The sequence below is a fragment of the Coregonus lavaretus genome, assembly GCF_964263955.1.
Source record: "Coregonus lavaretus genome assembly, chromosome: 36".
Lineage (NCBI taxonomy): Eukaryota > Metazoa > Chordata > Actinopteri > Salmoniformes > Salmonidae > Coregonus > Coregonus lavaretus.
Genome location: NC_140023.1, coordinates 23547115 through 23678514, shown reverse-complemented (window position 1 = coordinate 23678514; position 131400 = coordinate 23547115). Strand labels below are relative to the sequence as shown.

Genomic DNA, 131400 nt, shown 5'->3' with positions numbered 1-131400 from the left:
GGCACGACAATGGTCCTCAGGATCTCGTCACTGTATCTCTGTGCATTCAAATTGCCATTGATAAAATGCAATTGTGTTCATTGTTCGCAGCTTATGCCTGCCTATACCATAACACCACCAGCACCATGGGGCTGATTGCCCACATGACGCTATACACGAAATCTGCAGTTGTGAGGCCGTTTGGATGTACTACCAAATTCTCTAAAACATGCATGCTCCCTCAACTTGAGACATCTGTGGCATTGTGTTGTGTGACAAATCTGCACTTTTTAGAGTGGCCTTTTATTGTCCCCAGCATAAGGTGCACCTGTGTAATGTTCATGCTGTTTAATCAGCTTTTTGATATGCCACACCTGTCAGGTGGATGGATTATCTTGGTGTCGTGGAAATTACCACCAGCGACACCTGAAGTCAACATTAAATGCATCATTCTTTATTATCAAGCTGGAGAGGTTCCAACAAACTTAAAGCACCATAGTACACGTCAGTTGGGAGCTCTGCTGGGGCAGTCCCGTTAGTTATTTTATATACTGCTTACACAGACAAGTTATATTTGCATGATTTACATTATTCATAATTCATCATTAACGTTTGGTTCCTGCATGTGACCTACCAATACCTCACGAGATTTCTTCTCTCCAAGCTGAGACCTTGAAACTGAGATTTCCCTTTTGGTTCCCAGAACAATGTTCTGGGCGTACTGCCAATTGGTCTGAGGAGGAGGTCACAGTCACCTGCATGAACCAAGATAGAGGGAGAGGAGATGCTGTGTACAATTCAATGCTATCTCTTCAGACAAAAAAAATTCCCCTCACATTGGCAAAGGAGAAATGCTCACTAACAGGGATTTTAGATAGATTTTTTGAGAAATAAGCTTTTTGTGTGTCTGGAACATTTCTGGGATCTTTTATTTCATGAAACATGGGACCAACACTTTGCATGTTGCATTTATATTTTTGTTCAATGTAGTTTCTTATTGTAAATGTAATTTTATCAGTTAACTTAATCCTTAAGAGTCTATTGACGCTCCCATGAGGCAATTTATTTAACATAAATAAATAAAGCAAAAACTTCCCATCAAAAGTGGCAGAGCTACAGTCCTATATGTCAGACCAGTCTTCTCACAAAAATGTATGTAGCGTCTATGGATGATTTTCTAGTACATATGTTGTAGAATGAAATGCCTATATACTTTAAATGCTTCTGGATTAAGAACCAATTAAAGGGTTAAAACAGAGCAGAGACATTTCTTTAGTGCAAACGCTGTGCTTCTGATAATGGATGATTCCCACTAAATCCCTGCAGCTGGTCTGGGTATGTCATTGAAATGTGATGTAGATAAAGCTTCTCGTTGTAGCTGTGTGGAGATTTGGAGTAACAATGGAACTAGTGTTGTCACTTGTTTGTGCTTATGACCTGACACACATAGTCACATGCACATAGTCACAAGGAAAAACCATAGTGGCTTAAGGTCCATGGACGATGGCTGTTGGGACAGGCTTAAATGTATGTGGTTGAGAATGGGTGATGGACATGACATGACATGTTTTATAATGTGTTATGAAATGATAAGGGTAAAACAGAATGAACATGATTAATACTTTGTACTCCAGATGCATGCCTGGATAGTGAATATAGTCAATACAGAGTGTGATTGTTCTTTAACATACGTATGTATATAATTATTTGAGTCACGCCACCATTATAATGAGATAAGTGACAGAGGCCCCAATTAGAGAAGCGCACATAGCCCTTGTGAGTAAACAACATGTGACACCGAAGGATGTTAATCATGTACATAACAGTGTAGGTTGTATAAGCATGACTATGCTTTTGTGTCTGTATAAAAGGAGCGCACGAATCAGGGAAAACAGATGTTCTGCAGATCATCTTGGCTTTCGTTGCTTCGTGTAATAAAAGTATATTTTCATTCTACAAAAACTCTGGAAGAACTTTTGATTTTTAAGAAGTATAGTGATAATTATCCACGACACGTCTGAACGGTTTGGCCTACTAACTAATATAACCACTCTATGGCACAGGAGGCTGCTGAGGGGAGAACGGCTCATAATAATGGTCGGAATGGCGCAAATGTAATGACATCAAACACCTGGAAACCATGTGTTTGATGTATTTGATACCATTCCACTGATTCCGCTCCAGTCATTACCATGAGCCCGTTCTCCCCAATTATGGTGCCACCAATATCTATGCTCTATGGAATGATGACTCTCACGAACATGATGGTGTTCTCCGTTTTTCTCTATGACCTACAAATGTCACGGGACTTGTCTGAAGGTAACCCAGTACTGGTAAAAAAAAATTATGGAAGTATGGAGGTAGTTTTGTCCCCCCCCCCCCCAAAAAAGAGGTTAAATATGTGTACAAAAAATATATATATATATTTCCTGAGCTTTCTTACATCTCCTAGATATATAGCACAGACACTTCAACCTTATTCCTTATGATTATATATTTTTCGACTGTGTTTTGCCAATTCTGTATGTGTTATTCAATGCATTTCTACGGGCTGTAGTAGGAAAGGCTAAATTCTATATTTTATTTTATTTTTTGGGGATACAGTGGGGAAAAAAAGTATTTAGTCAGCCATCAATTGTGCAAGTTCTCCCACTTACAAAGATGAGAGAGGCCTGTAATTTTCATCATAGGTACACGTCAACTATGACAGACAAAATGAGATTTTTTTTCTCCAGAAAATCACATTGTAGGATTTTTTATGAATTTATTTGCAAATTATGGTGGAAAATAAGTATTTGGTCACCTACAAACAAGCAAGATTTCTGGCTCTCACAGACCTGTAACTTCTTCTTTAAGAGGCTCCTCTGTCATCCACTCGTTACCTGTATTAATGGCACCTGTTTGAACTTGTTATCAGTATAAAAGACACCTGTCCACAACCTCACATTCACACTCCAAACACCACTATGGCCAAGACCAAAGAGCTGTCAAAGGACACCAGAAACAAAATTGTAGACCTGCACCAGGCTGGGAAGACTGAATCTGCAATAGGTAAGCAGCTTGGTTTGAAGAAATCAACTGTGGGAGCAATTATTAGGAAATGGAAGACATACAAGACCACTGATAATCTCCCTCGATCTGGGTCTCCACGCAAGATCTCACCCCGTGGGGTCAAAATGATCACAAGAATGGTGAGCAAAAATCCCAGAACCACACGGGGGGACCTAGTGAATGACCTGCAGAGAGCTGGGACCAAAGTAACAAAGCCTACCATCAGTAACACACTACGCCGCCAGGGACTCAAATCCTGCAGTGCCAGACGTGTCCCCCTGCTTAAGCCAGTACATGTCCAGGCCCGTCTGAAGTTTGCTAGAGTGCATTTGGATGATCCAGAAGAGGATTGGGAGAATGTCATATGGTCAGATGAAACCAAAATAGAACTTTTTGGTAAAAACTAAACTCGTCGTGTTTGGAGGACAAAGAATGCTGAGTTGCATCCAAAGAACACCATACCTACTGTGAAGCATGGGGGTGGAAACATCATGCTTTGGGGCTGTTTTTCTGCAAAGGGACCAGGACGACTGATCCGTGTAAAGGAAAGAATGAATGGGGCCATGTATCGTGAGATTTTGAGTGAAAACCTCCTTCCATCAGCAAGGGCATTGAAGATGAAACGTGGCTGGGTCTTTCAGCATGACAATGATCCCAAACACACCGCCCGGGCAACGAAGGAGTGGCTTCGTAAGAAGCATTTCAAGGTCCTGGAGTGGCCTAGCCAGTCTCCAGATCTCAACCCCATAGAAAATCTTTGGAGGGAGTTGAAAGTCTGTGTTGCCCAGCGACAGCCCCAAAACATCACTGCTCTAGAGGAGATCTGCATGGAGAAATGTAGAAACGTTTGACAGAAAACGTTTGACCTGTGTCATTGCCAACAAAGGGTATATAAAAGTATTGAGAAACTTTTGTTATTGACCAAATACTTATTTTCCACCATAATTTGCAAATAAATTCATTAAAAAATCCTACAATGTGATTTTCTGGATTTTTGTTTCTCATTTTGTCTGTCATAGTTGACGTGTACCTATGATGAAAATTACAGGCCTCTCATCTTTTTAAGTGGGAGAACTTGCACAATTGGTGGCTGACTAAATACTTCTTTCCCTCACTGTATATATATATATATATATATATACACACTGCTCAAAAAAATAAAGGGAACACTAAAATAACACATCCTAGATCTGAATGAATGAAATAATCTTATTAAATACTTTCTTCTTTACATAGTTGAATGTGCTGACAACAAAATCACACAAACATTATCAATGGAAATCAAATGTATCAACCCATGGAGGCCTGGATTTGGAGTCACCCTCAAAATTAAAGTGGAAAACCACACTACAGGCTGATCCAACTTTGATGTAATGTCCTTAAAACAAGTCAAAATGAGGCTCAGTAGTGTGTGTGGCCTCCACGTGCCTGTATGACCTCCCTACAACGCCTGGGCATGCTCCTGATGAGGTGGCGGATGGTCTCCTGAGGGATCTCCTCCCAGACCTGGACTAAAGCATCCGCCAACTCCTGGACAGTCTGTGGTGCAATGTGGCGTTGGTGAATGGAGCGAGACATGATGTCCCAGATGTGCTCAATTGGATTCAGGTCTGGGGAACGGGCGGGCCAGTCCATAGCATCAATGCCTTCCTCTTGCAGGAACTGCTGACACACTCCAGCCACATGAGGTCTAGCATTGTCTTGCATTAGGAGGAACCCAGGGCCAACCACACCAGCATATGGTCTCACAAGGGGTCTGAGGATCTCATCTCGGTACCTAATGGCAGTCAGGCTACCTCTGGCGAGCACATGGAGGGCTGTGCGGCCCCCCCAAAGAAATGCCACCCCACACCATGACTGACCCACCGCCAAACCGGTCATGCTGGAGGATGTTGCAGGCAGCAGAACGTTCTCCACAGCGTCTCCAGACTCTGTCACATCTGTCACGTGCTCAGTGTGAACCTGCTTTCATCTGTGAACAGCACAGGGCGCCAGTGGCGAATTTGCCAATCTTGGTGTTCTCTGGCAAATGCCAAACGTCCTGCACGGTGTTGGGCTGTAAGCACAACCCCCACCTGTGGACGTCGGGCCCTCATACCACCCTCATGGAGTCTGTTTCTGACCGTTTGAGCAGACACATGCACATGTGTGGCCTGCTGGAGGTCATTTTGCAGGGCTCTGGCAGTGCTCCTCCTGCTCCTCCTTGCACAAAGGCGGAGGAAGCAGTCCTGCTGCTGGGTTGTTGCCCTCCTACGGCCTCCTCCACGTCTCCTGATGTACTGGCCTGTCTCCTGGTAGCGCCTCCATGCTCTGGACACTACGCTGACAGACACAGCAAACCTTCTTCCCACAGCTCGCATTGATGTGCCATCCTGGATGAGCTGCACTACTTGAGCCACTTGTGTGGGTTGTAGACTCCGTCTCATGCTATCACTAGAGTGAAAGCACCGCCAGCATTCAAAAGTGACCAAAACATCAGTCAGGAAGTATAGGAACTGAGAAGTGGTCTGTGGTCACCAACTGCAAAACCAGTCCTTTATTGGGGGTGTCTTGCTAATTGCCTATAATTTCCACCTGTTGTCTATTCTATTTGCACAACAGCATGTGAAATGTATTGTCAATCAGTGTTGCTTCCTAAGTGGACAGTTTGATTTCACAGAAGTGTGATTGACTTGGAATTACATTGTGTTGTTTAAGTGTTCCCTTTATTTTTTTGAGCAGTATATATATATATATATATATATATATAAAACAAATGAAAATTAAAAATATACTCTAAAAATGAAACATTTTAGAAAAATATATTTTTTTAAATTGTAAAGTGGTTGTCCCACTGGCTATCATAAGGTGAATGCACCAATTTGTAAGTCGCTCTGGATAAGAGCGTCTGCTAAATGACGTAAATGTAATCTTACAGATCGGCCCCAAAGGTCTCTGCGTCTGGAAATGGAAGTCTCAGCCCACAGTGAAGCATGTGATGCTGTCAGGTGACTTTTTTTTGGCCACAAACATTTTGCTGTCTGGGAATAATTACTCAAAAGTGTGGCTTCCTTTTAACAGGAACTTCTAAGTGTATTTGCAGTGTATTGTAAACCATCCAATCTCCTTTCTCTAAACCATTGAGGGAGGTGATGCACAACCTTATTTGTTCTGTTGTACTCAGATTGCAAGATCTGTGACCTTACTAATTGTCCTTGAAAGTACATTTGTTATATTTTATAACACAATGCATACTCTCAAATTATGTTGATTTATAGCTATATAAGACTGTATAAAAAAAAAAAAAGCAAAACGTTGGAGTGTCTACTCACTAAAAACTAAGAAGACATGTAGATACATTCCGGACCTCCAATGCAAGATTTTGAGGAAGCGGTTGTAATCTGGTGGCTGGATGCCAAGGAGAAGAACCCTAAGGCCTGAAGACCCTAAAAGACTTGGACTCCTACCCCCTATTCCTCCACCAACAACTGAGGAACTTGTGCAATCACAAGTGAGAAGAGGCCTAGGTATGTAGAAAACTGAAGGCAGGAATATCAGGTAGAATTGCATCAGACATCAGAATGAGTTATAACAAAGCCTGTAGGAGATGATATCTATGCAGTCAATGAATAGTATCTATGCAGTCAATGAATAGAGATGATATCTATGCAGTCAATAATAACTTTCACGGTATCGGTACACTAAACCTCCACATTTCTCATTCTTTCCCTCCCCCTAGAGTTGGGTGAACCTCGAGACCATGCAGGAGCTCCAGAAACAACCTCCAGCTCAGCAACCCTGTGAGAAACCCAGGTAACGACCCACATACATACAAACCGTTTTACATGAAGTACATTACATTTTACATTTACATTTTAGTCATTTAGCAGACGCTCTTATCCAGAGCGACTTACAGTTAGTAAGTGCATACATTTTCATACTGGCCCCCCGTGGGAAACCCACAACCCTGGTGTTGCAAACGCCATGCTCTACCAACTGAGCTACACGATGATATGACATGGTGTGCCCAGTAAGAAGGTTTTTGATGTCCTGAAGATGCACCTGGCAGGTGTTTGTGTGTGGAGAATGCAAACTGAGGGAGAGGTTGTGTTCTGTTCACAGCAAGTGACATGATGCCATACTAATGTGATGCCAATAAGTGTCTGGCAATGGACACTCTTTGGGCATAACACTATCATGCCAAATGCTTTGAGAATCCTAGCGCCCAGGGTGGAAGCCAGTGTACTGTGAATGGGGATCAGGGAAAGTGTCCCTGATTCTCCAAACACAGCAACTGGGGATGACAACTCAGTTTCCTGCACCAAGGGCACCATGCTGCCTCATCACAAACTGTGTGTAGGCAGAATGCCGGTACTCCCGGGCGTCATCTCCAGGCTCTGCTGCATCAGCCACTGCCAACACGTCAACCCTATAACACCTGTGCAAACTTAAATATCTGTTGTCTAAGCAGTAATGGGGCGGCAGGTAGTTTAGTGGTTAAGAGCGTAGTGCCAGTAACCGAAAGGTCGCTGGTTCTAATCCCCGAGCCGACTAGGTGAAAAATCTGTCGATGTGCCCTTGAGCAAGGCACTTAACCCTAATTGCTCCTGTAAGTCGCTCTGGATAAGAGCGTCTGCTAAATGACTAAAATGTCAAATGTAAATGTAATGGGTGAAATGTGGCAGCACGCTTACACAGAGGTCTGGTTCCTGACCGCAACACTTCCTCTCTCGGTCTGTAGGCATCTCCCTGCAGTTGCCACAGGTGCACCTGGTACATGTGCAGGTGGTGGCTCACCATTGTGCTGCCGGTAAAACTCTAGGACACCAAAAACCAACCCTGGCTCTCACTGAAACATCAGCCTCACCACCTCCCTGTTGTCTGCATCATCCAGATCCCTGATGAGGTATTCCTGAACTAACAGATGCACACATAGCCTATTATCAGTAAGGCAGAATGTGATATTTCTCAACACACCCAACAAAATATATTTCTCATATGTATGGTCAAGGTCTACGATCCATTCAAAGCCAATTCAAACACGACTTTCTATTGCAAATTGATTAATCTAGATCTTGTTTCTATTGAAAGTAGTATGTATGGAGAAATACCAAAAACCTAAATGTATTCAGCCACCAATTATTCTGTTCATACATGAACTATTCAACTATTCAAGGAATAATACTTTATTTTTGTTAAATATATAGGCATTTTCAACATAATACAAACCTGTGAGGCAGCCATTCTATCACGTTGGAGAGCAAAAAGCCTCTCCTCATCCTCATTTCTGTATCTCTGCTGCCTGCCTCTACATGTCTGTCCTCTGCCCCTGGCTCTCCCTGAATGACGTTAGCTAGATGTCCTGCTATGTGAAATACTTTCTTACATCCATTGGCTATTACAAAACAATTTCACAAGGTTGAAACTATTGCAGCTAGCTGTAGCTGCAATTGTGTCAAACTAGCTTTGGTTTAGCAAACGTTAGCAAGGCTGGCAAAGTAACCGACAGAACACATCACGGAAACTTGACAAATTGCACAATGTTGCCATATGGTATTACAATACAAATAATTTTTGGAGTTTAACGTTTTATTTCACCTCATCACTCGACATTCTGTGTGTCCAGTGGTTAGCTAGTAAACTTCTGTTGTAGCTGTATGGAATGGCTGGCTAGCTATGCCTATGTAAACAAATCCACACGTTTTAGAATGAAAGGGAGAGAGCATGCAAAGGGGGAATGACTAGGCTTGTTGAGAAAGGGGGCGGGGGGAGAGTTGTTTGAAAACTGTTGTTGTAATATGCCAAGCTTCCACGACGTGGGAGAAAAATAGGGATATGTCCTTTAAATGTTTAACAAATAAATAATGGAGTGCAATATGAATACATGCAAACCAAATCACATGTGAAAAGCTGTACGAGGAATAATATTTTTTGCTATACAAATTCTCATGGTTACAATTCATTTGCAGTGCTTTGTTTATTTACATCCACATACAAGTTGCAGTTATTACATTAAACTGAATATGAACATGAACTCTGTTCTTTATCAATTTGTAATTAAAGGGATTTTCCAGTACTTGTGTATCAGGCCTCACTGAGGAAGAAGGAAGGGGATGATCATCCTACTCAGTGAATTTAACAAATAAATAGTGAAATTAAAGTTATCATTTTCAGATAAAACTATACTAAATATATTCACATATCACCAGATAACTGATTAAAACACATTGTTTTCAATTAAGGTATACAGTAGCCTCAACAGCACTTTCTGGGGTAGCACCATGGTGTAGCCAGAGGACAGCTATTTATAGCTCTTGCAGCATGAACTGACATGTTGTCCACCCAATCAAGGAGAATGAATCTAGCACTGAAAGTACAAGCTACAGCTAGCTAGCACTGCAGTACATAAAATGTGGTGAGTAGTTGACTCAAAGAGAGAAAAGGACAATAGTTAATGCAGCTAGCTAATTTAGCCTACTCAAACACCCGGCTCAAACAGAGAGGAATGCTATTTATGTTAGCTAGCTGGCTAAGGCTATCAAACACTGGTACTCTTCCAAGTCAAGGTAAGCTTTCGGTTTTATTAATTTATTGCCACCGGGGCCCGCTGGTGTAGCGGGTTTACTAACGCGTTAGTTCTAGTAGACTATGACATTAGCTAATATGGTGACAACGGTGTAGGCTGTGTGTAGCGGTTATGGTATGAAGGTTTGGCTTGGAAAGGTTTTTTCGGCTGGTCACAGACAGCTGTTGTGTTGTGAACTGAAGTCCACAAGAGAAGGGAAAAGGTGAGAGGAGGAAGAGAGCGCGTAGATACGAGAAGGAATTAACGAGCAAAGTGATGATGATGTTTGTATGTGGCTGCTATGAAAGTGAACTGTGCGTGCAGGTGATCAGGGGTATATTCATTCCGCTGATTCTGTTAACGTTTCTTAACTGGTAGCAAACAAAACGGGGATAAACCTTAAACGGGGATAAACCTTCAATACCGCAAGGCGGTATTGAATGTGTCACTGTCTGTCACCTTGATTACTCCAATTTGTCTCTCGACCTGTGCACCTACGTTATAAACTTTCATTCGTAGGCTAGGTTATAGCAACCTATTGAGGTAAGACAGTAAATCTGCTTATAGATTATGCATGTATGAACTACACACTGACACATCCAGCCCAAAGCGAGAGGTTGAAAAAATACTTAGCAGTGGCCAAAGTTCTGGAGCATGTCTTTAATTATGACTGGATTCATCATCACAGTGTATGAAGTAACAGGGCATATTCCATAAACTGCATCCTGTGGCCTTCGAAAGGTTGCTTCTCATGCTGCCCAGTCAATGAAGTCACCCGAATTTGGTGCACCTGCTCCCACATTGAAGTCTGTAGTACTTGTTCACCGGTGCCTCAGAGCCCCCTGTGATAGAATAGTTGACCACTTACTGCTGCAGTCTGTAATTATTTTTCCAAGTTTCCTTTTTTTGATCTGTAAAGCAGAAGAAACAATGTTGAGTTGCAGTCTGATTGGGTTTTGAGAAATGCACAGTAAATACAGTATTAATGTAATGTATCTAAGTCCTACCATTCCAAGCTGTGGATAGACACTGAAGGACACTGGGATCATCAGGCCCAGGACAAACGGTGCTGATGTGATGTATAGGAGCCACCAGCAGAGGCCTCCTTTGCAGAAACCTTGCTCTGAAATGACAGAAAAAGATGGGATCAATTTGTGCATAGTTTTAGGTAAATACATCTATTGTATTAGTTATATCATAGGCAATATTTACAAAGCTGTTTGACCAAGTATTTCTTTATAAACGGATTAGCTAATTTTATCATATCAAAACAATGTACAATATATCCATCAAGTAACAATGTAATCAAATAATTGAATAGGTCATAGTGGGAAATGCAGCCCCAGCACAAGACGGGTGACTTCCTTTTGCAAGAGGAACACAAGAAGATTAGGAAAAGCAGCCGTAGTGCCTAACAACGCAGCTCTGGAAAAAGCAGTCTCCTTCACAGCCTAACCAGGAAACATGTCAACAACCATTAACAAAGGTATATTAAAAGCCTGCTAATTCCTTTTTATTTTCCATCAGTAACTTTTTCCTCTCACCTTTGCTCCAGCTGCCTGGGAGATTCCAACAGAATTCCCATTGGAATCAAACACCTGGATTCCATTCTCGGACTCCTCACTAACAATGACCAGGGAGGCTATGGGATAAAGCAGAGATCTGAGAGAAGGAACACCAGCCTATCCAAAAATGTGGATAATGGCTTCAGAAACAAACACCCTTTGATCAATAAATCAATCAAGTACTTTGTTCATAAGACACAATCAGTTAATGTTAGGACTCAAGAACTGGGGCACTGATTCTGAACAGAAATGATACCATTTTATCTAAAATTGCTATTTTGATCATTCTTTGTAACGGTACCCTGATGTCCCAGATCAGACTTACTTTATACAGTATTTCAAATCCTAAGCACTTACCTGAGAGGGGAATTGGTAATACGGACCTGAAAAACATCTGGACAGCTGGGCTGCTCATGCTAAGTTGCTGTATGACTATTTGAGGAATTGCCTGAAACACAAGTAAAGTCAAACCTAATGTCATCTTGATAATCAAACAGCCTCTGACAGCCACCATCTACTCCTCTGTTTGACAAGTAATTCATTAACCAAATACATTTCCCTCCCAGTAGTGATACTCACCCCTGCACATGTTGCATATGCAACTGATCCGCCTATCAACAGACCCTGCTTCAAAGATGTCTTAATCCCCTGATTGAGAAAAGCAACTAATCATTTGTATTTCTATTTGTATTTATTATGGATCCCACATTTTACATTCCAATACATTCATAACAGATTTCACAGCACACTAAGTGTGTGCCCTCAGGCCCCTACTCCACTACCACATACACTACCGTTCAAAAGTTTGGGGTCACCAGTCTCAACGTCAACAGTGAAGAGGCGACTCAGGGATGCTGACCTTCTAAGCAGAGTTGCAAAGAAAAAGCTATATCTCAGACTGCCCATCTTAATATTTTATTTTTATTGGCCAGTCTGAGATATGGCTTTTTCTTTGCAACTCTGCCTAGAAGGTTAGCATCCCGGAGTCGCCTCTTCACTGTTGACGTTGAGACTGGTGTTTTGCGGGTACTATTTAATGAAGCTGCCAGTTGAGGACCTGTGAGGCGTCTGTTTCTCAAACTAGACACTCTAACGTATTTGTCCTCTTGCTCAGTTGTGCACTGTGGCCTCCCACTCCTCTTTTTATTCTGGTTAGAGACAGTTTGCGCTGTTCTGTGAAGGGAGTAGTACACAGCGTTGTACGAGATCTTCAGTTTCTTGGCAATTTCTCAAATGGAATAGCCTTCATTTCTCAGAACAAGAATAGACTGACGAGTTTCAGAAGAAAGATCTTTGTTTCTGGCCATTTTGAGCCTGTAATCGAACCCATAATTGCTGATGCTCCAGATACTCAACTAGTCTCAAGAAGGCCAGTTTTATTGCTTCTTTAATCAGCACAACAGTTTTCAGCTGTGCTAACATAATTGCAAAAGGTTTTTTTAATTGCAATTAGCCTTTTAAAATTAATAAACTTGGATTAGCAAACACAACGTGCCATTGGAACACAGGACTGATGGTTGCTGATAATGGGCCTCTGTATGCCTATGTAGATATTCCATTAAAAATCAGCCATTTCCAGTTATAATAGCCATTTACAACATTAACAATGTCTACACTGTATTTCTGATCAATTTGATGTTATTTTAATGGACAAAAACATTGCTTTTCTTTCGAAAACAAGGACATTTCTAAGTGACCCAAACTTCTGAAAGGTAGTGTATCTACAACACAAAAGCCATGTGTACGTGTGTGTGTATAGAGCGTATGTTATCATGTGTGTGTATGCATGTGTCTGTTCCTATGTTTGTGTTGCTTCACAGTCCCCTCTGTTCCATAAGGTGTATTTGTATCTGTTTTTAAAATCTGATTCTACTGCTTGCATCAGTTACCTGATGTGGAATAGAGTTCCATGTAGTCATGGCTCTATGTAGTACTGTGCACCTCCCATAGTCTGTTCTGGACTTGGGGACTGTGAAGAGACCTCTGGTGGCATGTCTTGTGGGGTATGCATGTGTGTCTGACATGTCAACACCTCTCACAAACACAAGCAGTGATGAAGTCAATCTCTCCTCCACTTTGAGCCAGGAGAGATTGACATGCATATTGTTAATGTTTGCTTTTTGTGTACATCCAAGGGCCAGCTGTGCTGCCCTGTTTTGAGCCAATTGCAATTTTCCTAAGTCTCTCTTTGTGGCACCTGACCACATGACTGAACAGTAGTCCAGGTGCGATAAAACTATAGCCGGTAGGACCTGCGTTGTTGATAGTGCTGTTAAGAGGGTAGAGCAGCGCTTTATTATGGACAGACTTCTCCCCATCTTAGCTACTGTTGTATCAATATGTTTTGACCATGACAGTTTACAATCCAGGGTTACTCCAAGCAGTTTAGTCACCTCAACTTCCTCAATCTCCACATTATTTATTACAAGATTTAATTGAGATTTGGAGTTTAGTGAATGATTTGTTCCAAATACAATGCTTTTAGTTTTATAAATATTTAGTACTAACTTATTCCTTGCCACCCACTCTGAAACTAACTGCAACTCATTAGTTGAAAATATATGAAACTCATATAAAACACAGATAAAATGCAGAACACAGCAAGTGGGAAGACATAATAGGGTGGAAAGAAGGTCATTTCTTAAACTATTTACTTTGTCAGAAGAAATGTTTCTGTTTGCTTGATTGAATTCAGCGCTTTAACTCTGAAGCATCTAATTCTAATTTTGAACAGTATTGAGTACATGGTTACGTACAAGTCCCTTACCTGGCAGAATAGAGCCGGTTTGACTCCACTGTATGGCAACAACCTGAAGGAAAATGAAAAGTCTGTTAATCAACCATTAATGTGTGGTGAATACGAGATTATATAAATTACAGTTTTATTTATCGCTTTGGTGCAATTTTCACAACTCTTGGTACAAAACTCAAAACAGATCATCAACAAGGCATTGTTTCTAAACTTTAAACACATTTTCAATTAACTAAGTACAACACACAAACTAACGTGTTAGTAAACCCGCTACACCAGCGGGCCCCGGTGGCAATAAATTAAACTGAAAGCTTACCTTGACTTGGAAGAGTTCCAGTGTTTGATAGCCTTAGCCAGCTAGCTAACATAAATAGCATTCCTCTCTGTTTGAGCCGGGTGTTTGAGTAGGCTAAATTAGCTAGCTGCATTCTCCAGATCCTTCAGGTTTCGGGGCTGTCGCTGGGCAATACGTACTTTCAGCTCCCTCCAAATATTATCTATTGGTTTCAGGTCTGGAGACTGGCTAGGCCACTCCAGGACCTTGAGATGCTTTGTCGTGTCGCGTCGGCTGCTGGTGGTTATTGCTGTCAAACAAAGAGTCCGCTTAGGCTGCACCTTGATTAGAAGTTTTATTCATATCACAAGTTTGCAGCATAAGTTTACAGACCCGCAGTGTCTGGAGAAGCACTGTCCCAAAATAATCTGAATGCTTCTGACCCCCTCTTTGTCTAGCTCATACTTATAAACAATGCCAAAATATGGGTTGCTCCCTCTTCCGTCCAATCACCTATCCCCCCTGGGGCGTCACCCTACCACTGGCTACTTTTGAACTAAGATAAACATCTTTCCTTTGTCCCTCTAGAATAGTCATAATCTTCATACACGACATATCCCCCCTTCGAGACTAACTAAAAGTCTCGAAAACAAACAGAATAGGATTATGACCAGTAACAATTTATCTTATTGAGTATCTTTAACATTAAACCAAAAACATTATCCTCTAGAGTGTAAATACCTTTCTATGAAATATGAATAAATGTTTATGAAGTGTGAATACATTACTATGAAATATGAACAAATCTTTATGGAGTGTGAGAGCGAAAAACTGTCCGGCAGCCATCTTTCCAGATATCCATCCATCAATCAAGACAGTAAAATTCTCTCACGGTTCCTCTGCCCCAGGCAACCACCTAGATACTCCAGATAAACTCATAAATCCTTATCAATGCATTTGAAACTATGATGCAATTAAATACACATGTAAGCCCCTGCAAACAAAATACTATCCAAAAAAAATTCCACTCTAAGGCTGGTCAACCCATCGGATCCTACAGTGGACCTCTCCCTGCCTAGACTCCCTGTTCCTAAGCATCAACGAAATAAACAAAAACATCTAAGATCCCCACATGTATTCAATAACATCAAATATCCTTCTACAAAAATTAATACCTAAGACTAGGACACAAATTATGTATTACACATGCAAATATGTCTATATTTCATTGCAGACACTGGAATGTAGTCCACTACACTTCATCTCCCCGTAGTCTCGACTTCCAATGGATTGTTGATGATGGAATGGGAACCTTTCCCCCCCTTCCTGGTTCCATCTCCTCCAGTCATTGTCCTTTCATATTGTCCTTGTTTGAGTATTTCAATCTTTACATTTTCCCCCCAAATGGTTCTGGAAGAAAAGAAAAGACCAAACAGTATCTTTTGCAAAACAACACTTTCAAATTAAACATCAATATCAACTAAGAATATAAAAATGATATATAAATGATATCAACTAAGAATATAAAAATGATATATAAATGATGTATGAATCACATTATCCTATTCCCCCCTTTGATTCATAAAATCATACTAAAAATCACACTAATATTGAAAAAAAAAAAAAAATGAAAAATGATCAAATAATCAAAAAGGATATTTATCCATTAATACTCCATCCAGACCCCCTTGTCCATCTTCATCCAGATCAGGAACAGTCAACAACGGCATCTGAGTGTTGTCTCCAGGCATCACAACTCCAACCCATCTTAATATCATAGCTTTCGCAAAGGTCAGTAACAAAGTACAAAAGCAAAACATCACACACAACGCTATCAGAGCTGCAACTAAAATCTGAACCATCACTGCTCCTACTGGGCCTAACTGATCTTGCAACCAAGACTTCGCTGACCATCCAGCTCCTTCAGATCTCCCAAACGCATCCCTTATATTCTTCAACGCATCTATAACACTCGTGATATTATCGGAACTATCTGGGATCAAAGTATAACAATCATCCCCCGTTAGATTCATAGCCAAACATAAGCCACCTTGTTTTGCTAAAATATAGTCAAGAGCCATGTCATGTTTCAACAGCGTCAGTCTGTGACTTCTTTGAGTATTTGACAGAAGGTTAAACCCTCTTATTGTTTCATTCGCAAACCCCTGCAAAGTATATGTAATATTATCAATATGATCTGCTAAAAATGTTACACCATACCATGGAAAAAGTCAGAGTCCCCACTTCTCTCCCAGACTTATCCTCCAATGGTAGGCCTCAAGACTATGAAATGTTGCCATGTCTCTTTTCACCCTATTTTCAACTCTAGCTTCAGATTTATCTGTGTCCGGTGCTACCCCTCTTTTAATGGTAAAAGCCTCATATGGAAGCTTCAACGTTGACATGTAACAACATCCTGTCCATCCATAGGGTAAGAATATATATGCTTTATCACCACAAACCCACCAAATATCTCTAAAATTCCCAATAGTTACATTGCCAGGCAAAAGCTGATCTTTCACCATCAAAGTCCTGCTCTTCTTACTACCTGGTACATAAAAAGTTACATTATATTTGTCCTCTCTAACCTTATGTTCATGCTTATCCAAAGTCATCATATAATCATCACAATCTGATATTCCCATGAACATACCCTTTCCATCATATGTTTTATTAGAACAAAAACAACTTTTAGCCCTCACTGCTTTCACCTCCAATGCTTCAGGGTTCGCTCTTACCTGATTTTCCTTACCATCCAACAAATTCACATAGGGTAATTCATTTAACCAAGAACACCTAAACCTAGGCTTAAACAAATGTTTTGACAACGACATTACTTTATCTGTCAATGCTCGTTGCTGATACAACAGCCATGACAAAGCATAAGACTGACACACACTTGATAGCGGTTGAGCGACCGTCTCTAAAATGGAACACCACGTCTCTGGTGCTGGAATTCTCAACAGACATGGACCCTCAAGATTCCTCACTGATCTTACAGAATGAGTTAACTGATGGAACCAAAGATTTCTCCCTGCCCATTCATCTTTAATCTTCAAAACAGAAGAATCAAATCCATATGCTTTCCATTTAGCTTCTCTTTTCCCTAACGAGCGGTATTGATCAGATGTATCTTCTGATGTTATGTTGAACTCAAAGAACTCATCCTGTACCTCCATGATATTATCCTGCAATATTTCAGATGAATCTATATTGTTCTCTACCAGTATCTGCTGAGTCATTCCTGCTACATCCTTTAATTTCAGAAAAGTTGTTGTCGGTGTCGGTGTCATACTTCCTACATTTGTTATTGCCGTCGTACCATTAATTCCTTCCAAAGTTACCATTAAAGTAGTTGATTTAGTTGATGAATTAACACCCTTAATTACTTCTAGTGGGAAAGTTACCGATATACTCTGTGTATTATTTATTGTTGGAGTGACTACTGTAATAAACTTATCCTGAACTCCTTTGGTGACCGTGGAGGCTACAACAGACCTCAACTTTTCCATTATAAGCGTTACTTTACGAATTACATAGCCTTTTAACCAATAATTCTTAACCGGAACAAATTTTAATGCTTGCACTAGATAAGTACACATATATTCTCCCTGATCTTTCTCTGTAACATTACGCAAAATAAGTGAACAATCACTCATAACCCTCTTCCCCTCCATATTGTTGTACAAAATATACTTCCTTTGACTAGGGGGCACCGCTTCTACATCTGGTCCTGATAATAATACTTCTTCTCCATAATTATCTCTCCATGTGGGAGGAACGTCCCCTCCCCCACTCCATCTCTCACAGCTACAAGGAAGATGAGCTGTCTCACCCCTCCTAACCTTAATAACAGTATTTTCTTCTAAAATTGGTGCTGGAGCTATTGGTTCCCTTGTAATCAAATGCGATATATTTATGGCTTTAATAACCTGTAATCAATTTCCCCAAATCCCCTTTCCTTTCCATCCCCTGCATAGTCATCTCTGGCATCATCAGAAGTGTAAACATTATCAACGTTATCCCCAATATTGACAATCTCTCCCTCTTCCTGTTCTCCCCTATCTCCATCCTCTCTCTCTGCGCGTGGCACCTCTTCTGTAGGCGCTTTAACACAATGTGACAAATGATACCACGTAGGAGACCCCTTAACCTGGACAGCTGTTCCAGTACTACGAACCACTTCAAATGGTCCTTCACGACGTTCGTTATACCACTTCCTTCTGAATACCTTTACGAATACTTTGTCTCCCGGTTGTACTGTATTCCTCTTATCCTCCTCAAGCGCCTTCTGCACCTCTTCTTGTCTTTGCCTGTCAGAAACATATGTGGACAACTTTTTATGAAAATTGGCCATATATGTAACGTATGCTCTCATTTCATCTTCCAACAGAGCCAAGCTTGGACCCTTTCCGCTTGTTCGCAAACAAGGCGTAGGCATCCTTCTTCCTGTTACCAACTCATGGGGTGTCATACGTAGATCACGTAACTCACTTGAGCGACACACCATTAGTGCTAAAGGAAGCGCCGCTATCCAGTTTAGACCTGTATGTTGACAAATCTTCACAATGCGATTTTTCAAGACACCGTTCATTCTTTCACACATCCCTTGACTGTGTGGGTGATAAACTGCTCCAAGACGCTGCTTAATTCCCAATTTTTGCAACATCAATTTAACTGATTTATCCACAAATTCCCTTCCATTGTCTGAGGATATTCGATCGGGTAATCCCCACCTGCTTATGACTTCTTTACACAAGAACTTGGCAACCGACTGAGCATCCTTACGCTTCGTTGGACAAGCTTCCGTCCATCGTAAAAATCTATCTACAACCACCAACATGTATCTTTTCCCATCAACTGGTTTTATCATATCAACAAAGTCAATAACCAACTCACGCATAGGACCCCTTGGTGTAGGAATGTAACCCGGATGAACAGTTACCCCTCTTCGAACATTATTTTTAAGACAGATAGTGCACCTTCCTATCATATAATCAATTTGTTCAAACAAATATGGAGCCCAAAAACCATATTCCTTTGTGATCTTTCTGTTAACCTCCCCCCTCGCAACATGAGCTAACCCATGTGCTTCCTGAATCATCAGACCTAAGAGGTCTAGAGGCGCTACTATCAACCCCTCATGGTTTCTCCACAGACCAGTAGCATCTTTGACCGCTCCTCGGTCTAGCCATAGCTGTTTGTCGATCATAGAAGCAGCTTCTTGCATCAAAATTACATCCTGAAGCGTAATTTTGTCTTCCAAGTCCACTCCATGAGTGACCAGAAAAACTTTTCCCAATTTATCCGCTCCTGCGACGGCTTTTGCAGCTTCATCAGCAGCTTTGTTCCCTTGTGTCACTCTTGACATATCTGTCTTGTGAGCTGCACACTTAGCTATCGCTATCTCTTTAGGCTTCATCATAGCATGCAACAGTTTCATTATTTGCGCATGATGTTGTATCGGAGAACCATCCGTTTTCTTAAACCCTCGACCTTTCCATACTGCCCCAAACAAATGACATACACTATGTGCACATGCTGAATCAGTGTATATGGTTACTCGCTTTCCTTCTGCTAACAAACATGCTTCTGTTAGCCCCACAAGTTCAGCAAGTTGTGCAGACGCAGGCTGTGGTATTACTTCAGCCTTTTCCACAATAAATCCAGTTCCTCTGCCTCTAACTACTGCATAACCAGCACATAATTTCTCTCCCACCCGATAACAAGACCCATCAGTCCAATACTCCAGGTCTGCCTCACGTAATGGAAAGGCTTGTAAATCTGATCTAAGCCTCGAATATCTCTCTGCTTCCTGGACACAATCATGTGGCTCACCATCCTCTGAAGTTGGTAAACTCTCGGCTGGATTTACTGTATCACACCTCACTAGGGTGACATCTTCCTGCTCTAAGAGCCTATGATAGTCTCTGAGCCTAGGCATAGTCAATGTATATTTCCCATAGTTCAGAAGATTTCTGAGACTATGATGGGTAAGAATTGTTACTGGGTAGCCCATTGTGACCGATGATGCTTTGTCATACATTGAATATACTCCCACCATTGCTCTGTAGCACAGTGGTAACCCTAGTTCTACCTCTGAATAAGCAGTAGAGTAGTAGGAAATAGGCTGAGGATTCGTCCCCGTGCCTGTCGGTTGACAAAGAACCGCACACGCATATCTACCTCCAGTAGAAGTAGACACATATAGCAAAAAGTTCTTTGAGTAATCTGGTAGTGTAAGTGCAGGTGCCTCCTGCAACCTCTGTTTGATCGTTTCAAATGCCACATGGCCTTCCTGTGTCCAGGAAAGATTGCTATGGAGTTGACCACTCTCAGTACCCCTAACCATAGCTCTCAAAGGTGCCATCAAACTAGTATAACCCTCTACCCAAGCTGAGGAATAACCAGCAATACCCAGAAATGTCATAATCTCTCTGACCGTTCTAGGCTTCGGAGCCTTACGAATAGTTTCCACTTGCCTGTCCGAAATGTTTCTGTGGCCATGAGTTATGTTTTGACCTAAATACACAACTTTCTCCTGGCAATATTGCAGCTTTTTCTGTGAAACCTTATGCCCCTTTCCTGCCAATACCTGTAGTAATTTAATTGAGTCTCTATGACATGTTTCCTTATTTTGTGAGCAAACCATTATATCATCTACGTACTGAATGACAGTGCTCTGCAATATCTGATCTATCCCTACCAAATCATCCTTCAGTACTTTATTGAAGATATGAGGAGAATGCCGGTACCCCTGTGGCATTCTACTGTACTCATAGAATTGACCCTTATATGTGAACCCAAATAAATTCTGACTCTCTACACTAAGTGGAACACTAAAAAATGCTCCACATAAGTCTAACACTGTAAAATGTGTCGCATCAGGAGGAACTTGGGCTAACAAGGTATGAGGGTCTGGCACTTCTGCTGGAAAGTCAATCACTACCTCATTTACTGCTCTCAAATCATGAACTACACGATAAGTTCCATCTGGTTTTTCCACAGGCCACAAAGGCGTGTTACTCCGAGGGTTTTTTGTTGTCCTTAAAACACCTGCTTTCGAAAGTCCGTCAATTTGTGGTTCAATCCCTTGGATTGCTTCATATTTCAATGGATACTGATTTTTCCATGGAGGTCTGGCTCCTGGTCGAAGTTCAACTTTCACAGGTTGGGCTGATTTCACAAGTCCAATATCGGTACTGTGTTGAGACCACAACCCTTCTGGAACTTGTTGCAACATCTCCTCTTTCATAGAGTCTGAATCCATCTTCATATTGCAAATAGATTCATGTGTCATTCCTACAGCCTGTGGCTCTCCTTGTCCTTGAGCCGAAATCATTATTTTAAGAAATCGTTGATCTTCACTTCTCCAGATCGCCAAATTCTCTTTCATTGGTCTGAAAATAAGTTTCTCTGCTTCTGTCATCATTTCTCCTATTTGCTTCTGCTCATAGCCTTCCGAAACCAACAAGGTAACATGTGGCACACTCTTCTCAATCTCAAATTCTTTATTCAGATAGTCGTCTGTGTTTATCTTCATAGCTGCTCCTTGTGGTCCTAAAATAATGCAACTTGAACTAAGTTGAACATTCTTCGGTTGATGACTCAACCATTCCTCTGAGTGTGGTTGGGCAGCCTTCTTGAAATACTTGAGCGTACAATGGAATGGATATTCCGGAAGCCTCGCATCCGGCATATTTGCAACAATAAATCTCTCCCATATCTTAGCCTGCTTCATAAAATCTTCACTGAGATTTCCAATCCAGAATACTGAAGACGAATCCATCTCTGTCATCATCAACAATTGGTAAACCTTTTCCTTTGGCATTTCTACCAGACAGTCGTCTGGTGTACATCTTATTGTACAGTTCAACTTACACAATGCATCTCTTCCCAATAATGCAACAGGTGTATGTTCTGATACCAGTATGGGTATTGTAATTTTCTAATCTTTATAGCAGAGCTCAATTGGTTCCGTAAGAGGAATCAGCTGTTTTACTCCCTCAAATCCGATTGTCCTAATGAGTTGATTGGACATAGGGAGATGTGTAGCATCTTCAGGCCGAACACAGGTGAACGCAGCTCCGCTATCCGCCATCACTTCCAATGGTCGGTTGTTTATTTTCACCTCAATTGTTGGATCTTTTTCCGGTCCTGATGCTACCAGCTGACACCCCCCTTTCGGATCATCTAGGCACCTCTAGAATCCTTGCTCCGGACCCCTGTAGGGGTTCACCGGTCCTCCAGATGATCTTGACTGACCCCTGTATCTTCCTCTGAAATTCCCTCTGATGTTTCCTCCTGACCAATTGCACTCACGGCCATAGTGACCAACCTGTCCACAATTATAACACACCTCTGGAGACTGCGGGAAGTATGGCTTAAATCTTCCTCCCCTTTCTAATCCTTCTCGTCCTCTTCCTCTCCAATTCTGTGTCTGTCCAGAAATTGTCTGTGGATATGAAACAACTGGTACCGCCATTGGTGGCTGGTACAATTGCGGTTGGACCTGTTCTGGTTGAAGCTGTGGCAGTGATTGTTGATTTGGTGCACACTGATTCTGCATAACCAAAGCTTGTTTTTTCTCCTTTTTATTCTCCCCCAGTTGTAGTTGATTGAGTTTTCTGAGAGTTTCTTCGTCCTGTTCTTTCTGATTGTGTTCCTTTTTCCTGTACAGATCCACTTGATGGGCTATATGATCGGTATAGACGCCTTTTGTCATGCTTCCAAGTCCAACCACTTCTGCCAGTTTGCTCCTTACTGGTGAGGGCAGTCCCATTTGCAGTTTAGCTCTCAAAATTGACTGCTCAATTTGACTCACATCTGGATCATTTCCAGTAATATTTCTCCACACTTGATGAACTCTTGACACATAGGCTCTCGGATTTTCTTGTTGTCCTAGTGGGTCAATCAGAATATTATCAGGATGCACATTTGTTGGAAATGTATCTTTCAATGCTCTCCACAGACGATTCCTACTTGCAGCCAACAATTCAGGATCGTTCACTGCAGTCCCTACATATCTAATGAGTCCAGCTCTCTGAAAGACTTCTTCCATATCTGGAATCCCAATGAGATTAGCCAAAAGTCTCTTAACGTCTCCTATGGCTGACTGTGTTCCCACCGTAATTTCTTCCAATTTCGAAATCCAAGGATAGGCCCCATTTTGAAGAATAGGCAGCTTCTCAAGTATATTTGACATATCGGTATTTTGCAACGGCTTATATTCTAAGTTTTGACCTCGAATGATAACTGGTGTCATTTTACTCGTGGTCTCTTTCCTTGGCCTTAATGCATATTTTGTCTCAACTTCTTTGGATTCTTTTTTCCGCAGTTTCTCCTTCTGTATCCTCAGCGTCTTGAGTTGTTCCTCTAGCTCCATTACCTCTTCTAAAGTCCTCGTGTTCTCCAGGTCTGATAAGCATCGGTCTATATCTCCTATTTCTTCTGTGCCAGTCTTTGTAGGATAAACTCCTTTTGAATACACAGCACCTTTAGTCTCCTCTTTATCGCTGTCTTCATCTTTGCTTTCATCAGAACTAGCACATATTGTATCCTTCTTCTTACATTTACATTACATTTTAGTCATTTAGCAGACGCTCTTAACCAGAGCGACTTACAGGAGCAATTAGGGTTAAGTGCCTTGCTCAAGGGCACATTAACGTCATTTAGCAGACGCTCTTAGCCAGAGCGACTCACAAATTGGTGCGTTCACCCTATAGCCAGTGGGATAACCACTTTACAATTTGGGGGGGGGGGGGGGGGGTTAGAAGGAATACTTTAGCCTATCCCAGGTATTCCTTAAAGAGGTGGGGTTTCAAATGTCTCCGGAAGGTGGTGAGTGACTCCGCTGTCCTGGCGTCGTGAGGGAGCTTGTTCCACCATTGGGGTGCCAGAGCAGCGAACAGTTTTGACTGGGCTGAGGGGGAGCTGTGCTTCCGCAGAGGAAGGGGAGCCAGCAGGCCAGAGGTGGATGAACGCAATGTCCTCGTTTGGGTGTAGGGACTGATCAGAGCCTGAAGGTACGGGGGTGCCGTTCCCCTCACTGCTCCAAAGGCAAGCACCATGGTCTTGTAGCGGATGCGAGCTTCAATTGGAAGCCAGTGGAGTGTGCGGAGGAGGGGGGTGACGTGAGAGAACTTGGGAAGGTTGAACACCAGACGGGCTGCGGCATTCTGGATGAGTTGTAGGGGTTTAATGGCACAGGCAGGGAGCCCAGCCAACAGCGAGTTCAAACCTTCAAACCTTCCTCACCCCTTCTCTCCGTTCTGGCCAACCTCCGTTTGATCACAGGATCATATCCACCCATGATCCCCTCTGAATCACTCTGATCATCATCGTCCTCATCCAGTTTCATCCTACTTAACCTCATTCCACCCTTAGTTTCCAGACATCTCGTTTTCTTTTTACTTTTGGAGTTTGGATGCATTTTTATGGTCGTTTCTGCTTGTCCTCTCTCTATTATTCGTTCATCTTCATCTCTGATGCAATAATCACCCTGCTGGAGGATCACTGGAAGCTGAGGATAAGCATCCCTAAGCTCTACTTCCTTCTCATAAGGTGGGGGTCTTTTCGCTGAATCCGTATGTGAGAAAGGTATACTGACTTCTGCCCTTAGTTTTTCTGTCGACTTCTCTTCCTTTAGCCTTTTCTCTATACCTTTGCTTCTCTTATCGTTGGTATCTTTCATCAATTTTTGTCCTTCATCTTCAAACAGCTTAAGAACACCCAGCTCCCTTTGTCTCTTTTCTTTACGTCGTTCCTTTTGTTTTCCCTTCTTTTGATCTGCCTTGTAAATTGACAGAAGCACTTTCATGATGTTGATGACGTCAGGGTTAAGAGTCCCTTCCACTGGCCATGGTTGTTCAATGTCAGGCCAACGTTTGTTCCATTTGCCGGATAACCTCGCAATACCCTTAACTAAAGGATTACTATTTTCAACTATATCCACCGGTGTAATGACTTTCATAGCCTTGCTGTCCTTTCTCCCCATTGTAACTACTCTTTATATTCCTTTATTGTGAATTATTTTATTTTAGACAATATAGCCTATGGCTTCCCCCCTTTAATTATTAATATAACCTAAACAACCCCCACATTTTTTTTTTCTTTTTTTTTTCTCCAAATCAATAAAAATATGAATATTAAAAATTCAATTCAAAATTGTATTCAAAAAATATTTCGAATTAAAATAAAAAAATCAATTAAAAAATCAATTAAAAATTATGAATAATTAAAACCATTTTTTTATTTCTATATCCTATCTTACCAATTTATCAATTAGTGGCTATCTTACCACAACCCATCCGGACAGTAAATACAAGTAGTCAACTTCACAGCAATCCCAAAAACCAAAGACCTTCAATCCTACACCTCCACAATACTCATAAATTCCATTGTTTAATATGCACCCAAGTATCTTAATTGCACAGAATAATGTCAGTACTTGATTTCCAACCGAACCCCTAATTCAGCCCAGTGATGCACAGAGACTCCAAAATGCAAATTTTATTCAAATGATCAGTCTGTTGCCAAGCGTCTGCGAAATTGTCATAACATCAAATATCCTGTAGGGGAAGATTCTGTAAACTAGCCTGATATCTGATTCTCTGCCGCGTCACACCTTGTCACGTGACGCACGCCAGCCCCTCCTCTCTCTCTCCTCTGCTCTCGTCCTATCGCCTCTCATATGACAAGGGAACAAAACGGGACAGACAAGCATTTAAAGTTTATACACTTAACTAAGTTATCCACATTCAATATTCCCCCACTCACATTCGCTCTAAGACTTAACTCAGGACTAAATAGCTCAATAACATTTTTATTTAATTTTTATTTATTTTAATCGTCTTTTAATTTAATTTATTATAATCCGTCAACATATATCTAATTTATAAATTCACTACATCTCAACAAATAGTTTCATTTTCGAACAACAGTCACTTTAACAATTAGAAGATTCGTGTCCAAATCTCTCGTCTGTGGCTATTTCTCTGTCTCCCCCTGCAGCACGCAGCCCAACAGAAATATGACACTTTACCCACAATCCCCCGGTTGTAGTTTTAGTACCCCACGTGTTGTAGTTTAGTACCGTAAACCAACGTGTCCTACTCTCGTGCCATAAACTCCCCCGTTTTGTAGTGTAGTGTCGTAAAATTAAACGCATGCGCAAATACATTTAACTTCCAGACAATAGACCGCTAGCATTCCGTTACAGCTTCACTATTTTATACCTTATAATCAAACAATTACACTTAACAGAGCTCACATTTGCGTAGAACTCTGAATTCTACACACACAAACAAATTTAAGAGGGTTATTCCATCGCAATGGCTCCCCTAAGGACACCCGTTAGCATGTAGCACGCAACACAATTAGCATTAGCATTTAGCATTAGCCTTTATGTACAATGTGGCATGAAACACAATCCAGCATTTAGCATTAGCATTAGCATTTATCATGTGGCGTGCAACATGTAAAAAGAAACCCTGCATTGTGCCTAAATTATTTTCCGTTTTCCACTAACTTTATGCTGCCGTGAGTTTAATGACCATCTACTGAGAGATCACCCCCAAGCGGACACCCCGTCGGATGAAAGTCGAGCAATAATCACAATCAGATAAATTCCATCAACCCGAGTTTTTCTTTAAAACACACCTAATACACATCTAATCGCGCAAGAGGATTTTCGGCCCATTCTGAATGGCCTCGTTCCGAGGTCTTATCAGATTCACAATGCCCTAATTGTATACGTATCTCTGCCTTTAATCATCTGCCTTTATTATATCTGCCTTCAATTGCTGTACAATTTTAGAAGAATTATGACAGACCCTTAGTCGACCGCAATAGCACCACATCAGCCCCAAACCCAAATAATTTTCACTGTACACCTTCAATGCCCTCTCATGAATCAGCGGAATAACTAATGCCCACATTTTGTGAAAATTCCCACCTTAAAGCCGGCTTGAGCGGTAGTCACCTCGAGATTCAGGAATGGGACAAAGAACGATGCAGTCAGTATCCCGGACGAGCCCCCATTCTGTCGTGTCGCGTCGGCTGCTGGTGGTTATTGCTGTCAAACAAAGAGTCCGCTTAGGCTGCACCTTGATTAGAAGTTTTATTCATATCACAAGTTTACAGCATAAGTTTACAGACCCGCAGTGTCTGGAGAAGCACTGTCCCAAAATAATCTGAATGCTTCTGACCCCCTCTTTGTCTAGCTCATACTTATAAACAATGCCAAAATATGGGTTGCTCCCTCTTCCGTCCAATCACCTATCCCCCCTGGGGCGTCACCCTACCACTGGCTACTTTTGAACTAAGATAAACATCTTTCCTTTGTCCCTCTAGAATAGTCATAATCTTCATACACGACAGCTTCTTACGGAGCCACTCCTTAGTTGCCCTGGCTGTGTGTTTCGGGTCGTTGTCATGCTAGAAGACCCAGCCACGACCCATCTTCAATGCTCTTACTGAGGGAAGGAGGTTGTTGGGCAAGATCTCGCGATACATGGCCCCATCCATCCTCCCCTCAATACGATGCAGTTGTCCTGTCCCCTTTGCAGAAAAGCATCCCCAAAGAATGATGTTTCCACCTCCATGCTTCACGGTTGGGATGGTGTTCTTGGGGTTGTACTCATCCTTCTTCTTCCTCCAAACACGGCGAGTGGAGTTTAGACCAAAAAGCTCTATTTTTGTCTCATCAGACCACATTACCTTCTCCCATTCCTCCTCTGGATCTTCCAGATGGTTATTGGCAAACTTCAGACGGGCCTGGACATGCGCTGGCTTGAGCAGGGGGACCTTGCGTGCGCTGCAGGATTTTAATCCATGACGGCGTAGTGTGTTACTAATGGTTTTCTTTGAGACTGTGGTCCCAGCTCTCTTCAGGTCATTGACCAGGTCCTGCCGTGTAGTTCTGGGCTGATCCCTCACCTTCCTCATGATCATTGATGCCCCACGAGGTGAGATCTTGCATGGAGCCCCAGACGAAGGGTGATTGACCGTCATCTTGAACTTCTTCCATTTTCTAATAATTGCGCCAACAGTTGTTGCCTTCTCACCAAGCTGCTTGCCTATTGTCCTGTAGCCCATCCCAGCCTTGTGCAGGTCTACAATTTTATCCCTGATATCCTTACACAGCTCTCTGGTCTTGGCCATTGTGGAGAGGTTGGAGTCTGTTTGATTGAGTGTGTGGACAGGTGTCTTTTATACAGGTAACGAGTTCAAACAGGTGCAGTTAATACAGGTAATGAGTGGAGAACAGGAGGGCTTCTTAAAGAAAAACTAACAGGTCTGTGAGAGCCGGAATTCTTACTGGTTGGTAGGTGATCAAATACTTATGTCATGCAATAAAATGCAAATTGGTTACTTAAAAATCATACAGTGTGATTTTCTGGATTTTTGTTTTAGATTCCGTCTCTCACAGTTGAAGTGTACCTTTGATAAAAAATTACAGACCTCTACATGCTTTGTAAGTAGTAAAACCTGCAAAATCGGCAGTGTATCAAATACTTGTTCTCCCCACTGTACATGGCGGAGGCTCAATCAAGCTAGTCATATTGACTACTTTCTTATGTCATTCTCTCTGGCACCAAAAGTAAAAAAATTGTTGATAGGGGACAGAATGCCACCATCAAATAATTGGCATATACATAACTCTTACAGAATTTCCACATGGGCGAGGATATTGGAAATTTAATCAAAGCCTATTGGATGACAACTTGTTTTTAACAAGGACAGAATAATTTATAACTGACTTTTTCCTACATAACTGTAGGTAAAGCAGATCCCCTTATTGTACGGGACACTTTTAAATGTGCCTTTAGAGGCCATGCAATTCAATACTTATCTTTAAAACAAAAGCAATTTGAGTCCAAATAATCCATATTAAGAAATGAAATAGAGGGACAAACAGTACAGATAGATAGCAATAAAAACAGTACCATAGAGGCACAGAATACAAAATGGAGGAACTTATTCAAAAAAGATCAAGTGTAATATATTATACAAACAAAGAAAACTTTTTTATTTCAATCTTCAACATATAAATGCTACCAAAAAGAATTTACTGAAACTTGTTGCAAATGACGGAGTCACCCATGATTCACCAAACTATTTTTTGAAAGAGGAAGCAAAGTAAATTAAGCATATGTTTTCATTTCAGTCTCCTCGATCTCCACTAACTGAAGTTAATTGAAAGGATTTTTTCCCTATTAATAATGTAAATTTAACAGCTGTACAGAAAGACTAATGTGAAGACCAAATTACAAAGGAGGACCTTCTTGATGCATTTAAAGCCTTTAAGTCCGGGAAAACTCCAGGGTTGGATGGTTGAGGTATGCCAATCCTTTTTTTATGTACACTCCTATAAAAATTGTGGATTATCAGATACTCAACAAGAAGGTCTGATTTCATTATTACTGAAACAGGACCCAAGTGGTAAATGTGAAGATCCAGTCCATTAAAAAAATTGGAGGCCCTTACACTTCAGTGTTGTGATGCAACAATTCTAGCAAAATGCATAGCGCTTAGAATTAAAAAGGTATTGTTGGATATTATTCATCCTAATCAGACAGGTTTTTTACTTGGACAATACATTGGAGATAATATAAGACAAGTACTGGAAACAATATAACACTATGAAAAGTCTGGGAAACCAGGCCTAGTATTCATAGCTGACTTTGAAAAGGCTTTTGATAAATTACGACTAGAATTCATATATACAGTGCATTAAGAAAGTATTCAGACCCCTAGCACTTTTTCCACATTTTGTAACGTTACAGCCTTATTCTGAAATGGATTAAATTAATTTTCTTCTTCAGGAGTTTTTGCAAATGTATACAAATTTGACTAATACTCTATTTTAATATATTTTCCTTTATTATTTTCCCCTAACCCTACCATCCCTCCCCGAATTGGAGTAAACTAATAGACAACAACTCTTAGTCTTCTACTTCTAGCTTAAACATACTATATACATTTTATGGACACAGTATATTTTACAATAGGACACACCCACTCATTCCAGGTTTTTCTTTATTTTTTAAACTATTTTCTAAATTGTAGAATAATAGTGAAGACATCAACTATGAAATAACACATATGGAATCATGTAGTAACCAAAAAAGTGTTAAATGTTCAAACAGCCACCCTTTGCCTTGATGACAGCTTTGCACACTATTGGCATTCTCTCAACCAGCTTCATGAGGTAGTCACCTGGAATGCATTTCAATTAACAGGTGTGCCTTGTTCAAAGTTAATTTGTGGAATTTCTTTCCTTCTTAATGCATTTGAACCAGTTGGGTTGTGACAAGGTAGGGTTGGTATACAGAAGATTGCCCTATTTGGTAAAAGACCAAGTCCATATTATGGCAAGAACAGCTCAAATAAGCAAAGAGAAACAACATTCAATCATTACTTTAAGACATGAAGGTCAGTCAATCCAGAAAATGTCATGAACTTTGAAAGTTTCTTCAAGTGCAGTCGCAAAAACCATCAAGCGATATGATGAAACTGGCTCTCATGAGGACTGCCACAGGAAAGAAAGACCCAGAGTTACCTCTGCTGCAGAGGATAAGTTCATTAGAGTTACCAGCCTTAGAAATCGGCAATTAACTGCACCTCAGAATGCAGCCCAAATAACAGACACATCTCAACATCAACTGTTCAGAGGAGACTGCGTGAATCAGGCCTTCATGGTCAAATTGCTGCAAAGAAACCACTACTAAAGGACACCAATAATAAGAAGAGACTTGCTTGGGCCAAGAAACACAAGCAACAGACATTAGACCGGTGGAAATCTGTCCTTTGGTCTGATGAGTCCAAATTTGAGATTTTTGGTTGCAACCGCCGTGTCTTTGTGAGACGCAGAGTAGGTGAATGGATTATCTCCACATGTGTGGTTCCCACCGTGATGCATGAATGAGGAGGTGTGATGGTGTGGGGGTGTTTGTTGATTTATTTAGAATTCAAGGCACACTTAACCAGCATGGCTACCACAGCATTTTGCAGCGATACGCCAACCCATCTGGTTTTGATGTCTTCATTATTATTCTACAATGTAGAAAATAGTAAAAGTAAAGAAAAACCCTTGAATGAGTAGGTGTGTCCAAACATTTGACTGGTACTGTATAAATATTTACAAAAAATATATGGGGGATTGGAAATGATGCAGACAATTACATTGATGGAAGCCACAATCTATCTGCAATATTAAAGCTGATCTACCCCCTAAAAAAAATATTCCTGGACAACAGTTGTGATTGTCCATTCCATATTGTCCATTTTACTTTGACCTATACTGTTTTTAGGATGTGTTGTTTGTTAACATGACAGCTAATTTTTTATATGATTGAGCACCATTTAGAAAGCTGCATGATGTAAAAAGTGTCCATCTCTTTACATTGTCATACATTTTATCTCCAGCCAGTAGGCTACAGAAAAGGCCACATACTCTTTCTACCATATCCTTCTACCATATCCACAGCGGGCCGGCTGTGAGCGTATCACCCTCTTTCAGGCCCTGTATGAGGCATGCAATGATTTCAATCCAGACCTAGGCCTATGTCATGCTTGGATTCACCAGGTGCATGAACAATGAGGACATTTACTGCGATTTTGAAGAGAACCTTTGGCCAAATGCTCAAGACAGGCTTGATGCAAACATGTTTTTTTATTAATTTCATTTGATTACATTGTGAAAGATGTCTTCAATGATCACACCTTTGATCACACATGGGATAGAAATGGTGGAAATGTGATGTTCAGTCACTTTTAATGGGTATTGCCTAATGCAAAAACTGTGTGATGTACTTTAATTTACAGTACTGTAGCATTCTACATTCAAAGGGCAATTTAGGAACATGTATGTTGCATTTTTTGCTATTGGATTAACTGGTTGTTAAAATAACTACACTGTGAAGATAAAACTTTGCAAGATTTCAAAAAAGATGTTTAACTCAAGCCATTATGAATTATGTTAGGACTTTTCAATTCACTCTGAATGGATTTAGTACAGGTTGTGGATTTCGCTGGTTGTAGTATCTCACTTACAAGAGAAAGCATCCATGCTGCATCTCCAGCCTAGAGGAAACAGAACTTTATTTAAAATGTATAAAATGAAGACATTTGCCATGATGACAGGAAAACGGTAAAACGTACTGTACCTTTTCAAAAAATGTTGCATACCTTTTCATCATTCAGCTTTCTCTCCCCACTTTCAATGAGTGAGTGGGTATTTTTTATTTCAGCCTGAGAAATAAAGATATAACCTCATTTTAATATTTTTCACCTTTTTGAGCTACAAATCATGGTGCTTCAAATTCTCTGTGCAGCAAAAACGCATATTCAAAGAGATATAACCCCAAATGTGACTCATTGAAGGTGTGGCCTCCTTAGCCTTAACTGTTTGTTACAGTCTACTCTACAGCCCTAGCAAAGTCGACCTTAATGGCACATGTTGTGTATTGGGGTTGTGCTGCAGAGCATCATGTGCACATTCTATATACACTGAACAAAAATATAAACGCAACATGTAAAGTGTTGGTCCCATGTTTCATGAGCTGAAATAAAAAATCCCAGAAACGTTCCATATGCACAAAAACCTTTTTTATTTTTTATTTGGTGCACAAATTTGTTTACATCTCTGTTAGTGAGCATTTCTCCTTTGCCAAGATAATCCATCCACTTGACAGGTGTGGCATATCAAGAAGCTGATTAAACAGAATGATCATTACACAGGTGCACCTTGTGCTGGGGACAATAAAAGGCCACTTAAAATGTGCAGTTTTGTCACACAACACAATGCCACAGATGTCTCAAGTTTTGAGGGAACGTGCAATTGGCATGCTGACTGCAGGAATGTCCACCAGAGCTGTTGCCAGAGAATTTAATGTTCCTTTCTCTATCATAAGCTGCCTCCAACATCGTTTTAGAGAATTTGGCAGTACGTCCAACCGGCCTCACAACCGCAGACCACGTGTAACCACGCCAGCCCAGGACCTCCACATCCGGCTTCTTCACCTGCGGGATCGTCTGAGGGGTGGTGGGGGGTTGCTGAGGAGTATTTCTGTCAGTAATAAAGCCCTTTTGTGGGTAAAAACTCATTCTGATTGGCTGGGCCTGGCTCCCCAGTGGGTGGGCCCGGCTGCCAAGTGGGTGGGCCTATGACCTCCAAGGCCCACCCATGGCTGCTCCCCTGCCCAGTCATGTGAAATCCATAGATTAAGGCTTAATGCATTTATTTAAATTGACTGATTTCCTTATATGAACAGTAACTCAGTAAAATCTTTGAAATAGTTGCATGTTGCGTTTCTATTTTTGTTCAGTATAAATGCTTGAACTGATTCCCATCTCCCGTCTCATCATTATTGAATTGTTTTAAAGACGTGGTTATGAAACGCACAAGACGTAACAAAAGATTGGCGAGGATTAAGTCTGACCCAACGGGAACTATTCTGTCAGGAAGAAGTCGATTTTTACAAGTTTAAAACGTATTTCCCATGGTACAGTCTAGGATAATGTTAGCACAGTGTATTGCTAGCAGAGGCAAGTGCATAGTTGAGCTAGCTAAGATAATTAGCATCGTCATGGACGGCAAAAAAGGATTTGAGACTGACGTCGGAGCGGGAAAACAATGTGATTAAAAAGGGAAGAATATACAGTGAGTAAATAAAGGAAAGGACATTTGTTCAACTGTGAATACGTACTTTGGAATTAAAAACTGCTAAATGAGCAAACTTGAGGATTAAACGTCAGTGAGTGAAGGGAATGAAGATCACGTGACTGAGGAAAATATTGCTGTGGTTGAGGACAATATTGAAGTTAGTGACAATCAGGAGCCTATTGAGAAAATGCAAATGGAAGGAGTGGTCGGAAATATTGGACAGTTTGATCAAGGTATTGAGCAGTGGAGCTCATATACAGAACGGTTTGAATATTTTGTTCTTGCAAATGACATTGATGAGGACAAATTTGTTCCTGCATTTTTTTGTGTAATGGGGCCAAATACATTTCATTTACTACGCAGCCTGCTACAGCCAGACAGGCCAGGTAATAAGACGTATGGAGATATGGTGGAAATACTGGAAGGACACTTTTCACCAAAAACACAAGTTATTGCTGAAAAGTTTAGGTGCCACAGAAGAAATCAGGAAGAGGGAGAGTCAGTGACAATGTTTGGTGCTGTATTAAATAAACTATCAAAGCACTGATGTTCTAAATTAGAGACAGACTAGTATGTGGGATACGGAGTGAAGCTACACAAAAGCTACTATTGACTGAAAGTAATCTGACCTTGGCAAGTGCCATTGAAGTCAGTGTGTCCATGGAACTAGCTGCTAAAGAAGCTCAGCAGTTGGGTTCATCAGGAAGAGTGCACAGAGTTGCAACTGAAAATCAGAGACAGGGAAATCAAGGCATATGCTGAGCAAACCGGGACCTCAGGCATCTGCATGCTGGTGTAAGGACATGGATTGCAGAGCCTGTGGTAAAAAGGGACACATTGAACAAGCCTGCGAAAACAAAAAGAGCTTAGAGAAAACGACAAAGACTGAAAACAAGAAAGAGACATTACAATGAAAGAAAAAGAGACGTGTTCATGCTGTTGAGCAGGAGATCACTGAGGTGAGTGGCTCATCAGATGAGGAATTCACTCTGAATATACTGACTGTTGCTGTGGGGCTGCAAGGCTACTATGTCTCTCCCTTGCTAGAGGGGCAGCCGGTGCGTATGGAGATTGACACAGGGGCAGCTGTATCTCGTGTCAGAAACAGTCAAAAAAGCCACAAACACCTTCCACTTCACTAAAGACTTACCCAGGTGAATCTGTCACCGTGAAAGACATCATCGAGGTCACAGTTCAGTTAAACGGACAAACTGAAAAGCTGCCACTCTATGTCATAAAAGCAGTCTATCCATCACTACAGGGAGGTTCGTGGTTGGAGAAAATCACACTGAACACATGGAGACACAGGCCTACCCACCATCTTAAAGAAACATGGAGAAGTCTTTAATGGAGAGCTGGGTAGCATGAACGTCATTACAGTTAAGTTTAGCATTAAGCCAGACAGCAAACCAACGTTTCTGAAAACACGACCCATACCTTATCCTATCAGACCAAAAGTCGAGGGTCAAGTGGGCGCTTTAGTCAAGAACAAAGTACTGGAGCCGGTCAGCGTGAGTGAATGGGCGACACCCATTGAACCAGAAGGATGGTGGAATCTTTAAAGTCACAGTTAACCCTGTGTTGTCCGCTGAGCAGTATCCGCTAACACAGATTGACAAACTTTTTGTGGTCTTAGCTGGGGGTCTGCAAAAGTTCAGCAAAATAGACCTCTGTCAAACCTACTTGCAGATGCACGTGGATGAAAAGTCAAAGGAGCTGCTGATTGTCGTGACACACAAGGGGCTCTTCAGGTACTGCCGTCTACCATATGGAAAAACAAGTGCACCAGTGCTATTCGAGGGCGATGGACCAGATCTTGAGTGGATTGCCAGGAGTACAATGCTACCTGGATGGCATCCTCGTAGGTGGAAAGGACAAACTGGAACATCTCCAGAACTTGGATGCGACCTTATAGAGTGCGAGTTCGTAAGGACAAATGTTCCAATCTTCGGACACGTCATCGGCACTATGGGCCTTCGCTACGCTCTGTCCAAAGTCAAGGCTATCTTAGACGCCCCAGCTCTTCAGAACGTGAGCAAACCATGTTCTTTCCTGGGGTTACTGAATTAGTACGGACTCTTTATCCCGAGGTGAGCAACGAAGCTGAAGCTACTGAAACAGTTGCTTTGTCAGGACAAAACATGGAAATTGACAGAACTATGTGAGGAAGCATTTGTGAAAACCAAGGAAACATTACTAAAATCTGAGGCATTGACACACTTCGACCCGTCATTGCCCATCCATATAAAATAAAATAAAATGTTATTGGTCACATACACGTGTTTAGAAGATGTTATTGCAGGTGTAGCGAAATGCTTATGCTTCTAGCTCCAACAGTGCAGTAATATCTAACAAGTAACATTTAACAATATCACAACATTTACCCAATACACACAAATCTAAGTAAGGAATGAATTAAGAATATATACATATATGGACAAGCGATATCAGAGCGGCATGGACTAAGATACAGTAGAATAGTATAGAATACAGTATATACATATGAGATGAGTAGTGCAAGATATGTAAACATTATTAAAGTGACTAAGATACCGCAGAATAGTATAGAATACAGTATATACATATGAGATGAGTAATGCAAGATATGTAAACATAATTAAAGTGGCTAGTGTTCCATTTCTTAAAGTGGCCAGTGATTTCTAGTCTATGTCCATAGGCAGCAGCCTCTAATGTGCTAGGGATGGCTGTTTAACAGTCTGATGGCCTTGAGATAGAAGCTGTTTTTCAGCCTCTCGGTCCCAGCTTTGATGCACCTGTACTAACCTAGCCTGCTGGATGATAGCGGGGTGAACAGGTAGTGGCTCGGGTTGTTGATGTCCTTGATGATCTTTTTGGCCTTCCTGTGACATCGGGTGCTGTAGGTGTCCTGGAGGGCGGGTAGTTTTCCCCCGGTAATGCGTTGTGCAGACCGCACCACCCTCTGCCTTGCGGTTGCGGGCGGTGCAGTTGCCATACCAGGTGGTAATTCAGCCCGACAGGATGCTCTCAATTGTGCATCTGTAAAGGTTTGTGAGGGTTTTAGGTGCCAGGTCAAATGTCTTTAGCATCCTGAGGTTGAAGAGGCTCTGTTGCGCCTTCTTCACCACACTGCCTGTGTGGGTAGTCCATTTCAGTTTGTCAGTGATGTGTACGCCAAGGAACTTGAAGCTTTCTATCTTCTCCACTGCGGTCCTGTCGATGTGGATAGGGGGGTACACCCTCTGCTGTTTCCTGACGTCCATGATCATCTCCTTTGTTTTGATGACGTTGAGTGAGTGCTTATTTTCCTGGCACCACACTCCCAGAGTCCTCACCTCCTCCCTGTAGGCTGTCTCCAACTAGCTTGTGATGCTAGACCATATGGTGTGGGAGTAGTCGTGTCCCATATCATGCCTTCCGGTGAAGAGAAGCCAACCGCTTTCGCATCGAGGACATTGAACAAAGCAGAAAGTAACTATGCATAGATAGAACGAGAAGCCATAGGCATTATTTTTGGAGTGCGTAAGTTTCACCAGTATCTGTATGGGAAAAAGTTCACCCTTCTTACAGATCATCGTCCACTGACGACCATTTGTGGACCGCAAACTGAGAGTCCGTCACTTGCTGCAAGTAGAATGCAAGGGTGGGCTTTGTTGTTGTCAGCACACACCTACAATATCAAATCAAATCGAATTTTACCTGTCACATGCGCCGAATACAGCAGGTGTAGACCTTACTGTGAAATGCTTACTTGCAAGCCCTTAACCAACAATGCAGTTTACTAAATAAACTAAAGTATAAAATGAAAGAAAAAGTAATAAAATAAAATAACAATAACTAGGCTATATATAGGGGGTACCGGTACCGAGGTAATTTGTACATGAAGGTGACTATGCATAGACAATAAACAGCGAGTAGCAGCAGTGTAAAAATAAAGGGGTGGGGTGGGGGTGTCAATGAAGATAGTGAGGGTGGCCATTTCATTAATTGTTCAGCAGTCCGCTTGCCGTGCGGTAGCAGAGAGAACAGTCTATGACTTGGGTGACTGGAGTCTTTGACAATTTTTTGGGCCTTCCTCTGACACCGCCTCGTATTTGGTCCTGGATGTCAGGAAGCTTGGCCCCAGTGATGTACTGGGCTGTACGCACTACCCTCTGTAGCGCCTTACGGTCAGATGCCGAGCAGTTTCCATACCAGGCGGTGATGCAACCGGTCAGGATGCTCTCGATGGTGCAGCTGTAGAACTTTTTGAGGATCTGGGGACCCATGCCAAATCTTTTCAGTCTCCTGAGGAGGAAAAGGTGTTGTCGTGCCCTCTTCAAGACTGTCTTGGTGTGTTTGGACCATGATAGTTTGTTGGTGATGTGGACACCAAGGAACTTAAAACTCTCGACCTGCTCCCCTACAGCCCTGTTGATGTTAATGGGGGCCTGTTCAGCCCTCCTTTTCCTGTAGTCCACGATCAGCTCCTTTGTCTTGCTCACACTGAGGGAGAGGTTGTTGTCCTGGCACCACACTGCCAGGTCTCTGACCTCCTCCCTATAGGCTGTCTCATCGTTGTCGGTGATCAGGCCTACCACAGTTGTGTCATCAGCAAACTTAATGACGGTGTTGGAGTCGTGCTTGGCCACGCAGTTGTGGGTGAACAGGGAGTACAGAAGGGGACTAAGCACGCACCCCTAAGATGTGTTGTTGGCTACCCTTACCACTTGGGGGTGGCCCGTCAGGAAGTCCAGGATCCAGTTGCAGAGGGAGGTGTTTAGTCCCAGGGTCCTTAGCTTAGTGATGAGCTTTGTGTGCACTATGGTGCTGAGCTGTAGTCAATGAACAACATTCTCACATACATGTAGGTGTTCCTTTTGTCCAGGTGGGAAAGGGCAGTGTGGAGTGCGATTGAGATTGCGTCATCTCTTGTTCTGTTGGGGAGGTATGCGAATTGGAGTGGGTCTAGGGTTTCTGGGATGATGGTGTTGATGTGAGCCACGACCAGCCTCTTGAAGCACTTCATGTCTACTGACGTGAGTGCTACGGGGCGGTAGTCATTTAGGCAGGTTACCTTTGCTTTCTTGGGCACAGGGACTATGGTGGTCTGCTTGAAACATGTAGGTATTACAGACTGGGTCAGGGAGAGTTTGAAAATGTCAGTGAAGACACTTACCAGTACACGTCCTGGTAATCTGTCTGGTTCCGCAGCCTTGTGGATGTTGACCTGTTTAAAGGTCTTGCTCACATCGGCTACGGAGAGCGTGATCACACAGTCATCCGGAACAGCTGATGATCTCATGCATGCTTCAGTGTTGCTTGCCTCGAAGCGAGTACCGCAAGTCAGAACTAAACTGCAACGCAGATGGACTTTCCAGGTTACCACTACCTGTGGTCAAGCCAGAGTCACGCCAAGTGGACATCTTCTATTCAGACAAGTTGAAAATGCACCAGTCACTTCAACACAAGTGTGGAGAAAACGACCCGGTGTTATCATCATCAAAGAGCTGCAGGAGATGCTCCTGAACTGAAACCTTACCCTTCCATGAGATTTGAGATGTCAGTACAGTCCGGTTGTCTGCTGTTGGCGAGGAGAGTTATAATTCCACCTTCGCTGAGAAAACCAGTGTTGCAACAACTACACTCAGGTCATTGTAGAATGGTTCACATAAAGGAAATTGCACGAAGCTACTTCTGGTGGTCTGGATTGGTTGGAAGCGTTGAGGAGAAAGCGAAAACATGTTCTTCATGTCAGGAGGTTCGCAACGTACCTCAACTTGCACCTCTTCATCCGTGGGATTGGCCGGAGAAGGTCGTGGCAACGCATACACATCGACATTGCAGATCCATTCGAAAACAGAATGTTTCTCGTGGTCATGGATGCTCATAGCAAGTGGCCAGAGGTTGCCATCATGAGGTCTACTACTGCTGAGAAGATCATCAAGAAGCTTGGAGAAATGTTTAGACTGTTCGGATCGCCAATCCAAATCATTAGCGACAATGGACCGCAGCTAGTGGCCCAAGAAATGGCTACGTTCCTAAAGGTGAATGGCGTACAACACATCAGGTCTGCACTGCATCATCCATCTACCAACGGGCTGGCAGAGAGGTTTGTACAGGCCATGAATCATGCCTTAAAAGCGTCTCAGGGTCAAGGGACACTGCACTAACACTAGAACAGCTTCCTGCTATCCTACAGGAACACGCCACCCCTGGGCGAAAGGGTCAATATCAGGGGATATATTTATCTATATATTTCCGGATATCTGACATTTTATTAGATATAAGGAGTAGACATGCTCCAGATACGGATGTCCTTAATTTCATATACGGAGCTAGGATATTCTCCGTAATGGGACAGTTTCTACATGCATCCAATCCAGACCTCCGAAATCTCCCTGCTACCGTATGAGTCCAGGGAGATATCTGGGGTGAGATACATTCAAGACATGCACCTGATGCACATGCACCGCACCCGCTTACGTATTTGTGAAATGTTTTACCTCCGGAAAGGGTATGTGTCAACATGCTGACATATCTAAGCCTTTATACTTAGGCATGAATGAATCCACATATCTTCAGAAATGTGTGATAGCTTTAGTCATTACCTGATCATTTATGTATCCATGTATAAAAAAAAAATCATAATTTCAATAGATATCCTTACATGATATGTAATATTTATCCTCGTATGTCTGATCGAAAATGAAGGTAACATATCTGAGCATACATTTTCACCATTGTCATATTTAATCCAAGTTGCTATTTCCAAAGCACATCTCTTCTATTTCTGTTTAAAAAATGCATTATAGCAAATCCAGAGCTCCAATCACAACACGTTTTCTGTGAAGATGCAAACGAACGCACCATTGGGTGCACACTGCCTGCCCTCCAGGACACCTACAACACCAGGTGTCGCAGGAATGACAAGAAGATCATCAGGGACCCCAGCGACCCGAGCCATGCCCTGTTCTCCCCACTTCCGTCACTCAGACGCGGGCATTACAGGAGCATCATGGCGAAAACTGGAAGACAGGCCAATAGTTTCTACCCCCAGACCATCCCCCCTCCCCCCTGCTACTCCCCCTATGAACATTCTTCACTGCTGCAGTTGCTATTATGTATATAGTGCTATTTCTATTCATATTGTTGCTGTTTTTTATTACCATTTTCATTGTTTTATTTCACTTAGTCCTGCATATTGGAGGTCGGAGCCTAAGATTTTCACTGTACCCTGCAATCACACCTACAACCCTGTACATGTGACTATTAAAAACACTCTGAATCTGAAAATGTAGGCCAATCTTTGCAAATCAATTATTTTATTTATTTAACAGCAAATAAATGTTGCACACCCTCAATACCCCTGCCTGCCCTGTTTTTTATTGACTATGGATGCAATGGGTGCAGGTAGATTGGGTCGTCATCGGCGGTCCCTCGCAGTCCAGACCCAACGTGGTGGTAGTGTTGGTGATCCACTCCAAACTGTGAGTGGATCACTCCAAATTGTGATCAACTCCAAACTGTCAGTGCATAAGTCATTAATCCAAATTGTGTCAATATTGCAAGAAAATATTGTAATTTCACATAATCATACCACAAGGTAGTTACTCTACCTGCTTCATTCATGCCGAGAAAACTAACTGGAACAAGCTAGCTAGCTAGCCAAGTAATACAAAATACGCCTAAACATTTTAAAACGTTAGCTGGCACCTTGAGAAATGTTTTTCCCTGGAGGGAAGGCAATTTCATTATTTGTTAGCTTGCTAGGCTACCAGTTAGCTTTTACTGTACCCTACTGACTAGCCCTACTGGCTGCTGTCCAAATTAGCTAATGTTCTTAATTCTAGTTACTAAGATAAATAAAACATCTCAAATTAGCTATTGACTTTAGCGTTAACTTCTTTGAGGTATATTCTGAACAGCTTCTCACTTCTTTGTTTCTCCAGTTCGACCACACATCGTTTACACACTCATTTGTGGCGCCCAAATAAAAAAATGACAGTTGTAACTCCATAGCAGAAAATTTGTGATTATTGTTGCTGGGCTTCCAGTTATAGTGCTTTTAGCTTGCGGTTTGTGCTTCCTGAATGCAGAGGGAAAACATTTTTTTATAGCTTTTTATAGCTGAAAGAATGATATGGACTTAATATTTGTCCAATTATTTTCAGCATATCAAAAAGCATCAAGATCCGGATGTGGACCTCAGCCAAGAGAAGCATATCTGGAATCAGTATAGCTTAATATATTGAATGTGCTGAGAAAACACAGATATGCAATGTATACAGTCAGTATTTGTCAACATGAAGAGAGAAAAACGGATGTCACATATCTCAGGATATTGAATGAGTCCATATCCGGCCATTGAAAATGTCTATGTGAGATATTCTGAGTAACCCTAAAATCATATACTTTATGTCTAAAAGACACATCTGGATTCAGAATTTGTCTGGATATGGTGCATATCCACAAAACTCTACAGTGGGGAAAAAAAGTATTTAGTCAGCCACCAATTGTGCAAGTTCTCCCACTTAAAAAGATGAGAGAGGCCTGTAATTTTCATCATAGGTACACGTCAACTATGACAGACAAAATGAGATTTTTTTTCTCCAGAAAATCACATTGTAGGATTTTTTATGAATTTATTTGCAAATTATGGTGGAAAATAAGTATTTGGTCAATAACAAAAGTTTCTCAATACTTTGTTATATACCCTTTGTTGGCAATGACACAGGTCAAACGTTTTCTGTAAGTCTTCACAAGGTTTTCACACACTGTTGCTGGTATTTTGGCCCATTCCTCCATGCAGATCTCCTCTAGAGCAGTGATGTTTTGGGGCTGTCGCTGGGCAACATGGACTTTCAACTCCCTCCAAAGATTTTCTATGGGGTTGAGATCTGGAGACTGGCTAGGCCACTCCAGGACCTTGAAATGCTTCTTACGAAGCCACTCCTTCGTTTCCCGGGCGGTGTGTTTGGGATCATTGTCATGCTGAAAGACCCAGCCACGTTTCATCTTCAATGCCCTTGCTGATGGAAGGAGATTTTCACTCAAAATCTCACGATACATGGCCCCATTCATTCTTTCCTTTACATGGATCAGTCGTCCTGGTCCCTTTGCAGAAAAACAGCCCCAAAGCATGATGTTTCCACCCCCATGCTTCACAGTAGGTATGGTGTTCTTTGGATGCAACTCAGCATTCTTTGTCCTCCAAACACGACGAGTTGAGTTTTTACCAAAAAGTTCTATTTTGGTTTCATCTGACCATATGACATTCTCCCAATCCTCTTCTGGATCATCCAAATGCACTCTAGCAAACTTCAGACGGGCCTGGACATGTACTGGCTTAAGCAGGGGGACATGTCTTGCACTGCAGGATTTGAGTCCCTGGTGGCGTAGTGTGTTACTGATGGTAGGCTTTGTTACTTTGGTCCCAGCTCTCTGCAGGTCATTCACTAGGTCCCCCCGTGTGGTTCTGGGATTTTTGCTCACCGTTCTTGTGATCATTTTGACCCCACGGGGTGAGATCTTGCGTGGAGCCCCAGATCGAGGGAGATTATCAGTGGTCTTGTATGTCTTCCATTTCCTAATAATTGCTCCCACAGTTGATTTCTTCAAACCAAGCTGCTTACCTATTGCAGATTCAGTCTTCCCAGCCTGGTGCAGGTCTACAATTTTGGAGTGTGACTGTTTGAGGTTGTGGACAGGTGTATTTTATACTGATAACAAGTTCAAACAGGTGCCATTAATACAGGTAACGAGTGGAGGACAGAGGAGCCTCTTAAAGAAGAAGTTACAGGTCTGTGAGAGCCAGAAATCTTGCTTGTTTGTAGGTGACCAAATACTTATTTTCCACCATAATTTGCAAATAAACTCATAAAAAATCCTACAATGTGATTTTCTATATATTTTTTTCTCAATTTGTCTGTCATAGTTGTCGTGTACCTATGATGAAAATTACAGGCCTCTCTCATCTTTTTAAGTGGGAGAACTTGCACAATTGGTGGCTGACTAAATACTTTTTTTCCCACTGTAAATATACATTGGAAATGGTCCCTTTTCGCCAACTGCACATGCAACCACCAAACCTTCACCTGCATCGCTACTCATGAAGAGAGAGCTACGCACAAGCTTCGACCTACTCAAACCTTCGAACGCAAAGGAGACAGTGCGACGTCAACAGGAGAGCCAAGTCAAACGTTGTGAACTGAGAGCAAAGGACAGAGCTTTCAATCCTGGAGAAACTGTCTTAGCTAGGAACTACATCAATGGACCAAAGTGGGTTCTTGCTAGTCGTTGCTCAGACTGGTCATGTGTCCTACACTGTCCAGACTGCAGAGGACGTCATCTGGAAAAGGCACACAGATCAGTTACTGTTGAGTAAAGCCACACTGACAGAACCACCATCCCATGAGTGGTGCAGAACTGTTACTGGGTAACACCCTGACCCAGCAGTTGTCACCTAGGGGCTCACAGTCACCTTCTCGGAGCACTGACTCAGCCGCAACCACACAAGTGTGTGACGACATTGTGACACAGGCTACTCACATGCCTACACCTAAATGTCTAAAGACATTGTTGTTGAGAGTCAGGTTGACTGCTGTTACCCTACGAGAGATAGGCGGGCACCTAGACGGTTGGACTTGTAGAACAGAATCTCCTGACAGTTAATGTAGAAGGGGAGGAGTTGTTGTGTAGTGGGGTTGTGCTGCAGAGCATCATGGGAGTTGTTAGTGTTGAGATGCAAACTTTCTATATAAATGGTTGAACTGATTCCCTTCTCCCGTCTCATCATTATTGAATTGTTATAAAGACGTGGTTATGAAACCCACGAGCAGTGGTGTAAAGTACTTAAGTAAAAATACTTGAAAGTACTACTTAAGTAGTTTTTTGGGGTATCGGTACTTTACTTTACTATTTCTATTTTTGACAACTTTTACTTTTACTTCACTACATTCCTAAAGAAAAGTATGTACTTTTTACTCCATACATTTTCACTGACACCCAAAAGTACTTGTTACATTTGGAATACTTAGCAGGACAGGAACATTGCCTAATTCACACACTTATCAAGAGAACATCCCTGGTCATCCCTTCTGCCCCTGATCTGACAGACTCACTAAACACATGCTTTGTTTGTAAATTATGTGTGTGTGTTGGAGCATGCCCCTGGCTATCCGTAAATTTAAAAAACTAGAAAATGATGCCGTCTGGTTTGCTTTATATAAGGAATTTGACATTTTTTATACTTTTACTTTTGATACTTAAGTATATTTGAGCAATTACATTTACTTTTGATACTTAAGTATATTTAAAACCAAATACTTTTATTCAAGTAATATTTTACTGTGTGACTTTCACTTTTACTTGAGTAATTTTCTATTAAGGTATCTTTACTTTTACTCAAGTATGACGAATGGGTACTTTTTCCACCACTGCCCACGAGACATAACAGCACAGTCAGGTGAACTCCCACTGGTTCAAGTCCAGCTAACTGTTCCCTCCACAACCATTACAATCGAGTCACAATAGTAATGGTGTCTTTTTGTAGGCACTAACTCAAAGCCTATTGGAAAATGATGGGGTCTTTAGAGGGTTTCTGGATAAACGCCGAAAATAAGGTATTTGGTAAACAGGACCCATGAGCACCAACATGTGAATTTAGGAGCATGTCAAATTGGGTGTCAAATGAGTGTCTAAGAGTGGGTGTCTAAGAATCTATATATATATATATATTTCTAATTAAGGTATAGATTTTCCCAACATTTTCCATCCTATAAATTTGGAATAAGCAAAGGCTTAGATTTTTGGCCAAACAGCTGGAAAAGGGGTCTTGGAAAACATCTACCAGAAAAACTCTTAAGGTATTAGAAATTCATCAAAATGCAATAATGTTGAAGTAAAGACCCCTGCAAACTAATATCAACACTTACAGTGCATTCGGAAAGTGTTCAGACCCCTTGACTTTTACCACATTTTGTTACATTACAGCCTTATTCTAAAATTGATTAAATTGTTTCCCCCCCTCATCAATCTAAACACAATAACCCATAATGACAAAGCAAAAACAGTTTTTTTGAAATTTTGCAAATGTATAAAAAATTAAAAACTGAAATATAACATTTACATAAGTATTCAGACCCTTTACTCAGTACTTTGTTGAAGCACCTTTGGCAGCGATTACAGCCTTGAGTCTTCTTGGGTATGACGCTACAAGCTTGGCACACTTGTATTTGGGGAATTCTCCCATTCTTCTCTGCAGATCCTCTCAAGCTCTGTCAGGTTGGATGGGGAGCGTCGCTTCACAGCTATTTTCAGGTCTCTCCAGAGATATTCGATCGGGTTCAAGTCCGGGCTCTGGCTGGGCCACTCAAGGACATTCAGAGACTTGTCCCGAAGCTCTCCTGCGTTGTCTTGGCTGTGTGCTTAGGGTTGTTGTTCTGTTGGAAGTTGAACCTTCACCCCAGTCTGAGGTCCTGAGTGCTCTGGAGCAGGTTTTCATCAAGGATCTCTATACTTTGCTCCGTTACTCTTTCCCTCAATCCTGACTAGTTGCCCAGTCCCTGCCGATGAAACACATCCCCACAGCACGATGCTGCCACCACCATGTTTCACCGTAGGGATGGTGCCAGGTTTGCTCCAGATGTGACATTTGGCATTCAGGCCAAAGAGTTCAATCTTGGTTTCATCAGACCAGAGAATCTTGTTTCTCATGGTCTGAGAGTCCTTTAGGTGCCTTTTGGCAAACTCCAAGCGGGCTGTCATGTGCCTTTTACTGAGGAATGGCTTCCGTCTGGCCTCTCTACCATAAGAGCCTGATTGGTGGAGTGCTACAGAGATGGTTGTCCTTCTGGAAGGTTCTCCCATCACAGTGGAACTCTGGAGCTCTGTCAGAGTGGCCATCGGGTTCTTGGTCACCTCCCTGACCAAGGCCCTTCTCCCCCGATTGCTCAGTTTTGCCGGGGGACCAATTCTAGGAAGAGTCTTGGTGGTTCCAAACTTCTTCCATTTAAGAATGATGGAGGCCACTGTGTTCTTGGGGACCTTCAATGATGCAGAAATGTTTTGGTACCCTTCCCCAGATCTGTGCCTCGACACAATCCTGTCTCGGAGCTCTACGGACAATTCCTTCGACCTCATGGCTTGGTTTTTTCTCTGACATGCACTGTCAACTGTGAGACCTTTATATAGACAGGTGTGTGCCTTTCCAAATCATGTCCAATCAATTGAATTTACCACAGGTGGACTCCAATCAAGTTGTAGAAACATCTCAAGGATGGTCAATGGAAACAGGATGCACCTGAGCTCAATTTCGAGTCTCATAGCAAAGGGTCTGAATACTTATGTAAATAAGGTGTTTCTGTTCTGTTTCTAATACATTTGCAAAATAATCAAAAAAACTGTTTTCGCGTTTTCATTATAGGGTATTGTGTGTAGCTTGATGAGGTTTTTTATTTATTTAATACATTTTAGAATAAGGCTGTAACGTAACAAAATGTGGAAAAAGTCAAGGGGTCTGAATACTTTCCGAATGCACTGTATATTTCGTTTAAGAAATGTTTCTGCCTTCTGAAAGTTTAAGAAACATTGCCTTATGCCTTGAAATCTGCTACCAAAAACCCACATATTTTCTAATTTCTCTCCCTCGTGAGGAGGGAGGATGATGACAGTTCATAGAAGTAACAAGTAAAGGTAGACCTATCAATTAGTTATAGTGTTTTTATTCTTATAAATTTTGTTTCTGAATTATTAAGTGATTAAAACTTGAAACTTTGATACCAAATTGGTAACGGAATTTCCCAAATAATCTGTAATGGAATTTCTGCAATTGAATTGGCTACAATGGTAAATCATAGTAGTCACAAGCCACAGTTGGGTTCACAAGTTTGGACAGCACAGCACAATAGAGTACTGTAAAGAAGAGTAGAGTTCAGTACAGTAAACAGTAGAGCCGACTAGAGTTGAGTACTCTATAATGTCCTGTATTGTACTTTACTGTACTATACTCTACCGTACTGAATTCTACTGTACTGTAGTATACTCTACTTTACTGTTCTAAACTATACTTTACTGTACTGTACTATACTCTACTGTACTCTACTGAACTCTACTGTGCTGTGCTGTACTCTACTGTACGCTAATGAGCTCTACTGTGCTGTACTTTGATGTCCAAACTTGTGAAACATAGTCTATGATTGGTTCAGATTTGGTCCGGACCAACCAAATTTGGTCTTGTTTGCGGTAGAGCTCATTAAAATAATATCCAGTGTGTAGAATAATACCCAAATAGGCAAAGGAGGACATTGCATATTTCTACCTTTGTGTACCTATTTAGGATACATCACCCTGAAGACAATGACATTAATATCCATAATTATGCATTTCTGTGTAGTATAGATCAGGGTCCCATGATGAAATTCTGTTACGGCTGTTAGGTTCTGAACAAATAGTAATAACTCAAACGGACGACTAGAAAAAGCTCAAGCCAAGTTTATTCATCCCATTGGGTCATACAGCTGCAAAGACAAGGTATGATTACACAAGCACATATATTTATAAACTCCCACTAGGGATATATCTAGACAGCCAATACATCTCTGTTGCTAGGCAGGAACTTAATTGGTTCCTCTCACTGGTGTAGTCATGGCCCTGCCTGATGCTAGAACCTTCATGGGTGTGGAGGTGTATGTGTGTGAGATAGGACTGTAGTAGGAGGGTCGTTGGGGTGGGCCCCTCTGGCCCCCCTCCCAGAGGTTTCTTCTCACTTCATCTGTTGATTTGACCTCGAGCCGAATTCCTCGCTCCCCCCCTAATTCCGCAGCTGGCCTGCCTTATCAGAGACTAACTGTTACCCTTCGCCTCCCTCAGTAACTTTCCATACACATTCCTTGTTTACCCTTCATTGACACAGAACATAATTAGTTATCATATATGTAACGTAATCAATAAGTTCTTAAATAGAGACAGGAATAAGTATATTTCAAGTTAGAACCCAACACAGAATTCCGTTATTGGGTGTAAATCCACTTTAATTACTGTAGTTCAATAACCAAAATAGATTTTTTCAAAGTCAGTGTGTCATGCCAAAGCTGACCCCATTCTTTCTGCAGACATCGTTGAATCTTAATTCGGCAGATATTTAACATTGTTTTTGAAAAACGTGGACACAAAAAACTGAGGGAGATTTTACTGAAATTCTGTTACCAAACTTTGCATCTGCACAGTTCTTCCAGTAAATGTGTTTTTGTATAATGTTCACTGTAAATTGTTGAAAGTTCTCCTTGTGCATAAAACTGTATGGTTTGTTAAACTTTGAAAGCAATGGTTTTTGTTTGGCATACATTTTTTTATAGTATCAGCACAATATCGTTACCCTATATGTTTTGTTATAGATCATCTTAATCAGCTAACGTCACTTTTTGAGAATTTTGAAGCATTTACAGTGGGGAAAAAAAGTATTTAGTCAGCCACCAATTGTGCAAGTTCTCCCACTTAAAAAGATGAGAGAGGCCTGTAATTTTCATCATAGGTACACGTCAACTATGACAGACAAAATGAGAAAACAAAATCCAGACAATCACATTGTAGGATTTTTAATGAATTTATTTGCAAATTATGGTGGAAAATAAGTATTTGGTCAATAACAAAAAATTCTCAATACTTTGTTATATACCCTTTGTTGGCAATGACACAGGTCAAACGTTTTCTGTAAGTCTTCACAAGGTTTTCACACACTGTTGCTGGTATTTTGGCCCATTCCTCCATGCAGATCTCCTCTAGAGCAGTGATGTTTTGGGGCTGTCGCTGGGCAACACAGACTTTCAACTCCCTCCAAAGATTTTCTATGGGGTTGAGATCTGGAGACTGGCTAGGCCACTCCAGGACCTTGAAATGCTTCTTACGAAGCCACTCCTTCGTTGCCCGGGCGGTGTGTTTGGGATCATTGTCATGCTGAAAGACCCAGCCACGTTTCATCTTCAATGCCCTTGCTGATGGAAGGAGGTTTTCACTCAAAATCTCACGATACCTGGCCCCATTCATTCTTTCCTTTACACGGATCAGTCGTCCTGGTCCCTTTGCAGAAAAACAGCCCCAAAGCATGATGTTTCCACCCCCATGCTTCACAGTAGGTATGATGTTATTTGGATGCAACTCAGCATTCTTTGTCCTCCAAACACGACGAGTTGAGTTTTTACCAAAAAGTTCTATTTTGGTTTCATCTGACCATATGACATTCTCCCAATCCTCTTCTGGATCATCCAAATGCACTCTAGCAAACTTCAGACGGGCCTGGACATGTACTGGCTTAAGCAGGGGGACACGTCTTGCACTGCAGGATTTGAGTCCCTGGCGGCGTAGTGTGTTACTGATGGTAGGCTTTGTTACTTTGGTCCCAGCTCCCATTCACTAGGTCCCCCCGTGTGGTTCTGGGATTTTTGCTCACCGTTCTTGTGATCATTTTGACCCCACGGGGTGAGATCTTGCGTGGAGCCCCAGATCGAGGGAGATTATCAGTGGTCTTGTATGTCTTCCATTTCCTAATAATTGCTCCCACAGTTGATTTCTTCAAACCAAGCTGCTTACCTATTGCAGATTCAGTCTTCCCAGCCTGGTGCAGGTCTACAATTTTGTTTCTGGTGTCCTTTGACAGCTCTTTGGTCTTGGCCATAGTGTAGTTTGGAGTGTGACTGTTTGAGGTTGTGGACAGGTGTCTTTTATACTGATAACAAGTTCAAACAGGTGCCATTAATACAGGTAACGAGTGGAGGACAGAGGAGCCTCTTAAAGAAGAAGTTACAGGTCTGTGAGAGCCAGAAATCTTGCTTGTTTGTAGGTGACCAAATACTTATTTTCCACCATAATTTGCAAATAAATTCATTAAAAATCCTACAATGTGATTTTCTTGATTTTTTTTTCTCATTTTGTCTGTCATAGTTGACGTTTACCTATGATGAAAATTACAGGCCTCTCTCATCTTTTTAAGTGGGAGAACTTGCACAATTGGTGGCTGACTAAATACCTTTTTCCCCCACTGTATGTAATCAAAACAAGACCATAAAGGCTTCATAATTCATAAAGGTCATGTTAACTGACTGATATTATCTCAAAACAAAACGTATAAGATCTCCTAAGCCTTAATTTTCAGCGTTTATCCCCAAACCCCATTCTTTCCCCATGCATTTCCCCCATAGGAATGGCTGAACGAACCAGAGGTAACTCATTTCCGATTTAAGCTGGCGAGCTCTATAGATTACCACAGTATGAGTCATAATACCGATAAAACCTAGAGGTCGAACAGGGAAATGGTTCCAATCGATTTTCCACCATTCAATTTTCCCATAAGGGATCAACATTTATCTCTAGCACAAGGTGACTTTTATCAATATATTAGTCTGTATTAACCCCCAAAAAATGTAATACTAATTAGCTGCTAATGTGGCTATCATAAAGAACTACAAATGCCATGATGATCTGGACGAGACTGCCGAATCGAGGCAAAGGTAAGAATATCTGGATTAACTATCTAATGTTAGCTAAATGTAGTACTTAATAAATAGGCTACATTTCTTTAAATGGACAATTCTGTGAACTGTCTTGTGCAAGTTTTAAATTGACACAATACCTACAGTGACGGAAAAAAGTATTTGATCCCCTGCTGATTTTGTACGTTTGCCCACTGACAAAGAAATGATCAGTCTATAATTTTAATGGTAGGTTTATTTGAACAGTGAGAGACAGAATAACAACAACAAAATCCAGAAAAACACATGTCAAAAATGTTATAAATTGATTTGCATTTTAATGAGGGAAATAAGCATTTGACCCCCTCTCAATCAGAAAGATTTCTGGCTCCCAGGTGTCTTTTATACAGGTAACGAGCTGAGATTAGGAGCACACTCTTAAAGGGAGTGCTCCTAATCTTAGCTTGTTACCTGCATAAAAGACAACTGTCCACAGAAGCAATCAATCAAAACTCTCCACCATGGCCAAGACCAAAGAGCTCTCCAAGGATGTCAGGGACAAGACTGTAGACCTACACAAGGCTGGAATGGGCTACAAGACCATCGCCAAGCAGCTTGGTGAGAAGGTGACAACAGTTGGTGTGATTATTCGCAAATGGAAGAAACACAAAAGAACTGTCAATCTCCCTCGGCCTGGGGCTCCATGCAAGATCTCACCTCGTGAGTTGCAATGATCATGAGAACGGTGAGGAAACAGCCCAGAACTACACGGGAGCATCTTGTCAATGATCTCAAGGTATCTGGGACCATAGTCACCAAGAAAACAATTGGTAACACACTACGCCGTGAAGGACTGAAATCCTGCAGTGCCCACAAGGTCCCCCTGCTCTAGAAAGCACATATACAGGCCCGTCTGAAGTTTGCCAATGAACATCTGAATGATTCAGAGGAGAACTGGGTGAAAGTGTTGTGGTCAGATAAGACCAAAATCAAGCTCTTTGGCATCAACTCAACTTGCCGTGTTTGGAGGAGGAGGAATGCTGCCTATAACCCCAACAACACCATCCCCACCGTCAAACATGGAGGTGGAAACATTATGCTTTGGGGGTGTTTTTCTGCTAAAGGGACAGGACAACTTCACCGCATCAAAGGGGCGATGGACGGGGCCATGTACTGTCAAATCTTGGGTGAGAACCTCCTTTCCTCTGCCAGGGCATTGAAAATGGGTCGTGGATGGGTATTCCAACATGACAATGACCTAAAACACACGGCAACAAAGGAGTGGCTCAAGAAGAAGCACATTAAGGTCCTGGAGTGGCCTAGCCAGTCTCCAGACCTTAATCCCATAGAAAATCTGTGGAGGGAGCTGAAGGTTCGAGTTGCCAAACGTCAGGCTCAAAACCTTAATGACTTGGAGAAGATCTGCAAAGAGGAGTGGGACAAAATCCCTCCTGAGATGTGTGCAAACCTGGTGGCCAACTACAAGAAACGTCTGACCTCTGTGATTGCCAACAAGGGTTTTGCCACCAAGTACTAAGTCATGTTTTGCAGAGGGGTCAAATACTTATTTCCCTCATTAAAATGCAAATCAATTTATAAAATTTTTGACATGCGTTTTTCTGGATTTTGTTGTTGTTATTCTGTCTCTCACTGTTCAAATAAATCTACCATTAAAATTATAGACTGATCATGTCTTTGTCAGTGGGCAAACGTACAAAATCAGCAGGGGATCAAATACTTTTTTCCCTCACTGTATTAGCAAAGGTCTCAGCTAGAGATGATGGGTAGGAGCTTGCAGGGATTTGTAGTTTTGCATGATGTCTACTTTGATTCTAATTAGCATTTTCGAATCTGAGAGTAAATAGAGCCAAATGTATTGATAAGTCACCTAGACCGATAGAGATTTACATGGTTATCAAAAAGTCATGCCAAGGTAAGCCTACACGAAACACCGCCCTTATTTTAAGTGTTTTCTAAAATCCCCTACGGGAAAAATTAATGGTGGAAAAACAATTGGAACCATTTCCCTGTTTGACCGCTAGGTGTTATGTTTTATCTTCACCACACCTACCCCCTCCGATACTTCACCCTCACTCACTTCCATTTCTCCTCCTGTCTTCGATCCGGGCGTACAGCTCACTCTGCTTACACTTTCTACCATTCTTCTCTAACAATATCCCTTTTTTCCACAATTTTTAACCGATTCAAGCTCACCCCCTTCCTCCCTTTCTCTCTTCGACCTCCTCTGCCTCTCTTTTCCCCTCCATTCCTCCTCTGTATTTCAAGTAAATGTCTCCTTATGATAATACTGCACTTTTCCTCACATACAATACATCTCGTTCTTGCCCTCTCAAGGGACGCCATTTTCTTTCCCGTCAAACTGATTATCTTCCTCTGGGTCAAACCAAACCGTGATCCTGCCATTTGATCAATTCAGGAAGTAAATTGTAAATATAACTTGACCTAGACACATGCAATCCAAACCGAGTTCTTTCTATATTTCTTAACATAATGCAACAAAAATGGCAGCATATGTGACCTAGGCACCAATAATTCAGTGTGTCTTTGTGTGTGGTTGTTGCTTGCTTGTTCATATGGATGTTAACTAGGTGTCTTGGAAAAAGGAGGGCATGGCAAATCTCCCATCAACACGGCTTGAATGAGCAATGAATGAATGCGCAACAGACATCATCCCTGTTGTATGCCACATGATGCATATTTTGAAATATTCTTTATCTGCAGTGTTGTTTCAATGCATGTGAAATTCTTTTTCAGATGTTCCTCAGTTGACCGCCGCTGGTTTAATATCCTTGACCCAAGTTCCTTGCTCAGCTCTGACGTGAGTACCCAGGAAATGTGACTGCTAATGAATGGAGTTGTATTTATTGTTTTTTGTAAGCCACATATACACTTGAAGTTGGAAGTTTACATACACTTAGGTTGGAGTAATTAAAACTCGTTTTTCAACTACTCCACAAATTGCTTGTTAACAAACTATAGTTTTGGCAAGTCGGTTAGGACATCTACTTTGTGCATGACACAACAAATTTTTCCAACAGTTGTTTACAGACAGATTATTTCACTAATAATTCACTGTATCACAATTCCAGTGGGTCAGAAGTTTACATACACTATGTTGACTGTGCCTTTAAACAGCTTGGAAAATTCCAGAAAATGATGTCATGGCTTTAGAAGCTTCTGATAGGCTAATTGACATCATTTGAGTGAATTGGAGGTGTACCTGTGGATGTATTTCAAGGCCTACCTTCAAACTCAGTGCCTCTTTGCTTGACATCATGGGAAAATCAAAATAAATCAGCCAAGACATCAGCAAAAAAATTGTAGACCTCCACAAGTCTGGTTCATCCTTGGGAGCAATTTCCAAACGCTTGAAGGTACCACGCTCATCTGTACAAACAATAGTACGCAAGTATAAACACAATGGGACCACGCAGCCGTCATACCGCTCAGGAAGGAGACGCGTTCTGTCTCCTAGAGATGAACGTACTTTGGTGCGAATAGTGCAAATCAATCCCAGAACAACAGCAAAGGACCTTGTGAAGATGCTGGAGGAAACAAAGTATCTATATCCACAGTAAAACTAGTCTTATATAGACGTAACCTGAAAGGCCACTGCTCCAAAACCGCCACTAAAAAGCCAGACTACGGTTTGCAACTGCACATGGGGACAAAGATCGTACTTTTGGGAGAAATGTCCTCTGGTCTGATGAAACAAAAATAGAACTGTTTGGCCATAATAACCATCGTTATGTTTGGAGGAAAAAGGGGAAGGCTTGCAAGCCGAAGAACACCATCCCAACCGTGAAGCACGGGGGTGGCAGCATCATGCTGTGGGGGTGCTTTGCTGCAGGAAGGACTGGTGCACTTCACAAAATAGATGGCATCATGAGGAAGGAAAATTATGTGGATATATTGAAGCAACATCTCAAGACATCAGTCAGGAAGATACATTTGCTTGGTCGCAAATGGGTCTTCCAAATGGACAATGACCCCAAGCATACTTCCAAAGTTGTGGCAAAATGGCTTAAGGACATCAAAGTCAAGGTATTGGAGTGGCCATCACAAAGCCCTGACCTCAATCCTATAGAAAATGTGTGGGCAAAACTGAAAAAGCGTGTGCGAGCAAGGTGGCCTACAAACCTGACTCAGTTACACCAGCTCTGTCAGGAGGAATGGGCCAAAATTCACCCAACTTATTGTGGGAAGCTTGTGGAAGGCTACCTGAAATGTTTGACCCAAGTTAAGCAATTTAAAGGCAATGCTACCAAATACTAATTGAGTGTATGTAAACTTCTGACACACTGGGAATGTGATGAAAGAAATAAAAGCTGAAATAAATCATTCTCTCTACTATTATTCTGACATTTCACATTCTTAAAATAAAGTGGTGATCCTAACTGACCTAAGACATGGAATATTTACTAGGATTAAATGTCAGGAATTGTTCAAAACTGAGTTTAAATGTATTTGGCTAAGGTGTATGTAAACTTCCGACTTAAGTTATCCCGTACGAGCTTTATGCCGAATACATTACGTTTTTAGAGGTGTCAAGCTGATGGGCATGTGGCAGAAGTGTGTAGGAGGGATTCCTAGGTGTGAGAAGTGTGCAGAAGGGCATGAGACAAACGAATGTGTAGCATTGGGGAAAGTAGTGGTATTTGTTAATTGTATGGGTGCTCATGGGCTGGGGATCAGAAACGTCTGGTGTGGGAGAGGCAGGTTGAGGTTTCCAGGGTTAGAGTAGTGCAGAAGTTGTCGCATGCTGAGGAAGTGAAGAAAGTGTAGGAAGATGGGTCAATGAATCCTGAGAGTAGTTGTGTGAGTAATACATCTGTACCAGTAGGCTAACAAGTGACATATGCTTCTGTATGATTGGATTTTTGGCATTTTATAGCAATGGTACTGCAGGGATGGAATGTAAGTTGCAGAAAATTGAGGTTGTGGTGGCAGCTGCAGACGTATTTGGGTGTACGAGACTTGACGTTAGAAGAGTTACAGGGTGTGTTGAATGGTGGTGTCCTGTCCTTTCAGGCTGTTGGCCTGAGGTAGGACTAGATATATTTAAATAATGGAGTAGGATGGTGGGTTTTTAGTGAGTGTAGGGTTAGATGGTAGGGTATTTGTTGATTTATTTTTTTATAATATATATATTTTTTAAGCGAAGTACAAGGGAATTATACTCCAGTCTAGTAGGTGGAGGTAATGCAACATTTATTGGATGCCAACCGCCGTTAAACCTCATCGAAGAAGAATGGCAGGGGTGTGTTTGCCATGTTCGCGATAGCCTGCGAGCTGAGCGCTGCGCAAATTGCCAAGCGTGATCAAGAAATGTGCAGATACTGGCGAACAAACCACAGTATACTATTTCACTGAACTATGTTTTTTAAAATATATATTCAAAAAGGCCGTTTTACAAGGCATTCCAAATGTATTTTAACTAGCTACATAAGTTAAGCGTCATTACGCAGCCTACCTGCGCAAAACATTTGCTTGACGCCCTAAGACAACGTCATAATTCAAAATGGCTGCCACCGTTGGGAGACTACTAAAGACCTCTGTAAGTTCATTTAGAAGTATATTTTTATGTTACAAAGTTACCAGTAGTAGTGGGCTGCATTGAAATGCAAACTGTATAATGGCAATTTATCATTTCATTGTAACTATATAAATTGGCAATGCGAAATGTAAGAAGAGTTGCAATGAGTCTCATCTGAGATCTTTTCAGGACAAATCCCTCTGCTCAAAGGCTTAGCAGCTAATGCCAAATTAAGTAAAAACTCTAAATATACAATCACTTGTTATACTAAGTGTCTAATGCTCTTCTTGGCAATAATAACAATTGTCACGATGTGCAATTTATCTCTCTCTCTCTCCCTCTCTAACTTTACCCCCTCCCCATCAGTGTTAATTCTGGCACTCTTGGTCGATTTGACTAATATATAATTAAGTCTTAGGCACATTTTTGTCATTTGAATAATGATTTAGTCTAGTTATTTTCAAAATCACAAACAGTGGGCCATTTTAGTTAACTAAATGCCCTTTAATTTTAGTAACATTTTCAGATCACATTTGTATTCCCTCATTAACCTATAGTAAGCATACAGTGCCTTCAGAAAGTATTCACATCCCTTCACTTTTTCCACATTTTGTTGTGTTACAGCCTGAATTAAAAATGGATGAAATTCAGATTTGTTGTCACTGGCCTGTACACAAGGTGTCATTATTACAAATGAATAAAAAATGAAAAGCTTAACAAAAATATAAAACGCAAGATACAACAATTTCAAAGATTTTACTGAGTTGTCCGTAGCTTATGCCTGCCCATACAATAACCCAACCGCCACCATGGGGCACTGTTCACAATGTTGACATCAGCAAACCGCTAGCCCACACAACGCCATACACGTGGTCTGCGGTTGTGTGGCCGGTTGGATGTACTTCCAAATTCTCTAAAACAATGTTGGAGGCGGCTTATGCTAGAGAAATGAACGTTCAATTCTCTGGCAACATCTCTGGTGGACATTCCTGCAGTCAGCATGCCATTGCACACTCCTTCAAAACTTGAGACATCTGTGCCATTGTGTTGTGTGACAAAACTGCACATTTTAGAGTGGCCTTTCATTGTCCCCAGCACAAGGTGCACCTGTGTAATGATCATGCAGTTTAACCAGCTTCTTGATGTGCCAAATCTGTCAGTTGGATGGATTATCTTGGCAAAGGAGAAATGCTCACTAACAGGGATATAAACCAATTTGTTCACAACATTTGAGAGAATAAGCTTTTTTAAGCATATGGAAAGTTTCTGGGATCTTTTATTTCAGCTCATGAAACATGCGACCAACACTTTACATGTTGCGTTAATATTTTTAAGTGTAATTCAACTTTGGATGGTGTATCAATACACCCAGTCACTACAAAGATACAGGCTTCCTTCCTAACTCAGTTGCCGGAGAGGAAGGAAACCACTCAGGGATTTCACCATGAGGCCAATGGTGACTTTAAAACAGTTAGAGTTTAATGGCTGTGAAAGGAGAAAACTGAGTATGGATCAACAACATTTTAGTTACTCCACAATACTAACCTAATTGACAGAGTGAAAAGAAGGAAGCATGTACAGAATAAAACTATTCCAAAACATGCATCCTGTTTGAAACAAGGCACTAAAGTAATACTGCAAAATAATTGGCAAAGCAATTCACTTTTTGTCCTGAATACAAAGTGGTATGTTTGGGGCAAATCCAATACAACACATTATCAAATCAAATCAAATTCTATTTGTCACATGTGCCGAATACAACAGGTGTAGACCTTACCGTGAATTGCTTACTGACAAGCCCTTAAGCAACAATGCCGTTTTAAGAAAGTAGAGTTAAGAAAATATTTACTAAATCAACTAAAGTAAAAAAATAAGTTACACAATAAAATAACAATAATGAGGCTATATACAGGGGGTACCGAGTCAATGTGTTAGCAGTCTTATGGCTTGGGGTAGACGCTGTTAAGGAGCCTTTTGGACCTAGACTTGGCACTCCGGTACCGCTTGCCGTGCAGTAGCAGAGAGAACAGTCTATGACTTGGGTGACTAGAGTCTTTGACGATTTTTTGGGCCTTCCTCTGACACCGCCTAGTATATAGGTCCTGGATGGCAGGAAGCTTGGCCCCAGTGATGTACTGGGCCGTACGCACTACCCACTGTAGCGCCTTACAGTCGGATGCCGAGCAGTTGCCATACCAGGCGGTGATGCAACCGGTCAGGATGCTCTCGATGGTGCAGCTGTAGAACCTTTTGAGGATCTGGGGACCCATGCCACATTTTTTCAGTCTCCTTAGGGGGAAAAGGCTTTGTCATACTCTCTTCACGACTTTCTTGGTGTGTTTGGACTATGATAGTTTGTTGGTGATGTGGACACCAAGGAACTTGAAACTTTCGACCCGCTCCACTACAGCCCCGTCGATGTGAATGGGGGCGTGTTCGGCCCTCCTTTTCCTGTGGTCCATGATAATCTCCTTTGTCTTGCTCACGTTGTTTATAATATTATAATATTAATTGTGCTTATCACTGAAAAGCTCTCAATCTCTCCAAAAACTACTGCCTAGTCTACTTAGTAGTCAGATTTTAGTAAAAGAGATAATTTTGTCTCGATTTAGTCAACTGAAATGAAAAATAATTTTAGTTCAGTTATATTTGTTTCTGGGTCTATTTAGTCAGTCTTGAAAAATACATGTTTGACTGATATTTTGTTGATGAAATGAACACTGCTCCACATCAAGGTAAAAGTTGCATCTGGAGGACTGAAAGCAGCTTCGCCACATGGAACTTCAGTGAGCAAGCCCTCAAGAATTCTCACCTGTCCTGCACTGCAGAAAGCTTGTTTCTCTACCAGTAGGTATTGACTATATACCTTCAGGACAGGGAATGTGATATGAAGTTGACCAAAGTGAGAGATGGATGCACTTCTTGTAATGATGACGTAAATATAGAATCAACTTTATTCATTTAATATCTTTCTCCCAATAGGTACTGCTAGGTGGGCTCCAGCTGTCACTCAACATGCACCACATTTTAAAGCTACAGCTGTCCACAATGGCGAGTTTAAGGAGATGGGCCTAGATGACTTTAAGGGCAAATACCTGGTCCTTTTCTTCTACCCACTCGATTTGTGAGTACCGCTATTCCTCTGGAAAGACAAGAATGGATTGCTATGATTAGCCGCATGTGGTGTACACAGTGACATGTGACTTTATTCATCTTCAGAATTTAAGGAATTATTTAGTGGCCTATGCTCTTTGCACTATAGATACCTAAGCAAGAGATTGTGGATGTGACATTCTATATATATTTTTAAAACATTTTTTTGTCTTCTTACAGCACATTTGTTTGCCCGACAGAGATCATCTCGTTCAGTGACAAGGCCAGCGAGTTCCATGACATCAACTGTGAAGTGGTGGGCGTGTCAGTGGACTCTCACTTCACCCACCTGGCATGGATAAACACCCCACGCAAGGTACAGTGGGTGTACATAGACTTACCATTATTCTATATACACTACCGTTCAAAAGTTTGGGGTCACTTAGAAATGTCCTTGTTTTCCATGAAAACATACATGAAATGAGTTTGAATAGGAAATATAGCAAAATGAATAGGAAATGTAGTCATTGATGAGGTTAGAAATAAGGATTTTTAATTGAAATAATAATTGTGTCCTTCAAACTCCATTTGCCGCAATTACAGCCCTGCAGACCTTTGGGTTTCGAGTTGTCAATTTGTTGAGGTAATCTGAAGATATTTCACCCCATGCTTCCTGAAGCACCTCCCACAAGTTGGATTGGCTTGATGGGCACTTCTTACGTACCATACGGTCAAGCTGCTCCCACAACAGCTCAATAGGGTTGAGATCCGGTGACTGTGCTGGCCACTCCATTATAGACAGAATACCAGCTGACTGCTTCTTCCCTAAATAGTTATTGCATAGTTTGGAGCTGTGCTTTGGGTCATTGTCCTGTTGTAGGAGGAAATTGGCTCCAATCAAGCGCCGTCTACAGGGTAAGGCATTGTGTTGCAAAATGGAGTGATAGCCTTCCTTCTTCAAGATCCCTTTTACCCTGTACAAATCTCCCACTTTACCACCACCAAAGCACCCCCAGACCATCACATTGCCTCCACCATGCTTGACAGATGGCATCAAGCACTCCTCCAGCATATTTTCATTTGGTCTGCGTCTCACAAATATTATTCTTTGTGATCCGAACACCTCAAACTTCGATTCGTCTGTCCATAACACTTTTTTCCAATCTTCCTCTGTCCAGTGTCTGTGTTCTTTTGCCCATCTTAATCTTTTCTTTTTATTGGCCAGTCTGAGATATGGCTTTTTCTTTGCAACTCTGCCTAGAAGGTCAGCATCCCGGAGTCGCCTCTTCACTGTTGACGTTGAGACTGGTATTTTGCGGGTACTATTTAATGAAGCTGCCAGTTGAGGACCTGTGAGGCGTCTGTTTCTCAAACTAGACACTAATGTATTTGTCCTCTTGCTCAGTTGTGCACCGGGGCCTCCCACTCCTCTTTCTATTCTGGTTAGAGCCTTCATTTCTCAGAACAAGAATAGACTGACGAGTTTCAGAAGAAAGATCTCGAACCCACAATTGCTGATGCTCCAGATACTCAACTAGTCTCAAGAAAGACAGTTTTATTGCTTCTTTAATCAGCACAACAGTTTTCAGCTGTGCCAACATAATTGCAAAAGGGTTTTCTAATGATCAATTAGCCTTTTAAAATTATAAACTTGGATTAGCAAACACAACGTGCCATTGGAACACAGGACTGATGGTTGCTGATAATGGGCCTCTGTACACCTATGTAGATATTCCATTAAAGATCAGCCGTTTCCAGCTACAATAACCATTTACAACATTAACAATGTCTACACTGTATTTCTGATCAATTTGATGTTATTTTAATGGACAAAATAATTGCTTTTCTTTCGAAAACAAGGTCATTTCAAACTTTTGAACGGTAGTGTACATACTGCTGCTAGTGAAAGTCTACACACCCCTTGCACAGTCTTCACATTTTTGCTGCCTTAAAATTCTATCTAAAAAGGGAATACATCGATTTTTTTTTCCTAATTAATGAAACATTTAAAAACATAAGATGTCTTCACACCGTAAAGTTAATACTTGGTGGAAGCGCCTTTGGCAGCCATTACAGATGTGAATAATTTTGAATAAGATTCTACCAACTTTGCACAACGTTTAGGGCAACATTTATCCATTGTTTTTGTCAAAATTGCTGAAGTTCAGTACATTTGATTGGGAATCATTAATATTCAAACCTTGTCTCTGACTTTCAAGCAAATTTAAGTCAGGTCTGAGACTGGACCATTCAGGAACACTCGACACCTCTTGTAAAGCCATTCTGCTGTGTCTTTGAACTTCAAGGTCCAATGCAGCTGTTTCTTTCTCAATATCAAGTCATTTCTGGGTAACAATTAAGTACCTTACTGTGATTGTTTTCAATTAAAATGATCAAAAATAACTTCTAAGCAAAGAGCAATTTCTCAAGCAAGAATTTTGCTAGGACTGTCTGGGAGTGGTCTGGGTGGGGAGGGGAAAACTGAAAAATAGCTGTTACTGGCAGAGAGATTTGGAACTCTCTTTCATATTGGTCTATTAACTAATTTACCGCCTGAGGCAGGCCAAAACTCTATCCCACCTAAACAGGCTGAAATTGTACCAATAGATCCTACTGCTCACCTACAAGGCCCTCCATGACCTCGCTCCCTCATAACTTTCTGACCTCCACGCACACACTCCCACCTGCTGTTTCCGATCCTCTGACTCTGGACTACTCACCATCCCAAAAACAAGACTGCACCATGGGGGACTGGGCATTCAGCTCCATTGCCCTCAAACTCTGGAACTCTCTCCCCCCTGCCACCTGCAACTCTGACTCCATCACCACTTTCAAAACCAGCCTCAGAACCACCTGTTCAGTCTGGCTTTCCCCTCAACATAGCTTGCCCCCTTACTCAGCAATAACTTAAGCTAAGTAGCTTGCGTTTCAATTTGAATTGTTTTATCCCTGTTTTAGTTTTTTACACTCTTTGCTGTACAGTGTCCTTGTTTTTTTTGAAAGGTGCTTTAAATCCCATGTAGGATTATTATTATTATAATACAGACAGTATTCCATAGAGACACAAACAGCACTTGTGTGGCTACATGCTAATCATTTGTAATGGCGTCTTGTTCTCAGGCTGGAGGTTTGGGTGAAATCCACATCCCCCTGCTGGCAGACCTCAACAAACAGGTGTCTAGAGACTATGGTGTACTTCTGGAGGGCCCTGGCATTGCACTGAGGTACAGTAACTATGGGTGCATCCCAAATGGCACCCTATTCCCAAGAACTCTTTGGCCTGCATTTGGAAAGTATTCAGATCCCTTCACTTTTTCCACATCTTGTTACGTTACAGCCTTATTCTAAAATTGATTAAATTGTTTTTTCTCTCTCATCAATCTACACACAATACCCCATAATGACAAAGCAAAAACAGGTTAAAAATTTTTTTGCACATGTATTACAAATAAAAAACGTAAATATCACATTTACATAAGTAGTCAAACCCTTTACTCAGTACTTTGTTGAAGCACCTTTGGCAGCGATTACAGCCTTGAGTCTTCTTGGGTATGACGCTACAAGCTTGGCACACCTGTATTTGGGGAGTTTCTCCCATTCTTCTCTGTAAATCCTCTCAAGCTCTGTCAGGTTGGATGGGGAGTGTCGCTGCACAGCTATTTTCAGGTCTTTCCAGAGATGTTCGATCGGGTTCAAGTCTGGGCTATGGCTGGGCCACTCAAGGACATTCAGACTTGACCCGAAGCCACTCCTGCGTTGTCTTGGCAGTGTGCTTAGGGTCGTTGTCCTTTTGGAAGTTGAACCTTCGCCCCAGTCTGATGTCCTGAGCGCTCTGGAGCAGGTTTTCATCAAGGATCACTCTGTACTTTTCTCCGTTCATCTTTCCCTCAATCCTGACTAGTTGCACAGTCCCTGCCGCTGAAAAACATCCCCACAGCATGATGCTGCCACCACCATGCTTCACCGTAGGGATGGTGCCAGGTTTCCTCCAGACGTTACGCTTGGCATTCAGGCCAAAGAGTTCAATCTTGGTTTCATCAGACCAGAGAATTTTGTTTCTCAGGGTCTGAGAGTCCTTTAAGTGCCTTTTGGCAAACTCCAAACAGGCTGTCATGTGCCTTTTACTGAGGAGTGTCTTCCGTCTGGCCACTCTACCATAAAGGCCTGGTTGGTGGAGTGCTGCAGAGATGGTTGTCCTTCTGGAAGTTTCTCCCATCTCCACAGAGGAACTCTGGAGCTCTGTAAGAGTGACCATCGGGTTCTTGGTCACCTCCTTGACCAAGGCCCTTCTCCCCCGATTGCTCAGTTTGGCCGGGCGGCCAGCTCTAGGAAGAGTCTTGGTGGTTCCAAACTTCTTCCATGGAGGCCACTGTGTTCTTGGGGACCTTCAATGCTGCAGAAATGTTTTGGTACCCTTCCCCAGATCTGTGCCTCGACACAATCCTGTGTCTGAGCTCTACGGACAATTCCTTCAACCTCATGGCTTGGTTTTTGCTCTGACATGCACTGTCAACTGTGGGACCTTATATAGACAGGTGTGTGCCTTTCCAAATCATGTCCATTCAATTGAATTTACAACAGGTGGACTCCAATCAAGTTGTAGAAACATCTCAAGGATGATCAATGGAAACAGGATGCACCTGAGCTCAATTTCGAGTCTCAGCAAAGGGACTTATGTAAATAAGGTATTTCAATTATTTTTTTTTATACATTTGCAAAAATGTCAAAAAAACAGTTTTCGCTTTGTCATTATGGGGTATTGTGTGTAGATTTGATGTTTTTGTTTTTTTATTTAATCAATTTTAGAATAAGGCTGTAATTTAATAAAATGTGGAAAAAGTCAAGGGGTCTGAATACTTTCCGAATGCACTGTAGTGAATAGGGAATAGGGTGCCATTAGTGATGTCTTCATGTTAAATACATACGTATTCAGACCATAAACTGCCTTAGGGAAATCAACATTGAATTTTAGACACTGTATATCGTATGGATTTCTACCATGATATTGAGTAGTTGTCCATTGTCTGTTTGTCCATTAGGGGACTGTTTATCATTGATCCAAATGGGGTGGTGAAGCACATGAGCGTTAATGACCTGCCAGTGGGCCGCTGTGTGGACGAGACCCTGCGTCTGGTGAGGGCCTTCCAGTTTGTGGAGACTCACGGTGAAGTGTGCCCTGCTAGCTGGACCCCCGACTCTCCTACGGTGAGGCCACTCCCCTTCGCGCCCTCTTTCACTACCCTGCCAGGGCCTCAGACATCTGAAAAAAATACAAGCACTCTTGGTCTCTCATCAGTTCATTGTTTTTGGATGATCAGTTTGCTTATTATGGAACTGTTTCTTTTTCAGATCAAGCCAACTCCCGAAGGTTCAAAAGAGTACTTTGAGAAGGTCAATGACTAGAGGACTCGCATTTCACAGCTTAATATTCAATAAATTATACACCACTGAAAAATAACTGTATAGATATAGCAAATATTTTCCATTAGGTTTAGATTTAAAAAGGTGCATTTATTTGTGTTCAAAGTAATCAGATCAGAAATAAAGATTTGAAGTGGTCAGTTGTCTGAGTTGAAACATTTCATCCTGTTAGCTAGCTTCATGAACTTAATGTAATAAAGTTTTCCTTCCATCACATTGCAAGTATTGCGATTGCATTATTTTAAACACATGTAGGCTAAGGTTCTAAAATTGAAAAGAGCATGTAAATAAATATTGGCAGTTCTGACAGTATCAAAATAAGCAAAGGGGAGGGGGGGGGGGAAACAGCCATCACATCATAGTTTTATTCTATTCATTAAAAAGTGTGATACACAAAGATTGTATTTTCCCAAAACAGTGTTCACACAGAATGTTGCTTCTGGTCTTGGATAGTTGAAAAAAAGAAAGGACTCAGTTATAAAATGTATGACAATGCCAGACAACTTAACCTTCATTTACAAACCATGCCTGTATAACCCCTGTACATAAAGATGTTTATTTAGTTCATTTTTTACAGCAAGTTAATATGCAGGTTTAAAATGTCTTAGACGTATGGTACACAACGAGGTGCCATAAATCAACTTCAGTATTGGAAATGAGAAAGAAGGCATTGCCACTTCTCATACATTTAAGGTACATACTGTATTTACAGCAGCAAAAACAAACGCTTTTTAAACACATCTAGTTAAGTGTACATAAATGTCACTTTGTTTGTGAAAACTCGGCACAATTGCCTCATTTCGTCTGACATTCACAACGTTTCAGGTTATGAAAACCAAAGATAACGTGAGGGACGTGGCTGACCAAAGAATGGAGAGCCGTTTAAAGCTTTAAATAATACATCAAGCCAAATAAAGAGTAAGTTCTGTCATCTCACTCTTTGGCAAGCAGCCAGCACACGCTTCTTAGAATCTTTTGAGACTGCTACATGAGATGTCCACAACCAGGGAAAGTGAAAGAAATGTAGATAGATAATGAATGGCCAAACAAAACAGAATTTGATAAGCATATGGTTCGATGGAAACTTCATGCAATTTCAGGCAATAACAGCGCCACCCGCCCCAGCCCAAGCACCCAAAAAAACAAAAATATATTTGTTTATAACCGAATGATTTGTTAAAAAAAACAAAAAAACACCCTGTAGTAAATCTGTACAACCAAAATACATTTGAGATCTACATCTAAAGTTACATTATTAAGGTTATATACACTTTTTTCCCCCTATCCATATATTATCTTTACAAGTAGACTTCATTCAAACCCAAACATTAAGAAAACATAAGACTAAACGGGTAACTGACTCGCATCAAACATCCATTTAAAACAATCTGTCATTTATCCTGTACTTCAAAACCTACCGTTGATCACACCTTCCTTTCCTGAATGTTTTTTCCCCCCCCATCTGTACAGCAAACTACAGTAGATCTAAAATATTTATCTTGGTTGGCTGATTTTAAAACTACTGTATTTGGAAATTAGATAGAACCACTCCCATATTTTGACTAACTCTGATAAGTTAGTATAGCATACAGTATATGTTAAGTGTCTAGTGTAGCTAGTAAAAATGAATGCGGAAGTCAGAATTCAATAATATAATGGCATTCTGAGTGACTCAGTAATACAAAATAGAATCAAGTCAGAGCATGGACGCAAACCCAACTCTCCGATATTCTAATACAATAGAACAAAGGCTTTCAATATGGCCTCTTCACTGAAGAGAGCTAGACTATTCCATAATAAAGATCTTTATGTTCTCTGGTGGTGGGTGGGACTGGATTGGAAAGGGGAAGCCATATTACGTTTTGAATATCATCTGCTCCAGAATGTTGGTTGAATGCAATTGATAAAAACAGAACCAGTGTGAATGTTCTTTTTTCCGCAGTTTTGCTCTTGTACAATCTTTGTTTTGCAACATTGAAATTCATTCAGAAAATGGAAAACTACATTTGAAAAAAAAATGCCTTCTGTTGGGGAAAGCGTCAGCTGATCTGTGGATCCCTTGTTTCTTGCGTCTGTCCTAGTCAATTTTCACATTTGTGTAGATCTTCCTCACGAAGGCACTTGTTCCCACATACCCAACAGCTCCTACAAAATAAAGATATATTACAAAATTGTCATTGCATCAATAACCATGCATGTTTTGCACTCTGAGCTACATGTAAAGACTATTGCGTTTACGGAATAACAACCTCCAAAGCCTAAACTGTAATATCATAAGAATCCCAATACTTGGATCAAATCAGATGCTGTGAAAAGAGAAGTGGAACTCACCACACATAATTCCCAGAGAAGAACTAAACACTGCCATGTAGCCAAAGTAAAAGGACGTCTGGAACAGACCATACATCCTGAAACAGATGGGACAAAACAACTGTCAGTGGATGTAATATACAGGAAGACATTGCTGAAACATCTTCCATACACTATCTACAATAGGGATGGTCATTTGAAAAAAAAATGTCTATGTTCGAGCACTTTCATGAAAATATTGGAGTACCCGCATGTTAGCGTGAAATGGGGCTGAAGGCAAGAAGTTTGCTGCATACCATCGGTTGTTCCAATTACACAACTGAAAACTTAAAAAAAGGTCAAAATGCAGCTGTTTTGATGTCAATATCAAATAATTTCTTATTGGTCTATTAACTAATTTACCACCTGGTGTTATCACCAGGCAGGCCAAAACTCCATCCCACCACAACAGGCAGACATTTCAGGCGGTCTCAGCTCTTCCACTAAATGGGCATTATCATCATTTTCACAATATTATTCCAACCTCATAGGTTAGCTGACAACGTCACGAAAACGATTCATACGCTTCAAATGGAGCAGAGAAGTCCGTGAGTTGTTGTGATTCTGGATGGCCAGATAACTACCAACAATGACAAGAAACTGCCATGTGGGGAATCGTAAGTAACTTGTTTCAGCTAGTTTCATCTGGTTCCTGATACCATGTCATGTTTTGAGGTGTTTTGACTGATTTCATGTCAATGCTAATATGGCTAAAATTAGCTAGCTAGCTAACCAAACAACTGTAACGATGTATTTGAGAGACAAAATGTGCTTCTTGTGCAAATGTACTTATGTTTTCAATAAACATTTTCACTGCACCTGACATACTCCAAACAATAAACACATCTTAAGAGTTAAATTCTGTCAGTGATTATAAATGTAACCTGCTAAACAGTTACATTTGTACATTGAGTATTTGTATTTGTTTTTTTAGTAAACAAATACAAACCTTGAATTGAGTACTCGCGCCCATCCCTAATCTATGACAGAATGCATTAGGGTTACACAGTCTTTTCTACAGTCAACAGATGATTTACTTCAGTTGTGTACAATATGTATTTTATATAAGAAAAATAGTATTGGAACTCACTTTGTTTTGAAGAAATAGTAGTAAAAGGAGTACATGTAAACATAAACTGCAGTGGATGCAGCAGAGAGAAAGCTTGTCCATTGCCTGAGAGGAGAAAAAAACAGGAGAACTTCAAATAAAACACCACAGATACCATAGCCAGCATGAGGATAGTGTGTTACAGTATCTTTAGTGTTCAGGATTTTCCTGAATTCAGCCGCGTTATAGTTCTTATACTTACACCTAAATCACACCAAGTGGTGTATAAGGCCCCCACACAAGGTCCCTCCATTTAATTAATGATTCAGGTAATCGTAGAGACAAGTAAATACATCGCTGGCTCTGTCTTCTACTCACCATCTGTAGTCCTCAGCATTGAGGAGGAAGTAAGTGCAGACAATGGTGACGCACACAGTGACAATGCAGAGGATAACCAGGACCAGCATCATGAACCCGTACACGTAGTAGATCTTGTAGGCCCAAAACGAAGTAAAGATGAAGTACCTGTAAAATAAGAAGCAAACAATGCATTTCCACTTCTAGCCATGAACAGGTTTTACATGGTGAATGATCGATCGGCTAAAAGTAGATCTACAGGTAACTGCCAAAATAAAGGAAACAACAACATAAAGTGTCTTAATAGAGCATTGGGTCACCAGAACAGCCTAAGCATAGACTCTATGAGTGTCTGGAACTCTATTGGATGGATGTGCCACCATTCTTACACGAACAATTCCATAATTTGGTGTTTTGTTTATGGCGGTGGAAAATTCCTACTCGGGCGCCGGTCCAGAATCTCCCATAAGTGTTCAATTGGGTTGAGATCTGGTGACCGAGACAGCCATGACATATGTAGTCCCCTGTAGCTCAGTTGGTAGAGCATGGCGCTTGCAACGGCAGGGTTGTGGGTTCGTTTCCCACGGGGGGCCAGTATGAAAATGTATGCACTCACTAATTGTAAGTCGCTCTGGATAAGAGCGTCTGCTAAATGACAAAAATGTCCAAAATTTTTTTTTTTTAAATGGCAGGGATCACCAACTGGCGGCCCGCGGGTGATTTTATTTGGCCCCTGAAGTTCTTAGCAAAAACATTGTTGGACATAAGACTGTAAAAAAAACAGCAAATCAGCTCCAAGTGATTTTAATTTAGGAAATCCGTTCCAAAGTATTCCCACGCATAATACAGATATATATGTGACCGTCTACAAATGTAAGCAAGGTGTGAAATAATGTTTTAGTCAAATATTATATCTGTGTGGGCTGCTTGCAGTCAATTTGCAGTCTACAAATTATTTGAAATTATGTTCCAGCCCCCTGATCATCCGCTCAATAAATAAATTGTCCTGCAGCTCGATCTAGTTGATGATCCCTGGCATATGGTTTACATCACGTGTCAAACTCATTCCACGGAGGGCCGAGAGTCTGCAGGGTTTCGTTTTACTTGATTGATGAATTAAGGTCGATGATTAGTTAAGAACTCCCCTCACCTGGTTGTCTAGGTCTTAATTGAAAGGAAAAACCAGCAGACACTAGGTCCTCCATGTAATGAGTTTGACACCCCTGATTTACATTGTTTTCAGGCACATCAAATGATTCAGAGACCACTCGTGCCCTGTGGATGGGGGCATTGTCATCCTGGAAGAGACCACTCCCATCAGGATAGAAATGAGTCACCATAGGTTGAAGGTGATCACCCAGAACGGCTGTGTATTATTGGCATTTACCTTGCCCTCTAAGGCAGGGTTTCCTAACCCTATCCTCGGGGCCCCCTCCCAGATGTTTCATATTTTTGTTTTAACCCTAAACTGGCACACCTGATTCAATTAGTCAACTAATCATCAAGCCTTTGACTATTTGAATCAGGCGTGCTAGTTTAAAGTTAAAACAATGGTGTGAAACGTCTGGGGGGGGCGAGGAGAGGGTTGGGAAACCCTGCTCTAAGGGGTTGAATGGACCTAAACCATGCCAGGAAAATGCACCCCACAACATAACAGAGCTGCCAGAAGTATTCCCTTTATTTAGGTAGTTACCTGTATCTAGATTATAGTATAGTGAGGTTAAAGTGAGGCAGGACTTACATTTCGATGAAAATGGAACCAAATGGAAGGATTCCTCCCAGACAGACAATGACAGCTGGCTCCATGAACCTGTAAAATTTGATCATTTACAGTCAACTCACAATACTAACAGAGTGTCACCAATTGTTTACAATCAGAGCTATACAAGGAGCAAACATAGTCCATATCAGCACTTGGGCCTTAAAACAAACACTTGGGCCTCCAATAAATGTAAAAACAAATGTCACACATACAGTGAGTGAAAAAAGTATTTGATCCCCTACTGATTTTGTACGTTTGCCCACTGACAAAGAAATGATCAGTCTATAATTTTAATGGTAGGTTTATTTGAACAGTGAGAGACAGAATAACAACAACAAAATCCTGAAAAACGCATATAAAAAATGTTATAAATTGATTTGCATTTTAATGAGGGAAATAAGTATTTGACCCCCTCTCAATCAGAAAGATTTCTGGCTCCCAGGTGTCTTTTATACAGGTAATGAGCTGAGATTAGGAGCACTCCCTTTAAGAGTGTGCTCCTAATCTCAGCTCATTACCTGTATAAAAGACACCTGTCCACAGAGGCAATTAATCCATCAGATTCCAAACTCTCCACCATGGCCAAGACCAAAGAGCTCTCCAAGGATGTCAGGGACAAGATTGTAGACCTACACAAGGCTGGAATGGGCTACAAGACCATCGCCAAGCAGCTTGGTGAGAAGGTGACAACAGTTGGTGCGATTATTCGCAAATGGAAGAAACACAAAATAATTTCAATCTCCCTCGGCCTGGGGCTCCATGCAAGATCTCACCTCGTGGAGTTGCAATGATCATGAGAATGGTGAGGAATCAGCCCAGAACTACACGGGAGGATCTTGTCAATGATCTCAAGGCAGCTGGGACCATAGTCACCAGGAAAACAGTTGGTAACACACTACGCCGTGAAGGACTGAAATCCTGCAGCGCCCACAAGGTCCCCCTGCTCATTAAAGCACATATACAGGGCCGTCTGAAGCGTGCCAATGAACATCTGAATGATTCAGAGGAGAACTGGGTGAAAGTGTTGTGGTCAGATGAGAACAAAATGGAGCTCTTTGGCATCAACTCAACTCGCCGTGTTTGGAGGAGGAGGAATGCTACCTATGACCCCAAGAACACCATCTCCACGTCAAACATGGAGGTGGAAACATTATGCTTTGGGGGTGTTTTTCTGCTAAGGGGACAGGACAACTTCACTGCATCAAAGGGACGATGGACGGGGCCATGTACCGTCAAATCTTGGGTGAGAACCTCCTTCCCTCAGCCAGGGCATTGAAAATGGGTCGTGGATGGGTATTCCAGCATGACAATGACCCAAAACACATGGCCAAGGCAACAAAGGAGTGGCTCAAGAAGAAGCACATTAAGGTCCTGGAGTGGCCTAGCCAGTCTCCAGACCTTAATCCCATAGAAAATCTGTGGAGGGAGCTGAAGGTTCGAGTTGCCAAACGTCAGCCTCGAAACCTTAATGACTTGGAGAAGATCTGCAAAGAGGAGTGGGACAAAATCCCTCCTGAGATGTGTGAAAACCTGGTGGCCAACTACAAGAAACGTCTGACCTCTAATTGCCAACAAGGGTTTTGCCACCAAGTACTAAGTCATGTTTTGCAGAGGGGTCAAATACTTATTTCCCTCATTAAAATGCAAATCAATTTATAACATTTTTGACATGCGTTTTTCTGGATTTTTTGTTGTTGTTATTCTGTCTCTCACTGTTCAAATAAACCTACCATTAAAATTATAGACTGATCATGTCTTTGTCAGTGGGCAAACGTACAAAATCAGCAGGGGATCAAATACTTTTCCCCCCTCACTGTAGATAGCTATTATTAAGTAATGCTGTACAAAAAAAAGTCATAGATACCATTTCTTCTCAGGGATTGGCCGTGGCACTGCATTGACACGACAGGGAAAGTTGGGCTGGCCAGAGAGGTTCCTTCCCAGAATGGTCCCCACAAGGTTGAGTGGCAGGATAACAAACAAACAAATACAGCAAACAGCCACCTGAAAACAAAATGCAATAGTAGAATCCATGAGAAAGGTTTCATAGTGAGAGAGCAGACAATATTTCAGAAAATACACTTTTAGGTTAATTTGATGTAAACACTAACAGGAAGACGGAATAAAATCGGCATGCCGATTTCTATGAGATAAAATGTGCTAGTTGTTTCGGCGGGTGTTGAGCGAGTGGCATCTAGACTCACCATGGTGCCAAAGGGGATGGCTCGGGAGGCATGGTAGTACATGGCGATGAAGTTGATGAAGAAGGCTGTCCCGCACACCATGGCAGGGATCAGGAAGGCCCCGATAAACATCTGTTTAATCCATCGTCTGCCTATGTGATCAAGGATCATCAGTTATCATAAGGGTGGACATTATGGGTGAATTACAATAATCCACCACGTGTTACTTAAACATAATCACACTAACAATGTAGCCTAATTTGTCAATATCCATGTCAAAATGTTTCAAACACACCAAGTATCACAAACAATGTTTTGACAACCCAAGCTCCATGTTCAGGTTAAGAAAATGTCATAGGTGACAATATTCTGTCTGCAAAACTGCCCTTGCAGAATGCATTAATAATAGAAGTGTGCTGTGTAGGAAGAGTTTCTATTTTTAAGAAAAACCCTTACATACCTCCTTGTTTTGCATACAAACTTCCGCCAAAATAGCCATTGACGGGAGAGGTGGCAGCATACACAAAGATGGCTGTGCTCAGCATGGATCCTCTCCTGTAGAGGCAAATGGGAAGCCGCAGTGTGCGTACACACACGTTAGACAGCAGTGAAGAAACACACTACTAGGTGTCTGTCTGCAGGTGGTGCTCATCACTTACTCGGTGTACAGATCCTCAACCATGGCCACGATGATGACGATGAAGGAGACAGAGAAGATCTGGCATCCAGAGCCAATAAGGGAGGAGAAGATCATGGGGTGGCTGGACGGCCGGAACACGTCTCCATGGACCTGCTTCCACCCATACTCATCCCCCAGGTCCCTGTCCTGCAGCAGGGAGAAGCGGGAAAAGGCCAGGGGTACATTAAGACAAAGGATATGAAGCTAGTCAAAATCATACGAAGTACTGGAGCCTAAACTAATACAGCAAAATATTAAGCGCATGTTGTTCAATTTAAGTTTATATCATTAATGCTACCAAGGCCATGGAACGTTACCATGTCATCCATTTCCTCCTCTTTGCTGTATCTAGCATAGTCTTTCCTTAGCGTTCTCATCAGGATCATGGACACCAGGCCAACCAGGAAGATAACCATCATGAAGGAGTTGAAGATGGAAAACCAGTGAATCTAAAGAAGAAGAAGATGTTTCGTTACCACACCACAAGGAATATCGAAAATGCACACAAAGAACCCATCCCTAGATTCTTCTGCTGAGTATAGAACATGACATCCTTGAGAATTGTTCAAACAGGCTGATCACTTTTTCTGTATTTTGCAGTTCAGTGCAAAATTGCATTGTTTTTCTGATAAGAAGAGACTTACTCTGTGTTGGAAAAAAGATGGATCAAGATACTTGTCAAATCGGTCTTCAAACTTCACATCTGACTTCTTCCACTTTACCTGTGGTAAAAGAGATGTTTTACTCAATTGTTCCTTTGGCGAATGAGCCACGTATGGATGATGATGTAGGTGACTGCTAAATGACTAAAATGTAAATGTGACCTTACTTTATGTAAAACAATATAAAGCTCTGTGGGAAATTTCATCACATCTCCAAAATACATATTCAACCCTGTGTATATTAGAAAAATCCAGTCCCATTTCCCATCTCTAACATGAAATTGCAAATACTTACAGAGTACGACATTGCAATTCTTGTGTTGGGCACAAGCTTGACTTTGCCTTCACTTGTCAGGTTGACATCGACAATTCGGTTGCCATTGAAGCCGATCTCCAATTTCTTGTAAGTCCACAGATAATGATCCTCTCCATTTTCATCTGCCTCACCGACAATTCCTAGAATATAGAGAGATGTGTGGGATAAGTGCACTGCTACCATAAATGTACTGGCAACTTGGCAAGTATGGTGTGGAATGCTGTAACCAGATCCAGGGCCAAAGTCTATATTTATTCAGACTCAGAATATGGAAGTATTCCGTATGGGTAAAAACTTGGGCCATTTGCCCCACCTCCTGTGCATACATATTTGTGCATATGTACAGTGGTTTGCAAAAGTATTCAGACCCCTTGGATTTGTTCAATTTTTATTGCCTTACAAAGTGGGATTAAAATGGATTTCATTGTCATTTGTGTCAACAATCTACACAAAATACTCTGTCAAAGTGGAAGAAAAAATATATATTTGTAATAAATGTATAAGTAAAATAGTTGTTGCATAATTATTCAGCCCCTTTGTATAAGCAAGCCTAAATTAGTTAAAGAGTCAAACTTGGCTTAACAAATCACATGGTAACTTACATGGACTCACTGTGTGAAATAATAGGGGTTGACATGATTTTTGAAAGACTAACCCTTCCTCTGTCCCCCATACATACATCTGTAAGGTCCCTCAGTCAAGTATTGAATTTCAAGCACTGATTCAACTACAAAGACCAGGGAGCTCTTCGAAAGCCTCATTAAGAACGGCAGTGATTGGTAGATGGGTAACAATAACAAAATCAGACATTGAAGATCTCTTTAAGCATGATCAAGTTAATAATTATGCTGTGGATTACGTATTAAACCACCCAGACACATCAAAGATGTGAACTGAACTGAGCTTCAGGAGAGAAATGAAACTGCTCAGGGATGTTACCATGAGGCCATTGGTGAACTTAAAACAGCTACAGAGTTCAATGGCTGTGATGGGAGAAAACGGAGGATGGATCAACAACATTGTAGTGACTCCACAATAATGATCTAAATGACAGATTGAAAAGAACAAAAATATAAAAAAAATTCCAAAACATGCATCTTCCACGCAACAAGGCACTAAAGTAATACTGCAAAAAAAAAATACACCTTTTGGCCTAAATGCAAAGTCTTATGTTTGGGGAAAATCCAACAACACATCACTGAGTAACTGCCTCCTTATTTTCAAGCATGGTGGTGGCTGCATCATGGTATGGGTATGAAGAGGGCATGACAATGCCTCTTGCCCCTCAGGAGGCAGAAAAGCTTGGCTTGGAATACAGATATGCATATGTTGGTCACAGATACCTGTGGGTGACATACAGTATGTCTGGTGAGTATGCTGGCCATGAAAGAACTGGGACATTTTCATCTTCCAGGAATTGTGTACAGATCATTGTGACATGGGGCCGTGCATTATCATGCTGAAACATGAGGTGATGGCAGCAAATTAATGGTACGACAATGGGCCTCAGGATCTCGTCACGGTATCTCTGTGCATTCAAATTGCCATTGATAAAATGTAATTGTGTTCGTTGTCCGTAGCTTATGCCTGCCCATACCATAACCCCACCGCCACCATGGGGCACTCTGTTCACATCAGCCAACCGCTCGCCTACACAACACCATACACGTGGTCTGCGATTGTGAGGCTGGTTGGACGTACTGCCAAATTCTCTAAAATGACACTGGAGGTGGCTTATGGTAAAGAAATGAACATTCAATTCTCTGGCAACAGCTCTGGTGGACATTCATGCAGTCAGCATACCAATTGCACACTCCCTCAACATCTGTGGCATTGTGTTGTGTTACAAAACTGCACATTTTAGATTGGCCTTCTGTCCCCAGCACAAGTTGCACCTGTGTAATAATCAGCTTCTTGATATGCCACACCTGTCAGGTGGATGGATTATCTTTGCAAAGGAGAAATGCTCACTAACAGGGATGTAAACATATTTGTGCACAACATTTGAGCAAAATAAGCTTTCTGTGCATATGGAACATTTCTGGGATCTTTTATTTCAGCTCATGAAACCAACAATTTACATGCGGTGTCACAGCCGGCCGTGACCGGGAGCCCCTTGGGGTGGCGCGCAATTGGCCCAGAGTCGTCCCGTTTCGGGGAGGGTTTGGAAGGGGGGGATTTCCTTGGCTCTAGCGACTCAATGTGGCGGGCCAGGCGCCTGCAAGCTGACTTCGGTCGTCAGTTGGACGGTGTTTCCGCCGAGACATTGGTGCGGCTGGCTGGCTTCCAGGTTAAGCGAGCAGTGTGTTAAGAAGCAGCGCGGCTTGGTAGGTCATGTTTCGGAGGACGCATGATTCTCGACCTTCGCCTCTCCTGAGTCTGTTGGGGAGTTGCAGCGATGAGACAAGATCGTAACTACCAATTGGATATCACAAAAACAGGGAGAAAAGAGGGGTAAAAAATGTTTTTACACACCAATCTCAATAAACCATTTCTGTACGGGCCACTTTGTGCACGGGGGCATTGTCATGCTGAAACAGGAAAAGGCCTTCCCCAAACTGTCGCCACAAAGTTGGAAGCAAAGAATGTCTAGAATGTCATTGTATGCTGTAGCGTTAAGATATCCCTTCACTGGAACTAAGGGGCCTAGCCTGAGTCCACTATTCCTCCTCCACCAAACATTACATTTGGCACTATGCATTCGGGCAGGGAAGGTTGACGACATCCGATCCTCATTTATTAAGTCAAATGACACCGCTGGTCCTGCTCACACTGCCCTACCCTATGCTTTGACTTCTTTCTCCCCTCTCTCTCCAGATGAAATCTTGCGACTTGTGATGGCCGGCCGCCCAACAACCTGCCCGCTTGACCCTATCCCCTCCTCTCTTCTCCAGACCATTTCCAGAGACCTTCTCCCTTACCTCACCTCGCTCATCAACTCATCCTTGACCGCTGGCCATGTCCCTTCCGTCTTCAAGAGAGCGAGAGTTGCACCCCTCCTCAAAAAACCTACACTCGATCCCTCCGATGTCAACAACTACAGACCAGTATCCCTTCTTTCTTTTCTCTCCAAAACTCTTGAGCGTGCCGTCTCTAGCCAACTCTCTCAGGATGTCCTTCTTGATCCAAACCAGTCAGGTTTCAAGACTGGTCATTCAACTGAGACTGCTCTTCTCTGTGTCACGGAGGCTCTCCGCACTGCTAAAGCTAACTCTCTCTCCTCTGCTCTTATCCTTCTAGACCTATCTGCTGCCTTTGATACTGTGAACCATCAGATCCTCCTCTCCACCCTCTCCGGCGCTGCTCACTCTTGGATTGCGTCCTAACTGACAGGTCGCTCCTACCAGGTGGCGTGGCGCGAATCTGTCTCCGCACCACGTGCTCTCACCACTGGTGTCCCCCAGGGCTCAGTTCTAGGCCCTCTCCTATTCTCTCTATACACCAAGTCACTTGGCTCTGTCATATCCTCACATGGTCTCTCCTATCATTGCTACGCAGACGACACACAATTAATTTTCTCCTTTCCCCCTTCTGATAACCAGGTGGCAAATCGCATCTCTGCATGTCTGGCAGACATATCAGTGTGGATGTCGGATCACCACCTCAAGCTGAACCTCGGCAAGACGTAGCTGCTCTTCCTCCCTGGGAAGGACTGCCCGCTCCATGATGTCGCCATCACGGTTGACAACTCCGTTGTGTCCTCCTCCCAGAGTGCAAAGAGCCTTGGCGTGACCCTGGACAACACCCTGTCGTTCTCTGCTAACATCAAAGCCGTGACCCAATCCTGCAGGTTCATGCTCTACAACATTCGCAGAGTACGACCCTACCTTACACAGAAAGCGGCAGAGGTCCTAATCCAGGCACTTGTCATCTCCCGTCTGGATTACTGCAACTCGCTGTTGGCTGGGCTCCCTGCCTGTGCCATTAAACCCCTACAACTTATCCAGAACGCCGCAGCCCGTCTGGTGTTCGACCTTCCCAAGTTCTCTCATGTCAACCTGCTCCTCCGCACACTCCACTGGCTTCCAGTTGAGGCTCGCATCTACTACAAGACCATGGAGCTTGCCTACGGAGCTGTGAGGGGAACGGCACCTCCTTACCTTCAGTCTCTGATCAGACCCTACACCCAAACGAGGGCACTACGTTCATCCACCTCTGGCCTGCTAGCTACCCTACCTCTACAGAAGCACAGTTCCCGCTCAGCTCAGTCAAAGCTATTTGCTGCTCTGGCACCCCAATGGTGGAACAAGCTCCCCCACGACGCCAGGACAGCGGAGTCACTGACCACCTTCCGAAGACACTTGAAACCCTACCTCTTTAAGGAATACCTGGAATAGTATAAAGTAATCCTTCTACCCCCCCCCCCCCCCCATAAAAAAAAAGAAGAAAAAAAGTGGTTGTCCCACTTACTATCATAAGTTGAATGCACCAATTTGTAAGTCGCTCTGGATAAGAGCGTCTGCTAAATGATGTAAATGTAAATGTAGCATTCTCCTGGCATCCGACAAACCCAGATTCATCTGTCGAACTGCTAATGGTGAAGCGTCATTCATCACTCCAGAGAACGCGTTTCCACTGCTCCAGAGTCCAATGACGGCGAGCTTTACACCAATCCAGTTGACACTTGGAATTGCGCATGGTGATCTTAGGCTTGTGTGCGGCTGCACGGCCGTGGAAACCCATTTCATGAAGCTCCCAACGAACAGTTCTTGCACTGACGTTGCTTCCAGAGGCAGTTTGGAACTCGGTAGTGAGTGTTGCAACCGAGGACAAACGGCGGTCCCGTTCTGTGAGCTTGTGTGGCCTTCCACTTCGCGGCTGAGCCGTTTCCACTTCACAATAACAGCACTTACAGTTGACCAGGGCAGCTCTACCAAGGCAGAAATTTGACAAACTGACTTTTTGGAAAAGTGGCATCCTATGATGGTGCCACATTGAAAGTCACTACTGCCAGTGTTTGTCTATGTAGATTGTATGGCTGTGTGTTCAATTTTATAAATCTGTCAGCAACGGGTGTGGCTGAAATAGCAGAATCCACTAATTTAAAGGGGTGTCCACATACACTATATATACAAATGTATCTATGCATGATTGTTTCCCTTTAAAAACAGGTCATAGACCATGATTGACGTCTTGGTTACCTGTACCCAGTTGAAAGCTCACAGGAAGGAACTTACCAAATCTGTAGTATGGCTAGGCTGATTCACATTACAACTACAGGCCCAATGACAAGATCTACTGTGAACCCAAATACAATTGGGTATTCAATGACTAAGTTCAGGAAAAATGGGGTTTGTAGGCACCATCCCATATAAAAGACCTCTATGTTTAAGACCTTCCTCATTACAGAACTGGGCCCTTCTCAACCTTAGTGAACTAGGCTTTTCCATAGATAACCTTTGTAATGGTCGAACCACTTTCTATACCAACCAGTGAGAGAGGTAATATATAAGCCAAGAAAAGTAGAACTTTCAGAATTAACATTTGGATGCTTTCTTTTCACCTGCCTCTGGAGCATGACTTTGAATCCCCATAACTAAATTACTGGACATGTCGCAACAGCGCTGTGTAGCAATATCACTCACCCCAGATGGGTAGATCATCAATGTACATTTGGTACCAATAGTGATTCTTAATGGCATAAACAAAGGCATCCCGTTTGGCTTTGTCCAGCTCGATTTCACAGTACGTTGTTTGCATGACTTCATCTGTGAGAACAAAACAACAACAAAAAGTGTTAGTATTAGTATGACATAACACACTACAAGAAGGAATGCAAGGCTGCTTTTGGATCTAACCTCATGCTAGGAAAGAATACAATTGACTACTCCAAATCACACAAAGCGGATCAAATAGTGACTAATAATATACATCTTTATTATTCCTGTCATTCCACAGAGTCCACATAAGTACAGCTGCCTGTGGGTGTAGCTTTTTGGATACCTTTGAACTTGATGTCTAGGCCACTAAACTCCAGCTCGACTCCCTGCAGAGCCTCTCCTAGCGTTTCATGGTAGTGGCTAATGGTCTTCTTGGTGCCCACACAGAAGGGCAGGGAGAAGTACTTGTACGTTTCTTGTCTGTTGTGGTAAGGCCCCACCGTATTCATCCATAAAACCACCTCCTCTTTATCTGTGTACTACGAAAGGGAAGAAACACATTACACATTTCAAACATGCTATACTTGATTTGCTTGTCGCCAGATGGCACCATTTGGTATTCTATTCAGTCAACATGGTAGTCTATTCCAAGCAGCCTCCATTCATAAAGATAATCAGATATCAGCTGTCTGTGACAAAAAAACATTGATATTGAGTCATAAAGTTACTGTTTAATGACCCCATGTCAAAACCAATGCACACATGACATACAAGCATGAGTCAACAGCAACGAAATGCATACTTAACTGCATACAGGTCTTTTCAACCTGAGTGACAGCTCAAGCAAGTACAAGCACTGTCATTTGTCGTTTTCATCTTGACAGTTATGGGCAGAACACAATGTAGCTACAACAACGTGCTTTATCAATGCAAAAACTCTGCTGATCACATTTACACTGACAACATAGCATTGGTAACTAAGGATATGTCTGCTTGCAGCTATCTGGTGGTGTAGTTAGTTACCTAGCTAGATGTTCATTCTTCACTGAGTGCGGATGCAAACTTAATAGCTAACGTTAGTGTGATAGCTGGCTACGCTACCAGATCAGGTTTAAGCATGATCAAACCACAAATCAAGACGTGCAAAATCATTTCATTTCCAATTGTACCATAAAACACGTTAGACGATTTGCTTTTGTCTTGACCATTGGATGTCCTACCTAGAACGACAGGCCTGAATAACCGGATCTGCAGTATTCGCACTGACATACTAGCTAGTTGGCTAGGGCATATTCCTAGCAGATATATTTTGCGATACGTAGCTAACTAGCAAATTAAGCAACTAAATAACCAAATGCTATAGATAACTGGTTATGCAAATTATTGCCCTCAATCAGTTATAGTTAGGCCTACTACTATGCACGGATGTCACTGGATGGCTAACTACTGTTAGCTAGCTTCTTTGCTAGCTAACGTTAGCTAACTAACGCTACGTGGTCCCCTAAGTTAACTTGTTCGCGAACGTTAGTTCTTGTATTAATTCTTTATCAACCTTTAAAAAGTGTTCAACCACAAATATAATATTAACTACATACATTATTCCTCTTATCTTAAATATAGACTAATCGGTTGTATAATGTAGCTAGCTAACGAGCCAGAATGTCCATTATTTTCACCGCCACACACAAGGCTTTCCATTTTCAATCGGCCTCAAATGATCTTACCGTGTGTTCGTGTTCATCTGCCTCGATCAGCATTAATAACTCGGCAAACGAAAGAAGAACCACAACTGCAATCTTCCACCTGGAAGACCCCATCCTTTTCTGGGGAAAGTTTACAGATTTGGGATGTTAGCTTTCTTAAGGCTATCCCACCTTCTTCCTGGTTGTATGACAGTGGCAGTTTTTTAGGATGCTCTTCATACGCATATGGCGTAAATTGCCTCACGAGCACACATCGCATTCGCAAGTGATTGATGCAAACATGTCACATGGCTTGTACTCGCCAATCAAAGTCGAAGACGATGACAAAACCGTTGAATAATGTAACTCCGGTTGTGGGCTTACACATTCCGCCACGTCATCCAACTGCGAGAACCAGAATTGCCTCACCTTTGTTGGCATGAATTATGGCCCTTAATTCAGGAGCGTTCCTGCAGGTAGGCATTCATGAATCTGCAGGAACACCCTCCCCCTTCCTCTTTGAATGTGGGTCAAAAGGGAAATAACAGTATTATCTGAGTTTTTTCACTCCCGCCTGGTGGGTATGTTAACAGAACTGTGGGAAAACAGTGCCCGACAGGTGGGGCGAAGGACACTATACCGGTCGCCCCCGCCTCCCGCTAGTACAGCAGGCGGGAGACAATGGCGAAACAGTGTGCTAACTAGCTAGCGGCACTGTGTGCTAGCTTGCTTGTTAGCTAGCACAGTAGGCGTGAGTGACACCTTTTGCTAGGTTTCTAGTTAACACACGGTGTCACCTCCGGCTTCCGCCTGCTGTGTACTGGAGTGCTCCTTGGGACTAGCTGGCTGAGCTAGCACAGTGTCCTTCACTCCAGTCTGCCGAACACCTACCCTCGCTGTCGTTAACAGAACTGCGGGGGGAAAAAAGTGGCCGACAGGCAGGGGCGAAGGACACTACCAGTACAGATAGAACAATGAGGTTGAGTTATAAAAATCTTTGCTACAGGTGTGTGCTAGCTATATGTAGCTACTGTTGTCGGCCCCGCCTCTTCTTCTTCTGTGGGGTTTATCGGCAGTTGGCATCCAATGTTATGGTGCATTACCGCCATCTACTGTACTGGAGTCATAGCTTTAAAATGAACCAATATTAGTATAAAGAGGGGTTCCTGCAGATGCTGGAACGCCCCGAATCGCGGGCTGCAGTTGTACCCTTCTCGGCCCACTTCTCATGTATGACTATTGCGTTCTCATGCTAATTGGAACTAGAAAACACAGCAATTTTCGACTTGCTCATTAGTTGAACGCGGCAAGCGTATAACTACAACCAGTTAGCAAGTCGAACATTTCGGAGTTCCGACTAGCACTTGAATGCGGCATACACTGGTGATATCTAACTCATTTAACATATTTGTCATCATCATCATATCTGCTTGGAATGCTAGGTACATCTCATTACATCATGTGACAATCATAAAATATGTATCACTGTATCATTTTCCACTGTAGTGATTTGTCTCTTTTAGTCTTTATCTCAGACTTAGCCAGCCATGTAAAACATCCAACAAGTCCTTTTCAATCTATTTTATTTAACCTTTAATTAACCAGGCAAGTCAATTAAGAACAAATTCTTATTTACAATGTCGGCCCAGCGAGAGGCAAAATAATAACACGGCAGCAGCACAAACATTGTCAGGCACAGACAACAGCTCAAAGAAAAAAATGGTAAAGACAAAAACACAAAGCGAAGCAGCCACAAATGTCAGTAAGATTCAGTCTTTGAATGTAGAGATGGAGATTAAACTGTCCAGTTTGTGTTTTTTTTGCAGCTCGTTCCAGTCACTAGCTGTAGCGAACTAAAAAGAGGAGCAACCCAGGGATGTGTGTGCTTTGGTGACCTTTAACAGAATGTGACTGGCAGAACAGTGTGTGTGCATAGAGTCAGTGCAAGAGAGTTAGTTCAATAAAGGGTAAATGCAGGTAGTCCGGGTTGCCATTTGATTAGCTATTTAGCAGCCTTGTTTAGAAGTCTCATGGCTTAGGGGTAGAAGCTGTTCAGGGCCCTGTTGGTTCCAGACTTGGTGCACTGATACCGCTTTCTGTGCTGTAGCAGAGAGAACAGTCTATGGCTTGGGTGGCTGGTGTCTTTGACAATTCTTTGGGCCTTCCTCTGACACCGCCTGATATAGAGGTCCTGGATGGCAGTGAGCACAGCCTCAATGATGTACTGGGCCGTACTCACCACCCTCTGTAGCGCCTTGCAGTCGGGTGCCTTGCAGTTGCCATACCAAGCGGTGATGTAGCCAGTCAAGATACTCTCAATGCTGCAACTGTGGAACTTTTTGAGGATCTGAGGGTCCATGCCAAATCTTTTCAGCCTCCTGAGGGGGAAGAGGTGCTGTCGTGCCCTCTTCACAACTGTGTGGGTGTGTGTGGATCATGTTAATTCCTTCATGATGTGGACACTGAGAAACTTGAAGTGCTCGACCCGCTCCAATACAGCCCCATCGATGTGGATGGGGGCGTGCTCGCCCCTCTGTTTCCTGTAGTCCACGATCAGCTCCTTTGTCTTGCTGACGTTAAGGGAGAGGTTTTTGTCCTGGCAGCACACTGCCAGGTCTCTCTGATCTCATCCCTATAGGCTGCCTCATCATCATCAGTGATCAGTCCTATCACTGTCGTGTTGTCAGCAAACTTGATGATATTGTTGAAGTCGTGCGTGGCGACGCAGTCGTGGGTGAACAGGGAGTACAGGAGGGGACTAAGCACACATCCCTGAGGGACCCCCGTTTTGATGGTCAGCGTGGCAGATGTGCCGTTGCCTACCCTTACCGTCTGCAGGCATCCCGTCAGGATGTCCAGGATCCAGTTGCAGAGGGAGTTGTTCAGTCCCAGGGTCTTGAGCTTGGTGATGAGCTTGGAGGGGACTATGGTGTTGAATACTGAGCTGTAGTCAATGAACAGTATTCTTACATAGGTATTCCTTTTGTCCAGGTGGGTGAGGGCAGTGTGGAGTGCAATAGAGATTGCATCATCTGTGGATCTATTGGGGAGATAATCAAATTGGAGTGGGTCCAATATGTCTGGGATGATGGTGTTGATGTGAGCCATGAGCAGCCTTTCAAAGCATTTCATGGCTATAGATGTGAGTGCTACGGGGTGATAGTCATTTAGGCAGGTTACCTTGGTGTTCTTGAGCACAGGGACTATGTTGGTCTGCTTGAAACAAGTTGGTATTACAGATCGCGTCAGGGTTAGGTTGAAAATGTCAGTGAAGACACTTGCCAGCTGGTCAGCGCATGCTCTGAGTACGCATCCTGGTATTCCGCCTGGCCCCGCAGCCTTGTAAATGTTAACCTGTGTATCCCTTTTTTGCAGTCAAATGACCGAATGGCCTCTTAGGTGGAATGTTATTTTTTATAATGTCATAATTAATACAATTACTTTTTTTACTCTGAAAAGCCGGTGTTTCTATGTCAAACGGTTTTCTTATATTTCAGTCTTCTGTGATGTATATAAAGTGTAATATAGGGATGCAAACTCAAAATTGAATACATTTCAACTCTAAATCTGACATGGTACAGGTCTCTTCTTTTTTTAAGCCCATAACCATGTGTGAGGTGTTTATTTTTGTTTCAAAGTAGATGTGTTTAAGACTACCAAGAAACACTGTGTGACCCTGATTTAGCCAACTGCAGTAAAAGGTTAAAAGGTCTTACTCAAATCAGCTACAGAGAGTGAGATCACACAGTCATCCAGAACAGCTGGTGCTCTCATGCATGGTTCAGTGTTGCCTCGGAGCGAGCATAGAATACATTTAACTCGTCTGGTAGGCTTGCGTCACTGGGTAGCTCGTGGCTGGGTTTCCCTTTGTAATCCGTGATGGTTTGCAAGCCCTGACACATCCGTCGAGCTGCAGTAGGATTCGAGCTTAGTCCTGTATTGATGCTATGCCTGTTTGATGGCTCGTCGGAGGTCGTAGCATAATTTGTTATAGGCAGCCGGATTAGTGTCCTGCTCCTTGAAAGTGGCAGCTCTAGCCTTTAGCTCAGTGCTGATATTGCCTGTAATCCATGGTTTCTGGTTGGGGTATGTACGGTGACAGTGGGGATGACATCGTCGATGCAGTTATTTTCCAATCTGTGCTAGCGAAACAGTCCTGTAGCTTAGCATCCACACCACTTCTGTATTGAGCGCGTCACTGGTACTTCCGGTTTGAGTTTTTGCTTGTAAGCAGAAAGCAGGAGGATAGAGTTATGGTCTGATTTGCCAAAGGTAGGGTGAGGGAGGGCCTTGTATCCGTTTCTGTATGTGGAATAAAGGTGATCTAGAGTTTTGTCACCTCTAGTTGCACAGGTGACATGCTGGTAAAAATGAGGTAAAACTGATTTCAATTTCCCTGCATTAAAATCACCAGCCACGAGAAACACAGCTTCTGAATGTGCATCTTGTTTGCTTATAGCCCTATACAGCTCGTTGAGTGCGGTCTTAGTGCCAGCGTCAGTTTGTTGTGGTAAATAGACATGTACGAAAAATAAAGATGAAAACTCTCTTAGTAAATAGTATGGTCTGCAGCGTATCATCATATTCTCACTCAGGCAAGCAACAATTCAAGACGTCCTTAACATTAGAGATCACGCATCAGCTGTTTTTAGCAAAGAGACATACCCCTACTCCCTTCGTCTTACCCGAGTCTGCCCTCCGGTCTTGACAATGCATAGAAAAACCACAGAGATGTATATCCATGTCCTCTTTCAGCCACAACTCTGAGAAACATAGGATATTACAGTTTTTCAGGTCCTGTTGATAGGATAGTCTTGAACAGAGCTCATCCAGTTTGTTCTCCAGTGATTGCACGGTCTCCGCTGCTTCCTCTTGCGAGTCCCGGGGATTAGGGCCTGGTCTGGAGTAAGCAGAACGTCCAGAGCTGCCGACTCATTGAAGTAGAAATGTTAATCTAAATTGAGGTTAGTGAACGCTGTTCTGATGTCCAGAAGCTGTTTTCGGTCATAGGAATGATGGCGGATACATTATGTACAAAAAAAGGGGGGGGCATTCTTCTTACCAAAAAACACCAATGGTAAATGAATATCACAACATCTTCCTACCAAACCACATGAGCTTTGTTTTGGAGGTGTTCAGAACAAGGTTAAGGGCAGAGAAAGCTTGCTGGACACTAATAAAGATTTGTTGTAGAGCGTTCAACACAAAATCCGGGTAGGGGCCATCTGAGTATAAGACTCTATAATCTGCATATAAGTGGATGAGCGAGCTTCCTACTACCTGAGCTATGTTGTTGATGTAAATTGAGAAGGCGTGGGGCCTAGGATCGAGCCTTGGGGTACTCCCTTGGTGACAGGCAGAGGCTGAGACAGCAGATGTTCTGACTTTACACATTGCACTCTTTGAGAGAGGTAGTTAGCAAACTATGCCAAAGACCCCTCAGAGACACAAATACTCCTTATCCGACCCACAAGAAAGTAATGGTGTACCGTATCGAAAGCTTTGGCAAAGTCAATAAAGATAGCAGCACAACATTGCTTAGAGTCAAGGGCAGTGGTGACATCATTTAGGGCCTTTAAGGTGGCAGTGACACATCCATAACCTGAGCGGAAACCAGATTGTGTACCAGAGGGAATACTATAGACATCAAGAAAGCTAGTCAGTTGATTATTTACATGTTTTTCCAACACTTTTGATAAACAGGGCAAGATAGAAATTGGCCTATAACAGTTACGATCAGTTTGATCTCCCCTTTTAAATAAAGGATGTACCGTGGCTGCCTTTGAAGCACTGGGAACCTCCCCAGAGAGGACAGACAGGTTAAAAAGGTGAGAGATAGGCTCGGCGATGATAGAGGCTGCAACCTTAAAGAAGAAAGGATCTAAACCATATGACCTAGATGTTTTTTTGTGTGTCACATTTATGGAGCTCCTTTAGCACCTCAGACTCTGTTGACCGCCTGCAGGGAGAAGCTGGGCATGGGAAAAAGAGGGAGGAGCATTAGGGCTAGTCGCATCAGAAGGGCTGGGAGATGAGGAAGTGTTGGACGGGCAATGAGGTGTGGCTGAGTGAAATAGAAATCCTGACTTAATTAAGTGGTGATTAAAGAGCTCAGCCATGTGCTCCTTGTCAGTTACAACCACATCATCAACATTAATGGACATGGGCAGCTGTGAGGAGGGGGGTTAATTCTCCAGGTCTCTCACCGTCTTCCAGAACTTCTTGGGGTCAGACCCACAGAGAGAGAACTGCTCCTTAAAGTTACTAACGTTGGCCTTCCAGATAGCCTGAGTGCGCTTATTTCTCATTTTGCCTGAACAACAGCCAGTCAGCCTGAGTATTTGTGTTCTGAGCCTTTCGCCAAAAGGTGTTCTTGAGGTGGTGTAATGCTGCCAGATCACGGTCAAACCAGGGCCCGAACCTGTTTTTAATACACATTTTCTTTATGGGGGTGTGCTTGTTAACAATACCACTGAAAGATTTTTAAAAAATTAGGTCTAAGCATCTTCGACAGAGGGGATCAAGCTGATTCTATACCAATTAACCTCCCGAGTGGCGCAGTGGTCTAAGGCACTGCAGTGCTAGCTGTGCCACTAGAGATCCTGGTTTGAATCCAGGCTCTGTCGTAGCCGGCCGCGACCGGGAGACCCATGGGGCGGCGCACAATTGGCCCAGCGTCGTCCAGGGTAGGGGAGGGAATGGCCGGCAGGGATGTAGCTCAGTTGGTAGAGCATGGCGTTTGCAACGCCAGGGTTGTGGGTTCGATTCCCACGGGGGGCCAGTATGAAAAAATATATATAATAATAATAATGTATGCACTCACTAACTGTAAGTCGCTCTGGATAAGAGCGTCTGCTAAATGACTAAAATGTAAATGTAATTTACAGAGGCCATAGTCATAGACTGTTCTCTCTGCTACCACATGGCAAGTGGTACCGGACCACCAAGTCTAGGTCCAAAAGGCTTCTTAACAGCTTCTACCCCCAAGCCATAAGACCCCTGAACAGCTAATCACTATTTTCATTGCCCCCAACCCCCTCACGCTGCTGCTACTACTCTGTTTACCATCTATGCAGTCACTTTAACTATACCTACATGTACATATTACCTCAACTAACCGGTTCCCCCGCACGTTGACTCTGTACCAGTACCCCCTGTATATAGCCTCACTAATGTTATTTTACTGCTTAAATTTTTTACTTACCTATTGTTTACTTAACACTTGTTTTTCTTAAAACTGCATTGTTGGTTAAGAGCTTGTAAGTAAGCATTTCACTGTTGTATTCGGCGCATGTGACAAATAACATTTGATTTGAGGTCCTGAAGGAAGGCTTGCTCATTAAAGTTTTTCAGCAAGTGTCTGACAAATCAGGATAGGTCATTTAAAATGAGTCCCACCGTAACGCCGGCTCATTTTGGACTTCCAACCCCTTTTAAACATTGTTTGTTTGAGCTATAGACTTCTGAAATAGACTAATTGGATTAGTCTATTTCTTCTGCATCCGTAGATACCAACCATTAGTCTGTGATTAACGGGGCTGAGCTACAGTGTTGTTTGTGAGAGCTAAATCGTTTTTTTTCTGCATAGAAATTTGTTAAGCTGGCCATCTAAGTGTCAATTTCTTAAAATAATACCATCTTTGAGAACTAACAATCAAATAAAAGCTAGACATTCTTGGAGAATCGAAAATTCCAAAAATCGTGCATTCAGAGCACATGCCCATTGATTTTGTTGTAATGTTTGAGCAGGGGAACACAGAATACATAGAATTGCAGGAAATTAGCTTTAAAACTGCAAAATTGTTTCTCAGCTCAATGCCAAACTGTGTAGAATTGCTGGTGGGAAGGCCTTGTCTGTGTAGGCAATAGTCAGTGTCTCGAATGTGGAAACAAACATTCCCACTGAGCACAGACGTCAGTTCAACATCTAGTTTTGATTTACATTTGGTTGTGTTGTCAACTAAAGGGAATTCAACCTGAAATCAACAAACAATTTCACCCAGTCATTGGATTTGGGTTAAAAAAATTAACAAAATTCCCTTACATGTATGACTTTTTGCAAATCTAAATCAGTTTTCCATGTTGATTCAACATCATCACATTGAATTTTTTGGTTGAAATGACATGGGAACAATGTTGATTCAACCAGTTTTTGCCCAGTGGGTAGTCTGTCCCACGGTCGGGTAAACGAGCAAGTTCATAGTCAACAAAGCGCGCATGAGTCATGGAGTAAGATTCATGAGCGTTGATCAGGTTTTATTTGTACTTGCAAACATGATTTTGGAATCTGGGGATAATACTAGCCAAAAATAAAAGTTTACAGCAGTAACCTTTCCGTAATCAACTCAAAGATTTCACCTAAACTTGACACTTTAAACATTGATTAGTCATCATTCTTCACATTTATCATTCATAGAAAGGCAACATACTGACAGTCAACAAATTAATTGGTTCCATCTCAGAAGTTTTGTAATTTGCACATAGGCTATAGCTAGATAATAATGCATTGGACCTCTCAGCCCAGAGCTGGACCTCAGACTCTCTCCCTCCCCAGTCCTTTCGGCTAAGTAAGTGCTTTACATTCCTAACAATGTAACTTTTATCTGATATTAGGTCAATGATTGGACCATGTGATTGAAGTTCACCCTATTGATTTGCCATAAGGTAAAGAGACACATTTATGTGCAAACTGTGCATCTAGGATTTGCAGTCCTCTAGTTATGTTGAAACACTTGATGTCCAAAGGCTCTTCTGCATAGGTCACTGGATTAGGGGGCCAATGTATGTACAAATTCCCTGTAACGATATGGATGGAAATATTTTTACGTTTCTTGTTAAAATAAAACAATTTAGAATCAGAATTGCAATTTTTGCCAAATAGAAATGGCAACTGAAGAGTTGACAAGATTTTCTAACCGGATGATGTCTGGCAGGTGAGGGTCTTTGTATAATCCATTGTGAAGGTACCCAAGGGATCCGGCGAACGGTATCATCTTTACCTGATTCTCCGAGTTCTGTGCACTCTGTGCTATTTCATACAGCTTGATCGGAACACAAAGTATTAGGGGTGGAAACTTCCTTTACTGTAAATATCATGTTTCCAGGAACTCTTCTTGATATAGTCATTCAACCCATACAGATAATATCAAAAATGTTGCTTGGGATACTATGGACAGATCACAATCGAGAAATGATTGTTAGTTACAGTAAAAGTATCATTCCACACCTGCTGTGCCATGTGGATGGGCACTATGTGGTCATCCTCTGCATGAAGGATCAGAAGACGACTCCTCATCCTCTTCAAGCTGTGGAGAGATGGTGAAACATCACTTTTCATGAACAGTCAACCTCAATCTCTCAGAACGATTCTCAAACACATTTGGTTGCAGTGCATTCAGAAAGTATTCATACCCCTTGACCTATTCCACATTTTGTTGTGTTACAGCCTGAATTCAACATTTCTCTCACCCATCTACACACAATACCCCATAATGAAGTGAAAACATGTTTTTAGAAATGTATTTGAAAATTAAATACAGAAATATCTAATTTACATAAGTATTCACACCCCTGAGTCAATACATGTTAGAATAGTTTGTTTGTTTTTTTACTCCCTAGTCCTTGCCAATTACAAGTATACCCATAACATGATGAAGCCACCACCCATGCTTGAAAATATGAAGAGTGGTACTTAGTGATGTGTTGGATTTGCCCCAAACATAACGCTTTGTATTCAGGACATGAAGTTCATTTCTTTGCCACATTTTTTGCAGTTTTACTTTAGTGCCTCATTGCAAACAGGATGCATGTTTTGGAATATTTTTATTCTGTACAGGCTTCCTTCTTTTCACTCTGTCATTTAGGTTAGTATTGTGGAGTAACTCAAATGTTGTTGATCCATAGTCAGTTTTCTTCTATCACAGCCATTAAACTCTGTAACTGTTTTAAAGTCACCATTGGCATCATGGTGAAATCCCTGAGCAGTTTCCTTCCTCTCCGGCAACTGAGTTCGGAAGGACGCATGTATCTTTGTAGTGACTGGATGTATTGATACACCATCCAAAGTGTAATTAATAACTTCACCATGCTCAAAGGGATATTCAATGTCTGCTTTTTTTTTTTACCCATCTACCAATGGGTGCCCTTCTTTGCGAGAAATTGAAAAACCTCCCTGGTCTTTGTGGTTGAATCTGTGTTTGCAATTCACAGAGATGAGGTAGTCACATAAAAAATTACATTAAACACTGTTATTGCACACACAGTCCATGGGACTTATTATGTGACTTGTTAAGCACATTTTTACTCCTGAACTTATTTAGGCTTACCATAACAAAGGGGTTGAATACTTATTGACTCAAGACATTTCAGCTTTTCATTTGTAATTAATTTGTAAAATATTGTAAAAACATTATTCCACTTTGACATTATGGGGTATTGTGTGTAGATCAGTGACATTAAATCTCAATTTAATCCATTTTAAATTCAGGCTGTAACACAACAAATTGTGGAAAAAGTCAAGGGGTGTGAATACTTTCTGAAGGCACTGTAGCAGTTATTTTGATTTGATACCGCATATTGCAAACCGTATAACCTCCGCATATTGCAAACCTTTTAACCTCAAAATAAAGGATGATAACTACACAGAAAAGTTGAATAAAGCAAAAAAAAAGAAAAAAAAAAGAATCTGAATCTAAATCGAGAAAATACTTACTTTTCATCATTAGGGAAGATGACATTGTTTTCTGCCATTGTGTCCAGGAAAAAGTACTCAAAACCTGGGAACGTCCAATAAAACTGAGGACAAGGAAAATTAAACATGAAGACAAGTACAGTTTAGTACATGAATGAATACAAAAGCATGGCATTTTAAGATGTACCGCATCTCCATGGAGAGGAGAGGATGTGAGTCTTACCCAGCCAAACGGATGATGGGCACCTTCCTGTCGAATGTTGGTGTATGCTCCCTCAATGATCACACCATCAACAACAATCCCTGATAAAAGCAAAAACTTAAGTATATCAAGTCAGCTTCCATGAACTGAGTCCCACAAAAAACATTCATGAAATGTGTATTGTACTGTAACTAGAGGGTATAAAATATTAAAGTTGAATGGGTTCAATAAAGCCTACCTTGTTCCATTAGTTTGACTGCAGTATTAGTGGCCACTCTGTACACAGATGAGGGGCAAAATGGTGTTTACTGATCATGTCTCATACTCTGAGTCACTGTCAAAATGTTCTGTCATATCTAATCATTGATTGGAGTATTTCAATCAATCATCACCATTAGTGGTGGTAGATAAGTAGTAGTAGTAGTAGTAGTAGTAGTAGTAGTAGTAGTGGTGACATTCTCTAATAACTTAAACATCTCACAAATATATATATTGTGTATGAGGGGTGGATCAAGCAACAAATTAAACAAATAAGTGTTAATTAAAAATAAATGTTTTTGTCACATACACCAGATAGGTGCAGTGAAATGTGTTGTTTTTTACAGGGTCAGCCATAGTAGTATGGCGCCCCTAGAGAAAATGAGGGTTAAGTGCCTTGCTCAAACAGTTAAATATAATACGATTTAAAATCATGAAAAGCCTACCAGTGGAATGAAATACATATCTATTTGGAGTGTAAGGCAAAGGTATACAGGTACAGGTCAAGTTAATCAAGGTACAAGTAATCAAAGGTAATATTGTGTTTGCTTATTCAGTAACACACAATATTACCTTTGATTACCTTTACCGATGAAGGATCGTCATTTGAGCCAGTTTCCTACAGCAGGAAAATAACCATGCAATCCAGGAAATGTGAATTATTATGTGGATTATAATTAAATGGACATTTTCCTAGGGGTTGATAAATTGTTCATTAAGTCAAATGAAGTCTGAAATATCAAAGTGGAAATTACGAACTTTAGAAGCCTTTTTAAAACTCAACATACACTACAAGTTTGCATTTCCTGCCGTGCAGGAAAATTCTCAGCAACAAGAGTGATCAAATTAAGATCCTACATCTGTACCTTTGCCTTACACCCCAATTACATTACATGAGACGTGCATTTCATTTGACTGTTAGGCTTTTCATGATTCGAATCGTGGTCATATGATTTAACTGATATTTGTTTGATTTGAAAGCAGAACATTGTTCATTTAAGATTCTGCAGTGTATAGTTTGATTTAAAGCTTGCTTGTTTCATTAGATTTTTGTGACTTCCACCCCTCATAATTGTGTGCAACTGTGCATCAGATCTGGGATAACTACAGTGCATTCGGAAAGTATTTAGACCCCTTGACTTTTTCCACATTTTGTTATGTTACAGCCTTACTTTGAAATGCAATTGTTTTCCCCCCCCTCATCAATCTACACACAATACCCCATAATGACCAAGCATTTTTGCAAGTATTCAGACCCTTTACTCAGTACTTTGTTGAAGCACCCTGAGTGCTCTGGAGCAGGTTCTCATCAAAGATCTCTCTGTACTTTACTCCATTCATCTTTCCCTCGATCCTGACTAGTCTCCCAGTCCCTGCCGCTGAAAAACATCCCCACAGCATGATGCTCCCACCACCATGCTTCACCGTAGGGATGGTGCCAGGTTTCCTCCAGATATGACGCTTGGCATTCAGGCCAAAGAGTTCAATCTTGGTTTCATCAGACCAGAGAATCTTGTTTCTCATGGTCTGAGAGTCCTTAAGGTGCCTTTTGGCAAACTCCAAGCAGGCTGTCATGTGCCTTTTACTGAGGAATGGCTTCTGTCTGGCCACTCTACTATTTTTAATAATGACAAACCGGTTTTTGCTTTGTCATTATGGGGTATTCTGTGTAGATTGATGAAGAAAATGTTTTATTTAATCAATTTTAGAATAAGGCTGTAATGTAACAAAAGGTGGAAAAAGGGAAGGGGTCTAAATACTTTCTGAATGCACTGTATAGTATATGCTTTGTAGAAAGTAACTATTTTGGGGGGAATAAATAGTTACTTTGGAGGTGACTACAACTATTTGAATACAAATCTCAGGAAGTGACTACTTTTCAGAAACTATTGGATTGGCTGCCTTTAACTAATGGCACGGTTGTATGAAACTGCATATAGAAATAGAATGAATAGAACACAATCTCCTATACTATTCCAATCTGACAATCATTTTTGATCTACACAATACATTTCTATCTGAACATTCTGTAAATGTAAATGCTCCTGAACGTCCATTGCCTCAGGTGTACATAATCAAGTCAAACCAATTAACCAATTATATTTAGTACATATGTATAAATACGTTGTGATGCTCAACTACTGTGTGACTCTTTCAACATGCCACTGAAAAGGTTTAAGCAGCAATTCATTTTATGATACCTGAAAATATTGAAGAGAAATTCAAAGGCATTTTTTGCAAACAGCACGTTGGATGCTTAGCAAAAACAACTTTGAACGTCTTCGTCCATCTGAGGGGGATGGTTCTTATTTCAAACACACACTATACCATCTTTAAAAGGGATACTTTACTCAGAACTTTACTCAGAATACAAACTAACGTGATTTTCCACCTACCTTGGCTGTAGTTGATTCAAGAAGGCTGTTTTGGGATATTTTGTTTCCTTTCGACATTTACTAGAGCAACATTTTATTAACATGTTGTTACATAATACTTTGGTAATTGCATTTTAATTGCATAGCAATGAGCTGAGAGTTTTTGTAACTACTGTACACGAGGAATAGTGACTGTTCCTTATTCCACTTATGTAATAACTCCATTATTATGCAATTATAAAGCAATTTCCAAAGTCCTATGTAACAACAATGTTGCTATTGTAATAATCACAAAGGTACTACACATATATAAGAACTTTATGTTTAGTGTTACTGTGTTACTTTGTCTCACTCATTATGAAAATACTTTGTTAGTCATTTTGAAGCTGCAAAAGTGCTCTACTCTAATGTTGAGGTGATTGATTACATGTCCCTCATGTATTTAATTATAGGCTATAAGCTATATTAAGAGCACTCCAGACCATGTGCTAATGATGATATATTTAGACTAATTCAACTAACTGTTCTTCATCAAATACTTAGCAGCCATCAAATACATATATCTTTTTTCAAATACCTTCAAATATAATTTGGTTTTCTGAGAGGTATTCAAAATACTTTCAAATATTATTTGGGTTTTTTAGACCTGTATTTGAATATCAAAGAAAATAGTTGCCTTTTAGTTGAAACTCTATATAAACTATATTAGACTACCTAAAGTATTTGAAAAGTTAGTATCTTCAAATAAACTTCAAAATACAACTATTTTTTGCCCAGGTCTGCTGTGCATTGATATAAATAATCATTTCCACTCGCTTATCTCATCTCTACAAACTGAACCATCCACCTGAAGGCACACGTTTGGTCACTCACCCAGTGCCAAGGGAGTGTCCCCATAATACCACCAGACTGCTCCCACTGCGGGCTTTTACCCACTGGTACAAGTAGAGGGTGTCAGTGGTGAGACCAACTTCAGTGGGCTCTCCGGTGGAGTCCCCAAAACCTGTTAGAGTTTCTTATATCAATGTCTGTACATTATGCAAACATACTAGACTATGTATAGGCCTATCATATCATGTCTGTCTGCCTGAGATAAACTTGATACAGAGTTGTACACTGATTTGTATATGACCACAAGGGGGCAGTCACAGGCAACCCACACCAGAGGGTGAGGTAAGCTCTACTGCAGTATTAGGAAATGGGAGTTGGTTATCGGAGTCTCTTTACAGCAAGCAAGGTGAAATAACACTGTCACACCACAACATTTTGACTAATGCTAGGTTATCAAGGATATGTGTAATGATTATTAGAATTCATTCAGACTAAATAAATAAAGCATATATGTTTCAACAGTCTAGTCAAATGTAAGTATAACCAACCTCTGTAGTCCAAAGCCAAAACATGGTAACCTATTGAACTCAGCACCTGTGGACACAAAGGCCAATCACCAATTTATCAATCACCAATGTCATTCTGCCATGTTGAAGTAACTTTTGATGTAGTCGACAGTCACTTACATTTATTACTCCCACACGGTGACTTGCTGCCCTGTTTGAAAGAACGTGTACTTTTAGATTCAAATTGAGAACAGTGGCCATTTGCAATTTTATTGTACAGGAATCCATTGTTCTTGCTACCTTGTGCCTCCATTGCCATGAAGATAAATGATAATCGGAATTCCAGCTCCCAAAGAATCTTGGTACCATTCCAAATCCTTTCCCTGTGCCTCCTTCCACTGACTTTCAGGGACTGTGTGCCTTGAAGATATTGTACAGTGACAACACTTGTAAGTAACATTAGGAAGTGACAACAGTGGAAGGGACGATGTACAGACTTTGATGTATAAAGTTAAATGCTGTCTTTATAAAGCTACACTGTCCAGTGGCAGTGAGTGTACTTCCGAAGTAAGGTAATTAGGCTAAATTACCATACTCACAAAGTAACCTGGAGAAAGCCTACTCACCATACACCCAATGAGATCCCTTGCTCAGATTGAAGGTACATGTTCACTGTGTGGTTAAGAGACAGGTCAGCTGGCTGGCTAAGGTTGACAAAGAATGGGACCCTGACTAAAAACAAGGAGAGAAACAGACTATAAGTTTTATGATTTGTTATTCCTGATTTGTCCAGTATTTTGGATAATTCTCATGATTACGGTAGCTTACACTCACCTCTGTGAGAATACACCAGGTGTTTTATGATGTCAGGGAACAGTCGCATCATGAAAGGCACAGAAACATAAATGACACATACGGCCAGGAGACCTCTTTTGAACCACCACAGCAAACGGGAGCTAGGTCTGAGAGAGAGAGAAAGCATCATCACTTCCCCAAATGCAAGACAAAAAGTATCAACATTGCAATGACAAAGGTCCATGCTGTGTCAGCGGATCTTACTGGATATTGGCATTGAAGCGCTTTTTAGGTCAATAACAGGGAGCAATAGTAATGGGGTCTTTTTGTAGGCGCTAATGGAGACTAACTCTGCAATGGCTCATTGGCCAAAGCCTACAGAGAAATAAAAATGGGCTTTTTGTAGGGTTTTTGGATGAACGCAGAAAATAAGGCCTGTGGCAAACACAGGCTTAGAAGATCTTATACGTTTTGTTCTATGAGATAGTTGAAAATTAACATCACTTTTTTGATTTTTGAAGCATTTGTCATCAAAATAAGCACAGAAAGGCTTCATAATTCATTAAGGTCATGTTAGCTGACTGATATTATCTGATAGAACAAAACTAATAAGATCTCATAAAAGGACTCTACACTGTCTACGCAAACAGCCGACGGAGTATCGCAGTGTCATTTTAAGTCACAAAATGGGCTGCTCCTTGTACATACATGAGCTCCCCATGAAATTTGGAACGCAGCGTATAGTTCCTTGCGCAGACTTGGGGGGCAGTATTGAGGAAGTTTTGCAACAGAAGTGTATCTACATCACAACCCTTATGGTATTTATAAACACGGAAGCAATGGACATGCTCCTACTGCTACAGTACTTGCACGTTTGCTTTTATTTCGACTGTCGCTACACGCAATTACAGTGCATTCGGAAAGTATTCAGACACCTTTACTTTTTCCACTTTGTTACGTTACAGCCTTATACTAAAATTGATTAAATTATTTCCCCCCCATCAATCTACACACTATACCCCATAATGACAAAGCAAAAACAGGTTTTTTAGAAATGTTTGCTAATTTATGTATTTTTAAAACTGAAATACCTTATTTACATAAGTATTCAGACCCTTTGCTATGAGAAATTGAGATCAGGTGCATCCTGTTTCCATTGATCATCCTTGAGATGTTTCTACAACTTGATTGGAGTCCACCTGTGGTAAATTCAATTGATTGGACATGATTTGGAAAGGCACACACCGGTCTATATAAAAGGTCCCACAGTTGACAGTGCATGTCAGAACAAAAACCAAGCCATGAGGTCAAAGGAATTGTCAGTAGTGCTCCGAGACAGGATTGTGTCGAGGCACAGATCTAGGAAAGGGTACCAAAGAATGTCTGCAGCATTGAAGGTCCCCAAGAACACAGTGGCCTCCACCATTCATAAATGGAAGAAGTTTGGAACCACCAAGACTCTTCCTAGACAAACTGAGCAATCAGGGGAGAAGGGCCTTGGTAAGGGAGGTGACCAAGAAGCCGACGGTCACTCTGAGCTCCAGAGTTCCTCTGTTGAGATTGGAGAAACTTCCAGAAGGACAACCATCTCTGCAGCACTCCACCAAAGATGAACAAAGCAAAGTACAGAGAGATCCTTGATTAAAACCTGCTCCAGAGCGCTCAGGACCTCAGACTGAGGTGAAGGTTCACCTTCCAACAGGACAACGACCCTAAGAACACAGCCAAGACACCGCAGGAGTGGCTTTGGGACAAGTCTCTGAATGTCCTTGAGTGGCCCAGCCAGAGCCCGGACTTGAACCCGATCGAACATCTCTGGAGAGACCTGAAAATAGCTGTGCAGCAACGCTCCCCATCCAACCTGACAGAGCTTGAGAGGATCTGCAGAGAATGGGAGAAACCCCCGAAATAGAGGTGTGCCAAGCTTGTAGCGTCATACCCAAGAAGTCTCGAGGCTGGAATTGCTGCCAAAGGTGCTTCAACAAAGTACTGAGTAAAGGGTCTGAATACTTACAGTGAGGGAAAAAAGTATTTGATCCCCTGCTGATTTTGTACGTTTGCCCACTGACAAAGAAATGATCAGTCTATAATCTTAATGGTAGGTTTATTTGAACAGTAAGAGACAGAATAACAACAAAAAAATCCAGAAAAATGCATGTAAGAAATGTTATAAATTGATTTGCATTTTAATGAGGGAAATAAGTATTTGACCCCCTCTCAATCAGAAAGATTTCTGGCTCCCAGGTGTCTTTTATACAGGTAACGAGCTGAGATTAGGAGCACACTGTTAAAGGGAGTGCTCTTAATCTCAGCTTGTTACCTGTATAAAAAGACACCTGTCCACAGAAGTAATCAATCAATCAGATTCCAATCTCTCCACCATGGCCAAGACCAAGGAGCTCTCCAAGTATGTCAGGGACAAGATTGTAGACCTACACAGGGCTGGAATGGGCTACAAGACCATCGCCAAGCAGCTTGGTGAGAAGGTGACAACAGTTGGTGCGATTATTCACAAATGGAAGAAACACAAAATAACTGTCAATCTCCCTCGGCCTGGGGCTCCATGCAAGATCTCACCTCGTGGAGTTGCAATGATCATGAGAACGGTGAGGAATCAGCCCAGAACTACATGGGAGGATCTTGTCAATGATCTCAAGGCAGCTGGGACCATAGTCACCAAGAAAACAATTGGTAACACTACGCCGTGAAGGACTGAAATCCGAAATCCTGCAGCGCCCGCAAGGTCCCCCTGCTCAAGAAAGCACATATAAATGCCCGTCTGAAGTTTGCCAATGAACATCTGAATGATTCAGAGGAGAACTGGGTGAAAGTGTTGTGGTCAGATGAGACCAAAATGGAGCTCTTTGGTATCAACTCAACTCGCCGTGTTTGGAGGAGGAGGAATGCTGCCTATGACCCCAAGAACACCATCCCCACCGTCAAACATGGAGATGGAAACATTATGCTTTGTGGGTGTTTTTCTGCTAAGGGGACAGGACAACTTCACCGCATCAAAAGGGACGATGGACGGGGCCATGTACCGTCAAATCTTGGGTGAGAACCTCCTTCCCTCAGCCAGGGCATTGAAAATGGGTCGTGGATGGGTATTCCAGCATGACAATGACCCAAAACACACGGCCAAGGCAACAAAGGAGTGGCTCAAGAAGAAGCACATTAAGGTCCTGGAGTGGCCTAGCCAGTCTCCAGACCTTAATCCCATAGAAAATCTGTGGAGGGAGCTTAAGGTTCGAGTTGCCAAACGTCAGCCTCGAAACCTTAATGACTTGGAGAAGATCTGCAAAGAGGAGTGGGACAAAATCCCTCCTGAGATGTGTGCAAACCAGGTGGCCAACTACAAGAAACGTCTGACCTCTGTGATTGCCAACAAGGGTTTTGCCACCAAGTACTAAGTCATGTTTTGCAGAGGGGTCAAATACTTATTTCCCTCATTAAAATGCCAATCAATTTATAACATGGTGGGTTTTTCTGGATTTTTGTTGTTATTCTGTCTCTCACTGTTCAAATAAACCTACCATTAAAATTATAGACTGATCATGTCTTTGTCAGTGGGCAAACGTACAAAATCAGCAGGGGATCAAATACTTTTTTCCCTCACTGTATGTAAATGTGATATTTCCGTTTTTTATTTTTCATATATTTGCAAACATTTCTAAAAAGCTGTTTTTGCTTTGTCATTATGGGCTATTGTGTGTAGATTGATAACATAAAAAAAAATCAATTTTAGAGTAAGGCTATAACGTAACAAAATGTGGAAAAAGTCAAGGGGTCTGAATACTTCCCGAATGCACTGTATGTCCCTCTCAGTTTTGAGCAGCGTCTGTCTGAGGAGGTGAGTATGTTTTGTGTGAGCATGTTTAACTCAAAGGAGCTCATGGAGATGTTAAGATTGCTTGCAATGTATTCGAATGTATTCTCCATCTGCTTGTAGGTGTTGGAGGGGGGATGGCGTTGTGGACAGCCAAGAGACCAAGCAGAGGCCCATCAACAGGTGGTTCATCATCTCCCCGATCTCAGCACCTCCCTGGCCCTTCTCACCAATGCTCAATGCACCTTCCAGACGCACCATCGCTCTCTGACCCAGCACTCCATCAACCTCCGCCCCATCTGCCCGACCCAGCTCCAGTGGCTGGAAGAGGAAGACCGATGAGAGTCCTTTGGAAGCTGATATTATGCAGCAGGTGGCGGAAATAATGTAACGGCGACAGAGTCCAGCAAGTGCCCTCATTAACACCATTGGACCATGGATGGCGCGTCTTCCTCCTGACAACCATATTGCATTTGTCAGGGACATGACGTTGAACTTTTGTAGTGTGCTAAAGACATTTGTACAGATGTTGGTGGTGAACATGTTTTTCTGTATTTTTTTTCCCTTCTTATTCACAAGTTATGTTGGTGGGTAATTTACTGGGGGTATTTTGCATGTTTGTTTGAGGTTTCTTTGCCATTGGCTTATTTTATAATTCACATGTTAAGGTGGTGAGTCATTTACTGGTTTGCCTTTGCACATTTCCCCTTTTGTGATATTTTGTTCATCGAAATAAATACATTTCTAGCAAAAGGTCTGCAAATCTCTGTCTGGTTATTTATACGTGGCAGAAAATATTGCTGTACTCTGAAGCAGTCACTCAGTAAGCTTGTAGTGCTTTGTACATGGGCTACGTAGGGGTCTGTTCTTATTGTCTACAGTTGGACAGCCATTCTTACCCATGTACCATAGCAGGAAGATCCTCATTTAAATGGTTAAAAGGCCACTACACCTAAGCCTGTGTTGACCTCAGACCCAGTGGCGACCCATTTCAGGGTAGGTGGGGCAGAGCCTGTTTTGAGCCCCAAGTGTTTGCCTGATTTGCATGTTATTTTGGCATTAATACATGTCACATTAGTTTGCAAACAATGTATATACAAAATAATAATTGAGTTAGTAAAACTGCACCACGCCGTGATTGGCTCAGTGTTCTGTCACTCATGGGGACACTACGTCACCGCAAAATCTACGGGGAGAGCTCGAAAATTCAAGCCCCTTGGGTGCTGCCATAGAGTTACACTAGAAGTGCCCATCCAAAAAAGCTTAAGTTCATTGGCCACAGATAAAATGACGTCAAATCACGTTATATCTACCGTAGCTTTGATTGGACTGACCATGTCAACATCATACTTTCAAAATCGACAATCTACTGACGAATCCTTTTCAATCCTTGTCGTTTGAAGAGAAGTTATGAAGAGAAATTATAGATAAAATGTATCGGTGCTCATCGGCCATTGGACATACACATTACACAACAAGTTGGAAATTGCAAATTCAACAATAAGTGGTTTGGAAGGAATCAGTGGCTAACTGCAAGCATTGCAAAGCAATCACTAGCCTGCTATTCAGTGGAGTGTGTGTGTGGTCCAAGTCTGGGGTTAAGGGTCTCTTTTCCAAGCTTAAAAGGATAAACATTCAACATTGGCCATGCTGTCAATCCAGCATGACCTCTGCCGCGTTCAAAACAATTGGAAACTCTGAACTGGGAAATCTCAGACTTCTGTGAATTTTGAACGGTCATCCAACTCGGAATTCCAAGTTGGGAACTCTGGCCTCTTTCTAGAGCTCCGACCTGAAGATCACTGATGTCATGATTCAACCTTGTTTTTTTCCCCAGAGTTCCCAGTTGTCTTGAAAGCACCATAAATCCAGAGAATGCCAGACTTTGATGACAAAGTTTGATGACAATTTGCCCACGAAGGGCCGCCGTGCCACCTTCCTGTTCAAGTGAGCACTGCACAACAAGGGGAGTCCAAAAATGTATTGTATGCTGCTGCATAAATTATGTAATATGCCAGGGAGATATGTATACTGTAGCTAAGAAAGTAATACTAAGTGTATGTTGTGCAGTAAGCTGTTAGTAGCCCATGTGCCTCACCCTAATAATTTAGTCCCTTTACCCATCATAACTTAGCCTACTGTTCTGACTTGGTGGTGCACATGTAGCCTATAGCCTGCTTATATGTCCCCTTTATTTATCCTACGGTTCTGACTTGGTGTACAGGGAGAATACTGTAAGAATGGCCCATGTTCTGAATTCTGTTGCTGTACATTTCAAAAGTGCTGAACAAATAGTTATATTGACTACATCCATCCTAGCTCGCTTATTAATGTCTTAATCAAAATTACGGATTGCCTCTTATCCACTCGTCGTCCCCTTATGCCATAGTTTGTATATCTCAACTGTCAGTAGAAACCACATTTGTTTAAGCAAGTCAGCCATATCAGCTACGTTTTTCTAAAAGGCAGTAAATGAGGCTGAATGAACTGTTTCGCTGCCAGACATGGCTCAGTTGATAGCCAGGTGTAGCAGTGGTAACGTGTTGGGACAGCATTATGTAGCCCCTAACAGTTTGTGGGCACCGTTTGTCATCGTTATAGTTCAATTAACGTATTGTTTAGTGTTGTGTTGTGTCGTGTCGTGGCTTTGACGGCATGTCTCTAAAAAAAAACAATAGGTGAGTTTGCCCACCAAGATTTACATGCTAAAATCGCCACTGCTCAGACCTTATTTTCATTCGGCGTTTATCCCCCCAAAAACATTAATTTCCCCCATAGGAATGGCTGAACGAACCTGAGGTTTCATTTCTGTTTTTTAGGACTACAAACTGGCGAGCTCCTAACAGGCCTATTTACTTACTAGACTATACTCTAGTCTAGAGAGCATAATTTACACAATTTTACCTCGGCTGCGCACTCGGTGACACACCAGCTTCATCTCCGGCAGTCTTCTGCTTCTTGGAGTCACGGTCAGCAGTCCTCTTCCTCATCCTGAGACGTCTAGATTGACATCTAGGCTTTGTGACTAACTACTTTGTCTTTTGTCGCCTACCGTAAGTCTGTTTTTTTGTCTGATGCTGCGTTTGTAGCCAAGTGGAAAGTTAGCACCATAGAGTTAGATAGAGAACTCTAGATAATAAAAGCCGTTTGATTTTTCCCAGTCCTATGTGGTAAACAGAGGATCAAAGAGAGGCCATCTCCATTTCGAAGTAGTCTGTTTTCTTATTTTACTGCTTCTATGAGTTGGTAAACAAACTGAAAGGTTGAATACTGCCACCTAGAGTGGGTTATTTTAACAGGTAGAAAGCCAAGGATGGCGATTTACTGCCACCTACAGTTATGGAATATTTGCTAAGAAGTGTAATTCATTGGCTGATCGCTTCTGATGACCCCAATGGAATAATGGGATCCTTCCTTTACCCATAGGAAGTCCCACCCAGTTCACTACTTTAAAATGGTTTAAGCCCTCAATGGCAATGTCCATGTGAAAACATGTTTAATCTATCTAGAGCCCTCTAACTCTAAGGTGGTAAATTCCCACTTCCCAATTGGTTATGAATGCAGCATAACTCATAGGATCTATAATATGTGCAAAAAGATGGTGGATAAATGAAGACAGTTCACTCAGGCCGTTTACCATTAAGAAAAGTCAGTTCCTGTCTACTTAAGGGGGTGGCTCTCCCACAGACACCAATGCAATAGCAGCTGGGTCTGGTCTACTTAGTTCATTGACCTCCATTGTAACAGAAAAAATGAGGGTGTGGGATGTCTCCCTTCCTCTTCCATCTCTGATGTGGGTGAAAGAACAGTACTCCCACGTTGACGATAAGGAAATGAGGGAGGAGTAGAGCTGGTTTAAAGTGACCCAGAGTAACCTATGTACAAGCCATGCAAGAACACCTCGGGTCTACCTTATGAATTTATCAATTAGAAATGTGTGTGGCAATCATTGAAAGTAAGGAAAACAGTCTTTCTTAGAACACAATCCCAATGCACAAAGGCCATTTACATACTTCAGTTTGTACACTAGATTGGGATGTAAAATAATTTTGTTAGAGGGATCTTTTCACATGGCACATATACAATTCAGTAGGCTACCTACAGTGTAAGCCTATGAATAAGGAATTTTGATTTGGTATCTGTTTCCATGTTTTATGATCACAGTAAAGGAGCTACAGATGCACTGTGTTTCAATGTCCAATGGCCTATAATGTAGGGCGTAGGCCTATGATGTAGGCCTACACTACTTCTATGTGATGTTTTGTATGTGCTTATATAGAATAAAATATAATAAAATCCACTAGAATATAATACTTTACTAATCTCTCGTGGATAGACTACGAGCATCTGACCAAATTGCTTAATTTCTATTCTATTATATGGTCATAAACCTGATCCAGAATATTTTTTTAGTCTTTAATAATACATTTCTAAAGTCAAGGGAAATTGACTCATTGAATTCGAGAGGAAAATAATCGGATTGAAAAGAATAACAGAAAGTCAGAAAAAGGCTTTGCAGATACATTAGAACTCCTACTGTAGCATGACTAATGATCATGGGGAAGTCAGAAAACTATTTCTTGACCATCATTTTTAGGCACTTTGGCTCAAATCACCTTATTTGTGTGTGAAAGCGCATAACTTGCTAAATGTAATTTCTGGTAGCCAGGGGCTTTTTGTAATAAAGGCTACTCCCTTGCATGATGATGATTTGTATTTGAATAACAGGAGAAGGGATCCCCTAAGATACAGCTCACAAATCCTACAAGGAAGGCAACATTATCATAACATTAAGATATGTTCATTATAATAATGTTATTTTAAGCACTATAATGTGTAATGTACAGTGCATTCGGAAAGTATTCAGACCCCTTGACTTTTTCCACATTTTGTTACGTTACAGCCTTATTCTAAAATGGATTAAATAGTTTTTTTCCCCTCATCAATCTAAACAGGATACCCCATAATAAAAAAACTAAAATGGTTTTTTTGACATCTTTGCTAATATAAAAAAAATTAAAACCCAGAAATATCCATTTACATAAGTATCCAGACCCTTTACTCAGTACTTTGTTGAAGCACCTTTGGCAGCAATTACAGCCTTGAGTCTTCTTGGGTATGACGCTACAAGCTTGGCACACCTGTATTTGGGGAGTTTCTCCCATTCTTCTCTGCAGATTGTCTCAAGCTCTGTCAGGTTGGATGGGGAGCGTCGCTGCACAGCTATTTTCAGGGCTCCAGAGATGTTCAATCGGGTTCAAGTCCGGGCTCTGGCTGAACCACTCAAGGACATTCAGAGACTTGTCCCAAAGCCACTCCTGCGTTGTCTTCGCTGTGTGTTAGGGTCGTTGTCCTGTTGGAAGGTGAACTTTCACCCCAGTCTGAGGTCCTGAGCACTCTGGAGCAGGTTTTCATCAAGGATCTCTCAGTACTTTGCTCCGTTAATCTTTCTTTCCCTCGATCCTGGCTAGTCTCCCATCCCTGCCGCTGAAAAACATCCCCACAGCATGATGCTGCCACCACAATGTTTCACCGTAGGGATGGTGCCAGGCGTGACGCTTGGCATTCAGGCAGAGATGGTTGTCCTTCTGGAAGGTTCTTCCATCTCCACAGAGGAACTCTGAAACTCTGTCATTGACCATCGGGTTCTTGGTTAACTCCTGACCAAGGCCCTTCTCCCCCGATTGCTCAATCCTGTCTCGGAGCACTACGGAAAATTCCTTTGACCTCATGGCTTGGTTTTTGCTGTTTTAACTGTGGGACCTTACATAGACAGGTGTGTGCCTTTCCAAATCATGTCCAATAAATTGAATTTACCACAGGTGTTCTCCAATCAAGTTGTAGAAACATCAAGGATGATAAATGGAAACAGGATGCACCTGAACTCAATTTTGAGTCGCATAGCAAAGGGTCTGAATACTTATGTAAATAAGGTATTTCTGTTTCTTATTTTTAATACATTTGCAAACATTTCTAAAAATCTGTTTTTGCTTTGTCATTATGGGGTATTGTGTGTAGATCGATGAGGAATAACATTTATTTAATCCATTTTAGAATAAGGCTGTATGTAACGTAACAAAACGTGGAAAAAGGGAAGGGGTCTGAATACTTTCCGAATGCACTGTATATGTGTACAGATGTGTAAATGTAATGTACAGTATAATATGTATTCTCTAATATAATGAAATTTTCTATTAAGATAATAAAAATGTACTTCAATTGCATGTGCTGTTTACAATGTGTTGGGCTGTGCCTCAAGGTGAGAATTCTGACCTTTTTATTCATAAATCGGGAACCTAAAGTTTGTCATGCTACATGTATATTGTCTATGTATTCTATTTATTTACGTACCCTTTTTCTGAGACAGAAAGTAGGTGCCAAAGTTGTTTGTTTTTTTTTGGGGGGGGGGGGGGGGGGGGGGGGGGGTAAGAAGGATTACTTTATCCTATCCCAGGTATTCCTTAAAGAGGTGGGGTTTCAAATGTCTCCGGAAGGTGGTGAGTGACTCCGCTGTCCTGGCGTCGTGAGGGAGCTTGTTCCACCATTGGGGTGCCAGAGCAGCGAACAGTTTTGACTGGGCTGAGCGGGAACTGTGCTTCCGCAGAGGTAGGGGAGCCAGCAGGCCAGAGGTGGATGAACGCAATGCCCTCGTTTGGGTGTAGGGACTGATCAGAGCCTGAAGGTACGGAGGTGCCGTTCCCCTCACAGCTCCGTAGGCAAGCACCATGGTCTTGTAGCAGATGCCAGCTTCAACTGGAAGCCAGTGGAGTGTGCGGAGGAGCGGGGTGACGTGAGAGAACTTGGGAAGGTTGAACACCAGACGGGCTGCGGCATTCTGGATGAGTTGTAGGGGTTTAATGGCACAGGCAGGGAGCCCAGCCAACAGCGAGTTGCAGTAATCCAGACGGGAGAAGACAAGTGCCTGGATTAGGACCTGTGCCGCTTCCTATGTAAGGCAGGGTCGTACTCTCCGAATGTTGTAGAGCATGAACCTACAGGATCGGGTCACCGCCTTGAAGTTAGCGGAGAACGACAGGGTGTTGTCCAGGGTCACGCCAAGGCTCTTCGCACTCTGGGAGGAGGACACAATGGAGTTGTCAACCGTGATGGCGAGATCACGGTTGATGTGTTTGTATCTAGCATTAGAAAGCTTTGCAATGCATATTGGCAACAACTATGGTATGAGCAGCAGTCAAAAACCTTTGCAATCATTATTTGCTTCATCAGTGGTAGTGCTTGGTAAATAAGGTGTTAATAATATGTATATTTTGCATTTAGTTAATTTCAGCCACAAAATGTAATTCCAAGGCCTAGCTAATGTTTGTATTATGAACTTCTTAAATGTATTTCACAGATGTCAAGAGGGCATTTTCTCTCTTCATTTTTACTTTCTATTGTTCAAAGAGTCCAATTGTGCCATGCAGCTACATGTTAGATATGTGGGAAATGCATTCACAGGGCTGCCAGGCAAGCAGAACATGTGGATGTCTCTGTGTGGTAGCTGGGACTCCACCACCGGACTCAGGCAGGTTTGGATCAATGGGAAGCCAAGTGCAAGGAAGCTGGGATACACTGCGGGGAGTGTGGTGAATGGAAAACCCATCATAATCCTAGGTCAGGAGTAGGATGCTTATGGTGGACATTTCAATAAAAGGGCAAGCATTTATTGGTCACCTCACTGATATGCACATGTGGAATTATGCTCTGTATGTTCTTCACAAGTGACTTCAATTTCACCCCTTACCTGGAGGTCCCTCGAGTACACCATACATGGGTTTGTAGTTCTAGAAAACAATCAAACACCCTGCCAAGAATGAGCAGTGCCAACCAATCAGAGTTGTTGATAAATGTTGATTATGATCACACATCTAAATATGCATGTCTATTCACAAGTACTGTATTCTGCAAATCATTAAAACAATTTTTGAATCAAATCGAGAAACACATTATATTCTTTCCTAAAGTAATGTCCTCCAATGAATTTAATAAAATGACACTCTTTATAGTAAATTGTGTTGCTTGTACATTTGAGTGTAGAATAATTTTAAGACAAGTCCCCAGTCTTTCTAACTGGGTTCAGGAACTGAGGGGATGGCAACATGTTTGGGAACGGTGTGATTGCTGTTTAAGTTGGGACCCTGGTAAAGATAAAAACCATTATTTGGGAAGGCAAACACACTCAATTCATATCTAAAAAAGAATTTAACCAAATCAGTTATTCAAAGATAACAGAAACTGTATTTATTTGGTTTATTTACTAAACATTCAAATCATGTAAACTAAAAAGGTACAGTAATTGATTTACACTTTGGTCTATATGAGCTCTGTTATTACCTGGGTTGTCTTCCTACAATATGCAAAGACTTGAATTAAAATGGTACCCTAACAATGTTTGCTTAAAATAATTTTGAGTCCAGACAAATAAAAACACATCTGGAAATGGTAACCTCATCCTGTCCATTGAGACATTACAGAAGCGCCAACAGATAGGGTTGCATTAGAGTCATCCAGTGATTTGTGGACAAGGTACACGCCAAAGGTCACCTAAAAAACAATCACAACACAACACATTTACAGCATACTCACTGAATGGGCAAAATGGCAGTGAGAACAACAGACAACAAGTCTAGAGATGTATCCAAAATGGGGTCCTTTGGGGATAAGGGATACTGTATATTGAATACTCTGCTGTGTGTTTTCTTTGTAGTTAATGTTCTAGTTTTTTATGTACTCTGGCTACCTTTGATCTAAGGTCAATGACACGGACCGTTGCAAATGAAGTCGACCCAGTAGTAAGTCAGATGATGTGTCATGGGGTAGGGACTATCTGAAAACTCAACACACACCAACCCTGGAATATATTGTCACACTTTGAAATTAAATGCAAACTCCCCCCCCCCCCCCACCCCACCCCCGTTGCAAACGAAGTCGACCCAGTAGTAAGTCAGATGATGTGTCATGGGGTATGGACTATCTGAAAACTCAACACACACCAACCCTGGAACATATTGTCACACTTTGAAATTAAATGCAAACTCCCCCCCCCCGCCCACTGACCTTCCCCTTGCGATAGGCAGAGAGAGACAGAAGAGGCTCCTTGGTCTTGGCTCCTGTGCTCTGATCAACCCCGATCATCTGGCATCTGCCACACCGACCTGCCACCTTCACGTCATATTACAAAGAGTTGTTACAGTTAAAGCTTTTCGTTACCATTTGAGTAATAAGTGTCACCATATATGAAAATCAATCTGCATCCTCACCTGGAAATGGGTGCTTCCAATAATCAAGTGTGACCAATCATCTTCCTCAAATGGCTCCAATCCAGAGATGACTAAATTGGCACGAAACCGACGAATAAGCTGCTGGATGTCAAGAGGCTGATGGTCATCAGAGGATTCCTGTCTGTCCCCATAGTGGTTAGATAAACCACAAGGAACACGAAGAAAGGATGGTTCCCATTCATCAATAATAATGGTTTACCTATGACGATCTTTGTACATGTAATTCACTAGGCCTACATACTGTGTCATTTAGTATGTCACAAATTCCAAATGTCCTCCACCAGGAATGTGTGAGGCCCTTAGGCATAATAACATGTCATACTGTACCTGCTGGTGATGTGTCTCTGAAGCAAATCAACACTGGAATGGTTGATCATTAGGTACTGGGCTTCATTCACCAAGGAGAGGGCAGTGGATGAGACCTCTGGGGCAATGACAAAAAAGTCTAAATCATTATGAATTTAAGAGAGCAAAGAGATCCCATTGGGGTAAAGTAAATTCCAACATGCATGCATACAAAATAGATTTTTGCAGACAATAGGAATTACTGAAGGAACCATTATGATGGATACCCTAGTATGGTATCTGAACTTAAGTTTACCAAGGACATTTCCCTTTCACCTTTTTCATGGCTCTTTTTCATGTTGCGAATGAAATCAGGACTTTGCATTATCAGACGACAAGGCTGTCCAAGGAACTCTGAGAGCCATGATGCAGCTTCATCGCCACAATCCACAGTTTGCACCCTTGGGAAGGAGAGAATACAAGAACCATTACGACATTTCTGAATCAAGGTGATGGTAAATTATGCTTATTTTAAGTGATCTGTTATACCATCTGAAGTCAATGTGGCAGACTTGTGGTAGACCAATGATTATGGAAAAAATGCATCAAAATAAATACTGTATTTCATTCCTGACACTGATCATACATGTCTTTCAAGCCTACTCTATAGATTTTCTACAAAGACATAGCTAGTAGTTTAATATATATATATATATTTTTTTACTCACCTGTCACCACACACCTTGCTTTGACACACCCTATGACTCTGGTGTGGCTCATTGTGGTTTTCCAAAGGGACAGAAATAGTGTCCATTCCTGAAAGAGAAGAGGAACTCTTCTCATATGACTGAAACATATGTGAGGGGTGCTGCTGAATAAAGATTCCTGGAATGTCACAAAAAAAAAGTATATATTTATAATGTCTGACCTGAGGCCTGCAGGAGCAGTGTGTTCGAGGGAAGGTAGATCTGTGGATGAATGAGGCATAAGCGTGGTTCTCTCTTTTGGTTCAGACACACTCCATTACCATTCACCACCATCCAGCCCCGGTCATGGAGCAGACCCAGAGGGCCCACTGGCCAGTCAGTCACCTGCATAAACACACATCACAATTAAAACACAGAAGAAGTGGGAAGTCAATTGATACAGTAGACTGCTTGGCACACACATTGTAATTGGGCCTCCTGTAGCTCACGTTGGTAGATCATGGCGCTTGCAACGGCAGGGTTGTGGGTTCGATTCACACGGGGGGCCAGTATGAAAAATGTATGCACTCACTAACTTTAAGTCGCTCTGGATAAGAGCAACTGCTAAATGACTAAAATGTAAATGTAAATGTGTTTAGTTGATGAAATATTCATTCTTACCACTAATATCCAACAACAGGTAGATCTCTGTGACTTTTATCCAAACATAACATGGGTATTGGAGAACTATCATAATTTGCATTGTAGATTTAATGAGAGCAAAACAATATTGAAAGAGAAATGTGTTCAAACCTCAAACGCTGCACAGGATTTGATTGGAAATATGTAGATGTTAGTCAGATACTGGGCCTTCCCATGGCTCTTTGCTTCCTTGGTGATGGCCACGCCTCCATATTCGTTCACAACTGGATCTGTAGAGGCTTGCTCTCTATTGTCTATGTGGTTAGGTTTCTCATTGGTAAGCATAGTAAGCAGACACTGACTGGAATCTTTAGACGAGGTGTTCGATTTCAGTCTGTCTAGTTTCTCTTGGTCCACTTTGACTGGTTTCTCCACAAAGCAGTCCACAACAAAGTTCAAGAAGTTTCGGCAGTCCTGGAAGGTTGACATGTAGCCGAAGGATACACGCACAGATCCTGTTGGACGGCCATCAACCAGGTCTATGTTGTCTCCACAGACATGACCCGCCTTGAAGAACACAGGAGAGGACATGCATGACAACAGTATATTAGGATGAATAATTATCTTTATCGTCTTTTATTGTCTTTTGCACAAACACACGTGCAATGACATCTCAAATTCACTACTTACCTGTAGGTTGCTCTTCACCTCTTGATTAGTGATACCAAGGAAGAGTTGACAGGCACCTGTGTTGCAGAAGCAACCTGTCCGCACATGGATATTGAAAAGACTAGCCAGCTTGTCCACCTGAGAAGAGAAAAAGGAAAATGATTAGAAATTGTAATCAATCAGCAGGAATATGAGACAACATTTTTTATTGCATTCATAATACACAGGCTATGTTAATTATGATTTTACTTGGTAAATTCCCCTTTCACATTTTTCGGATGTTTGAAATTAATAAATGAAAACACTGTAGGGTGTAGTGAATAAAATAGGCTCATTTGAGTGAACCTGAGAGTATCCAATTATTTGTCCGTGACAGTCCATCAAGTTGAAGTTGAGGATGGCTCCCTGTGTGCTCGGGTTCTCAAACTCGCTGTCGGAGTATATCTGAGCCACTGGTTGTCCGTTGCCATGGCAAAGACTAGACAGCAACATGTAAGTATAGCGTGCTAAACCAAATGTATGCAGCTGGACCTTGTCCATGCCTCCTAAAGGTGAAAACAAGGAAACAAGGTTGCAATACAATAGTCTAAGGGTTTTATTGACTCAATTCAATCTCTGTAGCATATTGGTCCACTCCTTACTGATGTTCAAAATATTTCTGTCAAATTGATGTAATGAACAACCACTCAACCAATTTAATTATACTTACTTTGATTCTTAATGTAATGACAGATGATATTGACACATTAGAATAGCAACTTCATTTTGTTTCATCTGTGCCTTTCAATTATTCATATGTACATACCTGTGAGCGTGTGGAGAGCATCAAAACTATGATTTAGAGCAATGATGTCCAGGAAAGAGATGGTGCCATCTTCAAACCTTAATAGAAAACAAACAACAAGGTTTATCCCCCAAAAAGTATCAAAAAATACAATATTATCTCTCTAAGCCTGGCTGCATTCACATCCATACTAACATTTCATGGAATAGTTTACCGGTTAGCCATATTTGGGGCTGGCACATAATAGTTCTCCCCCGCTAGGTAGGCCGCTGCTGTCCCCCCACCAAAGTATGCCTTTCTTAGGAGGGCAGCTGTATCATTCCTGACCAGAAGAGCCCCTAAACCTGTGGGGAAGCCAAACATCTTATAGAAGGAGAAGGGAACAAAGTCCGCTGGGTGCTCCTGCAAATCCAGCGGAGAGCAGCTGGCAAAAGAGGCAGCATCCAGCAGGACGAACCACCGGCCCTGGCTGTCACAAGCTGGGTAGAGCTTCCTCGCCTGGATGCCCCTCACGTACCCCAGGGGGTACTTTCTGCCAGAGAAATTGCTCTGTGCTGGATAACAGAAGAGGTGTGGTGTCTGGCAACTGCTGCCTTCACTCTGGGCTACATCTTTGGCTCTGGCCTCTATCTCCTCGGGGGAGACAGGTAGAGGAACTACTCCTAGTGCTGAAGTAGCTCCTCTTATACCGACCACCGAGGTATGGTTATCAGTCAGATAGCAGAACTGACTGGCTGGCTCCGCAGCAGTGGGAGGCCTCCAGGGAAAGCTCTCAGCGATTAATTTGAGCGCTGCCGTACAGCCAGAGGTGAAAATCACGGAGTATTTGTCAGGAGTGGTGTTAAAATGCTGCAATATCCTGCAAGAAAATACATTTCTGTTCAGGACATATCCTCAATAGGATGGCATAAATAAGTGGTCACACAGTCACATTCATTCGGATGGAATAATGATGAGTATTTCTTTCTGTGAAAGGAGAGGCTTTAGCTACCTGTATCTGACATGCTCCACTGTGTCATGTGTCAGTCTGCTGCTGGGGTTATGGCTGTGAGGGTTGCCTAAAGACAAAAATATTAAAATAATTGAATAATATATTAATCAGGATACAGGTGTATTCATATATATATATAAACAGAAAACACAAAGGCAAGTACGATGGATTATCAGCCTTTGAAAGGGTGTTAAAATAGAGGACCCGGAAGCCTATTTAGTTGGTGTGGAGCAGCAACAGTCTCAGAGTAGGAGGTCCAGGTGCAAAAATAGGAGGTATTTATTTACAGTGCAGGACGTGACAAAGAAGACTGGATACAAAGTTGAGTATTTACAAAGTGTATTAGGAAAAATAGTTGACAAAAATACTTTTTTTAACAAAAAGAATACTGAGATTAGAGGACTAAGGGATAACATCTTAACCACAGGGCAAAACGCCCATAAACTCACATCTGAGTTTGGCAGAGGTAAAGAGCGTAGGGCCTAGCGGTTAAGAGCGTAGGGCCAGTAATCGAAAGGTCGCTGGTTCGAACCTCCGAGATGACTAGGTGAAGAATCTGTCGATTACTGGCAAGGCACTTAACCGGAATTATTCCTGTAAATTGCTATGGATAACATCATCTCCTTAATGACTAAAATGTCACAGATCCTAAAAGGACCTGCCCTAGCCTGGCATACAACTTTAAACAGGTCAATTCTCAATAAACAGTGTTAATAATACGCTTAAATGGCAATACAATTGACATGCAATGGCCAGTACTTAACTCGTTAATGAAAACAAGGGTTCATTTACATAAACAGTCTAAAAATGTATGTAGCAATCCCAGATTGCCCCTTTAATAGAATTATGTCAATTTTTTACACTTTTAACTACTCAGCACATTATATCAGTTGTAGCTAATTATATTTGGTATGGGGAAAGACTCACCATATACATTCCTGGAGATATCCTGATAGAATTCTCTCACCAGTGACTCGGGATATAGCGTTGTTCCAGCATGATCCAGGTATGTAATGCCTGTCAAAAAGTTGGTTTTTGGAGTTTGAGAAATCTTGGTAATGAGTTTCTATGTGGATAATCCCTTATGTGCATCTAATAACAACACTTGCACCACTTAGTGGTAAGTAGACGTATTGCCATAATGACACAACATATACAGTAGGCCTGTGTTAAAATGTACAGCCCCGGTTTGCGTTGAATCAGCATAAATTGATTTACTAACTTTAAACAAGTTTGGCACTGTGACTGAAGCCCCACGCACAAAGTACTGTACCTTTAATCCTTGAGAACTCCCGTTCTATTACGTCTTTGAAGTCACTCTTATAACCGTAATGACTCCAAACCTCCTCGAAGCTCTCAATCGTGCACAGTTGATTAAAACTTAACGATTCCTTCTCCATAGCCTTTTGCAGCGGCATATTCGCGTCTACCTACCTACAGTGTAACTTTGAAGTTCTATCTACAACGTAACTTGCACAGGTCGAATGGCAGTATTGATAGCTAAGAGACAAACACTCACTGACAAAGTTCTAAGTCCACACTGCATCTCTGACGGAGAGTAACAGTCATTTGTATCGAAACGATTTACCTCGCATTCCTCAGTTCAACAGATCAAGATAAGAGGACTGATATAACTATAGATCTATCACTGAGATAGCAGGAAATGGAATACAACATAAACTACGTTTGGAAGTGGACTGAGTCTGTCAGTAGGGGGCAATAAGTGAGCAAAACATAAAACTGGCTAATTCAAATGAAATATTGTTGCTATTATCAAGAATTTAGTGTGTTAACCAGAACAATTAAAATTCCTCTTCAGTCAAGATCAATGATACAAAGAATGATGGAAACATTTTTGGGAGTAGTTTAAATGAAATAATGGGCAGAAAGACAAATCCAACTCCATCTTTTATCGAATCACAAAACCATTTGATGTTGCCAATTATTTTAATGATTACTTCATTGGCAGTGTGCAAATTTAGGCAGGAAATGCCAACAATGAACAGTGAGCCATCATATTCATGCATACAAAAACAAATAATGAAAGAAAAGCATTGTAAGTTTGAATTTTGTAAAGTTAGTGTGGGAGAGGTGGAAAGATTATTATTATCGATCAACAATGACAAACCTCCTGGCATTGACAATTTAGATGGAAAGCCACTGAAGATAGTAGCTGACTCTATAGCCACTCCTATCTGTAATATCTTTAATCTGAGCCTAGAGGAAAGTGTTTGTCCTCAAGTATGAAGGGAAGCCAAAGTCATTCCACTACCCAAGAATGGTAAAGCAGTCTTTACTGGTTCTAAAAGCCGACCTATCAGCTTGCTGCCAGCTCTTAGCAAACTGTTGGAAAATAATTGTGTTTGACCAAATAAAATGCTATTTCTCTGTGAACAAATTAACAACATACTTTCAGCATGATTATAGAGAAGGGCATTCAACATGTACTGCACTGACACAAATGTCAGATGATTGGTTGAAAGAAATTGATAATAAGAAGATTGTGGGAGCTGTACTGTTAGATGTCAGTGCAGCCTTTGATATTGTATGTGTTATGGCTTTTCAACCTCTGCCATTTCGTGGATTCAGAGCTATCTATCTAATAGAACCCAGAGGGTTTTCTTTAATGGAAGCTTCTCTAATGTTAAACATGGAAATTGTGGTGTATCACAGGCCAGCTCTCTTGGCCCTCTACTCTTTTCTATTTTTACCAATGACCTGCCACTGGCATTAAACAAAGCCTGTGTGTCCATGCATGCTGATGATTCAACCCTATACGTGCCAGCAACCACAGCTAGTGAAATCACTGCAACCCTAAACAAAAGAGTTGCAGTCCGTTTTAGAATTGGTGGCCAGTAATAAACTGGCCCTGAACATCTCTAAAACTAACAGCATTTTATTTGGTACAAATCATTCCCTAAATTCTAGACCTAAGCTGAATCTGGTCATGAATGGTGTGGCTGTTGAGCAAGTTGAGGAGACTAAATTACTTGGTGTTACCTTAGATTGTAAACTGTCATGATTAAAACATATTGATTCAATGGTTGTAAAGATGGGGACAGGTCTGTCCGTGATAAAGGGATGCTCTGCTTTTTTGACACCACACTCCACAAAGCAAGCCCTGCAGGCTCTAGTTTTAGCTTATCTTGATTATTGTTCAGTCATATGGTCAAGTGCTTCAAAGAAGGACATTGTTAAGCAGCAGCTGGCAAAGAACAGAGCGGCACGTCTTGCTCTTCATTGTAATCACGGGGCTAATATCAATATGCATGCCAGTCTCTCTTGGCTAAGAGTTGAGGAAAGACTGACTGCATCGCTTCTTGTTTTTACAACATTAATATTGTTTGTATAGTCAACTTAAACACAGCGGTGACACACACACTTACCCCACCAGGCATTTTTTGTGTTTGTAACTGATAGATGCAAACACACACGCGCACTACATGTTAATGTTTTTAAATGGATGTATATTGTAAAGTATTTTGTCTGTAACGTCTTTTGTGTCTGAGCCCAGTAAGACTAGCTGTTGCCATTGGCGTCGGCTAACGGGGATCCTAATAAAATAGAAAAATACAAGGAGTGAATTTAAATGCAAGTCAAGAATGTGCATAAACATAATAGAAAATAATAGGCAATTTGCAATTCTATTTATTGAAATCTCCATAAATTAAAAATGTTTGGTTATTCTGAATGGTCAGGGGTCTTTCACTAGGCAATGCTATCAAAATAGGTCATAACGGGATAAACGTGAAGAAGCTTATATCTGCCAGCTGAAATTGTTTTTTTTTTGCTGGAAGGGTCAGCGGTGAGGGTCTTGAAGATGCAGGCTTCATTCTGTGTTGTCATACATTCATAACATAACTATTCATGGATCAATATGTCTTCACCATGCTGCCTCTTTAGCAGCTCCTTTGCACCTCCTTGCCTGCAGTTTCATTCACATATGATTACTAAAGAACTGACACACACACACACAAACACACACACACATTAATGTTGTTGTCATGTACATACACTGAAATGCAATACTGTTAATTGTCACTCATGTCACTAATGCATGAAATATATATATATTTTTTATCACTTTGGTGCAATTTTCACATTTTCACACTAAGCAAAAAAATCAATAACACTTCACTATAGGTGTCCTTATGCATGCATTCATAAAGCTTTTATAACAGCTATATAACACATTATAACATTGGTCATAAGCTGTCATAAGTAGTTTTAAATAGTTGAGTCACGGCATGAGATGTTATATAACCGGATTTAATGGGTGTTCAATATGACTCTTCATCCTGTTATCATATGCTCTAATGCCAACTGTTAATAACAACTGCTATTATACAGTCTGCATGGCAACTGATGTCATATGTTATTACATGCTACATAAGTCTACATACCAGATGTTACACCCCGCTCCTCCGCACACTCCACTGGCTTCCAGTTGAAGTTCGCATCTACTACAAAACCATGGTGCTTGCCTACGGAGCTGTGAGGGGAACGGTACCTCCTTACCTTCAGGCTCTGATCAGACCCTACACCCAAACGACGGCACTTCGTTCATCCACCTCTGGCCTGCTAGCCCCCCTACCTCTACGGAAGCACATTTCCCGCTCAGCCCAGTCAAAACTATTCGCTGCTCTGGCACCCCAATGGTGGAACAAGCTCCCCTACAACGCCAGGACAGCGGAGTCACTGAACACCTTCCGGAGACATTTGAAACCCTACCTCTTTAAGGAATACCTGGAATAGTACAAAAGTAATCCTTCTACCCACCCCTCCACCACCCCCCCCATATAAAAAAATATATATATATATATTGGGTGGTTGTCCCACTGGCTATCATAAGTTGAATGCACCAATTTGTAAGTCGCTCTGGATAAGAGCATCTGCTAAATGACGTAATTGTAAATGTAAATGTTATGTAATTTACCAACCTCTGTGTCACATTATTACATTTAATGGAAGGATGGGCATCATAACCATGTAATATGCCCTTATAGAATGTGCACAGACATCTTAAGTAAAGTGTTATAAAACAGTTATGAATGTGCTTATACCACAGGATGAGTTGAGAGTATCACAAAACTTTACCATTCAAAGGATCTCCAAGAATTATGGGCAAATGGGAATGCAGATGTACTTAGGATGTTTTTTATTTAAAAAAGGACATGTAATAATAACGACAACTTGCCAAAAAAACACACAAAAATGTTGAAACGAAATGGAAGCAAATAGAATTGTTGTCACGACTTCCGCCGAGGCTGCCTCCCCTCCTTGTTCGGGCAGGTTTCGGCGTTCGTCGTCACCGGCTTACTAGCTGCTGCCGATCCATTTATCATCACTCCACTTGTCTTGTCTAATTAATCACACATACCTGGTTCTTATCCCCAATTAGTTATTGTATAAGTGTTCCCTCTGCTTCCTTGTCTGTGTGGGTGATTGTTTGTAGTGAGCTGTGTGTAGCTCAGTTGAGCTACCCTTACCTTGTTGTTGCCAGGGTAGATATTTCCCCTGTGCCTGAGTTTTGTTGTCGCATGCTTGCACAACTGTTTATCGTATTACTCTCCTGCGCCTGACTCCTTCTATCACACGCATCACAATTGTACAAAAAAAATCAACGTTGCTGGGGCACAACAGGATTTGTGACAGCTGTGGAAAAAGTTAGATGTGCAGGCTGCAATAACAATGACAGTTTATTAAAAAAAAAAAGGGTAGGTATCTGAGTAGGTACGCCTGCTACGTTAGGTTACTGACTAGGTAACCAGTCCAAACAATGTGTTTTGTTTGACAGTATACTTCACAGTATTGCCACTAACTAGCCATTCACACCCGTAGTGGCACGACATGAGCACGAGCTGCCCCACTGTGCCCCCAACTATGCATAGCTAACTAGCAAGAGATAGGGGTGCTAGCTAACTTAGCTAATTGTCGCCAAACTTCGGACGCCCTCTAGCGATTGGAGGGCTAAATCACCTCGAGCTCCAAATTTAAATGGTCTGGAAAATAACAATAATGTCTATCTGCAGACTGTGGTTACTACATGCCGCACCCACTAGATGCTGCGCCCACTACACATCACTTACTACACATCACTTACTACATGCTGCGCCCACTGCCATTGAGGCTGCTAGCGCTGTCTCCGGCCCACACTCCAGCCCAGTAGGAGCACTGCTTTCCCACAGTTCTGTTAACGTTACGGTGAGGGAAATTGCTAGCTAGTGTCGCCAATCCAACGCTCACGTGGCACTACCAGGTAGTGATTACCCTTGCCATTATGTTAAAATAACTGCGGGAAAGCAGTGCTCGGCAGGCGGGGGTAAAGGACACTGTGTGCTGGTGTCCTAGCTAGCTAGCAGCCTCAATAGCAGTGGGCGCGGCATCTAGTAAATTATGCGTAGTGGACGTGGCATGTAGTAAACACGGTCTGTAGATCAGTGGTGATTTTAGCATGTTAATCTTGGTGGGGCAAAAAATATATATAATGTTCGATGCATGCCAGCAAAACCACTACACAACACTAAACAATACATTAATTGTACTATAAGGGTGACAAACGGTGCCCACAAACTGTTAGGGCCTACATAAAGCTGTCCCAACAGCAGAGCTTTCTTTTCAGCGCCATGGAGTGAATGATTACCACTGCTACACCTGGCTATCAGCAGAGCGGATAAGAGACTATCCGTAATTTCGATTAAGACATTAATGAGCGAGCTAGGACGGACGTAGTCAATATAACTATTTGTTCAGCACTTTTGAAATGTACAGTGACAGAATTCAGAACATGGGCCGTTCTTACAGTATTCTCCCTGTACACCAAGTCAGAACCGTAGGATAAATAAAGGGGGCATATAAGCAGACAATGAAAGCTCTTACAATATTCAATGATTACATTTCTCTATAGGCTACATGTGCACCACGCGCTGACATACAACAAAAACCATACTCAATAGGTCATTCCAACAAATCACCTCTTGGCTGATTAAACATCTCATGCATCATTACTCCAGTTGCTTCTGTAATTTCCAGGAAATCTTTGGCCGTGCGTACCACAACATCTATGCGTGCAGACTTTTTCTTAAACTGATCACTCATATTCATCACACTACACATGAATGCCAAGAAGTCAACCATGTTCACCACCAACTATTATTTTATGACCGCACACTGTGCTACTCCCTCACCTCCCCCTTCCATCGGAGGCCGCTGCACCAATTTACTCACAGGTTCTGTTCTGTGCTGCTTCAGCATATGTTACCTTGTTTGTGATCTTATATCTCGGTACCTCCGCTTCCTGCTTCTGTGCTATACATCCTCCAAACACAGCACTATGTTCCACCCCACACTTGCCATATTAATGTGGTCCCCAACACTTCGCACAACGTCTCTGCTCCTTACAGACGCTAGCTACATGTCCCATGCACTGACACTCAAAGCACCGACGCGCCGGTGGCACAAACTCCCTAACATAAAAGCTGATGAATCCTAGATGTACTCATCTCGGAAGATTCCCTTCAAACTCTTAACAGCACCGTAGTGCTTTCTACTCAACCCTCCCTTTTCGCACTGCTCATTTGCCTCGCCTCAACCACTTTCCCCCCCGGTCACCTCCCTCTTAAACACCTCCATCGACACCTCTATCGGTACTCCCGCAATCACCCCTCTCACTTTCGCCCTACTGCCAGGGATATGGCATTTCACCCTACCTCCATTTAGCGCCTCGATTTTCAATATCTTGTCCCTCGGAGCTATATTAACCGCAAATATCAATACCTTTCCCTACGCACCTTGGATCTTTTACATGTCCTATATCTGACTTGAAGGACTTTGACAACGTTATTGGAAGTAACATGTTACTGGTTGGCTAAGAAAAGACCACCATTACTTTGCTCTCCTGTACCTAATCTCCCTGCCTGTTTGCTCTTCTAGATTCCCTGCTTCCATCTATGTCACCATCTGTGGTAAATCCCACCCTCATCCCCTTTTCTGAACGTTTTCCTTTTTTCCCCCGTACAGTCGTGTAGGTAGACTCATGTTATGGCTATGGTTCAACCCAGCACTCAGAGAAACCAACACGACAAAGGGAGTGGAAGAAACAAAAATATTTTAATAAAAGTTCAAATTGTCTTAGTCCAAAAACAACTGAAGTAAAGGAACAGAGTGGGCTAGTCGGCTCCGGAGGAAGGAGAGGCTGAGGCAGGCAGGCAGGCAGGCAGGCAGGCAGGCAGGCAGGCAGGCAGACCGACAGGCAGGAAGGCAGGCAGGTTGGGAGGTATGACTGAACTGAAGACAAAACAAACGACAGGTTAAGGAGAGTGGAGAGCCAGGCTGACGACAAAGACAAAATAACTTTACTGGTGAGCCAAGTTACCGCTCTGGTAAGAACAACGATCTGGCGCCGGTGGAGAGCCATGCCCAGGAATAAGTAGTGTAGGTTGATGAGAGAATAGGATGCAGCTGCGTAGGCAGGAATCACTGGAAACAACCCGCAGCTGCACAGGAGAGGCAGATCCTGAGCCCGCCCCCTGCTCCACTCCAGACACACCCACATAAAGGGGACAAACACACATACAACAGAAAAAGAGGGGACAAAACAAGGAGGAAGGGAAACAGAACAGGGAGAGACAAGCTGCCCACATAACAGTACCCCCCCCTCAATGGTCGCCACCTGGCGACCCACCAGGCCTGTCAGGGTTGTCGTGATGGAAGTCCGTGATCAGCTGAGGATCCAACACAAAACGCTTAGGGACCCAAGACCTCTCCTCTGGTCCATAACCTTCCCAATCGACTAGGTATTGGAGACCCCTACCCCGCCTCCGAGAGTCCAGGAGCCTACTGACGGTGTAGGCCGGATGGTCGTCAATGAGGCGAACAGGTGGAGGTGGATCAGCCGGCGGACACAAAAGGCTGGAGGACACAGGTTTCAGTTGGGAGACGTGGAAGGTAGGGTGTATCTTCATGGCTGAAGGCAACTTCAAACGAACCGCAGCGGGGTTAATAATGGACTCCACCACAAACGGACCCAGGTACCGAGGAGACAGCTTGCGTGATTTGGTACGAAGAGGTACGTTCTTAGATGACAGCCAAACCTCTTGACCAGGATGAAACACAGGTGCGGGAGTCCTGCTCCTATCCGCTGTTGTCTTGTTCCTGTCGGTGGTCCGAAGCAATGCTTCCCGAGCGTCGCTCCACACTCTCTGGCAGCGGCGGAGGTTCTCCTGAACCGAAGGAACAGCCAATTCCTTCTCCTGAGCAGGAAACAGAGGGGGTTGATAACCCATGGTAACCTCGAAGGGTGAAAGACCGGTGGCAGAGGCGGTGAGGGAGTTGTGGGCGTACTCTATCCAGGGCAGATGTTTAGCCCAGGATGATGGATGTTGAGCAGCCACACACCGAAGGGTTGCTTCGAGGTTCTGATTGGCTCTTTCTGTTTGACCGTTGGTCTGGGGATGAAACCCTGAGGACAGACTAACGGAAGCACCCAAAGCAGAACAGAAACCCTTCCAAACACGGGAAGTAAACTGTGGGCCTCTATCAGATACGATGTCCACAGGTATTCCATGGGGACGGAATACATGTTGGACTAGGAGGTCCGCTGTCTCACTGGCAGACGGTAATTTTGGTAATGCTATATAGTGGACAGATTTAGAGAATCTGTCCACAATGGTAAGTATAGTATCATTACCTTCAGACTTGGGTAGGCCGGTGACAAAATCCATGGCAATGTGGGACCAGGGACGGCTGGGAACTGGGAGGGGTAGCAGCAGCCCCGAAGGGGACTGATGGGAGGCTTTGCCCCGAGCACAGGTTGAACAGGCTGCCACAAAAGCCCGAACGTCAGTTTCCATTGAAGGCCACCAAAAATGTCTCCTAAGCAGCGTCAACGTGCGTCTCATCCCAGGGTGACCAGCAAAACGGGAGGTGTGAATCCACTGCAACACCTGAGACCGGACCGTCTCGGGAACAAAGAGTAGGTTGGGAGGTCCATCACCCGGTCCCGGGTCCGTGGCAAGTGCAGTCTTCACAAGAGACTCGATCTCCCACTGAACAGCCGCCACGACGCATGAGGAAGGCAGGACTGCCTCAGGCTCGCTGGTCTCCGAAGGGTCAGCAAACTGGCGGGACAAAGCATCTGGTTTAACATTTCTTGACCCCGGTCTGTATGTAAGAATAAAGTTAAACCTACTAAAAAACAGGGCCCATCTGGCTTGGCGTGAGTTGAGTCTCTTAGTGGCTTGGATGTAAGCCAAGTTTTTGTGGTCAGTCCAGACCACAAACGGCAATTCAGCTCCATCCAGCCAGTGCCGCCATTCTTCCAGTGCAAGCTTGACCGCCAGCAGTTCCCGGTTTCCAACGTCGTAATTCCGTTCTGTGGGTGACAATTTCTTGGAGAAGAAAGCACAGGGGTGAAGCCTCTGGTCAGTGGGGGAGCGCTGGGAGAGGACTGCTCCCACACCTGAGTCCGACGCGTCCACCTCCACAACAAACTGCAGAGAGGTATTGGGGTGTATCAACACGGGGGAGGTGGAAAACAGTTCCTTCAAAACCCCTACCGCCTGCTCCGCCTCAGGGGACCACCGAAAAGGGACTTTAGGAGATGTGAGTCTTGTAAGGGGTGCCACCACTCTACTAAAACCCTTAATGAATCTACGGTAGAAGTTAGCAAAGCCCAAAAATCGTTGAAGTTGCTTACGGGTGGTGGGTGTGGGCCATTCCGTCACTGCCCGGATCTTCTCGGGGTCCGCCTTCACCTGCCCGCTCTCAATTATGAATCCAAGGAACGATGTAGACTGTTTGTGGAACTCACACTTCTCTGCTTTGACGTACAGCTTGTTCTCCAAGAGCCGTTGAAGGACGTGTGACTCATGCTCCTCGGGTGACTTGGAAAAAACAAGAATATCATCCAGGTATACAAAGACAAAACGGTTCAAAAAATCCCTAAGAACATCGTTCACCATGGCTTGGAAAACCGCAGGGGCATTTGAAAGCCCAAAGGGCATGACCAAATACTCAAAATGTCCCAGTGGAGTGTTGAAAGCGGTTTTCCACTCATCTCCCTTTCGGATTCGGACAAGGTGATAAGCATTCCTGAGGTCGAGCTTGGAAAACACTGTGGCGCCATGCAGAGGTTCAAAAGCTGAGTTGATGAGTGGAAGGGGATACTTGTTTTTAACAGTTATGTTGTTTAAACCCCTGAAATCGATACAGGGGCGTAACGACTTGTCCTTCTTTTCCACGAAAAAGAAACCTGCACCCAAAGGAGACGACGAGGGACGGATTATGCCCGAGACCAGAGAATCACCAATGTACTGCTCCATTGCCTCTCTTTCCGGTCGGGACAGATTGTATAACCGACTAGAGGGCAAGGGAGCACCAGGAAGCAGTTCAATAGGGCAATCATAAGGCCTGTGTGGTGGTAGAGACAGAGCCTTGTCCTTACTGAAAACCTCCGCTAGGTCATGGTATTCTTTGGGGACAGATGACAGATCAAGAGGAGCTGAGGGAGGAGTTGGGTTACACTTAGTGGGGGGAACCGCTGACCTCAGGCACTCGGAATGGCAGTTAGTGCTCCAACTGAAAATGGTGTGACGTGTCCAATCAATTTGTGGGTTGTGAAGAGCCAACCAGGGGAAGCCAAGGATTAGGGAGGTAGCTGAGCCAGACATAACTCTTAGCTGAATGCTTTCACAATAATTGCCAGAAATCACTAGGGAAACGGGGGTGGTTTGATGAGTTATCTCCGCGAGGAGGCGCCCATCAAGGGCTGTGACCCGGATGGGGGTAGGTAGTGGCTCCATGGGGATACGAGCTTGTGTAACGAACTGGTGGCTAATAAAGTTATCTTCTGCACCTGAGTCTATGAGAGCTGAGAGTGGCAGGGAATGACTCTGGAAACGTAAGGTTACAGGTACTTGTAATCGGGGAATGATGGGTTCAGGATCTAACTCTGGGCTCGCAAGTAGACCCACCGTTACGAGCGAGCCTTGTCTTTTGGCCGCTTAGGGCATGTAGCCAGAATGTGTGTGGCGTCTCCACAGTACAGGCACTCACCCGCCTGGAGGCGCCGTTGCCGCTCAGCTGGAGGTAGTCGAGCTCGACCCACTTGCATAGGTTCCTCCTCTGTGCTCGGGATGGAATCAGGAACAAGAAGCTGCCGACTCCGGAGAGGCGAGACTCGAGTGGTTGGAGGCTGGGGAACTCGTCCTCCTAGATGTGGCCGATCGCCTCTCTCCCGACGCCTCTCCCGCAACCGATTGTCTAGCTTGATGGACAGGGAAACGAGAGAATGTAAATCATGTGGCTCATCACGAGCAGCCAGTTCATCCTTAATGGCTTCATTTAAACCGTTTAGAAATGCTCCTTGAAGTGCCACATTGTTCCACTTGGAGTCCGCTGCCAACGTCCAGAACTCAATAGAGTACTCTGCCACACTGTTAGAACCCTGCCTCAAATTAAAAAGTATCTTGGAGGAATTACCCACATGGTCAGGATGGTCAAAAACAGTCTTCAATTTAGCAGAGAAATCAGCAAAAGTCAATCCAGTCAAAGTTTGATCTGAACACACAGCCTCAGCCCAAACCAGAGCTTTCCCTCTTAACAGCCCCAGAACATAATGTACCTTAGATGAATCAGTAGAAAACGACAGTGGTCTCTGCCGAAAAATCAAGTCACACTGAAGCAAAAATCCCCGGCACTTGTCCAATTCTCCATTGAACGGTTCAGGCGACGTGACAGGGGGTTCCCGACGGAACGAAGCCTGCCTAGTGTCCGAGGAAACAACTTGGGGTGCATCAAACTGGGGGTCAGAGAGAGATGGAGAACTGATAACAGACAATTTAGAGACGTGTGTAGTTAACTGAGTCACCTGGTTCAGCAGTTGATGATTATCTTCCACAAGAGTCCGAATCAACTGGTCATGCTGTCCTAGCAACGTTCCTTGAGCCTGGATAGCTTGTTGGAAGCTGTCTTTGTTTGCCCCGTGCTGTTTCTCTGTTGGGTCCATGGCCAGATCGTTCTGTTATGGCTATGGTTCAACCCAGCACTCAGAGAAACCAACACGACAAAGGGAGTGGAAGAAACAAAAATATTTTAATAAAAGTTCAAATTGTCTTAGTCCAAAAACAACTGAAGTAAAGGAACAGAGTGGGCTAGTCGGCTCCGGAGGAAGGAGAGGCTGAGGCAGGCAGGCAGGCAGGCAGGCAGGCAGGCAGGCAGGCAGACCGACAGGCAGGAAGGCAGGCAGGTTGGGAGGTATGACTGAACTGAAGACAAAACAAACGACAGGTTAAGGAGAGTGGAGAGCCAGGCTGACGACAAAGACAAAATAACTTTACTGGTGAGCCAAGTTACCGCTCTGGTAAGAACAACGATCTGGCGCCGGTGGAGAGCCATGCCCAGGAATAAGTAGTGTAGGTTGATGAGAGAATAGGATGCAGCTGCGTAGGCAGGAATCACTGGAAACAACCCGCAGCTGCACAGGAGAGGCAGATCCTGAGCCCGCCCCCTGCTCCACTCCAGACACACCCACATAAAGGGGACAAACACACATACAACAGAAAAAGAGGGGACAAAACAAGGAGGAAGGGAAACAGAACAGGGAGAGACAAGCTGCCCACATAACACTCATCACTGATGCTACTACCTTCATCCATCTCAGACTTACTCCCATCTGAGCTACCTGCCATGCCTACCTCAGTCTCAGTACAGCTGTGCAGATCCGCCAACCAAACGCACAACTGTGTTCACTTCTGAAACCGAATGTTATGATCGAACACACAAAAATACAATTTCAGTGTCCAAAGTCAAATTCTGCGCTTATCTGGTACGTCGTGATTCAAACCGGGTGCTCACCATCCAGCCACCTCCAACTTCGTGGGAGGCACTAATTGTCAACCAATCATTAGAGTGTTTATGTTTGACCCATTGATAGATTAATTATTAATGACTAATTATTACACCCTGAAACTGTGTATAATGTGTTAGAAATGTGTGAGTGTAGGACCAGTAAGCTACCATTGATCTACTATTTAGCAATGTGAGTAAGAGTTAGACCAGACAACAATGGAGAACTGTCTAAACCAAGATAAAGGGGCCTCCCAATTTAGGGAGGATGCGATATCTGCACCTGGCCGAGCAAGGAGTGGGAAAAGATAAGAACAGTGATGGTCAGGAGAGCAGAGGAAAACATGAACTGTGTGTTTACAAGATGTGTATAGTGGAAAAATACAGGCCGCCTAAGGGGGGGGGGGGGGGGGGGGCAGGATTTTTAGTATGACTTATGTGTATAAAAGGATTGTACCACCATTTTGTTTCAGAATTCTCAATGAATAAATATCTCTGACTATGCAGACCGGGACTCTGGCCGTTACTTAAATCCCAAAAGACTTACAACCTTTTGGGAGACGCACAGAGACACTAAAATAGTTTCTTAAATAATTCACTTAACAGCTTGGTCCTTCTGAGCCAGATTCCAATACCTTGTTTCTGTCATTCCAGGTAACTCTGAAAACCGTCGACGGGCGAATGATACATTCGTAAATAGAAAGTCCTGCCCTTTGACATTAAGGGTTAAAACAGGCCAGAGGACACCTGATTAATGACAGAGACGGTGACGGAATCCAAACCTACATTGAATCTCGGCTGCAAGGATAAGGTCAGTAGTCTTTATTCATTACTTGGTGAAATTGATTTGAGAACTTGCTAAAATATTGAAAAGTAGCAAATTGATCAATGCGTAGCCATTTTAAGTGAAATGTAGGGGACTGTCAGGAATTATCAAGATTACATTGTGAGGATAGACTCCTCCGTAGAGTAGGAGATAATTCTGGGGGACTAGTCAACCTGTTGGTGGGTCCGTAACGATTCACGGTAATAGGCCATTACCAAAAGAAACTACCCGGTGTTGAAATAGAAGGAACTATTAAAAGTACACCTATGGGATGGAACCTGTAAGAGATTATTGAACAGTCAACAAATAATCCGGGTTAAACAAATACAAAAAGTACACCAGAAGGAATTAAAATAGCATGTGTGAGAAATAGAATATTAATAAAGTCAAAAGTCACAAACAACTGTAGATTTTGCTGTAAACTCTATCCGTTCTGGAGCCTTATAAACTCCATGTTACCGATATAACACCAATAATCATGTAAGGTTGTATACGTGTGAGACCTAATGTTTACTCAGAAGTCACATCTATGAATAATTCCAGGTGGTTGTATAGAGGAGGGAGAACCCATTCCTGTTGTATGAGACTGTCAGGAATTATCAAGATTACATTGTGGGGATAAAATCCTCCGTAAAGTATGAGATAATTCTGGGGGACTAGTCAAGATTACATATACAGGAAGGGGTGATTCAAGGTGTTGTTGTGTGAAGCTGTTTTGTATTACTTGTTAAATTGACTTGTTATATAGAAGAGGTGGCTAAGGGATTTTTAACAGTACCAACCATGGGGGGCAAATCCTCACAAGAGGTCCCAGAATTTACTGGGGACGAGAAATTCATGGAAATGCGAGACAAACGAAATGTGTATTATGGGCATATTTGGAGAAAGAAATATGGCTTTAATGGGCGACTTGATGTAATTAAACTGGAATCCATGATTAAACAAATGCATGTAAATTGTGGTACTGATCTAAAGAAACAGAAAAGAGAGGGCTTAGAAACAGCCAGGGTGTGGCTAGTAGAAGCTAGAAAGCGGGAAGAAGGCAGCAAGAAAAGAGAAGTGAGTGAGAGGGAAAGAGAAGTGAAGGTTGAGGTCTCCGTGCCTCCCCCAGAGCAGAGGGCAGAAAGGTTATATCCAAACTTGGCAGACCAGGCATGGAGAGAAAATCCAGATGATGAATACGTAGGGAGGAGAAGGAGAGTGCAGGGGAATAATGTCGCCCCCCCACCGGCCCCACCTCCCTATGAGGAAGAAGGGGCTGGAGGAGGAAGGGAAGATGAAGGTGAGGAAGAGCCAGAGGTAGAGGAGTACAGGACAAGGGCAGAGAAAGTCAGACAGGAGGCTAAAAGGGAGAAAGAGAAAAGGAAAAAGCTAGAGAGGCACAGGGCTGAGGCCAAGAGAAAGGGGAATGATGAGTCAGAAGGGGAAGAATCAGATGGGGCTGGCAGTGGTAAGGGTAAAATGGAGCAATCCTATCCCTTAATAGCCCTGCCAAACCCCAGAGCAGGAGAAGACAACCAGCCTGATACATTACAAGTATACAGAGCATGGACCCAGAGAGATGTAGTGAGAGCAGTGGAAGGGATACCCCACCCCAAGACGGGGGCACACCAGTTCAGAAGAGATATGGAAGGGCTGACCGCCAGCTTTAAGCTGAATACAGGGGAACTAGAGAGGGCAGTCAGACAGATAGTGTTAAAAGACTGGGCGGCAGTGAGAGGGAACTGGGTTCCCGGAGACGGGAATGCGCAGGTCCTAGAGTGGGCAGAAGGAGGGGCTTATGGAGATAAGTTGGCACAACTCTGTGATAATCTGAGAGAATATTATCACAGACATGCCGACTTCTCCAAGGTCCATGAGTGTAAACAGGGAGACAGTGAGACTATTAGTCAATACCTAGAGAGACTGAGAGATGTGTTCAATGCAAACAGTGGGCTAATAG

The 131400-nt window shown here is 42.2% G+C and overlaps 4 protein-coding genes and 1 pseudogene across 6 annotated transcripts; 1 reads left to right on the top strand and 4 right to left on the bottom strand.

Moving 5' to 3' along the window:
- Window positions 1-10406: 10406 nt before the first annotated feature.
- Window positions 10407-13853, bottom strand: LOC311110555 (sideroflexin-4-like; annotated as a pseudogene). Its single transcript has 7 exons — window positions 13794-13853; window positions 11719-11787; window positions 11497-11587; window positions 11119-11216; window positions 10929-11025; window positions 10582-10695; window positions 10407-10485 (listed from the first exon to the last, which is right to left on the bottom strand). The product of its transcript is annotated as a sideroflexin-4-like (transcript).
- A 42665-nt stretch (window positions 13854-56518) lies between these two features.
- On the top strand, window positions 56519-65544 carry LOC311110717 (thioredoxin-dependent peroxide reductase, mitochondrial-like). The gene is made up of 7 exons (XM_084153277.1): window positions 56519-56835; window positions 59550-59661; window positions 59797-59938; window positions 60148-60283; window positions 63028-63131; window positions 64947-65112; window positions 65257-65544. Exons 1-7 carry the CDS (start codon window positions 56800-56802, stop codon window positions 65308-65310), a joined length of 750 nt encoding a protein of 249 aa, XP_084009403.1. The 5' UTR covers window positions 56519-56799; the 3' UTR covers window positions 65311-65544.
- A 127-nt stretch (window positions 65545-65671) lies between these two features.
- On the bottom strand, window positions 65672-82186 carry LOC311110715 (transmembrane 9 superfamily member 3). Its single transcript, XM_084153275.1, has 15 exons — window positions 82009-82186; window positions 80628-80823; window positions 80270-80392; window positions 74664-74824; window positions 74351-74428; window positions 74024-74155; window positions 73687-73853; window positions 73488-73582; window positions 73049-73179; window positions 72709-72848; window positions 70824-70892; window positions 69104-69250; window positions 68768-68851; window positions 67660-67736; window positions 65672-67473 (listed from the first exon to the last, which is right to left on the bottom strand). The coding sequence occupies exons 1-15, from the start codon at window positions 82099-82101 to the stop codon at window positions 67406-67408; spliced, it is 1761 nt and encodes a 586-aa protein (XP_084009401.1). The 5' UTR covers window positions 82102-82186; the 3' UTR covers window positions 65672-67405.
- Window positions 82187-90196: 8010 nt separating this feature from the next.
- LOC311110755 (lysophosphatidylserine lipase ABHD12) lies at window positions 90197-104686 on the bottom strand. The gene is made up of 13 exons (XM_084153316.1): window positions 104354-104686; window positions 97663-97790; window positions 97455-97560; window positions 97129-97248; window positions 97009-97039; window positions 96871-96916; window positions 96365-96494; window positions 93097-93134; window positions 92880-92959; window positions 92678-92760; window positions 91193-91271; window positions 90883-91007; window positions 90197-90762 (listed from the first exon to the last, which is right to left on the bottom strand). The coding sequence occupies exons 1-13, from the start codon at window positions 104437-104439 to the stop codon at window positions 90735-90737; spliced, it is 1080 nt and encodes a 359-aa protein (XP_084009442.1). The 5' UTR covers window positions 104440-104686; the 3' UTR covers window positions 90197-90734.
- Window positions 104687-109685: 4999 nt separating this feature from the next.
- Window positions 109686-116481, bottom strand: LOC311110912 (molybdenum cofactor sulfurase-like). Of its 2 annotated transcripts, XM_084153542.1 has the most exons (15): window positions 116061-116481; window positions 115715-115804; window positions 114788-114854; window positions 114011-114655; window positions 113818-113894; window positions 113358-113557; window positions 113034-113150; window positions 112515-112910; window positions 111944-112106; window positions 111744-111831; window positions 111352-111476; window positions 111058-111154; window positions 110710-110851; window positions 110507-110611; window positions 109686-109993 (listed from the first exon to the last, which is right to left on the bottom strand). In XM_084153542.1, the coding sequence occupies exons 1-15, from the start codon at window positions 116203-116205 to the stop codon at window positions 109898-109900; spliced, it is 2553 nt and encodes an 850-aa protein (XP_084009668.1). In that variant the 5' UTR covers window positions 116206-116481; the 3' UTR covers window positions 109686-109897. The 2 variants fall into 2 exon arrangements, 1 of the variants encoding a protein (XP_084009668.1); XR_014610736.1 differs by lacking the exons at window positions 109686-109993; window positions 110507-110611 and having other exon boundaries at window positions 110766-110851; window positions 111058-111152; window positions 116061-116294.
- Window positions 116482-131400: the final 14919 nt, after the last annotated feature.

Coding starts and splice junctions, on each gene's coding strand:
- LOC311110717 (XM_084153277.1), top strand. CDS start 56,800: ATGGCTGCCACCGTTGGGAGACTACTAAAGACCTCT. Junction 59,939..60,147: donor TTCTTCTACCCACTCGATTT/GTGAGTACCGCT, acceptor GTCTTCTTACAG/CACATTTGTTTGCCCGACAG. Junction 65,113..65,256: donor GGACCCCCGACTCTCCTACG/GTGAGGCCACTC, acceptor TTTCTTTTTCAG/ATCAAGCCAACTCCCGAAGG.
- LOC311110715 (XM_084153275.1), bottom strand. CDS start 82,101: ATGGGGTCTTCCAGGTGGAAGATTGCAGTTGTGGTTCTTCTTTCGTTT. Junction 80,393..80,627: donor CCTAGACATCAAGTTCAAAG/GTATCCAAAAAG, acceptor TTGTTCTCACAG/ATGAAGTCATGCAAACAACG. Junction 73,180..73,487: donor TTTGTATGCAAAACAAGGAG/GTATGTAAGGGT, acceptor TTGATCACATAG/GCAGACGATGGATTAAACAG.
- LOC311110755 (XM_084153316.1), bottom strand. CDS start 104,439: ATGAGGAAGAGGACTGCTGACCGTGACTCCAAGAAGCAGAAGACTGCC. Junction 97,249..97,454: donor GGGATCTCATTGGGTGTATG/GTGAGTAGGCTT, acceptor AATATCTTCAAG/GCACACAGTCCCTGAAAGTC. Junction 91,272..92,677: donor ATCTTCCCTAATGATGAAAA/GTAAGTATTTTC, acceptor ATCTCTCCACAG/CTTGAAGAGGATGAGGAGTC.
- LOC311110912 (XM_084153542.1), bottom strand. CDS start 116,205: ATGCCGCTGCAAAAGGCTATGGAGAAGGAATCGTTAAGTTTTAATCAA. Junction 115,805..116,060: donor GGAGTTCTCAAGGATTAAAG/GTACAGTACTTT, acceptor ACTTTTTGACAG/GCATTACATACCTGGATCAT. Junction 114,656..114,787: donor GTGGAGCATGTCAGATACAG/GTAGCTAAAGCC, acceptor ATTTTCTTGCAG/GATATTGCAGCATTTTAACA.